Source organism: Protopterus annectens, chromosome 8.part0 (genome assembly GCF_019279795.1).
Source record: "Protopterus annectens isolate FY-2018-M chromosome 8.part0, PAN1.0, whole genome shotgun sequence".
Lineage (NCBI taxonomy): Eukaryota > Metazoa > Chordata > Ceratodontiformes > Protopteridae > Protopterus > Protopterus annectens.
Genome location: NC_056741.1, coordinates 297,916,077 through 298,060,255, shown reverse-complemented (window position 1 = coordinate 298,060,255; position 144,179 = coordinate 297,916,077).

Here is a 144,179-nt window from a genome sequence, read left to right as displayed (position 1 = left end):
GCACAGTAAACTAACCTCAAAAGGGCTATCTTCTGTGACCTACTATACAGAGGCACAGTCAACTAATCTAAAATGGTGGCGAAAGCCAAACACACTCTGGCTAGGCTTATAAATGCCCTAGGGCAGATAGCCTAGTATCAACCTATGAACCTATGAACCTATGAGAGAGAGAGAGATATTTGTATAAGAAGGTGAAAGTTGTTATTTTTGTTACTCACATACATGCATACAAATAGTTCAAGAATAGGCATTAACTCCCTTCTAGCTTGCCAATATACCAAAACACTTGTTCCCATAATAAGTGTCCAGGCTGTTCTTAAAAATATCTAAACTAGTACTTGCTTTAATGCAATTTGGTAGACTGTTCCAAGCATCACCTGCTTTCTCAGAAAATCAATTAGTACAGTTGTCTGATGGTTCTCTACTACTTTTTGATAACCCCAACCATTCCCAGAGGTAGTTGTCTCTAAGTGGCCTATATATCTGAATAAGATCTCCTTTTAGAGATCTATAAGAGACACTGCACAAGTTCAGATACTTTCGTTTTTTGTAATAAATTAAATTTTCACATCCACGGATGCCCTTGGTATATTTCTGCTGTACTTTTCAAATTTACTCATGCTTGTTTTCTTATAAGGTTTCCATATTGTTATTCCAAACTCAAGTGGGTCTAATGTAACTAACAAACAATAACTTCATCATTTCTGATTTCCTAGACTTTATAAATATTTTATACAACCTGTAGTTCTATGACTATCATTGACCAATTGGTGGCTATAATTAAAAAAAACTCATAGCTGGATCTACCCATATTCCCAGGTCCTTAAATGAGTTTAAAGTTTCAGTCACTGTGCTGGTTGAGTTTTGTTTCTCCTTTTAGCAGTGCAAATAATACAGCAGCCGTAGCATTTATTTTTAATATTGTCAGCTGAAGGAATTTCAGTATGTCCTTTTTTGTCTTTTTTGACTACTAGTGATCAATTTACAATGGACACCTTACCCTTAAAGGATGTCTTATGCTCAATCTTATTAAGGTATTATCTCCTGAAAGGCCACAGTACAAGAGCACAGCTTCAAATATGTCATTATTCAATTTTTCTTATTTTCTGGGGTCGATCAGCCCAGTAACATTATATGTGAATGGTATCATACAGTGCAAAAATGAAAAAAAAATACTATTTTTTTCTGTTGCTTTCCACTCTTAAATGCTAGATTTTTCCTGATTTTAAACCTCAAATCAAAACATTTCCTGCAAAAATCAAAACTTATACACATCGTTTAGCTGAAGCCAGACATGGAAATAGACTGCTAAGTTTACTGTATATAGATGATACAGTAGTCTAAGTACAAATCAATGCAGTATTTAAATAACACAATTTCTGCTATGATTCAGTCTTTCCAAAACTATTTCTAATACCCATCATCATGTTAGGCCTCCATTACTCAACACACAGATAATTCTGTGTCTGCTTCTTATCCTTTAATAACAGAAGTTACCAGGTATCCCTCAAGGCACCCCCTACAATTTAATCATAACACTGAAATACAAACTTCATTTAACTTGTTGTCAACTCTGTGTAAGTATGTTGGATAAGTAGATATTAGCAGAAATGTGAACACAGTTTTTGTTTTGCACCATGTCTTATATTTAATGCACTCAATTCTCTCAGTCAGTTAAGACTATTTATCCATGCCAAAAACATCTAGAAACACTTATACTATTTAATACAAAAAAGACTGTTGCAACTTTAGTAAATAGTTATCCTATATTAACTTTATTAGAAATTATATGTAAACTTAAAACTGAGATTAAGAGTGTCATAATTACATACTTTTCCAGTTTCTACGAAAAGAAGAAACTATGTTGACAGAGTCAAAAAGGCCAGATTCATTTATTCATACTCAACTGACACAATACTAAAGAAAGCCACAGACACACATTCCAAAGTTAACACAGATACAATGATAACCTTAGCACTTGCTTTTCATAGAGACCTTTGCTGAATGGTATTAAATTAGCAATATTTTATTTTTCACATTAGCTCTATAATTGTCCTTATGTAATCAATGGGAAGCAACACACTCCTGGTATAAATGTAGATGGCAAGCAGAAGGCATCTGCATGGTTCGGACTTAGAATCTAACCCAAAGACCCCATATTATCTGGAACCATTTAATAACTCATATTCACAAATAACCATTCACTGCGGAGGTGGTGTGGTAGCGTTGTCATCTCATAGTAAGATGTTGTCCTGTTTGAGTCTCTGCTAGATCGTCTTCTGTGTGGAGACATGCGTGAATGGGTGTACCTTCGTTGAAGGTTGTGTGTCAGGGCCGGCAACTCGGCACGTAAAAATCTACTGCCAATCATTAGCGGACCGGAGTTCCACTGTGGAAACCCCTAACCGGGAAAAGCCGAAAGACACAACATCCACAAATAACCATTCAACACTGTCAACAATTGTTACGACAACTTCATTTTAGATTGGTTATAACATTTCAAATTATTCCAATAATTGTTAAAGAGGAATCATGCACACAGATACAAATGAAGCATAAGCATCAAATCCACCTAGTCTGTATTTTCCACAATTACACCTAGTCACCTGACTCTGTGGAATGGTGTCTTACACCAGATGGATGCATCTTGTTAAAGGAAGTACCCTTGACCAAAATGGTAAAGCTACTTTAACTTAAATGTCTTTAATTCTGATTTCCCCATCACTCATCAATGAACTTACATGAGCTCCTCCCACATAAAAAGTCCTCAAGGTAGCATAACAAGTAATGAAAAACATCTTTATGCTTGCGTTGCATGCATATCCTTCATAGGATGTTGCGCTGTCTAGTTAACTAAACTTACAACCTTGTTTCAGAAAGGCAATGTAAGTGAAAATTAAGACTTTACTCCCACTCTGGACATGCAGCAGTAACTCAGTTGCTCTTGCTGCTAGGGCTGTCTTCTGCCTTTGTTGTACTCTGTATTTATTAAAATCAAAAACTGCTCAGACCTAGCCACCCTTCAAGGTTTGTCTTTCTGTTCATCTGCCGTAACGCCTCCAATATGCTGTGTTACTTAACTACAATTCAATTTCCCATTCATTGACATAGTTTATTGTTATACACATAGTTAAACATTTGTTCTGCATCGAAAAAGCTTTATTTCCTTGCAGAAAGAATATCTTTGGAAAGGTGAATATCACTGTGCTTTAATTTATATTCATACACTGCTACCAGAAATTAGGCTCATGTTGGCAGTTCTGAAATGAAAAGTCATTTTCAAAAATGGACTTTTTTCTCTTTGGAAATGTTGCTAGGTTTACACAACAAAGGAAGAATTTAATTCTTTAAAGAAAAAGTCTCAACAATGTATGTCACTGTTGCAAGGTTACCCAACAGGACCAGGCCAAAAGATCTTCTGGGCTTGCTCAATTTCAGTTTGTTCTGCCAGCAAGTCACTCCAAACTGCAAACTTATCATTCATAAATGTGATAAAGTCCATCCTGTCTTCTTTCTCTGAGCCCTGGCATCTTGTTCAGTTTGCTTGTCTTTTAATATTTCTTACTTCAACTCCATACTAATGAGTTGTTCCATCAAGGCACTTTTCTCCAACTTCAAACCAAAAATGGTATTCAAATATCACAGAAATGTCCATATCTCCTTTCAGTGTTTTAGTTATGAAATTATCTAGTGTTTTATGAAATCATCCAGTTTTTTATTAATGACTTCTTGAATTTTGGCCAAAATTGCTCTATAAACACTATTAAATCAAGCAATGGCTGATGATTTCAAATGGGAGGGCAACAGTGGGTAGCTGAATGGGGCAGGGCTAACTGCAATGGGGTGTGGCTAATTGCAAAGGAGCTGGGCTATATTACAGTATGTTAGCACTGGACAAACACATAAGTCCTGCAAATGTCAGAATTATACAAACAAAACTGCAGAGTCAATCGTTTCATCTGCAAACAGCCAACATATCAGTTGCCCACCTAAAGTGACCCTTTGACCCTGCCAGGATTAAAATAACAAAGGATTAAAATAACAATGATTGTAATGGTTGCTTTAGTTTAGTTTTGTTGACAGAAACAGCAGCCACTATTTGTAATTCAACTCAAGATTGCAATTGATCGTACATCACCCAAACACACATTAGTCTTCTAAATCCGGACTTACAGCAGCAAAACAGCGGGGCCAATCATCTCATTCACAAACAGCCCACCCAAAGTATCTGATTTGAAACTGCCAGGATTAAAATATTAATAATAACGACAGTTATTAAGTTTTGTTGCACAGAAATGGTAGTCATAGTTTGTATTTAATTCCCAGCTTGCCTTACTCAAACGATTATTAGTCTTGCAAAGCCAGACATACAAAGTAAACAGCAGTGCCAGTTACTTCATTCAAACACACACACACACACACACACACACACACACACACACACACACACACACACACACACACACACACACACACACACACACACACACACACACACACACACACACACACACACACACACACACACACACACACACACACACACAGCCTCCATTCCCATTTCTCACCCACAGTGTTTGGTTTGACCCTAGCAAGCTAAAAGATAAAAAAAATAAAAAAAGAAGACAATGGCCGTATTAATGTATTTTTCACATAGCAGTAGTTAGAGTTTGTAGTCAGTCTTAGTTCACCCATAAACATTTTAATCCTGCAAAGCCAGACTTCCAACAATGAAACAGCAGGGCCAATCATTGCATCCACAAGCAGTCAACATACCTACCTAAGTTATCTGGTTTGACCCTGCCAAGATCTAGGGAAAAAAAGAAAGACAAAGAAAGAAAGAAAGAAATAGTGTGAGACCTATTATAATAATATTAAAACACCCCTACCCACTGCCTGCTGCCTTCCTATAATATCTGTTTCATCCTGCCAGGACAAAACCTAAAAGTGCAACTGGTATTATAAAAAAATCATTACATCCACAAGGAGCTTCAGTACCCAATACCTGCCTGGATTTACTCTGCAGTGATATTAGATTTGAAAAAAAAAAAAAAAACATTTCATCCAGAAAAAGCCCCCCAAAACACACTGCCCTCCAAATAGCTGGTTGACCATGCTGGGATATTAGAAAAAGAAAATCATCCATAAACAGCCCACAAAACACACTGCGTACCTACCGAAGGTATCTGACCCTATCAGGATTAAAAAAATAATGCAAGACATATTATAAACGTTACTTGTTATCATTAGCAGTCCTCCCTCTAAGCTAATTATAACTTGTTACTATTGACATGCTTAACCACATCAATCTTTTCACACTCAGTCTGTTTGTCTCTCAGTCTTAATGAAAGTGACCAGGAAGAAATCTGCTGTGTGTTTATTTCCTCCTGGAAGTTCCTCTCTTGCTTATATTCATAGGTTCATAGGTTCATAGGTAGGTGCTAGGCTATCGGCCCTAGGGCCCATACAAGCCTAGCCAAAAAAGGTACCCTGGCTTTCGCCACCCAAGAAAATTATTTTCCTGTGCCCCTGTCGAGCAGAGCCACAGAAGTGATCCCCGGGGTGAATTTCCCATTTCCCATCCAGTCATCAAGATTTTTTTCTAATTAACAATTTGTCGCTAATATATGCTTAATAATATAACAATAAAGCCTTTGAAATTTTGCTGTGCTGGGTTTGCTGGGTTCAATGTGCCCATATATATATATATAAATTCACTAATTACAATCTTCTTGAAGAGTGCTAATGAGGAGCTCTGTTTGACATAGATAGGTAGTCTGTTCCAGATATGGGAAGTATCTGGGACAGGAATCTATCCCTCCAGCATGTTCTGTTTATTGTGGTGACAAGGTTAAGGTCCCTAGAGCGTGTAGCTCGGAGGGATTGGGATTTCTTTAAGTGGAGCATGTCCAACAGCTGTGGGTTTGACATAGCTTTGTATGTTAGGCAGAGATTGCCCCTGAATAGGCGATATGCGATGGAGTAAAGCTGTAGTTTTTTTAGATGGTCTGCATAGGGCATCTGTTTGAGGCCAGTAATCCACTTTGTGAGGCATTTCTGTAGTCTTTCCAGTTGTTGTAGATGTCTTGTGAGGTACATACCAAAAGGGGCGTTGTACTCTATAATGGGTCTAATGAGTGATGAGTAGAAGGGAACAATGACCTCTTTTTTTCTGGATGAGAATCCTTTTGTGATGAGATGAGCCACGTAGAAGGATTTCCTGACCACTGTGACGATGTGATTATCAAAGGAGAGACTACTATCCACCTGTGTCCCAAGATCTCTTATCACATTTTCGGCATTAAGTAGACTACCAGCTATGTGGTAGTTCATGGGTACAGAGTTTTTACCAAAGGGGATGACAATACACTTTTTGGCATTGAGCTTCTGGCCATGGCTTTGACACCAGGTATCTGTTTTGATTATGGCTCCTAGTTTGCAGTCATCTGCAAACTATGTTAGCCAAAGACCTTCTGTGTTGGCCTGCACTTCAGAGAAGTAGATACCAAACAGGAGAGGACCTAGGACTGAACCCTGTGGTACTCCACTTGTCACTGGTCTGATGTCGGATTTGGAATCCGCTACTTTCACAGTGTGGGTTCTGTCCATGAGCCAGTTGGCAACCCATCTTGTGACATAGGGATTTATACCTAGTTTAGTGAGCTTATCTATAATTTCAGAGTGGGGGATAGTGTCAAAAGCCTTGGCGAGATCTAGATAAGCTGTGCGAACCATTTTACCCTCATCTATGGCTTTGGTGACTGCTTCAAAGAAGTCAATCAGGTTTAGGAGACATGATCTGCCTTTTACAAATCCAAACTGAGTAGGGTCCAGAGTTTGGAGATTACCAATGTCTTTGTTTATGAGTTCCACGATGATACGTTCCATGGCCTTGCAGACCAGGCTCGTCAGGCTAATGGGGCGGTAGTTCCCGGGGTCCGTCGTGGCTCCCATTTTGTGGAGTGGGATAACTGTCATGGTGCGCCATTCAGTGGGTACAAAACCTGAGGTGAGGCTATGATTGAACATGGTACTTAGGTAGGGTGCCAGTTCATTCTGTAGTTCATGTAGAATGCAGCCTGGGATATTGTCAGGTCCCATGGATGCTGTGTTCTTGGCTTTGGAGAGTGTGTTTTTTACCTGTGCAGCCATGATTATAGGAACTTTGCATTCTTCCGGTATAGAGATGGGACCTCTAGGGGGTGAGTTGGGGGTAAAGTTATCACTGAACCTATCTGCTAGGATGTTGGCAATATCAGTTGGTTCTGTATATTTAGTGCCATTATGCTGTAACTCAGAGCAGATCTGAGTAGTCCCATTTAGATTCTTGACATAGCTATAGAATGCTTTGTGGTTGTCTTTAGAGTCAGTGGCAATTTTGTTTTCGTAACTAGCTTTGGAGGATTTTATGAGGGATCTCAGCTTCTTACTGAGGTTGACCAGGGAGTTCCTCCAGTCATGGGATTTTACTCTTTTTTGCAACAGTTTCTTTCTTCTGTTGTAGAGTTTATGGCAGAGGACCACCAGATTGGCTTCCTTTTTTTGGAGGATAACATCTTGGTTCTATTAGGGATAGCATGATCCATGCACTCGTGTAAGTGCTTATAAAGTGCATTTGTGTAGGATTCGGCAGTCATACCTCTATTGTCCGTCTGCATGTGTGTCATGAAGTTTGCCACTTCTGTCTTAAGAAGTGTGAAGTTGGCTTTTGAGAAGTTTTTTACGATGGTTTCCCTAATTGGGGCTGGGGGTGGGATGTGGATATCTAGGCTGATTAGCTTGTGGTTGGATCTGACCAACAAGGAATTGACCTCTGGTGTGGAACACCGGTTTCCCATGTTGGTAATGACCAGGTCTAGGATATTGCTGCCCCTGGTGGGGGTGTGAATATGTTGATCCAAGGTGTTGGAATTTATGAATTCTAGAAAACATTGAGCAAAAGAGTTGGTACATGAGTAGTTTTCCCAGTTAATGGTGGGGTAGTTGAAATCGCCCATTATTAGGGTGTTGGGTTGTACCCTAATACTTTCCAGTGTATCAAGAAATGAGGAGTGTGAATCCTGGGGCATGGTGGGGGGTCTGTAGCAAGCTACAATTTGGATTGCGGTCTTGCCCAGAGTTAGTTGCACTTGGATAATCTCCGATGCATTATGCTGTGCAACTAGCCTGGATGTGTGGATATCCTTAATGAATATGGACACGCCTCCACCTTAAGTGCTTCTTTCTAGGTTAGGTGGCCGAAAGGTGTGGTATGAATTGAAGCCTGGTAATGCAGGGGTGCTCTCTGGAGCTTTTAACCAGGTCTCTGTCACTGCACAGATGTCAATGTTCTCCATTTTAAGGAGTGCCTTGAGTGAGTGCATTTTGAGGTTTAGACTTCTAGCATTAAGTAGCATTACCCTCAGATTTTGCTTGCTTGTACCTGTTACGGTGGTGAATTTGTCATTTAAACCTTGCCTAAAAAAGGCACTATAGGGGTGGCAAGAGCCTTAGCCAGTATCCAGAATCCTAAGGGTGACAGGTGCAGGCCATCTCTGGCAAAGCATCGTGGACTGTCGATCATGTCGTCCCAGGCAGACAAATACTGGATCCCCTTAGAATGACACCAGAAGCTTAGCCAATTGTTGAAGTCAATCATTTTGTCCTTGTACTGTGGTATAATTCTGTGTGATGGCAGGATGCTACTCAGGGTTAGGGTCATACCTGCCTGGGATACAAGATTGGGGAGCTCCTCCATATCTCTTTTCATGTAGTCCAGGGAGGTACGTCTCAGGTCATTCACACCAACATGGACAATGGCAGTGTCATATTTGTACTTATTGTGGAGTGACCTGAGTGCATGCATTATGTGGTGGATCCTGGCACCTGACAGGCAGCTGACAGTAACTTTCTCCTTGTTTAGTCTAGTGAGTGAAACATCAGTGTGCCTGACTATAGAGTCACCTATGACTAGAGTGTTGGGTACGTTGTTATGCCTTATGGGCTGTGGTTGAGTGGCACACTAAGTTTGTGGGCTATGTGTCATTTGGGTTGTGTTGGGGGGTGGAGTTTGCTTGCGTTTATGCTTTGGATGTCCCTGATGCTTGGGCAGGTTTTTATTGAGAGCCTCCGTGAATGTACATGTGTGTTTTGTGTTTCTATGTGTGTGTTTTGGTGGTGTAGGTTTTGAGGGACTATGTGATGACTGTGGTGTGGTGCAAGTGTTTACCTTCTCCTCTTGACTGTCTAGTCCAGTCTTGGGTGAAGGGAGCTTTGCTTCCAGTTTGGCTATATAAGTGCATCTCTCACAGGTTGTAGCGTTGGGTGGTAGGAGGAGAGGGTTGTCTGTGTACATGAGGGAACTGCTGCATTGCCCCAAGGTGCCCAGATTCATTAGGGAGACAGGAGAAATCACTGGGAACTGACCCTTAGACATGCCTGGATAAGTGCTTATTTATTAAGTACTAAAAACTGCTTTCCACTAGACAAGTGAGGAAAGTTGAGTGCTGTAGTAATTTGCAGATTATGTAGTGCTTAAATGAGTTATGAACAAGTGCTGAGTTCAAAGAAACAGATTTGAGTGCTGAAACTAGAAGCAGCCGCATCATGCATGCATGCAGGCTAGGATCATGTGACAGGCTGCTGATCCTAACAGCCTAGTCCACCAGTAACCGTGGACATATTTTTTGATGTTTGCGCAGATTCCAGGCTGATTTTAAAAAAACAGCCCTGAATATATATACATATATATATATATATATATATATATATATATATATATATATATATATATATATATATATATATATATATATATGTGTGTGTGTGTGTGTGTCTATGTCTGTGTGTCTATGTGTGTGTGTGTGTGTGTGTGTGTGTGTGTGTGTGTGTGTGTGTGTGTGTGCGCGCCAAAGTAACCTAGTACTGGCAAGCTTTTAAAAGCTCAGACTCCCCTCCCTCTCTCTTTCTGTGACAGATGATTTGGCTGAGCATATCTTGAGAGAGAAGCCTTCAGCCATCACAGGAAGTGAGTGTTCATCCTTTTTCTGTCATCCAAAGAAAAAAGTCCTCTGACTCTTCTCAGGAACAAGTGCTGATTTTTTCCAGCTTACTGTTCAGATAAGCCTCATTTTGGAAATTCCTTCTTTTTATTTTATTATTAGATTTATTCTCTCTATTTCTATGTTTATTTAAAAATAAAAAATAATATTTTATTTCTGTCAGTGTTTACAGTAATTTGTGTAGGTCTTTCTGCTTGTCAGCAATGTGTGGCTTCTGTCATTGACAAATGTTTGCTTTTACTGTTTCTGCGGAAACTTTCAGTATTTCACTCAGGAGTGCAGTGTGCATGTGTGCTGTTAGACACTATGGGCTATCTTTAATGTTGTTACTGTGATTTATTTTCATCTTTTAACAGGAAAATGCTGCAGAAATTGGATTTTTCCACATTTAGACATTATTTACTATATGTAAAACTTTACTCTGTGTGTTTTTAAAGTTAGATGTTAGTTTTACTACAAATTAAGTTATCTGAATGTACTGTGGAAATTTTACTTTCTCTAACAATAAAATACAGTTTAAATCACTATCAATCATTATTTTATGGCAGTTTGACATAGTAAAAATGTATGCAGGCAGTTTTTAACAGTGGTTTGGCACAGGTTGATTTGATGATTGGACTTTGTGTGGTGGAGATAAAATAATCCTGACCACATTTCAAACTGTTTTTTTTTTTTTTAACAGGACAGTTTGACAGAGTTTAGACTTTTGGGAGACATACTTGGTGGCACAGTGGATAGTACTGTTGTCTCCCAGCAAGAGGTTGCCTAGCTCAATTCTTAGCTTGGGTACATTCTTGTCTGCATGTCCTTCCTGTATTCGCGTGCATTTCCTCCCACATTCCAAAGACATGCAGTAGGTGGATTGGACACTCTAAATTGGCCATAGGTATGGGTGTATGTGCAAGTGTGTGATGTGAAAGAATTACTGTGGCAGGACTAGCCACCTGGCAATGTAAACCTTGTCTCAAAATGATTGTTACTGTTGAAGTCAAACCCTGACCATGGGGAAAAGGGGTTATGGATGGATACTTATTACTAAAACTTTTAAGTGCTCATTATAATACTTTATTTGGTAGTCAGTTTATTATTCTGGCTGATATTCTCTCCCGTTACTTGATGGATTCTAACATTGTACCCCCCCCATCAAATCTAGTTGCACCTAAAAAGGAGAAACAAAATAAATGTATGTCAGCCTACAGTTAGTGATTCTGTCTGGACCATTTCTCAGTCAGTAGACCACTTCCTTTTTGTCACTTCTCCCTCTAGTCTAACTTTGACAGCCACTATGGAACACGGTTTAGAGACATGCTTCAGGGCTGTTCCAGTACCTGGCTCAGGTATGGCAGAACCAAACCCTTTATCTGCAGGAGTAGTCTGGGTAAGACCCCTTGTCAGACATAATACTCTGTCACTGGATATTTTATCTAGTAGTGAAATTCTTAAGAAAAATAAACAGAAGCTTCATCATACAGCTAATAATCAGATTATAGCTGTTTCTAAGACTGATGTGGTTCCCTTGGCTAAAAGTGTTTTGCAGATAGCTAATTCTGGTGCCCATACTTGGCTTTAATGCTAGTTTGTTTTTTCAGACATTTTGTCGATGACATTTATTTGATTTGGAGGGGAAGTGTCGAAACAGTCCAAGAATTTATTGGATACATCAATGGGACAACAGACTTTCTGTCCTTCACTGGAAAATGGTCCACAGATAAGATAGAATTCTTGGATGTTTTGTTATTGAAAGAAGGGAGAAATATAGAAACTCAGTTATACAGGAAAGAATGTAGGAAGAATACTCTACTGTGCCGCACTAGCATGCATCCTCCTCACATTTATAAGAACATTGTGAAGAGTCAGGTGTTAAGACGCTCTAGACTCATCAGTGATGATAATAAGTTTAAGAAGACCGTAGACATGTTGCAAAATGAGTTCTATGAGAGAGGCTATAAACAAAATGAAACAGCGATACTGCGACAGGAAGATAATGTGAAGAGGAATACATCAGGGAGGCCATTCGTACATAGGAGGAATGGTAGTGACATTGTCCATACTAGACCAGGCAATAGAGATATGTTCAGTAAAATAGCCATACCCTATACCAATAATAATGTGAAAATTACAGATATTTTCTCTAAGAATTGCAATATTCTCACAGTAGATACCAAAATTCAGCAAGTTATAGAACCTTCCTCAAAGTATACCTATAGAAATACAAAAACTCTGAAAAGACTGTTATGCTATGAGAATGCCAAACTATCATCAAGTATCTCTGATAGGAAAGGAACTTTTGCATGTAGATCATGTAACCAATGTGGTTATATGTCCAATTATGATCACTTCACACATCCACATGGAGATATAATTTTGATCTATATGCTAATTGTAAGACCCAGAATGTGGTATATATAGCAACCTGTATGGCATGTAGTTGCTTCTATATTGGTAAGACCAACAGGACCCTACGTGAATGTGTTCGGGAACACATATATGCTGTTAGCAAGGAAGATGAGAGCAATGCTTTAGCAAAACATGTCATCACTGTAGGCACTAAACATAGCTTTAGATTCACAGTGCTACAGATAGTATGGAAGAACAATAGGTTAGATAATCATAAAAATTATACAGAACAGCAAGAAGTCAGATGGATCATGAAGTTACAGGCAGAGAGGTCATCTGGCTTAAATGACAGAGTCTGAAACCTTTCTTGGCAGCTAGAGATTATAAACACTAAACAGTGGTGAGAGCATTAGGTTTTAGATCATGGTGTTGGTATATTTGCATTTTTAGATAGTTGACAGATAAGTTCTTAGATTTTCAGGTTTAATCAACTCATTTTATTAAAAGTGTTTTAGGGACACGTTTATATATTGTTTTATATGTCAATTTACACAGTTTTTTGTGTTTTTTAAATATATTTTAAGTGTTTTTTGTATAACCATGTCTTTATAGGTCTTATTTTCAGAGCTCCCCTTTATAAGTATCTTCATTAGTTTACATGAAGCCAAATATTACTGTTCTACAGTTGTCTTTATGAATTCAATCAGGCTTTTATTAATAAAGCAACCGATTTCCCATGGTTGACCCCTTTAAATACATTGTTATATCAAATAGAGTGATTGGCTAGTGAGCAATTGAGCTGAGGTTTAAAATGTTAGATTTTTTTTTGTTGTTGTTTAGTTAACAGTCTGAGGAAGCATTTTGATAAATGTGAAAGTGCTAACTTTTTCATGTTGAATTTGATCGTTTTTTTCTTCCTGTCAGTGTTTTAGTTTAATAAACGGTTTGCTTTTATTTGTCGTGGTATGCCTCAAGGAGTTTTCTTTTTGTAATTGTATTTTTAACTCAAATATATATATATATATATATATATATATATATATATATATATATATATATATATATATATATATATATATATATATATATATTTCAAATTTACTGTCTTCTGCACTTGTTTTTTAGTCATTTGTTAATTTAATTGCATTTATTTAAACTGTATTTTCCATAATATTGCTAGACATAAAAGTGTGCTAGCCTGCACTGCAATTTGAATTGTATTTACTGCTGTTTTAGCTGCTTTTCTGTAAAAAAAAAAAATCTAAGCTTGTTTCCTGCCTTTCCTGTAACTAGTCTAGTCCAGATACAGACTTGCTGTATCCAGGACTGTTGTTAAGCTTCTGAGCCCCCAAGCCCTTCTGTGTTGAAGAGAAGCCTTCTAGCTTATCAGTGGGAGTGGTAAGCACTAGGTAACATATCTACCACAGGAGGAGTGGTTTCTGGCCTCAAAATTGTAGTTATTGGCCGTTTGGGCAGTTTTTTTCTATATCTTTCAACTTTCTGGTTTAAAAGCTGCACTTGCGCTTGTTTCCCACCTTTCCTGTAACTAGCCTAGTCCAAATACAGAGTTGCTGTATCCAGGACTGTTAGTAAGCTTCTAAGCCTCGCAAGCCTTTTTGTGTTGGAGGAAAGCCTTCTAGCTTATCAGTGGGAGTGGTAAGCAATAGGTAACTTGTCTATCACAAGAGGGGTGGTTCTTGCCTGAGAAATTGTAGTTTATTGACCATTTAGACAGTTTGTCCATCTCTTTCAACTTTCTGGTTTAAAAAAACACATCTGCGCTTGTTTCCCATCTTTCCTGTAACTAACCTACTAGGAAGCACTAGAAAGCCTTAAACTGACACAAGCCTTCTAGCTTAGACGAGAGACTTTGAAGTGATTAAGTATCAGTTTTCTATACTCTCTTACCATACTGTTTTCTGCCTAAACGCCAATTTTCCAGCATTTATTGTGATTTAAAAGCTTGTTTTTATTCCACATATTGTACTTATTTGACTACCTGCATTTTTAAAAAGTCATTTTTTGTTTAAATAATTTAACTGTTGTAGGCAACACACTAAAGTGTGATGGCCTTTTCTGATCATTTGTAGTTGTTTAAAGCTGTTTTAAGTACATCATTTACTGTTTTTGCTTTATCTTTTCAAAAAAAACAAAAAAAAATCCCTTGTTTCCTTCTTCTCTAAGCTAGTATAGTCCAGTTTTCAGGCTAGTGCTGAATTCAGAGCTGTGTTTCAAGTTTCTGAGTTGCCCATACCTTACTTGGATAGAAGGAAGTTTCTCTGTTCACCTGTGAGAGAGGGTAGCTTTGAGCAGCCTATCTGTCCCTGAAGGAGTGGTTCCAGCCCAGAAGTTAGTAGTTTATTGGCCATTTTGGGCTAATTTCTATCTTTTTCATTTCTCTGCTATAAAATACACATTTGCACAGTTTTGTGCGCCAGACAGCGCCGGCTAGTTAAGGTTAAATTATTCCCGGCTCCACTAAATCTCCTCTTCAGTTTTTCCCTTGAAACTAGTCTAACTCTCAACCTAAGCACTCAAAAAGCATCCTACAGCCCAGCAGTTGCTCAGACCTAATAGCAAGCACTAATATACCCTGACACTTGATTGCCGAGTAGGGCAAGGCTCTTTATTCACCCCTCACCAACCAAGTGACTAAGCAGCTTACCCTACTATTCAGGCAGACCAAAGGGCAATTTCAGGTGTACTCTCCATTCCAACTGGTGAATCTGGGTATCCAGAGGCAATGTTACAACTGCCTCATGTACACAGACAACCCTCTCCTACCACAAAACACTAACATATGCGAGAGATGCAATTATACAGCCAAACTGGAGGCTAATCTGTCTCCACCCAAGACTGGAACAGACAGTCTAGAGGTGAAGGTTAACACTTGCACCACACCTCTAGCCACACATAGACCTACTAAACCAGCACTGGCAAAAAATACACATAAATACACAAAGTCATACTTGGAGGCTCTAAATAAAAACCTGTAAAAGCATAAGAGACCTCCAAAGCAGACACCCAAACAACTTGCACCTCCCATCCCAAACCAGACAACACAGAAAACACAAAATCAGTGTGCTGCACAATCACAGCCCTTAAGGTGAAATAACATACCTAACACACTAGTAATAGGTGACTCTATATTCAGGCAGACTGATGTCCCACTCACTAGGTTGGACAAGCAGAATGTTACTGTTAGCTGCCTGTCAGGAGCCAGAATCTGCCACATAACACAAGCACTCAGGTCACTTCAGAACAAGTACAAATATGACTCTGTCATTGTTCATGTTGGTGTGAATGACCTGAGATTTACCTCCCTAGACTACATGAAAAGAGACATGGAAGAGATCTCTGATTATGTAGCCCAGGCTGGAATGACCCTGACCCTGAGTAGCATCCTGCCCTCACCAAGAATGATACCTCAGTATAAAGAAAAAATTATCAATTTCAACAATTTGCTAAGCTTCTGGTGTCATTCAAAGGGGATCCAGTGTCTGTCAGCCTGGGACAACATGCTCGACAAGCCACATTGCTTTGCAAGAGATGGCTTGCACCTGTCACCCCTAGGCTTTCTTTTACTGGCCAAGGCTCTTGCTGCCCCCATAGTGCCTTTTTTAGGCAAAGCTTAAACGTCAAACCCACCTCCGTAAACAGGACAATTAACAAAAAACTGAGGGTTATGCTACTCAATGCCAGGAGTTTAAATTTCAAAATGCACGTGCTCAAATCACTTCTCAGTATGGAGAACGTCGGCATCTGTGCAGTAACTGAAACTTGGTTCAAGGCTCCAGAGAGCACCCCAGCACCACCAGGCTACAACTCATACCAGACGTTTTGGCCACAGAACACAGACTGAAACACAAAAGGAGGGGGTGTATCCATATTCATCAAGGATACCTACACCTCCAGGTTAGTGACGCAGCATGATACCTCTGAGATCATGCATGAGCAACTAATATCGGGCAAATCTGCAATGCAAGTTGTGGCTTGCTACAGATCACCCTCCATGACCCAGGACCACCACTCCACCTTTCTGAAGACACTGGAAAACATGAAGGTCCTACCGAACACCCTGATATTGGGCAATTTCAATTACCCTACCATCAACTGGGAAATCTACTTGAGTATAAACTCCCAGGCCCAGCGCTTCCTGGAATTCATCAACTCAAATGCCCTGGATCAGCTGGTAAACTCCCCTACCAGAGGAGAAAACATATTGGACCTGGTCATCACCAACATGGACGACAGGTGTTCCGCACCAGAGGTCAACCCGTTACTGGTTAGATCAGACCATAAACTAATCACTCTGGATGTCCACACCCCCCCCCACCCCCAACTAAGGAAACCACAGTAAAAAACGTTTCTAAAGCAAACTTCAGCTTACTTAAGACAGAAGCGGTAAGTTTCACAGCTTCCACACTAAAGGATAACACTGCCCAAGATACAGAAACCTTTACAAATGCACTCTATGAGCATCTAGAAGGATGCATGGATCATGCCATCCCTAGCAAAACCAAGACTCACTCCTGTAAGAGAAGGAAACCAGTCTGGTGGACCCCTGCAATAAACAGGCTATACAATAGAAGGAGGAAACTAATTCAGAAAAAAAGAAAAACCCAAGAAGGAAAGAGATCCCTGATCAGTATCAGTAAGAAACTAAGGTCCCTCATAAAATCATCCAGGGCTAACTTCAAAAGAAAAATAGCCAAGGATTCAAAAGATAACCACAACACCTTCTTTAGCTATGTGAAGAATCTAAGTGGCAACTTGCAGATATGCACTGAACTAGTGCAAAATAGCACAAAATATACTGAACCTACTGATATTGCCAACATCCTGGCAGATAGATTCAGTGCAAACTTCACCCCCCTCTCACCCCCAAAAGGTCCCAAAACAATACCAGAAAAGTGTAGTGTCCCAGAAATCACAGCCGCACAGGTGAAAACAGCCCTTTCAAAAGCCAAAAACACTGCATCAATAAGGCCAGATGGTGTCCCAGGCTGCGTCTTCCACGAACTACAGAACAAACTAACCCCCACCTAAACACGCTGTTCAACCTCAGCCTGTCCACAGGCTACGTGCCCATAGAATGGTGCACAGTAGTGGTTATTCCACTCCACAAAGGAGGGGCCAGAACTGACCCTAGTAACTATCACCCCATAAGCCTGACTAGCCTAGTCTGCAAGGTTATGGAGCGCATCATCATGGAACTCATTAACAAAGATATTGGGTACCTCCAAACACTTGACCTGACCCAGTTCAGCTTTGTTAAGGGAAGATCATGCCTACTAAACCTGGTTGACTTCTTTGAGACAGTCACCAAGGCCATAGATGAGGGAAAGGTTGTTCACACAGCCTACCTTGACCTCGCCAAGGCTTTCAACAGCATTCCCCACTCAAGTATTACAAAAAAACTCATCAGCCTGAACATAAACCCCTACATCACGAGATGGGTTGCCAAGTGGCTTACAGACCGAACTCACACGGTAAGAATAGCAGGCTCTAGGTCCGACTCTAAACCAGTCACAAGTGGTTTCCCGCCAAGCTCAGTCCTGGGACCCCTACTGTTCGGCATATACTTCTCAGAAGTACAGGCAAACACAGGAGGACTATGGCTAACCAAGTTCACTAATGACTGCAAACTGGGAGCCATAATTGACTCTCTGGCTGACACGGACATCCTCCAAAAGGGCCTTACAGAGATGGACACCTGGTGTCAAAGTCATGGCCTCAAGCTAAATGCCAAAAAATGCATAGTTATCCCATTTGGGAAAAGCAAAACACCCACAAATTACCACATAGGTGGCAGCCCCCTTAATACAGAAGAGGTAATAAGAGATCTGGGGACCCAGGTAGATAGTAATCTCTCATTTGACAATCATATTGCCAAAGTAGTTAGGAAATCCTTCTATGTGGCCCATCTAATTACTAAAGGGTTCGCATCTAGAAATAAAGAGGTTATAGTGCCCTTCTACTCGTCACTCATCAGACCCATCATAGAGTACAATGCCCCATTTGGGATGTACCTCACAAGACACTTCCAACAGCTGGAAAGACGACAAAAGTACCTCACCAAGAGAATTACTGGCCTCAAACATATGTCCTATGCAGCCCGACTGAAAAATCTCCTGCTGTACTCAGTGGCATATCGCTTACTCAGAGGTGATCTCTTCCTGACTTACAAAGCCATGTCCAACTCAGAATTGATGGATATGCTCCACCTAAAGAAATCCAAGTCACTGCGAGCCATGCGCTCTAGTGAGCTAAGCCTCACCACAACAATAAATAGGACATGCTGGAGGGATAGATTCCTGTCACAGAGACTCCCCATGCTTGGGAACAAAATTCCAAACTACATTAGGCAGAGCCCCTCACTAACACTCTTCAAGAGAAACCTTGACGACTGGATGGGTAATAGAAAATACACCCTTGGGATCACTTCATTGGCTCTGCTTGACAGAGGATCAGTTAATTAATCAATAGGGCAGTGAAAGCCGACACACTCTGGCTAGGCTTGTAAATGCCCTCGGGCAGATAACCTAGTACCTACCTATGAACCTATACATACATATATATATATATATATATATATATATATATATATATATATAGGTCTCCTTCACATGGTCAACTTTTCAGAAAGTAGACTTTCATATGGCCTAGACCATATGATCGACTTTTGGAAAGCTGACCATGGGGAACCGCTATCTCTGTACAGTGCGGAATGGGAAAATTTTCCTTTTTGGCACTGTAGTGTGATCTCGAAGTTGTTATATTTAAGTTATGGGGGGGTGGGGAGCAGAGTCCCCCCAAGGGGGTGCTTGCCCCCCTGTTAAAAGTTTTAAGGTAAACTATATATATATATATATATATATATATATATATATATATATATACACACATATATATATACATGCTATGAATGTGGGGGGACAGCCCAGCAGCTCTGAATCATGTGATGCCTCCGATTAAATCATTATTTCACTGAAGTGCACTCTGTATTCTAATTATCCCGGTTTACCTTTAGATGTACATATTGCACAAAGGCGAACAGCAATTGTGCAAGATTTGCAAACGCCGAATGGAAAAAGGTTCAAATGTGCAATGAGCGAATGCACATTGACATTCGCTCATTACACATTTGACATAGTGGGGCAGATTGCACTATAGTGTGGATCGGGAAATGGTCCCTTTCCCCACTGTAGTGCGATCTTGGGAGTTAGAATATTAAAGTAGGGGGATGTGGGGGGTGCAGCCCCACCACATGGGGGGATGCAGCAGGCCTTGCCCCCCCTGCGTTACACTTCTTTTTTTTTCCGTTCAACATTAATTTTCGAAAAATAGCGAATCTGCTTTTCGATTTGCTGTTTTTCAAACATTAAGGACTATCGACATTTTCACTTTCGTGGTTACGAGTCACTCATATGAGCATTCGTACCACTGTGATTCGGCTTTATAAAGGTAAACCATTAATCCCAGCTACTTCTTGCTCTACATCTGCCCCCATCAAGTAGTGTTCCCCAAATTTCCTTAGTCTTTGTTCCTATTATTTGGATTTTATCATTTTTTGCTTATTTTTTTATCTTATTGTAGGCAATAATTCAGCAACCTTCTTGTTGACTTCTATGTGATAAACACCATAATTTATCAAGTTTACACAATATTTTTAGAGACGTGACCTAAGAGGCATGCTTCTTCTTAAAGCACTGTAATGCGACTCTCCAGTGTTGCTTTGTTTTGATATACTGTCTCTGTAACAATTGTTTGTCATTTTTCGTATTCTTTTTTTCTTTTTCTTCCTTTCTGTTCTTTCTCTTCTTCTCATTTTCTTCTTTCTTTTCCCTCTATTTTTAAAACAAAGTTTAATTTTCTGCTTATAATTATTAGTGGTATCTTAGAACGTTATACTGGTTGTATCTGTTAGACGTAAAACTTCCTAAACTGTTGGATTATGACTAACATTACATCAAGAGCAACTTAGTAACCAAACAAAGACTAAGACCAAAAACAGCTGCCGAAAGGAGTGAAATGACTCACGAAAAATGTTTTATTGCTCTTTCATCCGACTACAATAGACTTCTTTGAAATAAAATCACAGGCTGGTCATACCTTTTAAATAATCTAATAGGTGGCACAGGCATTAAGCTCAATGCCTGTGATATGAACATTTATCTATAAATAGTGTTTTGCGATTACGTTCCTGTGAAGTCTAACAAGTGCATAGTTCAATAAGTGATTTTGTTTATAATGTATTGAGGTCCATGTCTTTTAATGATCAGTGGATGTCCTAGTTTTTTTGCCATTATTTTCAGATGGTTCGGATTATGGGTGGGATTTAAGCTTCTTTTAATTATTGGGTATTCTTTTTAAAAGCTCGGTTTTTATTGGTTAATTATAGTCTATGACTTTATTAGATTGTCATTTAAATGGTTTGACCACCCTGTGATTTTATTCCAAAGGTAGTCTATTGTTATTGTCCGACGAAAGCGCTCAATAAAACATTACTTTCGTGAGTCATTTCACTTCTTTCGGCAGCTGGTTTTGGATTTCTGTTTTGGTGTTTTGCATTTTTGCTTTAAAGTATCGTATGCTCAAAACCAAATAAGAAGATCATGAATCAGTGTAAGAATATTCTGAGCTCTACTTGAAGCAGCTTACTGGGTACAGTTATTGCCAGTTTGTATAAGCAACCTAACCTGTCAGTAATGTGTACAGTTCAAATCCATGCATAACTGGCTGTTGGCAGCCAAAGTTGAATTTACTCAGACCACCCATACTAGTATGGAACATTCCAGTTAGAAAAGCTAAACTTTTTCTTAGATTTCTTTAAATCTTCTTTCTCTTAGGTTTCTTTACATCCTAAAAACAACAATAATGGTCCTAATGCCAAGATCTAATACTGCATATTGTTGATACATGATATCTAAAGAAGCTAATAGCTTGACAATAAATGACAGACTAGTGTCAATGAACGGAAACAGAGGGAAAAACGTGTTTTTTTTTTTTTTTGTCTGGCACAAGGATGTTCAGTCGGTGTGTTATTTAGAGAGAATGAGTCATAGAGTTTATTGGCAACAAGTCGTGTACTGTCTTCTCATAAGGGATCCCACTCTTTTACCTTTGCAGTTGTCTGCTTCTATAGCTTACTTCCTACCTAGCACTGTAATGGCATTATAGTTTGTTAGAATTAGCATAAAATTATACAAAAAATCATTACACTGCAACCTCATGCAAGTATAACTTTGAGTACATAGAAACTGATCAGGAAGAAATGTCTTTTTTATTCACTGTACTTTGGTACTATATAAAGAGGATTAGATATACAGCTCTTAGCATGTAACTGAACTAAGCATTATGTAAATATGACTTTCCATGAAGCTGCCAGGAAAGTTTCCCTTGTTCTTTTAACCACAGTGATAATCATGCTAATTTGCCCCTGCAGGTGCTGATAATATCATATTCAAACAGTAAATGAGATAAAGATCTCTAATCCTGAAAATGCTTTTGAATTCATAGTAGCTGTTACAAGAGCATGAAAAATAATCATTTGTGATACCAGATATCCTTTGGAATTTTTGCAGTAAAGCAATTTAAAAATTGTGCATTGCAACAGTTTTCACGAGTTCAGAGTTGCAAAATGTATTTGCTGTTAAACTTCTAATCTGATAAACTAGCTGCTGAAGCCAGCCATGAATGCCAGTGTGGGAAATGAAGGCTAGGTCAGGTTTAACTTGTAATAAATAATTTGTGTTTGTGAATCCTTTCTTGTGAGAAATTAAAAATTGTCTCAAAATGATCTAGTATACTTGCCCTTTCTGAGTTCAAAATGAGTGCAACGAAATTAAAAAAAAGGCCTTGTTAGCCTAGAAAAAGAATGGAGAATAAGTTTATAAGTAATTATTCCCATCTTTCACCTCTTTGCTTGTCTGTCTTTTCTAAACTTCTGAAAGAGTATATGGCACAGCTGGACATGAGAAATGGCTGATGAAAAAGAAAAGAGAAGGGAGTTCCTGTGTTCTTCACTGCAGACATTTCATTTGTCTAGGATGGCCCCTCATTCTTTCCCTGGCCTGATGAATATTTAAGCTATTTATTACCACATTGATCAATAGGACAGGGACAGGATGTGATGGAGAGTTTGCAGTTGTTTTTCAAAGATGGAATACACTGGATGGTGTTAATTTGTCTCTGTCTGGCTGCTGCATGGAACAGGTGAAACACGCATTTTTTCTGTGGCCATGGCTTAGGTTAAACACAGAATATGCAGACTTAGAAAGAGCTAACCCATTTTTGCCTCTTCTAGAAGCTATTAGGGTTTTAGAGAGTCTTCCCCTTCCTTATCACTTCCTCTGTTTTGTGATGTCCGCAATGTATACACACTAAGTCATTTGTTGCCTTTGTTGTTGCTTCCTGTCGTGTTCCATCAGACTATTCTAGGTGTTGGTATTCTAGGTGTCTCACACTCTTCTGATGAAACAGTACTTTCTTGCATCTCATTCAAGTATGTCCTTTGCAAATTGACTGAATATTACGTCTTTCTGATTCACTTTCTAGTTTCAGATGTATCCTGTTTATCTAATTCCTGCAGATCGTTTTCTCATTTTTCCCTATCTTTTTCATTTCTTGGTCACATATTATTATTACTTTTCATATACACATTTTCCCAGTTGGTTATCCACTAATGGACTGATTGCACACAGTAGCTTTTGCAAAAGGCAGGACGCAGAAATGAAACTGAAGCTCCATCTGGGACATCACTTGCAAGTCAGCATAATTTCCTCCATCCAAATTGTAGATCTGTCCCTGTACTTCCTATTATTTTATTGTCCACAATCACTAATGCAACACAATGCTCCTTAAATTTAAAGATGGATGATAACTCCCTACCTTGATTACTTGTGTTAATTATTACTATTTACTTTACTACATAGTTGTACAGAGCTCATAACCTGTCATTGTCTGATCAGTGTTCCACTCCTGTAAACATATTAAATTAATAAATAAAACATTTCTGTACCGTTTGTGTGCATCTTTAGTCCTGTCATTTTTGCAGAAATTCCTTCTACCATTCTTTTAGACTTGTAAAATCCTTTGCAATTCTCATAATTCACCTTCTTATAAATAGACAGACAATTTCAGATGTCAGCATGAGTTACATGAAAGAAACACTCACTTTGTCCATTGTTCTGGAGTGAAGCTACCTTGTGATGAGAAGAATGGCCCAGTAAGAAGTCCTGAGTCATCCTGCTGACTGTTCTTTCATTAATGATTGATATCTTCTCAATACTAGCTGTTACAGCTGCCTGTTATTAGTGAGAACTACATTATGTAAACAACTTTCCTCTACAACAATTTTATTTTTTTTGTTTGCCATTTTTTATCAGCTAACTATACAGAGCATGTATGATGGTCTTCCTGAAGAAGCCCAGATTTCACTGTTGTTACTACCTGCATTCTAGTCTGCGGAATCATGAAAAATATGAAAGCTGGAGTATTATGTTGATATTTAGGGACTGCTATGCATAGATGGGTTTATTTTTTTGCTGGGTTTAAAAGTATCAGCCACAGTTATCCTTATGGATAACTTTTTACAAAATCATGAAATGGCGAATGCCCCACACCTTATCCTTCTACTGTTACTGTATTCAGTGCTGGATTTGAGAGGACCTTGGACCTGGTGAGGTCTGCAACATTAAGGTACATGTTCAGTAAATTCATGACAAACTTTATAAGCCAGATGTAGCTTGTCTGTAAAAGAGAATTCAGTTAGCACTACCATTGTTCACTAACTGCATCTTTGAAGAGGAATACAGACCTTTAAACATTTAAAATGTATTTATTAATTTTTTTTGTGAAAAGGCTAACATGATTTACTTCTTGTACATACAGAACTGGAATTTATGTTCAAGACCTTGTCTGGTAATTGTTTATTGCCATAATAATTCTGCTAACTGTATTTCATGGAAGAAGGGCAGAAGATCACACAATATGTGTGAATACTAAATTGCAATTTTGCTTTGTTATATACTGATCCTGTGTTTGTGTTATCTGAGAAAATTCATCTTTTTCCAATGCATTTTGAAATTACTTTACATAAGTAGCAAGGGTATAGGGGGTACAGACCCTGACACTGGGGGGGGGGGGTGCAGAGGGCAAAGCTATACTTCAGAAATACTTTGTGTTAAAGTGACTTTCAGCACTCACTGGTTTTCTAATAAAATGTAAGCACTCATACATTAAAGTGTTGAACAATGTTTGCTAACCTTTCTTTAATTATGTAGTCATATTAGTTACCCAAGAATGGTTAATATAACTAGCAGGTTATATAGAGTAATACTCTTTGCTGCATTTATCTGGTCACATGGTCTGAAACGGTGCTTTTAAGCCTATCCAGTGATCGTAGCAATGAGATTAAACTAAAAACAGTGACAGCTGGCTGAATGAAGAGTATAGGTTCATTGGTTCATAGGTAGCCTAGGCTATTGGCTCTAGGGCATATATAAGCCTAGCCAAAAAGGTACCCTGGCTTTCGCCACCCAAGAAAATTATTTCCTTGTGCCCCTGTCGAGCAGAGAAACAGAAGTGATCCCCAAGGTGAATTTCCGATTTCCCATCCAGCCATCAAGATTTTTTTTTTGAAGAGTGCTAATGAAGACCTCTGTTTGACATAGATAGGTAGTCTGTTCCAGAGTATGGGAAGTCTCTGAGACAGGAATCTATCCCTCCAGCATGTTCTGTTTATTGTGGTGACAAGGTTTAGGTCCCTACAGTGTGTAGCTTGTAGGGATTGGGATTTATTTAAGTGGAGCATGTTCAATGGCTCTGGGTTTGACATAGCTTTGTATGTTAGGCAGAGTTTGCCTCTGAGTAGGCGATATGTGATGGAGTAAAGCTGGAGTTTTTTGAGACGGTCTGCATAGGACATCTGTTTTGAGGCCAGTAATCCTCTTTGTGAAATATTTCTGTGGCCTTTTCAGTTGTTGTAGACGTCTTGTGAGATACATACCAAAAGGGGCATTGTACTCTATAATGGGTCTAATGAGTGATAAGCAGAGGGGAAGATTTCTGGATGAGAAACCTTTTGTGATGAGGTGTGCCACATATAAGGATTTCCTGACCACTGTGGTGATGTGATTATCAAAGGAGAGACTACTGTCCACCTGTGTCCCAAGGTCTCTTATCACACTTTCGTTGTTAAGTAGACTACCATCTATGTGGTAGTTCATGGGTTCAGAGTTTTTACCAAAGGGGATTACAATACACTTTTTGGCATTGAGCTTCAGGCCATGGCTTTGACACCAGGCATCTGTCTCAGTGATGCCCTTTTATAGGATGTCCACATCATTAGGAGTTTTGATTATGGCTCCTAGTTTGCAGTCATCTGCAAACTTCATTAGCCAAAGACATTCTGTGTTAGCCTGTACTTCTGAGAAGTAGATATCAAACAGGAGAGGACCCAGGACTGAACCCTGTGGTACTCTACTTGTCACTGGTCTGAAGTCAGATTTGGAGTCTGCTACTTTAACAGTGTGGGTTCTGTCCATGAGCCCAGCTGGCAACCCATAGGGATTTATACCTAGTTTAGTGAGTTTATCTATAATTCCAGAGTGGAGGATGGGGTCGAAAGCCTTGGCGAGATCTAGATAGGCTGTGTGAACCACCTTACCCTCATCTATGGCTTTGGTGACTGCTTCAAAGAAGTCTATCAGGTAAAGGAGACATGATTTGCCTTTTACAAACCCAAACTGGGTGGGGTCCAGAGTTTGGAGATTGCCAATGTCTTTGTTTATGAGTTCCATGATAATACGTTCCATGGCCTTGCAGACCAGGCTCATCAGGCTAATGGGGCGGTAGTTCCTGGGGTCCTTCGTGGCTCCCCTTTTGTGGAGTGGGATAACTGTCATGGTGCGCCATTCAGTGGGCACAAAGCCTGAGGTGAGGCTATGATTGAACATGGTACTTAAGTGGGGTGCCAGTTCATTCTGTAGTTCATGTTGTGGAGTTCTATAGATCAGGTCCCCATGGATGCTGTGTTCTTCACTTTGGAGAGTGTGTTTTTTACCTGTGCAGCCGTGATTACAGGAAATATTGCATTCTTCTGGTATAGAGATGGGCCCTCTAGGGGGTGAGAGGGGGATAAAGTTAGCACTGAACCTATCTGCCAGGATGTTGGCAATATCAGTTGGTTCTATATATTTAGTGTCATTGTGCTTTAACTCAGAGCAGATCTGAGTGTTTCCATTGAGATTCTTGACATAGGTATAGAATGCTTTGTGGTTGTCTTTAGAGTCAGTGGCAATTTTGTTTTCATAACTAGCTTTAAAGGATTTTATGAGGGATCTCAGCTTCTTACTGAGGCTGACCAGGGAGGTCCTCCAGTCATGGGATTTTACTCTTTTTTGCAACAGTTTCTTTCTTCTGTTGTAGAGTTTGTTTATGGCAGAGGACCACCAGATTGGCTTCCTTTTTTTGGAGGATAGCATCTTGGTTATGTTAGGGATAGCATGATCCACGCACTCGTGTAAGTGCTTATAAAGTGCATTTGTGTAGGATTCAGCAGTCATACCTCTATTGTCCGTCTGCATGGGTGCCATGAAGTTTGCCACTTCTGTCTTAAGAAGTGTGAAGTTGGCTTTGGAGAAGTTTTTTATGGTGGTTTCCCTAATGGGGGGTGGGGATGGGTTGTGAATGTCTAGGGTGGTTAGCTTGTGGTCTGATCTGACCAACAAGGAATTGACCTCTGGTGTGGACCACTGGTCACCCATGTTGGTAATTACCAGGTCTAGGATATTGCTTCCCCTGGTGGGGGTGTGAATAAGTTGATCCAAGGCATTGGAATTTATGAATTCCAGAAAACGTTGAGCAAAAGAGTTGGTACATGAGTAGTTTTCCCAGTTAATGGTGGGGTAGTTGAAATTGCCCATTATTAGGGTGTTGGGTTGTACCCTAATATTTTCCAGTGTATTAAGAAATAAGGAGTGGGAATCCTGGGGCATGTTGGGGGGGTCTGTAGCAAGCTACAGTTTGGATTGCGGTCTTGCCTAGAGTTAGTTGCATTTGGATAATCTCGGATGCATTATGCTGTGCAACTAGCCTGGAGGTGTGGATATCCTCAATGAATATGGACACGCCTCTGGCTTTAGTGCTTCAGTCTGGGTTAGGTGGTCAAAAGGTGTGGTATGAATTATAGCCTGATAATGCAGGCGTGCTCTCTGGAGCTTTGAACCAGGTCTCTGTCACTGCACAGATGTCGATGTTCTCCATTTTAAGATGTGCCTCAAGTGAGTGCATTTTGAGGTTTAGACATCTAGAATTGAGTAGCATTACCCTCAGATTTTGCTTGCTTGTATTACAGTGGTAAATTTGTCATTTGAACCTTACCTAAAAAAGGCACTAAGTGTGGCAAGAGCCTTAGCCAATATCCAGATTCCCAAGGGTGACAGGTGCAGGCCATCTCTGGCAAAGCATCATGATCTGTTGATCATGTCATCCCAGGCAGACAAATACTGGATCCAATTAGAATTACACCAGAAGCTTAGCCAATTGTTGAAGTCAAGCATTTTGTCCTTGTACTGTGGTATCATTCTGGGTGATGGCAGGATGCTACTCAGGGCTAGGGTCATACCTGCCTGGGCTACAAGATCGGAGAGCTCCTCCATGTCTCTTTTCATGTAGTCCAGGGAGGTACATCTCAGGACATTCACACCAACATGGACAATGACAGAGTCATATTTGTACCTGTTGTGGAGTGACCCGAGTGCGTGCATTATGTGGCGGATCCTGGCACCTGACAGGCCACTGACAGTAACTTTCTCCTTGTTTTGCCTGGTGAGTGGAACATCAGTGTTCCTGACTATAGTCACCTATGACTAGAGTGTTGGGTATGTTGTTATGCCTTATGGGCTGTGGTTGAGTTGCACACTGAATTTGTGGGCTATGAAAAATACCATGGGACTGTACCAGAGCCATCAGGACGAGTGATGCAGGAACCCCCATACATTTACACAGCTTTGCTGATAGAGTGTGTAGTACTATGCTTATTACATAAAACCATTTTAGAAAAGGAAGGACATAATTAAAAGATTTGTATAGACCACAGTTTTCACATCTCATTTCCTTATTTTCCAACACCCATCTTATCCTAGATCATTTTAGGCTCCTCAGAAACAGATACACAGACACACACACACACACACACACACACACACACACACACACACACACACACACACACACACCTTGATGAATATAAACATCATTACTGTAAATGCAACCATATTAATCCTAAGGTTGGAATTCTACAATAAAAGCTCATTACTATGCAGAAATGTGCATGCTAATCAGACAGATCAATCAGTGTGTACATTGTAAATCTAGTGTTAAAATAGGAATAAGTCCTGCTATCTGTAGCTATTAAAAGGAAAGGTTTAAGCTACAAGTCTTCCACCCTCTACAAAAGCAGATAAGGAGAGACTTAAGCACCATGCGACTGAACCTGTGATAGAAGCATTAATAGCACAGTGCCTAAACAGACTAGCAAGCATAATCTACAACAGTAGGTGCACCGCCCAGCCACTAGCCACCAGGGATTACTGTACTTGGGGTATGGGGGGGACCACTAGCCACCAGGGATTACTGTGCTCAGAGTATGGGGTCACCACTAGCCACCAGGGATTACTGTGCTCAGGGTATGGGAGGATCACTGGCCACCAAGGATTGCATAATAAAACATCTGCCTTTATGGCACTTAAATCAGTATGGGGATTGTGGGACCACCAAACACTGGGGATAATACTTATATACCATAATGGCACTTACAGCATTACAGGGATTACAGGATGGGGGGGACCCGAGTTACTAGTGATAATAATTTGTCTACAAGATACTGACCCTGGAGTTAATTATCACTGGAAATGGTGATCTTCACATCATCATAGTTAACTGAGATTCAGAAACATGCTAATTAACTGATAATGAGGTCTTTCCTCATCATGGCTAACATGTCTTGGAATCACAAAATACTGCATTATGGAAGTAGGGCCTTTTTAATCTGAACCACATGGCTTTCTCTAGGCCTGTTCATGAACCTCCAGGAAAGTCCTTTATGGAGACTATAAATGTGAGGTATGACAGCCAGTTCTTGATTGAATTGATTATATAAGGACTCATAGGCAAGAACTTCAGTTCAGTAAAACATTATCATGGAAATAGAAGTTAGAATTTTGTTTAAGTCCAAAACACATGGGTTCAGGATGGCACTCTAACAAAGACAATCATTTAGAGCCAATTTTAACACTGCAGGGTGGCTACTCCTGCCACAGTTGTTCTTCTATACCACACATACACAAGCACGCTCACACCTATGGTTAAGTTAGACTGTCCAATCCACCTGTTGCATGTATTTGGAACATGAGAGGAACCTGGAGCAAATCCATGCAAACATGCAGACTCTGCACAGAAGGCACCCCAGATGAGAATCAAACCAGAGAGCCTCTTGCTGTGAGGCAACAATGTTACCAGCTAGGCCAAGTACTGATGTAGTGATGCTACTGAAAAGCAAGCACCCACACTGATGGTTCTATTAACAGGCTTATATTTGTAGTGGTCATATCTAGCACTATCCTTTTGTATTTGAAAAGCAACAGATTATTTCCAGTTTAGCAGACAATAGCTATATCTTATGAATGCATTCAATAAACTCTGTAGAACTGGACAAAGCATATCCTTAAGACCACAAGTCATTTTCCATGCACACACCAATGCTCTTTAACCTTTGTAAATGCAAAGTAAATGTCTTATTAAGAATAAATTGGGTGTCCAGTAATAGCAGTATCAGTATAACGTATGTAAATGCTATTTGAATCCATCAATGACTGAAGTGTCGCAGGAAAAACATCTAGTATATCATTACCTGCGAGAAAATAGTGGTTGTGTGGAAGACAACTAACAGCTCCAATTTTTCCTTTCTAATTTGTATAGAGATCAGGAGCATTGTTATAATTAGACTTGGTAATACAGATTTCTTTCTTTCAAGACTTTGATTTTATTTATTTATTTATTTAATTGTGTACTTGTTGGTTTGCTTTGCTATGAATGGAAATTATTTATAATTTCTGCAGCTATACTTCATCCTGTTATAGATTTTATTGCTTTATTATTTCCTCCAAGATGTTTTAGCTTTGTATTTTCCTCACCTCCAAACAACATCTTATCATTTGACAATCCCTCAATTCCACTCAAGGATCTATATATTTACACAACAGCAATGCTTGCTCCTATACAGAACTTAACCTAAGAATCTTTATTTCATCTGCTCATATCTTAGTTTTCCTACAAAATAAAACCCATAACTTATCACTGTAACTGCTTAACCTTTGTTTTGTTTTTCTGTACCCACAAATGACTGAAATTTTAAACTGCTGTAATCTTTTTGTTACCATTGTTTAAAGATTTGTCTCTAATCTACAAATGATTGAAATTGTAAACTAATGTAATCTTTTTGTAATCTTTGTTTTGGAGCTTTTCTCCCCAGGACTCCATTGAAAATGGGCTCTTTTTGGCCCAATGGACTATCCTGGTAAACCAACTGCAAACAAAACAAACAAAACAAACAAACAGACTTTGTTTTTCTTCTGGAATAAAAGAATCAATATAGACTCTGGATCTTATGCTAGAATAAGTTCCAGCATGTTTCTTTAGGGAATTCTTTTTTTCAGTTTCACCTTCACTAGAACTTCTCAAATAGCTCTCAGATCAGCCCTAGATATATGTTGAAAACTCATTCCATTAAATGCTGGTATCACAATTGTTTTTATGAAAACTATAATAAATTTATGAAGTGAAGTACCTAGAACTGAAAGTTATTTAACTTCAAAAACAACATCCTGGCAGTTTAATATTATGTCTAAAGATTCAGGATCCTTTCCTCCAATGGCAAAACCTATTACCTCAAGTCCTGAGAATATACTAATTAAACTGTTATTTCTACAAATAACACAGATCTACCTTATTAGTTAAATATATTAACTCACACAAATTGCTCTGTGTTGGAGATGAGGAAATAGTCTGAATTATTGAATTTTCACAGTTAATATATGTTCACTCTAATTACATTAAAAGTTTTACTGCTCTGAGGTTTCCACTTAAGATAATTGGACCATCAATGGACAGCTCAGATATTGATATAGCCTTATCTAGTTGCAGTGGATGCCCCCCTTGATAAAATCCTAAGAGTGTACCTGTTCCTAAAAAATTATTTACATATGATACTGGGGTAAACAAATTCACCCATAATAAATAACAATTGCCCCACAGAGAGATTCTGAAGCTAACTCAGAAACTGACACTGCTCTCAACGGCTGATTAGGAGTCCTGCAGCAACTGATTATTGATGTTGGGTAACTTGTGCATTTCAACAACACTTGGCTGGCTGATCTCAGACTCTATTGAGCTGTAAGGTACTTAAGATTGAAGACTATATTTTCACATAAATCTATAGAACTCCACAACCCTCCACACCACATACCATGGCTAGTCAACACGCCAGTGTCTCGCAACCACTAAGGCCTAACCATAAACTCAACATATTAGTCACAGGAGACTCCATTGTGAGACACACAGAAGTGCCTGTCACCAGGCTGGATAAGGTGAAAGTCACGGTTAGCTGTTTTTCAGGTGCCAGAATCCACCATATCACACACGCACTCAAGTCTCTCAACAGCAGGTACTATTATGAGTCTGTCATAGTCCATGTTGGTGTAAACGACTTGAGGCATACCTCCCTGGACTATATGAAGAGAGGCATGATTGAGCTGGCTGAATATGTGTCCCAGGCAGGTATGTCTCTAGCCTTAAGCAGCATTCTACCATTACCCAGAATGATGCCTCAATACAAACAGAAAATTATTGACTTTAACAATTGGCTTAGTTTCTGGTGTCATTCCAGGGGGATCCAGTACCTGACAGCCTGGGAAGATATGATCTACAGACCACAATGTTTTGCTGGAGATGGCCTGCATTTGTCTCACTTGGGCTTCAAGCTTCTAGCAAAGGCCCTTGCCTCCCCCATAGTGCCTTTTTTAGGAAAAGTCATGAGGTCAGTACTACCAACATTAAAATTTTAACAAAATGCAAATTAAAGGTCATGCTGCTAAACACTAGGAGTCTAAACATGAAACTGCACTCATTGCAAGCATTCTTAACAATGGAAGAAACCTGGTTCAAAGCTTTGGAGAGCACCCCAGCCTTGCTTGGTTACTCATCATATCACACATTCAGACCCAAAACTGGGGGCAGCAAATCCAAAGGAGGTGGAGTTTCAATATATTTTAAAGACACACACACCTGCAGGCTGGTCAAACAGTATGATGCACAGGAGACACTCCAGGTGCAGTTAACCATTGACAAGACCCCTATTCAAATTATAACTAGCTACAGGTCCCTAAATTTGACTCAAGATGCCCACTCCACCTATCTGGACCTCTTCAAATCTATCAGGATTTAACCCTTTACCCTGATCCTGGGTGACTTTAATTACCCAACCATAGATTGGAAAAACTACTCGCTCCAGAATACAAATGACCAGAGATTCCTCAATTTTATCAATGCAAATTGCCTTGGAACAGCTAGTCCATACCTCCACAGGAGGTGATAATATATTGGACTTGGTAATAACCAATATGAGTAACCACTGCAGCACCCCTACAGTATCATCTTCCTGGTAAGATCCGACCATAAAGCAGTCACTTTCGAAGTCACCATCTCCCCTGACCCCCCTCTAGCGAGGGTCAAACAACAAAACTTCTCCAAAGCTGATTACAGCCTCCTTAGGGATGGTATAAACAGCTTCACAGCCCCCTCCCCCACTGTAGGAACTGGCACCAATGTCCAAATCTACACCAAAGTACTATACAAGCATTTATATAGATGTATTGAATCAGGAATACCTGACAGAACAAAATCATCCTCCTCAAGGAAGAGTAAACCTATCTGGTGGACATCTACAATAAATAAACTATATAACAAAAGGAAAAAAATTGCTGTCTATGCCCAAGAAGGAACAGGTGCTCAATTGGAAGCAATCTCTTTTTACCCTGAACAAGCAAATAAGAGCACTAGTGAAATCCTCTAAAGCCAACTTCGAGTCCAAATTGGCCACATCTACTAAAGACAATCATAAGGCCTTCTTCACATATGTCTGAAATCTCAAAGGAAGCACCCAGATCTGTTCAGAACTGGTGGTCAAGGACATCAGATACACAAATGCTGTAGATATAGCCAATCTGCTGGCTGACAGATTTAGTGAAAACTTCTCCCCTCTGTCCCCCCATCAGTAAACCAGGACATCCCCAGTGCCTGCCTCCCCATCCCTTATCTCTAGGAAACAGGTTATCACTGCCCTCTCAAAGGCAAAAAATACAGCCTCCATGGGACTCGATAACATCCCTGGCTGTATCCTACATGAACTAGCAGCATCATTAGTTACCCTATTCAACCAAAGCTTGAGTACCAGATTTGTCCCAGCCAAGTGGAGGACAGCCACTGTCATCCCTTTACACAAAGGTGGAGCATCCACTGATCAAGGAATTTATAGACCCATTAGCCTAGCTAGCCTGATAGGCCATGGAGCAGATTATCATGGACCTCATTAACATGGACATTGGCAACCCCCAAACACTCAACCCCACACAGTTTGGCTTTGTCAAGGAGAGGTCATGTCTGTTAAATCTGATCGACTTCTTTGAGACAGCCACCAAAGCCACGGATAAGGGGAAGATGGTGCACACCGCCTACCTTGACATGGCCAAAGCCTTCAACACTATTCCCCACTCAGGCATAGTAGATAAACTCTCTCAACTAGGCATCAATCCATATGTTACCAGATGGGTAGCAAACTGGCTCACTGATAGAACCCACTTAGTAAAAATAGGAGAAGCCACCTCAAGCAGTCGACCTGTAATGTGGGATACCCCAGGGATTGGTTTTGGGGCCCCTGTTGTTCGGGATATACTTCTCTGAGGTACAGGCCAAAACCAGTGGACTGTGGCTGACCAAGTTTGTTGACGACTGCAAGCTGGGGGCAGTCATCAATTCCCCAAGTGATGTGGACGTCCTCCAGGAGGGTCTCACCGAAACAAATGACTGGTGCCAGAAACATGGCTTCAAGCTGAATGCCAAAAAATGCATCATCATCCCCTATGGGCAGAATGACATCCCCACATATTATCACATTAATAACAATGTCCTAAGTACACAGTCAGTGGTGAGGGATTTGGGTACTCAAGTTGATAGCAACCTGACTTTTGACCACATGTTGCTTCCGTTGTACGGGAAACTTTCTACATGACCCACCTCATAAGTAAAGGTATCTCATCCAGGGACAAAGAGGTCATAACATCCCTGTATTCTTCCCATATAAGACCAATTATTGAGTACAATGCCCCCTTCGACATATACCTTGCAAAGCACATGCAGCAGCTGGAAAGACCACAGAGTTTCCTCACCAGGAGAATCCAGGGCCTCAAACACCTACCCTACACAGATATGCTAAAAGCTCTATCCCTCTACTCAATTTCATACAGACTCCTCAGGGATGACCTCTGTTTGGCATATAAAGCAATCTCAGACCCCACCTTGACGGGACTGTTGCATATCTGCAAGTCAAGTTCCACTTGTGCACCTCGTATGTGGGACCTCAACCTGGTCTGTGATATCAATAGGACATGTTGGTGGAACAGATTTGTGTCCAAGAGACTCCCCCATCTGTGGAATAGACTCCCTCTCCACATCAAGTAGAGTACCTCATTATCCCTTTTTAAGCGCAACCTGGATAACTGGATGGGAAACAGAAAATGCACCCCTGGTATTCCACCTGTGTCCCTGCTGGACAGGGGCTTTGGGTGCTGACTTGTCTAAACATGGGATAAACTCTTGGCTATGCTTATAAGGGCCTCAAGGTGATTAGCTTAATAACATCCTATGATCCTATAGTCTACTTTTCCACTAGTACTTGTCTTTCAATTATTCTGTCACAACTAAAGCACCCAGAGCTGTTCTGAGCTAAATCTCTCAGGCAACAGTTACTAAAACTATTAGAGTTAACTTAGAGAAATAAGGAGGTATTATCAAGCTGTTTCCTATGATTCAGTGGTGCAAGGTTTGATTCCCACAGTGTTTATTGCCTAACTCTGTGATTCTGGGCAAGCCACATAACCAGACACTGCTCCCAAAATGAGTCTGAAAAACATCCATGCAGATTAGTGCTCTACCCCAAAAACAAATAAAATATAAATGCATACATTTAAAACAAGTGATGAACAACATTTATTGTATTTCTTATACTTGTAAGTAATGTGGTAAAGGGTTGACTTTGCCTTAAATCCACCAGAGTGATAACGAATGAATGTTGAGTAAAGAGATTAAGGTGTGACTCAGTGTCCTAAAATAGTGTTAGGTACCATTTATGGGTAAGTAAACTCTATTGTTTTTTTACAGACATTTCTTCCTAGAAGCTACATACCCCAGTTTCTTGAAAGAAGCACCATTGTCTTCAACTACTTTTAAATTTTACAGCTTTATAAAGTAAACAATTCCCAAAGCCCTGGGTAAGGAAGTATTTCACATAAGCTAAAATTACACAAGTTATTTTTGGAGATCAGATATTGAGATGACCAGCTAAGCTTTTCTTAATCTTTACAAGTAGCATTTTGCTCCATCCTTTCAGTCCTACACAAATTATTATGCTGTTATCGGTTAGCACATACATAAAGTCTGCACAGATGCAGATGCATTTATTTATTTATCCATATTTGCGTACCAGGGTAGTACATCTCTAAAGCAAGCTCCTGATAAACCACTTAATGTAATAGGTGGCTGTTAAGGATCTGCGGAGGTAAGAAACTTTTCGTAAGTACAGAATTCATCTGTCCTCAACCCCTTTTTCCCATTTTGCACATGGGGTCGGGGTGTCACTTCAACAGTGACAGTCATCTCAAGCCAATGTTTACACCGCCGGGTAGCTAGTCCTGCTGCGGTAGTTCATCCGTACCACTCACTCACACATACACTTGCACCAATGGCCAATTTAGAGTGTTTAATCCAACTACTGTGTGTCTTTGGAATGTGGGAGAAAAACGGAGCACCTAGACGAAACCCACGCAACAGCATGGACATGCAGACTCCACACAGAAGGCACCCCAGCCAAGAGCTGAACTGGAGAACATATTGTTATGAGGTGACCATGCTAACCGCTGCACCACCCCAGTCGCCTCTCCTATCCTTTGGGTAGCAAAGTTTTTGGGTTGGCAGTATTCTTATTATGGATTACTCTTGCTCCTAAATCTAGGGATTGAGTGTTACTTCCCAGCAGTCTTCTTTTGATAACAGATTCCCATATCTTTTCTTACTGGAGTTGGTGTAGTTGGATTGGGGTCAGACTTATGAGTAGGAGGGTATATATCAGATAATCGAACTTTCAAAAGTTTGACTGTCATATGGTTGACACCATATGATTGAATTTTTGAAAGTTCAAACGTTTTAACGGAGATCTCCATACAGTGTGGAATGGGAAGATTTCCCTTTTCTGCACTGTAGTGTGATCTTGGAGTTGGTATATTTAAAGAGCGGGGGGTGTGGGAAGTGCCAGGGGGCTTGCCCTCCTGCTTAAAACGTTCAGGTAGGTTATTTGTGTATTTTTTTTTCAAACTTTAAAAAGTTTGATTATATGGTGTCGACCACATGACAGTCGAACTTTTGAAAGTTTGATTATCAAATATAGACCCTGAGTAGGAATATTCCCTAGTGTGTTTATCAAAACTACAATGCTCACCTGAATTATGAGTGACCTAGCCTCTAAGCCTGTAATAGTTTCATTGGTTTCTATGTTTTCAGTTGATGTCTCACTAGAATGGTGTGTGTGTGTGTGTGTGTGTGTGTGTGTGTGTGTGTGTGTGTGTGTGTGTGTGTGTGTGTGTGTGTGTGTGTGTGTGTGTGTGTGTGTGTGCAGTCATGCCCGTAAATACACATGTATCTTACCTAGGATTAGTTTCTTTACCTTCTTCCCACTGAGAGTCACCAATTCCACTGCAACAACGAACTGGATAAAAAAATAGGAAACTGAAGAATTAATGAAATAAATGAACGAATAGCTATAGTTGCATCAGAAATTACATTAGTTCCCTCATATTGTTATTTTTTATAAGAAACAGAAACATCATGGACTAGGATACTATACATTTAATCAAGCAGCCTCAAAAGTAAGTCTACCTTTGAAGCTTTGTTTTAAGTTAATAACAAAAATCCAGCCTTTCCATGTTCTGTGATTCCCAAGTTCTAAAATAGGATTTAGCACAAGAAAAACAGGAGAATTCTGTAAATATACTACTTTAAAAATAATGTTATAAGCAAAAGTTGTTGAGGTCTTTGTAACACTTTGTACAAAAAGGAAAATAATGACTAAAAACACTGAGGGAAGAGAACATGTTTAGTTTAAGCAAGGAATTAGTACAGCATGTATCTTTTTTTTTTTATTCCTCAGGAAGATGAGTTTTGCATTCGGCCCAGGACCAGATGGGTTCCTTTCAAGTCTGAGATACAGTGCTTCCTCCTCTTGTTTATTCTTGTGTCACAATCCCTTTACTTTAAACACAGGCACAGCATTCAGCGTTGCAAGCACCATCTAGGGTTTTGTGCTTACTTACATTTATATCTGGGTAGGGTTTGCATGATCATTGTGCCTCTCTGTGATATTTTTTCTGAATAATCTGGTTTTCTTTCATTTTTCAAAAAATGTGAATAAAATAGAATAACTGTCCGTGCATAGTGTCTTACCCTTTTCCTTTATGGGCTTGAATAAGATTGTAAATGACCTACAGTAGCCAGTTCTCATAGCTGGCTAATGAATGTTTAAATAAAAATAAATAATCTTAGATAATAGACTATACTCAGACCCATTTTTATCCACCCCATCTTTCCTATAAACTGTTTGCCCTGATAAGTTTATGTTTCATTCACAGTTTTCAATGAGCTATGATTCACTGCCTCTCGTTACTAACTTTCCAGCTATCTAGTTCTCCATGCAGATCTATGTTTACTATGATGACATGTTGTTATATCAGAAATGCAGTGAAGTTTCGCTAGGTAGGTGAGTGTGGTAAACGCATCACATTAGGCTGGGGTGGAGAATTAAGACACAATGTGGATTTTATTCTTAAGGCTGTGCATAGGTTCATAGGTAGGTACTAGGCTATTGGCCCTAGGGCCTATATAAGCTTAGCCAAAAAGGTACCCTGGCTTTCGCAACCCAAGAAAATTATTTTCCTGTGCCCTTGTTGAGCAGAGCCACAGAAGTGATCCCCAGGTTGAATTTCCTATTTCACATCCAATCATCAAGATTTTTCTTGAAGAGTGCTAATGAGGAGCTCTGTTTGACATAGATAGGTAGTCTGTTCCAGAGTATGAGGAAGTCTCTGGAACAGGAATCTATCCCTCCAGCATGTTCTGTTTATTGTGGTGACAAGGTTTAGGTCCCTGTGGCGTGTAGTTCAGAGGGATTGGGATTTCTTTGAGTGGAGCATGTCCAACAGCTCTGGGTTGGACATAGCTTTGAATGTTAGGCACAGATCGCCTCTGAGTAGGTGATATGCTACGGAGTAAAGCTGGAGTTTTTTGAGACAGTCTGCGTAGGGTATCTGTTTGAGGCCAGTGATCCTCTTTTTGAGGTATTTCTGTGGCCTCTCCAGTTGTTGCAGATGTCGTTTGAGGTACATACCAAAAGGGGCGCTGTACTCTATAATGGGTCTAATAAGTGATGAGTAGAGGGGGACAATGACCTCGTTTTTTCTGGATGAGAAACCTTTTGTGATGAGGTATGCCATGTAGAAGGATTTCCTGACCACTGTGGCAATGTGATTATCAAAGGACATACTACTGTCCACCTGTGTCACAAGGTCTATTATAACACTTTTGGTGTTGTGCAGTAGTTCATGGGTGCAGAGTTTTTACCAAAGAGGAAGACAATGCACTCTTTGGCATTGAGCTTCAGGCCATGGCTTTGACACCAGGCATCTGTCTCAGTGAGGCCCTTTTGTAGGATGTCCACATTGTTAGGAGTTTCGATTATGGCTCCCAGTTTGCAGTCATCTGCAAACTTTGTTAGCCAAAGACCTTCTGTGTTAGCCTGTACTTCAGAGAAGTATATACCAAACAGGAGAGGACCCAGGACTGAACCCTGTGGTACTCCACTTGTCACTGGTCTGAAGCTGGATTTGGAGTCTGCTACTTTCACAGTGTGGGTTCTGTCCATTAGCCAGTTGGCAACCCATCTTTTGACATAGGAATTTATACCTAGTTTAGTGAGTTTATCTATAATTCCAGAGTGGGGGGATGGTATCGAAAGCCTTGCCAAGATCTAGATAGGCTGTGTGAACCACATTACCCTCATCTGTGGCTTTGGTGACTGCTTCAAAGAAGTCTATCAGGTTTAGGAGACATGATCTGCCTTTTACAACCCCAAACTGGGTGGGCTCCAGAGTTTGGAGATTACTAATGTCTTTGTTTATGAGTTCCATGATGATACGTTCCAAAGATTTGCAGGCCAGGCTCATCAGGCTAATGGGGCGGTAGTTCGCGGGGTCCATCGTGGCTCCCCCTTTGTGGAGTGGAATAACCATCATGGTGCGCCATTCAGTGGGCACAAAGCCTGAGGTGAGGCTATGATTGAACATGGTACTTAGGTGGGGTGCCAGTTCATTCTGTAATTCGTGTAGAATGCAGCCTGGGATATTGTCAGGTCCCATGGATGCGGTGTTCTTGGCTTGGAGAATGTGTTTTTTACCTGTGCAGCCATGATTGCAGGAACTTTGCATTCTTCCAGTATAGAGATAGGCCCTCTAGGGGGTGAGAGGGTGGTAAAGTTAGCACTGAACCTATCTTCCAGGATGTTGGCAATATCAGTTGGTTCTGTATATTTAGTGTCATTGTGCTGTAACTCAGAGCAGATCTGAGTGATGCCATTGAGATTCTTGGCATAGCTATAGAATGCTTTGTGGTTGTCTTTAGAGTCAGTGGCAATTTTTGTTTTCGTAATTAGCTTTGGAGGATTTTATGAGCGATCTCAGCTTCTTACTGAGGCTGACCAGAGAGCTCCTCCAGTCATGGGATTTTACTCTTTTTTGCAACAGTTTCTTTCTTCTGTTGTAGAGAATGTTTATGGCAGAGGACCACCAGATTGGTTTCCTTTTTTTGGAGGATAGCATCTTGGTTCTGTTAGGGATAGCACGATCCATGCACTCGTGTAAGTGCTTATAAAGTGCAGTTGTGTAGGATTCAGCAGTCGTACCTCTATTGTCCATCTGCATGGGTGTCATGAAGTTTGCCACTTCTGTCTTAAGAAGTGTGAAGTTGGTTTTGGAGAAGTTTTGTATGGTGGTTTCCCTAATGGTGGGTGGGAGCGGGATGTGGATTTCTAGGGTGATTAGCTTGTGGTCGAATCTGACCAACAAGGAATTGACCTCTGGTGTGGAACATCAGTCGCCCATGTTGGTAATGACTAGGTCTAGGATATTGCTGCCCCTGGTGGGGGTGTGAATAAGTTGATCCAAGGCGTTGGAATTTATGAGTTCCAGAAAACGTTGAGCAAAAGAGTTGGTACATGAGCAGTTTTCCCAGTTAATGGTGGGGTAGTTGAAATCGCCCATTATTAGGGTGTTGGGTTGCACCCTAATATTTTCCAGTGTATCAAGAAATGAGGAGTGGGAAACCTGGGGCATGGTGGAGGGTCTGTAGCAAGCTACAATCTGGATTGTAGTCTTGCCCAGAGTTAGTTGCACTTGGATAATCTCGGATGCATTATACTGTGCAACTAGCCTGGAGGTGTGGATATCCTTAATGAATATGGACACGCCTCTGCCTTTAGTGCTTCAGTCCGGGTTAGGTGGCCGAAAGGTGTGGTATGAATTTTAGCCTGGTAATGCAGGGGTGCTCTCTGGAGCTTTGAACCAGGTCTCTGTCACTGCACAGATGTCGATGTTCTCCATTTTAAGGAGTGCTTCGAGTGAGTGCATTTTGAGGTTTAGACTTCTAACCTTGAGTAGCATTATCCTCAGATTTTGCTTGCTTGCTTGTACCTGTTACGGTGGTGAATTTGTCATTTGAACCTTGCCTAAAAAAGGCACTATAGGGGTGGCATCTGTCATTCTTGTGCCATGCTTTCAGCCACTTTAACTAAAGGCACATAAGATAGCGGGGTTTGAAGGCCTTCATAATAGTAGTTATACAGAACTGAGGAAAGACTGAAGATACCACTAAATAACCTTTTAGATAAGTCATTGGAGGATGTTAAGGATCTTGATAACTGGAGAAGGAAAACTGTGATTCTCTTTCATAAAAGAGGGTGCAAGATTGAAAGAGGAAACTGCTTATTTTTCAATCTGAACTCATTACACCAACACAGGCAAAAGAAATTGAACTGGGATTGCAAAGCAAAACTAAAAACAAAACAAAAAAAAACAGCTCTCTATAAAGAAGATAATGAAATTTATTAATTATACTACATTTTTGTTTATTTTTTTATTTAACATTTGTTAACCGGGAAAGTCTGACTTGTAACAGCCAATTTTCAGCAGAGACCCAGGGAGAAATGCTCCAGATGCATGCCTTTGTAACCTGGGAGGAAACCGGAGCACCCAGAGGAAACCCCCATGAATGCAGAGAGGACATGCAGACTCTGCACAGAAGGCACCCCAGCCAAGAATTGAACTGGAGAACCTCTTGCTGTGAGGCAACAACGCTACCTCTGCAGCACTGCGCCATTTAATTATAATGTGTAATTCTAATAAATTGCTCTATATGTGATGCATATGTCCCTACCCTCTGGGAAAAAATCCACATTTTTCCCCTCCACAAAGGAAGGTACTGAATGTTTCAAACTACAGGCCCATTACCATCCTCTCCCCTTATCAAAAATACTCAAAAATACATCCAGTCACAACTTTTACATTACCTCACACAAAATAATCTCCCCTCTTCATCTCAGCATGGCTACTGTCTCCACCACAGTAACTCTACCACTTTACTTACTTTCACCTATACAGTAAATACAAATAAGGATGATAAAAACTTAGTGTCTGTCCTCTTCCTTGATTTAGCCAAGGCCTGTGACATGGTCTCTCTCTGTATTCTCCTACACAAAATTCATAACCTACGATTTGACACCACTGCTATATCATGGTTAGATAGCTACCTCCAAAATAGAGCTCAAGCTGTCAGGTGGCAAAATGACATCTCTTCCCTCCTCTCAGTCCCAGCTGGTGTACCACAAGGATCAGTCTTGGGACTCATTCTCTTTAACATCTTCATCAATGACCCTCATAAAGACAGTAAAACTGCATCGTTAGTATAGTCTGCAGATGATGCCACAGTTACCTGTATCACAAAAACCATCAATAAGCTACAATAACTTACCCAAGAATCTTCCTCATCTATAGAAGCCTGACTGACATCTACCCAGCTATTCCTAAACTCAAGTAAAAGCAAACTAATTCTATTTACTCCCAAACAGCTTACAGTCAGCAAAACCTCCTTCTCAGTTACCTCATCCAACAAAACAAAATTTAACTTGTCACAAATATTAAATTGCTAGGCATCTATGTAGATGAGAACCTAATATTTAACACACACACATCCAAAATATAGTGAAAAAGTTACATCAAGAACTACATTTTCTCCATAGAACCAAACCCTTCCTATCAGACACTGTAAGAAAACACATTGCCTCTTCTTTCCTTTTGCCTGTTGTAACATATTCTGAACATCTAAGCTACCTTGTTAAACAAACTTGAGCAATGTTACTACAGTATAGTGCAATTCACTGCCAACCTTCCAAATATAACTCATCACTGTGCCGCCCTATGGGAGTTATAGTGGCTGGAATTCCTACACTGCCTACCTACTCACAAGTTCCACAAATCCATAACATTCTGCATAACCCTAACTGTCCATTCATCTCCAACCTCTTACAAATATATAACCCTTCCAGGCCATTATGTTCATCAGACAAATATCCATTACATGTATCCAAACCCAACAATTCTCCTGACAAATCACTATTCTCCCACCACCTCACTAAATCCTGGAACTCTCTCCCATTAGTAATATGACAAGAATACTTCCTAAAGTCATTTAAAACTCAACTAAAATCCTATCTATTATTTTATCATTTCTCTACATGTGATGTTCCTGGATAATCTCCAAACCCTTGCTGTCACCACTGTTTTATGTAACTGGCCATAACACAGCTACTTATTCACAATCTCTAACTATCTATCATCTACCCGTCTCCACTACTATTTCTGTATCCTTTTTACCTGGACTTCCTCAATACTTGTATCATAATTTGGAGCCATATTCATCCTATAATTATTTCACTGTCTCCTATTCAATATCTATTTACATCTGATTCTATTTAATAAGAACTTTATTCTTATAAGCTTGGTATTATTTTGTTTTTATTTATTTATTTGACATTTGTTTACTGGGGAGGTCTGACTGGGCAGTTACCAGTTTTCAGTGGAGGCCTGAGGAGAAAAGCTCCAAAAATACAATTGTAGGAAATACATATTATTGCAAAGTATAAAGCTGCAGAAATACAATTGTATGAAATACATATTATTACAAAGTACAAGGCTCCAGAAATACAAATCAATGATGTACATATTATTTGCAAAGTACAAGCTACATGTTATTTACAATTACAGTTGTTGGATATTCATGATATCAAGCAAACATAAACATGGAAGAAGCTAACATATTGGTGTACACACATATGCAATGAAAAATACAATTAGATGATGTTTTGCAACAACAGTTGAAAGGGGAAGTTAGTAGTGGATGTGTAGGAGTGTAGATAACAATAGTAAGAAACAGTGTATAGCATAAGTTAGCAGTAGTAGGATAGATAACAGTTACTGAACAATAATGAACAGTACAGTAGAAACCAGCCGTAGTAGAATAGTGGTGTAGATATAATACCTATTATATTTTAAATGATACATGTCAGATTGTGGAAGAGTAGGTGGAGGAGATCTGAGGATGAGACTAGAGAGGTAAATTAGCGTGTCTGGAAGTACGTGTTATATGGTATTAGCTAACATTCTACTGTATTCTTGTTTTAAATGTCATGTTTTTATTAACTGTCATACAGAAGTGCAGGAACCCATCCCTCTTCACTCAAATAGCAAAAAAAAAAAAAAAAAAAAACACTTTACTGTAATAAAATCCAATAAAGAATGAGACATAGACTGCTGTAAAATCCAGAATACGCCTTTACTTGGTGCAAACACAAGCGCTTTCACAATTAAGCTTCTTCAGGTGTATGTAGGCACTGAATACAACCACACCTTTATACTCATATTGCATCACATGTTACATAGTCATATGACTGAACCTATCTGTCAAAATTTATTAACAACTGCTATACACATCTGCATGTATAAAAACTTTATATAAGCACATACATGTACTGCCAACTAAAAATATATATTATGGAGAGGGGATGAAGTAGAGCTGACTAACTTTGTGGGTTATATTAATAATAGCACCCATTATCTAAGATTTACACATAGAGTCTCCACATACAACATGGATTTTTTGGATGTTGAAGTGGTGAGAGGTAGCAATGAAGCAATATATACTAGACAACACAGGAAGGATTGTCATGTTAACCATCTGTTACATAGGAGTAGTGCACATCCACCACATATATTCAAGAATGTGGTTACGAATCAGGTTGCACCAAGTAAAGGCCTATTCTGGATTTTACAGCCGTCTACATCTCATTCTTTATTGGATTTGATTCATTTTCTTGTGGAGACGCTGTGGTGGGTTACCTTCTGTTGGCAATTTTTTTCTTTTACTACTTTACTGTAATAACTTTATTACAGTTAAAGCTATGCACCATCCCCCATGACTCTCCATTGAAGAGCAAAAATAAAATACGGACATTCCTTCTACAGGCACACCTACTAGGTGGCCAGATGCGTGACATATCCCTCCCCTCCCTGCTGGCCTCAACTCTCCTTCAGCATAATTGTGCATTATAATCTATAGCAAACTGTGCTACAAATATAGCAAACAGTTGCTACAGTTTATACCCTGCCTGCAAAGAGCTCTACAGCACTCATGCTTTAGTTTAAAAAAAATTCTCCTTTTTTGACTGTAGCAAACAGTTACAGTTTATACTCTGCCTGCATGGAATGCTACAACACTCAGGTTTGACTACATAGGTTCATAGGTAGGTATTAGGCTATCGGCCCAAGGGCCTAAGTAAGCCTAGCCAACAAGCTTCCCCGGCTTACGCCACCCAAGATAGTTAATTTCCTGTGTCCCTGTCGAGCAGAACCACAGAAGTGATCCCCAGGGTGTATTTCCTATTTCCCATCCACTCATCAAGATTTTTCTTGAAGAGTGCTAATGAAGAACTTTGCTTGACATAGATGGGTAGCTTGTTCCAGAGTATAGGAAGTCTCTGGGACAGGAATCTATCCCTCTAGCATGTCCTGTTTTTGTGGTGACAAGGTTTAGGTCCCTAGAGCATGTAGCTCAGAGGGATTGGGATTTCTTTAGGTGTAGCATGTCCAGCAGCCCTGGGTTTAACATAGCTTTATATGCTGGGCAAAGATCTCCTCAGAGTAGGTGATATGCTACAGAGTAAAGCTAAAGTTTTTTGAGATGGTCAGTATAGGGCATCTGTTTGAGGCCAGTAATCCTCTTTGTGAGGTACTTCTGTGGCCTTTCCAGCTGCTGCAGATGTCTTGTGAGGAACATTCCAAAAGAGGCATTGTGCTCTATAATGGGTCTAATGAGTGCCATGTAGAGGGGAACAATGACCTCTTTTTTCCTAGATGAGGACCCTTTTGTGATGAGGTGTGTCACATTGAAGTATTTCCTGACATAGAAGTATTTCCTGACCACTGTGGCAATGTGATTATCAAAGGAGAGACTCCTGTCCACCTGGGACCCAAGGTCTCATCACAGATTCGGCATTAAGTAGACTGCTGTTTATGTGGTAATTCATGGGTACAGAGTTTTTACCAAAGGGGATGACAATGCACTTTTTGGCATTGAACTTGAGGCCATGCCTCTGACACGAGGCATCTGTCTCGGTGAGGCGCTTCTGTAGGATGTCCACATCATTTGGGGACTCGACTATGGCTCCTAGTTTGCAGTCATCTGCAAACTTCATTAGGCATAGGCCTTCTGTGTTAGCCTGTACTTCAGAGAAGAAGATACCAAACAGGAAAGGTACCAGGACTGAACCCTGTGGTACTCCACTTGTCACTGGTTTGAAGTCAGATTTGGAGTCTGCAACTTTTACAGTGTGGGTTCTGTCAGTGAGCCAGTTGGCAACCCATCTTGTGAGGTAGGGATTTATACCTAATTTAGTGAGTTTAGCTGTAATTCCAGAATGGGGATGGTGTCAAAAGCCTTGGCGAGGTCAAGATAGGCTGTGTGAACCACCTTACCCTTGTCTACGGCTTTGGTGACTGCCTCAAAGAAGTCGATCAGGTTCAGAAGGCATGATCTGCCTTTCACAAACCCAAAATGGGTGGGGTCCAGAGTTTGTAGATTACCAATGCCTTTGTTTAGGAGTTCCATGATGATACATTCCATGGTCTTGCAGACCAGGCTCGTCAGGCTAATAGGGCGATAGTTCCCAGGATCAGTGGTGCTCCCCTTTGTGGAGTGGGATAACTGCTGTGCACCATTCAGTGGGCACAAAGTCTGATGTGAGACTATGATTGAACATGGTGCTTAAGTGGGGAGCCAGCTCGTTCTGAAGTTCATGTAAAACACAGCCTGGGATGTTGTCCGGTCCCATGGATGCTGTGTTTTTGGTTTTAGAGAGTGCAGCTTTTACCTGCGTAGATGTGATTACAAAGACTCTGCATTCTTCCTGTATAGATATGGGTCCTTTAGGGGGTGAGAGGTGGATAAAGTTAACACTGAACCTATCTGCCAGGATGTTGGCAATAGCAGTTGGTTCTGTAATTACATGCCGTTGTGCTGTAACTCAGAGAAGATCTGGGTGTTGCCATTGAGATTCTTGACATAGCTATAGAATGCTTTGTTGTTGCCCTTAGAATCAGTGGCAATTTTATTTTTGTGGCTAGCTTTGGAGGATGTTATAAGGGATCTGAGCTTCTTACTGAGGCTGACCAGGGCGTTCCTCCACTCATGGGATTTTACTCTCTTTTGCAACAGTTTCTTCCTTCTGTTGTAGAGTTTGTTTATGGCAGGGGACCACCAAATTGGCTTCCTTTTTTTGGAGGATAGGGTCTTGGTCCTGTTTGGGATAGCACAATCCATGCACTCGTGTAAGTGCTTATAGACTGCATTTGTGTAGGATTCAGCAGTTGTAACTGTATTGTCCATCTGCATGAGTGTCATGAAGTTCGCCACTTCTGTCTTAAGAAACATGAAGTTGGCATTGGAAACATTTTTTACCATGGTTTCCTTAATGGTGGGTGGAGGCGGGATGCGGATATCCAGGGTGATTAGCTTATGGTCGGATCTGACCAACGAGGAGTTGACTTCAGGTGTGGAACACTAGTCACTCATGTTGGTAATGACTAGGTCTAGGATATTGTTGCCCCTGGTGGGGGTGTGGATAAGTTGATCCAGGGCATTGGAATTTATGAATTCCAGAAAGCGTTGAGTGAAGGAGTTGGTACATGAGTAATTGTCCCAGTTAATGGTGGGGTAATTGAAATTGCCCATTTTTAGGGTGTTTGGTTGAACCCTAATATTTTCCAGTATATCAGGAAAAGAGGAGTGGGAATCCTGGGTCATGGTGGGGGATCTGTAGCAAGCTACAATTTGGATTGCAGTTTTGCCCAGAGTTAGTTGCACTTGGATAACCTCTGATGCATTATGCTGCGCAACTAGCCTGGAATAGTGTGGATATCCTTAATGAATATGGACACACCTCCGCCTTTGGTGTTCTGGTCCAGGTTAGATGGCCGAAAAGTGTGGTATGAGTTATAGCCTGGTAATGCAGGGGTGCTCTCTAGAGACTTGAACCAGGTCTCAGTCACTGCACAGATATTGATGTTCTCCATTTTAAGGAATGCCTCGAGTGAGTGCATTTTGAGATTTAGACTTTTAGCATTGAGTAGCATTACCCTCAGTTTTTGCTTGCCTGTTCCTGTTACGGTGATGAAGTTGTCATTTGAACCTTGCCTAAAGAAGGCACTATAGGGGTGGCAAGGGTCATATCTGCCTGGGCTACAAGATTTGAGAGCTTTTCCATGTCTCTTTTCATGCAGTCCAGGGAGGTACGTCTCAGGTCGTTCACACCAACATGGACAATGACAGTTTCATATTTGTACTTGTTGTGGAGTGACCTGAGTGGGTGGGTTATGTGGTGGATCCTGGCACCCAACAGACAGCTGACAGTAACCTTTTCCTTCTTTAGCCTGGTGAGTGGACATCAGTGTGCCTGTCTATAGTGTCATCTATGACTAGTGTGTTGGGTACATTGTTTTGCCTTATGGGCTGTGGTTTATTGACACACTGAGTCTGTGGGCTATGTGTCATTTGTGTTGTGTTGGGGGGGTGGAGATTGCTTGTGTTTCTGCTTTGGCGGTCTCTGTTGCTTGAGCAGATTATTACTGAGAGCCTCTGTGAATGTTTTTGTGTTTCTGTGTGTGGATTTTGGTGGTGTAGGTTTAGTGGGACTATGTGATGAGTGTAGTGTGGTGCAAGTGTTTACCTTCTCCTCTTGACTGTCAAGTTCAGTCTTGGTTGGAGAGAGCTTTACCTCCAGTTTGGCTAGATAAGTGCATCTCTCACAGGTTGTGGTGTTGGGTGGTAAGAGGAGAGGGTTGTCTGTGTACATTAGGCAATCTCTACATTGCCTCAAGATGCCCAGATTCATCAGATAGACAGGAGAGAACACTGGGAGCTGACCCTTAGACATGCCTGAATAAAAAACTACTTTCCTCTAGGCAAGTGATAAAAGTGAGTATAAGAGCTGATTTTCTCTAAGCAAGTGAGGAAAGTAAGTACAAAAACTGTTTTCCTCTAGGTAAAGAGGAAGGTTGAGTGCTGTAGTAATTTGTAGCTTATTTCGTGCTAACAACAGGTTCTGAACAAGTGCTGAGCACGAATAAGCAAATTCAAGTGCTAAAACTAAGAGTCTGTACCTGGATCTTATGGTAGCTAGGCGACCTAGGGCTTACCACTCCCAGTGATAAGCTAGAAGGCTTCCCTCAAACACAGAAAGGCTTTGGGGGCTCAGGAGCTTACAAACAGTCCTGGTTACAGCAAATCTGTATCTGGACTAGACTAGTTACAGGAAAGGCAGAAAACAAGCTTAGAAAAAAATTTGGTTTGGAAAGTGCAAAGGGAGAAAGGAGAACAGAAGAGAATTCAAAATTAAGGACCTAAGTGGCTTGCCCTTCGCAAATGTTCCCTCTGTATTAGGTAGAATGAGCTAGTGACACTAGACTGGAATAGAGCTGGGATAGATCTGAACAGATGGGACTGGTAGGGGTGTCTGAAGTCAAAATATGATCTCACTGTACTCGGTTGAGTGAGCAAATGAGATAGACCCAGGAGGAGTGTTCAAACACAAATTCACAGGAGGGGCGGGCAATGTCAAAGCCACCAAGATTAATACCAGAACAAGAACAGGGAGAGTGGGCTAGAAACTAACTGCAGAGACAGAGAGAGACCACACTATTCTATGAAACAAATAGAAAAATAAATAACAACAGAGAGACACAGAGCACAATATTCAATTGAAACAATTAAATACACGTAAAAATAAAATGCAGTACAATCGTTAAAACTGCAAGTTTGTACTTAACTCGGCTAGTAATGCAGTCGATTGTAGGTATGTAGCAGAAGCCAAACAACTCAGATATTGAGCAGTAATACATTCAAAGATATGTGACTAACACTTATAAATACAAAGAAACCCTCTAGGCTAAGAGTTTAACACTGAATATCAATTAAGTGAAACACAATAGCCCCCACTAACCGCAGAGACAGAGAAAGACCACAGTATTCTATGAAACAATTAAAGAGAAGAATAAATAACTACAGAGAGACACAGAGTACAATATTCAATGAAACTATTAAATACAGAGAAAAATAAAATGCAGTACAATCTTTAACACTGCAAGTTTGTACTTAACTCAGCTAGTAATGCAGTTGATTTTAGGTATGTAGCAGAAGCCAAACAACTCAGGTATTGAGCAGTAATAAATTCAAAGATAAGTGAATAACACTTATAAATACAAAGAAACCCTCTAGGCTAAGAGTTTAACACTGAATATCAATGAAGTGAAGCACAACAACACCCACTAACTGCAGAGACTGGGAGAAACCACAGTGTTCTATGAAACAATTAAATAGAAAAATAAATAACTACAGAGATGCACAGAATGATTGTAGGTATGTAGCAGAAGCTAAACAACTCAGATATTGAGCAGTAATAAATTCAATACTGGCTTTTAAAAGTCAGTATTACATTAAAGAAAGATCCGGATCGTGTCCCACAGCACTTTGCGACCCAGGGTAGTTGCTCCTCTTGCCCTGCCCTAGCTCTACTACGGCTGTCATATCATAACTATTCTATGTATCTACATTTACTATTCTATGTATATTCATTTATTTTTTAACTGCCATATCATTACCATTCTATATGTACATTTATTAGGTTAATCTTGTATAACTGCAGTCTACTCATTCTGTAAAATATAACATTCCTCCCCGGGCCTCCACTGAATATGGGACTTGTGTCCATTCAAACTTTCCTGATAAACAAAAGCAATGAATAAATAGTTAAATATTATGGTTCAGCATTTTCATCATTAAACATATACAAAACTTCTTCAAAACAGCAAATACAAAGTATTTACTATAAATGGAATATAATTTCATATATTAAAACCAGTAAACCAGTCAGATCCATTTTGCATTACATATTTATTTATTTATTTATTTCACATTTGTTTACTGGGGTGGTCTGACTGGGTCTACAGAATCCATTTTCAGCAGAGGCCTGGGGAGAAAAGCTCCACATACAGTACAATACAAATACAGTAAAATCCAATACAATACAAATCACATTAGAAATACTTTATAAAAATAAGTTGAACGAACAAACTATGTTACAAGATGTTGCAATATATTGCTACACATCTCGACAATTCTATAGAGTTAAAACATTACAGACAATAATAGTCACTCTCACCATACATGATGTAGATAGTGTCCAAAGATAGTACATAGGTAGTGGAATGTGTGACATTGCCTGTTATAGTATATGAAAAATAGAATGTTATTTTCAGTTAGGAAAATAGCAGCCAGAAAGTTAGTGATGCAGAAAAACAGTGAGAGAGGGTGTTAAGAAGAATAGAAGCAATAAAGCCTGAGCAGTATTTTAAGGATATGGTATACAAACAGAGAAGGAGTTAGAAGAGCCTTAGGATCTTGCAGTCAGTGATTGAAATGTGACAGAAGAGGATGATGAGGCTAGGGTGGAAGAAGAGGAACACCTGTGTATTAGGTAGGCTTTATGCTGGAGCAGAACCATGTATTTTTGAGATGATTTTTAAAGAGCCTTTGAAATGGGTTAGGCCAGGCATAGACCTGGTAGCTAGAGGTAGTGAATTCCAAAGTATAGAGACAGAGTATGAATACAAAGAGTGACCTGGTTTTCTTGTGGGTTTTGATTTTGAGATAGCTAAGAGATTTTTGTCTTCTGATCGTAGGGATCGATTTGGTGTGTAAGGTTTAACTAGACTGGCTAGTGCAGGTCAGGCAGTAGGCTTGAAAATAAGGTTGTGCAAGGTGAATAGCTGAATAAAGGCAAGTTGGTTGGGAAGTTCAACCCAGTTTAATTCTAGAAGTGGTTTACAGCAGTGTGTGTTATATTTAGAGCTTGTGGCAAACTTTGCAACTTTGTTGTAGCACTGTTTCATCTTGCTTAGGGTAGAAGTTTGTAAGTTAGTTAAGATAGGGACACCATAAAGAAAGGTGGGAAGTAAAAATGTTTTTGCTAGGGTGGTTTTGGTTGCTGCGACAAAGAAGTGTTTGTTTCTATATGAGTCCCAGTTTTTGACAAGTTATCTTTATATTCTGCTGTATATGGGGGTCAAATTAAAGTTTATTGTCAATGATAACAACTAGTAGTTTGGTTTCCTGCTCTATTTCTAAGAAAGTGTTGTCAGATGCAAGGATGTTGAAATGATCAATGACAGGGGAGGTGTTTTTGGGATGAAAGAGTACTAGTTTTGTCTTCTTTGTATTAAGAAAGAGTTGGGCATTTCTTAGTCAGGATTTGACTGCAGTAAAGGACTGTTGAGTTTTAGAAAATAGTTCTGGTAGTGACTGAACAGTGCAGATTATGGTGGAATCATCACCGTATTGAATGAGGGTTCCAGGGTGCAAGGCAGTGTGAAGGTTGTTTGTCCTAGGATGGAGCCTTGAGGTATTCCAGTAGGGTTGTGGTGAAAGGGTGAGAGTTCATTGGACCATTTCACTGCTTTTTTACAATCCTTGAGGTAGCTCTGAAACAATTTTACTGTGTTATGTGAGAAACCGAAGTTAGATGAGACACTGTGTCAAAGGCCTTGGAGAGATCAAGGAATACTGAGGCTGTATAGCATCCTACATATCTGGCCTTGTTCGCGGTGTCTGTAAATGATAATAGGACTGTAGTTGTGCTGTGGCTAGGTTGGAAGCCATGTTGGGTTTTGGTTAAAAGATTGTTTTGCAATAGATATTGCATTACCTGCTGATGGATACCTCTCTCTGGAGAATTTTCGATATGGGTGACAAGATGGATATAGGACGGAAATTGGATAGATCAAAGGATTTGCCTCCTTTGTGGATGGTGGTGATATGAGATTGTTTCCATATGGTAGGTACTCCTGATTCAGATAAAGACCTATTTATAAGGATACTGATTGAGTAGGCGACTGAGTTAGCAGCAAGTTTAAGGTAGTATGGTGGGAGATTGCCAGCTGAGGTAGAGCAGGGTTTTAGTTTTTGTAGCAGTTTCTTAAATGTGTCAGTGGATATGGGCTGAAATAACAATGGGGTTTGTATGACATTTTGTTGAGTAGGGGAGTTAATAATGACAGGGTTGGAAGTAGATGATGTTCTGGTGTTGGTGTCTGAATAGGTTGAAGGGTGGAAGGGTCCAGCATTAGGGGTGTTAGTAAGTCCGAAATTGATTTTATGAAATGCTTGTTAAAGTTTTCAGCTATTTGTGATGGAGGGGTATCAGGTGATAGGGTGTGCTCTTCATTTCTTCCAGGGTTAAGTAGAGAAGATATGGAGTGCCAAAATTTACTGGGGTTGATTTTATGCTGGAGTTGAAGCTGGGAATAATATGACTTCTTATCTCTGTTGATTAGTTTTGTCACTTTGTTACGTAGTGTTTTGCAATTAACATGATTTTGTTCATGTTTGTTTTGTTTCCAGGTTGACCAGGCTAGGTCCCTTTGCTTCATCAGATGTTTACACTCTGTAGAGAGCCATGTTACTGGGTTATTTTTGATTCTTTTCATACAAATGGGAGCTGGGGCATTAAGTATGTGAAGGAAGGTGTTATTAAGGTATAGTACAGCAGCATTAAGGGGTAGTTGTTTAAGGGGTGTCCAGTCTATTTCCTGTAGGAGATTGTTGAATTTATGCTGACCAAAATTAGTTGGGTTCCTAACAGATTTTATAGTGTGTACTCTTAGTTGTTGGGAGTTTGTTCTAAGGAAATAAACTGGCAGATGATCACTCAGGGAGCTAGACAGTGTACCGGAAGAGGGGTAATTGGCAGGTTGGGTACTAAGATCCAGTCTAGGGTGGATTGGCAGGTAATATCTCTGCTGCTGTATCTTGTTGAAATATTGATAAGTTGAGAAAAAACATACAGATTTATACTATTTGTTAGAGAGTTGGAAGCTATGGTTTACCAATCTATATTTACATCTCCTAAGATTATATTTTCAAGGTTTATTGTTTGGGATGACTAGGATAAAATATTTTCTAACACTGGAATAGTGTTACCTGGTGGGATATATATTACTTTTATGCAAATTATTTTTAATATGTTGTGGTTCAAAAAGGAGATTAGTACCTCAGCACTGGAAAAGATGGATATATTACTGGCATAGGTTGTGATGTTGAGTGTAGAGGTCTATAGAAGTGCTAGCCCTCCCCTTTTTTAGATCTATCTCTTCTGGTTATTGTAAAGTTTGGGTGTATTATTTCTGAGTCTTTTACATTGGGGTGTAGCCATGTTTTGGTAAGGGCTAGTATGTCAGGTTTATTTTGATAAATTCAGGCATGCAGTGGGGTTATTTTATTACATATACTTCTAAAGTTCAGTGTAAGTATGCTTAAATCTTTGAGGTTACTCTTGTGGTTAGGATTAGAGGGTGGGCCAGGGTTAGGATGTATGGCTCCACATTTGAATAGATAGGTAATGAGGAATGAGTGCCATGGGAAGTGTTTTTATTCCTAGGTAATGGTACTGGTGTCAAGTGTGGTTTCACAGGAGGTGAGAAGGCCAGTCTGTGGCTTGAATAGTATGGAAGGGTATAGGGGAAAAGCTGGGAGGAGATATGTGAGAAGCTGTGTTGTTTATTGGGGTGATGGTTGGAGGAAGTTGTTGATGTGTATTGATGTGTGGGGGTATATGAAGATATAGCTGTAGCAAGGTTGAGAATTAAGAACAAAGAGGCTAGTTAAGTTAGGAGGAGCATGTCAAGTGTGATAGCGAGTTTAAAAATAGTAAAAGTGGTATTTGTGTGTTTGAATGTAATATCAGGTGTACATAGAGACTATGTTATCATTTACTTAAAACAGACATTTTAATACTTTTTAGTGTTATAAACAATAAAATGTGTATAACAATGGAAAATATGGATAAGTGGAAGAAGAAAAACAAAGTGAAAATATCTTTCCTAAATTTAAGGGCACTTTTGATGCTAATATTCTAATTCAGCTCACCATGCCTTTAACTTATTTTGCTAGCTAGGTTCCATGTATTCAAACATGCTCTTTGGGTCACCCTTGAGGGTCTGCTCTTGTTGTATTGACAATGAATAAAAGACATTTTTATCATTGGGAAGAAAACTATTGAAGTGCTATTGAAAAAAGGAAGCTCTTGAATATCAGGAAATCTGTGAAGTACGGAACATAGAAAAGTGTGGATTGAGACAAAAGTGTCATGCCAAATAACTCCATCAGACTTGTCCGACTGAGGAGCTATTAGAGCATTAGGTCAGAAAGGGAGCAGCATATAACCTACTTATACTTCAGTAATTGAATGTCACAGAACCATATAACCTACTTATACTTCAGTAATGGAGTGTCACAGAACCATATAACCTACTTATACTTCAGTAATTGAGTGTTATGGAACCATATAACCTACTTATACTTCAGTAATGGAGTGTCACAGAACCATATAACCTACATATACTTCAGTAATGGAGTGTCACAGAACCATATAACCTACTTATACTTCAGTAATGGAGTGTCACAGAACCATATAACCTACTTATACTTCAGTAATGGAGGGTCACGGAACCATATAACCTACTTATACTTCAGTAATGGAGTGTCACGGAACCATATAACCTACTTATACTTCAATACTGGAGTGTCATGGAACCATATAACCTACTTATACTTCAGAAATGGAGTGTCATGGAACAATATAACCCATTTATAGTTCAGTAATGGAGTGTCACAGAACCGTATAACCTACTGAAATGTAAAAATGATTAGTGAATTAAAGAAATAGACCTGGGTAGGTCCAAAGGTGGAAGTATGTGGTAAGCATTATCTGAACAATAGATATGCTATGTTTGTAACCAACAAAGTCCATCCATATGAAAGGATGTTTAACAGTAAGGTGTTAGAGGGGTTATTAGCAAGGCTGCTCCATTTCCTAAACATAAGGTCCTAGAGGGATAAGTACCAAGGCTGCTGCCTTTCCTGAGCAGTAAGGTACTAGAAGGGTTAGCACCAAGGCTACTGCCTTTCCTAAACAGTAAGGTACTACAGGTGTTAGTGCCAAGGCTGCTTCCTTTCCTAAACAGTGAGGTACTACAGGTGTTAGTACCAAGGCTGCCCTCGTCATAGTGGCATTGCAGAATGCTGTGAAAAAAAATGTTTGTTTTTTCAGATGATGTCATTATATTATGCACTAGGAGGGATCTAAAAAAGATGACTAAATGTTTGGCACTTTAATCTAATGGTGTGGCACATGACAAGCAGTTAAACTGAATGCAAAAAAAGTATCCCAACACATTGTGAAATAGAAACTCAAGAAACACAGACATAATTAGGGAAGAGCTAGAAACATTAACATAAAAGAGACATTTGGTGATTAATCATATCCAGTGACTTAAACATAAGGAAGAAACATAAGAGAGTAACATGGGTGACTGTTCTAATACTGAAATCTACAGGAAAAAAAAACATCATCAGCTAGAAATGATTATCCTCTCTACAGACAGCTGATAAAACTCAGTCCATAGTTTAGGGAACCTATTCAACGGTATGTCATAGATGGCAGAGAAGTAAAGGGAAATGAAAATGATGGCTGATCTGTGTCACAAGCCATACAAGGGCAGACTGAAAAAAATAACATCTGCAGTAAGTAGCTAAAATATACCCTCGGATTTACTAAACTTTCGTGCAGGACTAATCTAGTCCTGCACAGAGTGTAGTATAAACTGGAAGTCACCACCACGTAGGAGAATAATTCTTTATTAAAACAACAGAATAAGCGCTTTCGCGTGCATCCACAAAGGCACGCTTCTTCAGATTCAATGAACATTACCAAGAACTCATTCATTATATCTGCAATACATTAATTCAATTACGAACTAATTAACCAATACAGTTAATTCTTCACTTATTCAATTAATTAGGATAGGGTGTAACCTAAAAACAATTCTTATTGCTTTTCTTTTGAGACCTTCAAAATCAAGTAACATAATATATTATCAAATGGAACATGTACTGTTTGTAGCAAATATAAATTCAACATTTTAATATATAACAATCTGTAAATAATTTAATCTAACAAACCAACTCTGCAATATAAAAATATATATATATATCTATGTGTTGTATTTAGTGGTTATAAAATTAATAAATATACATTTTTAAAAAAGCCAATAGCAGCATTTCTTTTATAGCCTATATTAGAAACAATTCAGATCAATTTTATATATATAGGCTCTGTCCTTGATAGTGCATATGTTTACTTATAGATTTTATAAAGATTTTTCTTTACATGAAAAAACCATAGTAATCTGTATAAGGATAGATTATTTTCAGGTATTTTCTCTATCCATATCCTTTTTACAGATATTAAATGGTTCTATATAAGCCATCATGGGGCTATATACATTGTATATACATAAACAAAATGAACAATTAAATAAATCTATATGGATATATGTTGTTAGTTATATTTCGTAACCATATATATATGTACATTTTTACTAATTAATTATTAAGTAATTTATATAATAAATATGTGTTGTATTATTCTTAATTTCCTTTCAGATTTTATGTATTTAATACCAAGAATTTCATGTAGATAAAAGGAAGAGGCAAGGGAGGAAAAGGGGGGGGGAGGAAGGGAAAGGGAAAAAGGGAGAGCTCTCAAATTTATCTTACCAAATCTTATTAACATGAAACCATCCTCATAAAATAAACAAATATTTCTATTAATATTAGTATCTTCATTTCTTTAGGTATGATCTGATACTCACATAAGTATTTAACCCTGGAAAGCTTTGTGCTCTAAGTTTAAAGATCCAATTTAATTCTATATTCTCAAGGTCATTCAAATTATCACCTTTTCTGATGTTTATTTCTTTCTTTTGTAACACTCTGAATAAAAACTTATGTTCAGGAAAATCTATAATATGTTTGGCCAAAGCATTCTTATGGTCAGCTTTTTTGATAGCATAGATGTGTTCTTGTATTCTATCTCTAAATCTCCTTGTGGTCATGCCAACATAAAACGCCGGACATGACTCACAAGTGGCCAAATAAATGACATTACTGTCCTCACAGTTTGCAGTACATTTAAACTCAAAGTTAAATAGTAGCTCAGGATGGAAGAAACTCTTCTCCTTGGATATCCATATACAAGAGCTACATTTCCCACAGGAATAAGTACCTCTGATGTTATTTTTAATTATTTTTTTTATTATATAAGGTTTATTCGATCTTTTCTCATCACATAATATTCGTTTCAAGTTCTTTGAATTTTTATATGTAAAACTTGGTCTCTCACCAACCAGCTGTTTAATTTCTCCATTTGTTGTGAGAATAGGCCAGTTCTTCGAAATAATGTCAATTAACTGTTTGTTGTCACTTGTATAGGTGATAATACATCTGACATAACCTGGATTTATTTTTAAAGAATTTCTATTCTTATATTTAGATGAAAAGTTCCAACCTCTATCAAAACCAGAACAACTATAATGCTTGTGGCTCATATGTATAGCATTTTCCTGTATAAATGAATCTTTTATAGTTTTAACTATGTCCAAGTTATACTTTCTCTCTTGAAACATTTTTTCTAATTTATTAAATTCATTATTCCTTACATCAAGATCTTGACATATTCTATCTATCCTTACATATTGTCCCTTTACTATATTTTTAAAAATGAATCTTGGGTGCATGCTGTCATATTGCAACAAGTTATTTTTCCAACATGCTTTTCTAAACAATGATGTTTTCAATCCCCCTTGTCCATTCTTTTTAATTTTTAGATCAAGAAAATCAATTTCAGAGGCTGAATATTCAATCGAAAACCTTAAAAAGTCTGTAGTTTTCTCAAGGTCCAATATAAAGTTTTTCAATTCTTGTATAGTTCCATCCCATAATAAAAGTATATCGTCTACAAACCTATGGTAACAAAGTACCTTTTTATAACTAGGATGTGTAAACAAACTTGTAACCTCCCAACTATATACAACAAGGTTTGCATAAGTATTAGCGCAGGGGGTGCCCATGGCTACCCCCCACTGTTGTATATAGAAAAGCTCATTAAACGTCATAACATTATTGGTCAGGACTATTTCCAATAGTGTATTAATTAGGACCTGTTCATTGTTAGTAAATTTTCCATCCTTATTTATTAGGGACCTAATAGCTTCCATACCATATAGGTTAGGAATGGCAGTAAACAGACTCTTTACATCTAGTGTAACTAGAAGATGTGTTTCTGAAACCTCAAAATCTAAATTCCTAATATGATCAATCAGTTGATAAGAATCTCTTAAAATAGTAGGAACAGCAGACACTAATGGTTTTAATTTTTTCTCTAAGAATATAGAGACATTTTCTGTTACCCAATTGTGTCCAACCACAATGGGACGCATTGGAGGTGGTATTAATCCCTTGTGCATTTTTGGAAGGCCTTTCAAATAGGGTAAAGTGGGATGCTCAATCAATAAGAATAAATAAAAATCATAGCTAATTTGTCTACATAATAGTAGTTCATTTAGCTCTTGGTGTACCTGAAAAATCAGTCTTTGGACAATTTTTTCATCTATTAATTTATAAGTAATATTGTCCTTAAGAAGAAGTTCCATATATGCAAGATAAACTTTACTATTTAACAGTGCTAAGCCCCCACCTTTATCAACTGGTCTAATGACCACATTTGAATTCTCAATTAAACAATTTAGTGACATCCATTCATCTTTTGTTAAGTTATGGAACAAATGTACAAGACCCTTATTATATGAACTATAATGCTTATACAAATCATTTTCACATAATTTTATAAATGCATCTATACAAGGATGAAATGCTGGCGTATATATACTTTTCCTTTTAAAACATTCAAAATTGTGTTGATCATTAAAATCTATAGTGTTACTTGATACATTTTTAAACGACAGTTTTAGCGCTATTTTGTGAGCAAAGGCTCTTAGGTCAGTTAATACATCAGAAATCTTACTTATTTGTGCTGGTATATAACTTAAGCCTTTGTTCAATAAAGAATAGTCCGTATTGCTTAAAATTAAATCCGATAGGTTGTAGACCAAACTTTTCATTCCTTCTGACGTCCCCTCTTGTACTGCGGTTCGCCCGAGAACTTCCTTTTCCCTCTTGTTCGACTCTCCGATCTTCCTCTTGAACCCCTTCTTACGCGCATCGGTAGTGGTAAAAAAGACTCAATATTAGTCTGTTGCAGTTTTGGTCTTGCTCCCAAATCCACCTGCTGCTGCATAGCCATTTGGTTAGGTGGTGGAGTATCATTTAGTTCATGCGGAACCTGTCTAAAACTTCCGGTCAATGTTGATATGATGTCATCACGTGTGGTGGCAGTGGTTAAATGGGAAATGTCATCATGAATAACAGAAGTATTTCTTTGTGTGTCAGGCATTACCATTGCGGTTCTCTGCTGCACAGTATCACGATCTTGTCTCGCCCACACAAAGACCTAGCCGTTCATGAAGTCTCTGTGGTCTCTCTGTAATTTACGTAATTTAATGGCTTGAAGTCTTTCCCCATATGCATTTATTTGGTTTAACAAATTGTCAAGTCTATTGCTGAAAGTTTCCCCTTTAAATTTCTTTACTATTTCTTTGTATAGACTATCATTCTTCTCCGTTAAAGCATTCTCTATAGGGAGAAAATAGTCTATAAGTAGCTTTATGTAGTTGAAGCTGAGCTCTAAATTAAGCTTTTGCCAGTTTTTTAATAGTTCCGGATGAGAGTTTCCGTAAGATGGCATACACAGCACTCTCATTCCTCTCGGAACAATTTTAAAATGTAGACACGCCTCTAAATGGCGTCTTTGCCATAATAATCGGAACTGTTTATACAGGTTATTTTCAAGTTCTTTAAATATAGGATTAAATTCCGAAAGCAAGTTAGCAGTACCTGTTTCATTAAGAGCCGCGTCAGTGGCTAGCTCATAAGTAAGTAGAGGATTAGCTTTCTTGTCACACAGACTATTCCATTTGGAAAAACTCTTTTCTGGATTGTAGTCCAATTCTAAAGCTGAGTTATCCATCGCGTAGGGACAGGAAAAAGCAGGAGATATATCCAAACTCGTAAAAAGCAGCAAACCTGACCCTTGAAGGTGTTTCCAGAGCAGGAACGAAGAGTGTAGTATAAACTGGAAGTCACCACCACGTAGGAGAATAATTCTTTATTAAAACAACAGAATAAGTGCTTTCGCGTGCATCCACAAAGGCACGCTTCTTCAGATTCAATGAACATTACCAAGAACTCATTCATTATATCTGCAATACATTAATTCAATTACGAACTAATTAACCAATACAGTTAATTCTTCACTTATTCAATTAATTAGGATAGGGTGTAACCTAAAAACAATTCTTATTGCTTTTCTTTTGAGACCTTCAAAATCAAGTAACATAATATATTATCAAATGGAACGTACTGTTTGTAGCAAATATAAATTCAACATTTTAATATATAACAATCTGTAAATAATTTAATCTAACAAACCAACTCTGCAATATAAAAATATATATATATATCTATGTGTTGTATTTAGTGGTTATAAAATTAATAAATATACATTTTTAAAAAAGCCAATAGCAGCATTTCTTTTATAGCCTATATTAGAAACAATTCATATCAATTTTATATATATAGGCTCTGTCCTTGATAGTGCATATGTTTACTTATAGATTTTACAAAGATTTTTCTTTACATGAAAAAACCATAGTAATCTGTATAAGGATAGATTATTTTCAGGTATTTTCTCTATCCATATCCTTTTTACAGATATTAAATGGTTCTATATAAGCCATCATGGGGCTATATACATTGTATATACATAAACAAAAGGAACAATTAAATAAATCTATATGGATATATGTTGTTAGTTATATTTCGTAACCATATATATATATGTACATTTTTACTAATTAATTATTAAGTAATTTATATAATAAATATGTGTTGTATTATTCTTAATTTCCTTTCAGATTTTATGTATTTAATACCAAGAATTTCATGTAGATAAAAGGAAGAGGCAAGGGAGGAAAAGGGGGGGGGGGGGAGGAAGGGAAAGGGAAAAAGGGAGAGCTCTCAAATTTATCTTACCAAATCTTATACATAAGAGAGTAACATGGGTGACTGTTCTAATACTGAAATCTACAGGAAAAAAAAAACATCATCAGCTAGAAAGGATTATCCTCTCTACAGACAGCTGATAAAACTCAGTCCATAGTTTAGGGAACCTATTCAACGGTATGTCATAGATGGCAGAGAAGTAAAGGGAAATGAAAATGATGGCTGATCTGTGTCACAAGCCATACAAGGGCAGACTGAAAAAAATAACATCTGCAGTCTTAAGTAGCTAAAATATACCCCCGGATTTACTAAACTTTCGTGCAGGACTAATCTAGTCCTGCACAGAAGCGGCAGTTTGAGGAGGATGGCAGCACACCATACATATTAATGAAAGCGTGCTGCCTGAACTCCAAATGCTACATGAAGTGTGGACGAGTGCAGGTGGCGTGTCTGAGAGCAAAGCTCTCAGAATAAACACGCCCCTAGAAAGTAGAACAGAAGAATGTGTAAATAAATGAGCAAGACTGCTCACAAGTGTCTGCATATCCCCACCAACAGTCCCCATGTGTTCAACAGCAACAGTACAGTCAAATAAAACAAAGAAACCATATTATTTATTTTTTTTAAAACCCCGAGTACAGCTAACTGTAGGTGCGGTGGGTTTGCCCATCACCTAGCTATGGTTAAAGCAGCTGAAAAGGCTGAAGACGATAACAAGGAATATATATGCAAATGAAGCAGCACAACAATAGTGAAGTGGTTAGAGCATCCGCCTAACGAACAGGCATTCCTGGATTGAGTCCCACTGCAGCACATATAATTTTCCACAGGAAATCTGTATATGAACATAATTTTACATCGTTTTGCCGTATAACCTACAGAATAACAATTAAATGTGAACTGGAGTACTGCATGGAATGCTCATGTAAAGTGTTAGTGTCATAATGAATAAGACACAAGTAAGCAGGTCTAAGCACAAATAAGCAGCGGTAAGCGGATCCAAGGTTGTTTGTGCAGGGGTAAGCATTGCCCACACAGAGTAAGCAAAGTAGAAGCTAACTAAGTGTAAGAAACTGTAACCAGAGGTTAGCAGTGCTTACCATCATGCAAACCCACACAAACCTGCTTACAACCACTTTAAAGTGTCTTAATCACTCTGGATCCAAAGGCCCAAGTTCTGCATGGCAACAAAATAAACGGCCTCTGCAAGGCTCAAACCCAGGACCCTATACACTATAGTCACAGAAATTAACCACTAAGCCATCATAGCAATAGATAAGTGCGATTAAGGCCATACATCCCATACACCCACATGGATTTAGATAAATTTTATATATATATATATATATATATATATATATATATATATATATATAATGTATATGTATGTATGTATGCAGACATATACGTATATATATATATATATATATATATATATATATATATATATATATATATATATATATATATATGGGTCTACTTCATAAGATCGACAGACCATTTGATCGACATTCATTTGGTTGACAGCTCATTTGGTCGACAACCAGTATTCGAGGCACTTAACAGGCATTTGCCCCCTCCCCAATGTTGTGTGACCCTGGAGTTGATATATATAGTTAGGGTGTGTGTGGGGGGCACTGACATTGGGGGGGTGTTCGCCCCCCACCTATTTACGTTTAAAACATGAAAATACAACAAAAACTACACATTTTAAATGAAATTAGGTGGGGGGATGTGCCCCCCACACCCCCTAACTATATATATATCAACTCCAGGGTTGCACAACATTGGGGAGGGTGGCAAATCCCAGGTTTTTGCCTTGAATACTGGTTGTCGACCAAATGAGCTGTCGACCAAATGAATATCGATCAAATGGTCTGTCGATCTTATGAAGTAGACCCATATATATATATATATATATATATATATATATATATATATATATATATATATATATATGTGTGTGTGTGTGTGTGTGTGTGTGTGCGTAGATATACACAGATATATAGCTATGATAGGAAACAGAACACAAGCATGACCCCCCCCACCTTAGCATGACCCCCCACCAGCCAGGCAGAGGAAACATACACACAAACCCACAAACAATGTAAATAGTCCACTGCTCCCCATACCATAGGTAGGATACAATCGGTGGGGGTACACAGTGCACCCGTGAAATCTTAAACTTGGAACACAGACAGGAGCGTCCCTTCTGGAATGCCCCAAAAATTATGGAAGGAAGCTGATGTGATGACCATTCTGGCTGAGGTGTGCACATACCCAGAATACAAGGGTGGGAAAGCCTGATGACCCATGGGTTGAGACAACGTACTACATGGGTCCCGTGAAGTGGAGAGTGGGCAGCGTGTAGTGGTGTGTTCAGATCCAACCTGCACCCAGAGTAAGGGTGCTGTAGAGGAGGTGCGGGTGAGGGAACTATGGGTAGCTAGTTATGGGTCTAGGTGTGCAGGTGTTGGCTGATGTGGGTCAATGTGGACAGCCGCAGGGATGTAAGCAAAAGTGTTCATTGGGCAGAGGCATCACCAAACAAGCAGCCACACCCGCTACAAATCCCACTGCAGCAAAGTCTAATCTACATTGCAAGGAATGGAATAACCAGATGTTGATGTATATGTGAAGAGGTATGTGTGCATGTATAAATACCCATAGCTACATGGAGATATACCTCTCCCTCTCCGTAGTCCAAATGTGTACATACAGAGACAGAATATTATGAAACACCCACATATAGATATATACATATGCAGACACCCATACATCCATATGTTGTTTTATTTATATATATATATATATATATATATATATATATATATATATATATATATATATATATATATATATATATATACATATATATATATATATATATATATATATATATATATATATATATGTGTGTGTGTGTGTGTGTGCATGTATATATATATATATGCATACAAATACAGATGTTTACATATATATGTATATAGATATGTAGAAATATATATGTATATATGTGTGTAAACATACACACACACACACACACACACTCACACACACACACACACACACACACATATATATATATATATATATATATATATATATATATATTATATATGCATATATAGGTTATGGATATATATATATATATATATATATATATATATATATATATATATATATATATATAGCTAGAATATGAATTAAATTATGTATGTAAATCACTAAGTCTGGCTGAGCTTCTGGCTCATTTACAGCAGAGACCCAGGGAGAAAATTGATTACATATGTTCACAGGCCATGCCAATGGGGGTGGAGGTCCAATCAACAAACGTGTAACACGTAACATCAACCCCCCTACCACCTAGACAGGTGAAACATACAAACACACGATACAAGTAAACACACCACCACTTCGCAGACCACAGGCAGGATACTACCAGTGGGAGAGACCTGCCAGGTCTAATCTTGAAACAAAGACATCAATGTCCCTTGTGGAATACCCCAAAAATTAATTATAATTGGAGTCAGTCCCTGTAATGATTTATCTAACCAGGCTGTATATGTACACGGACCAGTAGGTTGTGCAAGCCTGATGACCCATGGGTCGAGACAACGTACGACATGGGTCCCGACACGTGGAGAGTGGGCAGTGTGTAGTGGTGTGATTAGACCCCACCTGCACCCACAGTAAGGATGAGTGCTGTAGAGGAGGGCTAGGTGGAGGAGCTATGGTAAGCAATTATGGGCCTAGGCATGCAAGTGTTGGCTGGCACACTTATATTCGGACTGCCCCGGGGATGTCAGTGATATTGCAAACTGGGCAGAGTTAACGCCCATACCTCTCAACCTCTAAGAGCTAAATCACTGTACAGAACCTAAACCATTGGGGGGGACAAATACGGACAGAAAGCACATATTCCACTTACAACCTTAGGAAGCTGATAGAATAATAGGTTATGCATTAGCATGACACGTCTGAAGGATGTGGAGTCTTAAATCCAATTACTTGTCTGTAATTAATGGCGTCAGTTCCCAGGTATTTGCCAGACAGGTGCAGATTGTTAGAGGAACACACCAATATTATGAAGCAAACTCTGGACAGGCCGTGGATTCTGTACAGTCAACAGGCATGCTTACACCTAATGGGCAGCCATTCCCGATATGGGTTCCACCACAGCACAGTCCAATGTACATGGCAAAGTATGGTATAACCATATGTGTTGTTGCATTACCCACTACACAACACCTACAAACACATCGTTGCAACACCCCACTGTAGGCATGTAAGCCGATGTAATAGGCATCACAAGGTATTATTGAAGTCCTGACCCCCACCCAGGGGTGTGAGTGTCCAATGCAAACACCAAATGCAGTACATATGCACAACTGTTGTCATAGACAACATGGCCAGCTGTGGACCTTCCCTGCAGCCATCCTGCACATCCCTGGATAATCCCCCCTACTAGCACCCACCTTTGTTCCCCATGCACACCATGTACCTATCAGACCCTGTTCCATTCCTCTTAATGTCTATGGGTACTTGTAGGTGACACCCTCTTCCCCCACTGTATTGCCAGTATCTGGAACCCCAACCCACATGTAGTATCACAGCCGTCCCAAACTAAGCATCTTTAATGGGGGACATAGCTATGTTATGTCTGTTACCCTCTATGAATGTGATCACCCCAGTATTAACTGGGATATGTAGCTGGGGTCAATGTGGAGCTCTACACCCCAGGCCACCACTGACAATGGACAAGCATACAGTCTGAGTGTCCCGGTTGACAGATGTGAACAAAATGCACAATGTTGCGTGTGTAGGCAGGAGCAAGCGGTGGTAAGCCTCTTTGGCTGCCGGTATGCAAGTACCACACTGGTGAAGCAATGTAGAGGCTAACTGAGGACAAGACACCACAACCAGAGGTCAGTAATGCTGTGCTACCAGCAAACAAGCGCATACCCGCCTACAAATGTTCTACAGTACCCCAGTCACTCTGTAGCCAACAGCTGTTGTTGTGGCCATTAACAAAATAATCTGCACTGCCAGGTTGCAAACCCCCTGACCCTGCACACTATAGTAGACATGAGTTCCACTAAGCCATGGCGGCTACACATTCAGCTGCTGTGATCACAAACACATCATCCAGTTCCCAGAGGTGTACTTCTAGATGAGTGACATCAGCAGCCTTGGCAAAGTAGTGTATTTGTATTGTATGGAGTGTGGTTAGCCTAAAAAGCATTGCTCTCTACCCAGTCAGACACACACACACACACACACACACACACACACACACACACACACACACACACACACACACACACACACACACACACACACACACACACACACACACACACAAACAGTTGCCAGGGTTGGGGTTTGAACACCTACCTAACTAGTTTATCACACTACAGCAGTACACAGTTTCAGTATGTGCCACAGCGATTACGGGGCTATCATGTTTCCAGAGGTGTACGTCTAGTTGAGTGACATCAGCAGCCTTGCCAAAGTTTAATATGTGTATTGCATGGAGTGTGAGTAGCCTAACAAGCATTTCACTCTACACAGTCAGAGGCAGACAGGCACACACACAAACACACACTCACACAGGGACGTGCCATGCATTTTACTGAGTTATAGCTCTCCCAAAGGTGTAATTTACATTTTCTGACCTCAGCAGGCTTGTCATACTACTGCTATGGGTAGGGCAGTGTGTGCATGGGCCGTATCCCATTCATGTAGAGGTTGACATACCACATGTAGGCACACATGGGGTCATATGTCACAGGTTCGTGTATACAACTACTAGATGGCTGCTTCCTTGTACAGTCTTGTTGCACAGCTGGCATGTACACCACATAGTCTGTCATGCTGACAGGTACTGGTGGCTAGTATCCGCAGTGGGTTACATCCGCACCTCATGTGTTGGGGGCTCTTAGGCTGTGTGCCAGTTGAGACAGGCCTGCATGGATCCTTGTCACAGTCACCCTCTTCCACACATCTATGCCTGTGTGCCAGTGGCTTATTATAGTGTGTTGTCCTCACATATTTGTCAGCATTCCTATCTACTGTGTGCGCAAGGCAGGAGTGGTGCATACTGACGTGTTCACACTGAGAACTGCATCTTCCAGATATGTCTGGTCCACCGGTGTTTGCAGACATGGCCTTCATGTGTGTGTGAGCAAGCCCAGTATGATCTCTCAGTATGTTGTTGACTGACATTGCCTTCATTCCTCTAAGTGTGTGAGCATGCCCAGTATGGCCATCTGTGTTGCATGTGTGGACCACGTCCAGGTTGTTTGTACTCCGGTGCTGACCTTTTGTTGTACACCAACGGGTAGCATACTGTGTCTGCAGGGTATCCATCAGTCATTTGCCATTGACTATTACTACATTTCTGCATAGCGGGGGGGGGGGGCACCTGACTGTTTCTACTGTTCTACATAGGAGTGGGGGGGGTATACCTGACTGTTACTCTGTGTGTACGTTGGATGGGGGGGTGCACACCTGACACTTGTACACATTTGCTAGGACTGTACTGGTAAGTCAGGTACTCCATTTCAGTCTGTAGTCTTACTTATCCTGCTGGCTAGGGCCTACCAGTGTAATACAGATCCTAGCTATGTTTACCTACATATTAGTGTCTGACTTGCTAGCCTTCATAACTTACATCTGACTGCCTGGCCTGCTGCAGTCTGTCTGTATAGGCCTGAGGGAGGGGTTAACCATAGGGCACATTCAGAGGCCATAGTACAGCATTTGTTTGTGTTTGTCTTCACCTGTCCTGCTAGCTGAGACTGTTGCTGGGTATGTGATCCTTCCTGACTGGTATGTGTGGCTCTTATGGACACCCCTGTCACTCAGGCCATTTCCTGCAGTGGGTTTTGTCACCCTGTGTAGTACTGGCTAAAATGGTGTCTCCAGTATGTGTTGCATATCTCATGCTGCCACTATGGGTGTCTACTCTCTGCTGCCTTGACATCTGGCCACCCAATTCCCTTGCATGCTCACATCCATACCATATCTACAGGTAAAAACACATTCTACTCCATTTGACAATTGGTAGGTTGATTGACTTACCTTGAGGGTGTGCCGGACTTGAGGATGGTGCTGGAGGTCTGCCTATGTCGGATGCACATAGTACACTCTGTATACATGGCGAGATACAGGTAGTGTCATGTTTGGCATCCCTTTTACTGTTTGTGCGAGTCAGCGAGAGGTGCCATTCCCTGGGGCCCTACCGTGTCAGTGCATATGCTATGCATTGCCTCTTTGCCAAGGTCAGGGCATACTGGGCATGTCCCGTTCTGCCTACTGGAGCAGGCTCAGATTGTTCCTTCTCTGAGTCACTCTGTACCTGCACAGGCCTTGGCATTGGTGGGGGGCTGTGTGGCCCTGCCCCATGCTGTTCCTGCTGCAGCTGTTTCCACAGGATCATATTGTGTAGCATAGCACACACTATTACTATTTGGGTACATGTAGCTGGTGAATACTGCTGGGCTCCACCAGATGTGTCCAGACACCGGGACCATGACCTGAGCATCCCAAACACATGTTCTATTATATGTCTGGCTTGTGCGTGTGCATCATTATGGCATTGTTGTTCAGGTGTGTGTGCATTTCTGATCGGTGCCATCAGCCATGACTCCAGTGGGTACCCAGCATCCCCCACTATGTGACCGTAGGGGGATGTCCACATCAGCAAATCTGTGGTGCAGCTGCATCAGTTGCCATATGTGTGAATTGTCATAGCTTTCAGGACAGCCAGCACACACATTCAGTATAATGCCCTGGGCATCACATACGACCTGGCAGTTGATGGACAGGATGCCCCTGCGGTTTATGTAGGCCCCATCCTGCTCACCGGGTGGTGCTTTGATGCAAGTGCGTGCAGTCTATAGCACCCACTACCCCAGGGTAGTTAGCTATTTGGTGGAAGAGATGCATATTGCGGGTCAATACCTCACATGTGTTGAGAAAATATACGTGCTCACTGGCATGTGCTGACATGGCATCCAGACATTGGTGGAATACTCTGGATGCCGATGCCTGTGAGATGCCCATGTTGTCCCCAGTTGTAGTTTGGGAAGTACCTATGGCTAGTATACCTAGGCCTACACATACCTGGTATCCACTGGGATGTTTTCCCCTCGGCCAGTGTGGTGTGTTAGGTGTGGCCTGCACAGCTCAACGATTTGCTGTAAGAGGTCTCTGTCCACCCTATAGCGCTCCACTATCTCCAGCTCATGTAGCCCCTGGTAGATTACTCTGGGTCTGTACACTCTTCTCTATCTCCTCACTGTGGGTTGTTCAGCAGCATTAACATCCTCACCACCCTCAGCCTCTTGCACATATTGTTCTATGTTGCCTGCTGCAGCCCTTCTCATCGTGTAGGTTTGGTTTTAAAATTTCCCCACTTGTTAACACCGGTGGTGTAGAGTGTGGAAAAAACAGGGGGGGTAGGTGTTTGCTTGGTTTATAGCGGTGTTCTGGGCTGGGCTGGTCTGCTTACTGTGTGATTAGCTGATTCTGATGCATTTCACCTGGCAGCTCAACTTGGTCTCCTTGATTACCTTCCTACTGTGGTTTTCCCTTCCCATTGCCTCCCTGTTTAGGCCCGTGTGCACACCATGCAAATGGAATGCTCAAATGTGCACATAGCTGCTTCTTCCTAGTTTAACTTCCTTTTTCTTCCTGGCACGCACACCCGCTTACACTTTGTAAAGAGTGCTAGGCAGGTTTAGACACACCCCTAGCTTAGCTGTGCTACACTAGGAGCAATCCTGAGCCACAGGTCTCCAATCCACTTACAGTATGCCTGACACACCCCCACATGATGTCACCTATATTCTAGTCTTGCACTCAGCTATTTATACTCTTACACTATTGGGACCTGCCTCACACCCTGGGAAAATCTGGGATTCACTAACCCTTCCCTCATTTGCATAGGATTGCTTGCTAATGCATAGTTACATGTCTCACACTGAGCCTCCCCCCTTAGCAGCCATTATGCACTGGCCAGGTTGTCTTCTGACTGCCATTGACTTGCATGGCAGAATACTGATTTTTGTTAGAATGCTTATTTTAGGTTTATTTTATTAATTTCCCCCCGATTCCGTTTGCCTGTCACTGCCCTTTGCTTAACCGGGCGAGATTGGTGAAGATAAAATTAAACATTTAATTTTTTTCTTTTACATTTTGCAATGCCAATGGCCTTTTACATGGACATTGGCATGCTTCCTCAATGATTTGCATTCTTTATTTGGAGGTGTCATAGCTCCGTTTTGTAGATTGCTGAACTGCACTCTGTTACTAACCGAGTACATTTCTGCACACTGCACTCGTCCTGCACGGACGGCTGACAGCTTCCTGGATCACATATTACCCTCATTTGCATGGCTTTCACCTACAAATGAGGATAATTTGCATACAGGAGCTCGGTCCATGCAGGATTAGCCTAAGAGCTCATGTGCACGTCCCAGGAGCTCGTTCCTGGATCGCACGTCGGCCATATTGCCCAAAATAGCTCTTAAACTAATCCTGGATGCTATAAAGGGCTTCATAAATCCAGGGGATAATTTATGCCTTTGTTTAGGGACTAAAGTGCTCAGATATAGCAAATAATTTAACCAGTTAGAAAAGAGTGTAGAAGAGCAATCCATAATATCTCATAAACTGAGTCCATAAGAACTCGCTAAATGAACTGAAATACCTCAGTTTTAAATATCAACTGGATAGTCATTCTTAACTTGCTACTAACTTTCAGCCAGTTATAAGCAAGGCAAAAATGGCTTTAGAGTCTTAGGAAAAAAAATAGGTCATCAATAATCAGAATGAACACATTTCAAATACTTTCTTTTTTAGAATAACTTAATTTCACACATACCTCAAGAGTTTTTTTTTCAAGTCTTATAACACAAGCCAGTACTAAAATCCTTGTGGTAAACAATAACCCAAGACTACGTCTTAAAAAAAATGTTTGGATTACAAAGATAAAGGTGATCCTAAACTCCTGAGCCCTGTTTCTTCTATGCTGTTTCCAAAATGGTCAATTTCTTTACTACGTCTGATCACTTTAGCTTCTGTCAGGAGAATATCCTGTATGGATGACAGCCTCCACATCATCATTAATTCATAGACTAGGAATTTCATACTGATCTTTTCTTTTTATAGCTAAATCCATTCACTGCTGCATTAAACTCCCACAATTTTTGAAACTCAATGTTAGACATGTACAGTTTTATTTAAAAAACGGGCCTTTTTATTACAATCATTAGTAGATAATGCCAGTTTGTTGATAAATAACACAGTGTTAAAATTACTACCTTTTCCCATGATCAGAGACCTTTGACTTCATCACCTATTGGATAACAGAGGATTAATTTCTAATGTCTTTTCTGGTTATCTCTTTCTTCCCTCTGCCTGCCAATCGTCAGCCCGCTCCCATTCAGTTGACTAATTTATTCCTCTTAATTGTGATGTGGGTTGACCAGGAGAGGCCATCAGTCAGACAACCATCATGAGTGATGTGAGAGATTTTTTGCTTTTAAGTTTTAGTCCTCATATACACAAAATAAAGCACAGGAAAAGAGCCATGGGATAGGCTTACCGCAGAAGATCCTCGCTTAATTCTTCAAGCGGCATCCCTTCCAAGTAGCCTAGTCTCTGCCTCTAAAACAAAAGTCATGGTTTTGTCAGTCTGTGCTAGGGGAAACTGTACTGCCCCATGTGCTCTTGATTGTGTACATCCCCCCCATCTCCAGAAAGAGGTGAGCAGGCTACCCCTCTTTGCTACTTCCATTCATTCCCTATGTCGGACTGCTTCAGTCCCAGATCCCCTAATCAAACCCTGTCATAATGGCACGGTCAGGGCTCCATCTCTGTGTACCATGAAACCAGGCTGATTTCTAATGTTTTGATAGAATGCTCAAATCTCAAATATACCTCACTCTTACATATTATTCTGAATAGAAAAGAAGTTTTCAAGTACTCACCTCTGTTCCAGTATGATATTAAACATGGAAATTAGTCTCCTTCTGCTTTGGTTATCCCATTAAAAAAAAAAAAATATATATATATATATATATATATATATATATATATATATATGGGTCTATATGACAGTTCATATGATCAACTGTTTATTTGGTGACAGTTCATTTGATTGACAAGCATTTAGGTGGGGGCTTCGCCCCACACCCAATGTGGGGCTTTGCCCCCCCACTAACTATATATATCAACCCAGGGTCACACAACATTGGGGAAGGGCAAATGCTTGTCGATCAAATGAACTGTCGACCAAATAAAACAGTCGATCATATGAACTGTCGACTAACTCCATATATATATATATATATATATATATATATATATATATATATATATATATATATATGTATATATATATATATATATATATATATATATATATATATATATATATATATATATATATATATATATATATATATAAATTTAGTTCACATCTTTTGTGGTTATGCAACTCTGTTTAACCACTCTGGGATTTTTTTGCTCAATCCTGTAAACTATTCAGTTACAAAAGAGAATGTAACTGCTTTATCTGCCTATTAGGTGTACCTCTAGAGTTCCATGCAATAGAAAATAGTTAACTGTTTTCTTTAATCTCATCTTCTGCCTGTCTTTTCATTGGTACGTATTGGATAAAAGGGGGAAAAACTCTCTTTTAAAACCTTGGTGTAACATTGTTAAAAATGAGTTTTATTCATGGAAATGTTCATAAAAAGAAAAAGATTCAGAAAGGTTCCTTAATATATAAAATGTCTTAATTTAATATAAGTGAATATCCCCAGTGAATATTCTGTTTCTTTTCATGTAAACAGCATTTAGTGATATGTGCAATCATCCAAGCTGTTTCTCTATACCATATGGTCTCAATTACTTGAATTTTAGCAGAAGATTTGTGTTGGCAGATACTGCTGTTGCTGTTTAACCTGGGGAAATATGAACTATTATGATTCAAACATCTAGCTTATTCCTTCAATGTACATTATTCAGGGCAGTATATGTATTTACACTGTTATTTTGATATGATACATTGATTAATTCTCATGTTAAAAATTAAAATCGGTGTGCATTACCTTGCTAATATCAGAGTTCTGTGTGGTCAGTAATGTACTTATAACACATCTTTGTGATGTACTTTTGATAACTGCACTGTTTTATGATATAAAACAATATAAACAGTGATCATTTAAAAATCCTACCTAATGACTGGTGGTGGAAAAAAACATTTTATTTCATATTACTCATTTAATATCAGATTTCACTAGGCCCTAGTTTTATGTTGATTCACTTTGCACATGGGCAGGAAGTACTTTTAATATTTCCAGATATCTTTAACATGCTACCTGTTGTTGTGTCTTTCGGCTTTTCCCGGTTAGGGGTCACCACAGCGGAACTCCGGTCCGCTAATGATTGGCAGTTCATTTTTACGTGCAGAGTTGCCATCCCTGACGCACAACCTTCAACGAAGATACGCCCATTCACGCATGTCTCCATGCAGAAGACGCTTTCGTTGAGAGTCGAACTGGACAGCGTCTTACTGTGAGGTGACAACGCTACCGCAGCACCACCACCGCAGATACATGCTACCTGTAAATATGCAAAAAACATGGCTGCAGTACATCACATGGTCTTTATGGCAAGTACCTGTAGCTATGCAAGGAAATACCTGCTTTGCTTTCACAGTTTCCAAGACACATCATTTGTCTGCTTGTATCCTGATACTCTGGAAATAGCTATATCCCTTTCACAGTCTTTCCTAATCACAGCCTCTATCAAGAAATGGTCACAAAATTCTTAGTTCAACGCAGTATACAAACAGGACAGTAACTATGTAGAATCAAAAAACAACTGTGACTCTTTAAATGCATAGTTACTGTTCTGCTTGTGTTCTCCCAAAGGGCTTATAAAAACATAAGCAGCACGTCTACATTTCCAATACCGCTTACAATACTCATGCAAAAAACAGCTGCAATGCTCTGCCTACAGACATGTGAGAAACAACAAAAGCCCCTTTATAATTTTCCAAAGCTTCAGTCTCCAGAAATATAGTAAGATGATACAGGTCTTCCAAAGTGGTTCACAACTGCAGTGTAATTATAGAACCACAGTCGACAATTATTACAGCCTTGTTACAGTCCTTCACAAATACAGTCCAAAAAAAAAAAAAAAAACACTGTCTATGACCCACTCCCCATGCATGGAAGAATAAAGTTCTGCTGTGCAGAAATCCTGCATTTGATTAGTGTTATTAATGCTGGTGGGGACATGCTGGAGTTGATGGGAATGAGCAACCACTGTCACCTTGGCCATTCTAGGGGAAGGAAGGAAGATATGACTTGCTACCTTGGTAACACCTACAGGGATCACTAGGTGTTGCATGAAGCATTGACCTACTGACCATATGTCCCCATAGTAAGGCAGCTACAGTGGTGTTCAAGAGAACTATTAAAGGGGTTACGAACTGCAGGGGAAGAGAGAGAGACTAGGTCTGCCTGGCTTACTAAATGGCTATCTGTGTACCACCCATTCCTTGCCTTTCAGATGGTACAGGACTGTTGATCTAATTCTCAGAAATGAATGGGCCATTTAACACTCTCCCTATGGAGGGGATGAGCTGATCTCTAAATGAACAGAGAGGCTGGTTTCCTTTGCAAGGAACAAATAGGTCATAAGACCCTCATCCTATGGGAAGGCTTGGTGAGCTCACCTCATCCTATGGGAAGGCTTGGTGAGCTCACCTCATCCTATGGGAAGGCTTGGTGAGCTCACCTCATCCTATGGGAAGGCTTGGTGAGCTCACCTTAGAGACTGACTGTAGTCCTTCAGGATGAACAAATGGGCCATCTGTGTGAAGGTAGAGGAGCCCATGACTCAGGCAAGTGAACATTAAAAGAAGTAACAACTGATGCCTTTCCGATGTCCTTCAGCTTTATATTTGGCAACCATATATGACTTTACTGCAGACACTGCAAACTAAGCAGGAAAAAGTCTGTGGTCATCCTATAAGGTTAAATTCCCTGATGCTGCTACCAGCCATTTAAAGCTTCACTTTGATGAAATACACAAAAAAAAACTTTTTTGTTGGGGTGCAACCCTCCCTGCCTTAACCTCATATTACTACTACTACTACTTAGACTTGCGCTCAAGTTCATGGTCAGCAAATGAAGATGGAAAGGTTCAAACCCTGTAGCCTTGGTATATGACACAGTGCATTAACAAGTCAGAGATTTAGTCCTCTGTTCTAATTGCCAGAGTTATAGACACTATTCTTGTACAACCTTGGAGAAAACAGAAGTCCGCAACACCCGAATTACTGCTCATTTGCAAATACAAACTGCACAGGAAGTGATTTCCTATAGGAAATAGAAATGGGGGAGTTTTAAATCAGGCTATGAACTTTATGAGTTGGACCTTTGAACCATAAATACTCAAGCAAGGCTGAACAGTGAAGCTGGTGCAAAGGTTATGGCGCTAAGCTTTAGATCCTGCTCTACATTGTTCAGTTCTCTTATCTCCCAGTTGCCTCTTGTGTGACCTTGAGTAAGTCACTTCATAGATTTTTTTTTTTTTCATAGTTCATAGATTAGTACTAAGCTAACTGCCACTGCGAGCCATTTTAAGCCTAGCCAGTTATCCCTTGTGAGGCTCAAACCCTGCACCTTGTGTTTGTAAGGCAAACACCTTAACCATTAGGCCACCCTCCCTGCAAACTATGCAGGAAAAAGTCTGTGGTCATCCTATAAGGTTAAATTCCCTGATGCTGCTTAACCAGTGATTGCTTCTGGATTGCTTTTGAAAAGGGACTGTGATTCCAGTGTGCTTCCTGGTTAACAGGTAGGATTATTATTATCCTAATTCCCTTCCAAGCTGTAGTAATACTTCATGCAAGAAAGTGCTACAGCTGCTGACCCCCTGCACAGCTATAGTCTGTAGAGATAGAGGAAATGCTACATGTGTCAAATAGTTCTGCATCACTACTGAAGTAGCCTTCAAAGAACTATCCCACAATCCACATCAGTTAAATTTGTATTTGTTTAGGTACAGCAAGGACTGACATCCCCACATATCTCTCAACTGTCCATTTTTTTTGCAGAATGTCCAGATTTTTGCCTTATATTTTTGGCCTGTTCTTCATAAAATTTGTGGTTTTCTGGCCAGTCACTGAGGATTGAAGTCAATGAATAATGACATACATTTGAATTTCTGACTTTATATCCTTCAGAAAATACATATTAATATAAAACCTGCTATCTTAACAACTTTCTAATTTTATAAGAGCAATATTTAAAATGTGTCCCTATTTGTGGGCCCTTCTCCCCCCATTATTTTTGGCTTTGTCCAGATTTCTTGTGTTGAGTGTTTGAGAGCTATGATCCATTCAGTACAGGTGCAGTTTGTAGTCATATAGGAAGTTGTTGACATTTGTATTGTTCCTTCAGAGATGTAGTCTATAGTAAATGAAGACATTGCTTTAGACTTATATTCCACTTCAGTTCTACTTTTGTAGTCATGATGGTAATCATCAATGAATCTCTACTGCTGCAGTCTTCAGATATACCGGACAGAATTATAGCCCTTTTACAGTCCTTAACTGTTGCATTCAGTGGACATGCAAGAAGCAATTGAGTTCTGTCATGGTTATGCTTAGCTTCATTCTGTTGCAATATTACAAAAACAAATGAACCCTGCATAACTTCTACAACTACAAGCTGCCAATATGTGGGTATCTATTTCAACCATCTCGTGGTGCCCCTATAGCTGTAGTCTGTTACTGTAAAGGAATCTGTTTCAACCATGTATCTCACAGTACCACCACAGATGGTAGTCAATACCAGTACATGAATCTATCACAATCATTCCACAGTGTCCCCACAGCTGTTGTACACAGACATATAGGAATCTGTTAAACTATCTTATAGTAACCCCACAGTTGTAGTCTGTAGCAATACAATCTGCTACAGAAACTCCATAGTGCCCCAAACCTGTTGTCTGTAGCCATACAGGAATCTGTTTCAACTATCCCACTATGTCCTCATTGCTGTAGTCTGTACCCATACAGAAAGCTGATAACAGCCCTTGCACAGTACCTCCACGACTGTAATCTGTAACCATACAGTCTCCTACAACCATCCCATAGTGCTTCCAGAGCAGTAGTCTGTAACCATACATGAATCTGCTACAACCATGCATAGTACCCCCACAGCTAGTCGGTAGCCTACAGGAACCATCACATAGTGTCCACTCAGTTGTAGTCTATAATCATACAGGAATCTGTTATAACCATACCATACTATCCTCACAACTTTTACAACCACCCCCCAGTGCGCCCAGAGCTGTAATCTATAGCCATATTGGTATATCTTTCCAACCATCTCATAGTGCCTCTAAAGCTGTAGATCCCATAGCCATGCAGGAATTGTTTACAACTATTCAAGAGTGCCCCTACAGCTGAAGTCTGCAACCATTCAGGAATATGTTACAATCGACGTCCCACAGTGGCCCACAGCTGTAGTCTATAGCTATATATGAATCTGTACAACCAACCCACAGTATGCTTGGCTGTAGTCTTTAACTTCGCATACATGCATCTGCTAAAACCACCTCACAGTGGCCCCCTCAGCTTTTAGTCTGTAACATACGCAGGAATCTGTTACAACCACCCACAGTGCCCCGAAGCTGTAGTCTGTAGCCAAACAGGAGTCTGTTACAACTGTCTCACAGTTTCTCCTCCCCAGCCTGTAGTCTGTAGCCATAAAGGTCTGTTTACAACCAACCCACACTGCTCCAGGGGGGTAGTCTCCTAAGAATACAAGCATCTGCTTCCAGTCATCCCAAAGTACCCCCATCTGCAGTCTGTATGCATAAAGGAATCTGCTTTCAAAAGCCATCTTACAGTGTTCAACAGCTGTGGTCTCTAGCCATGCACAGGTATCTGTTACAACTATCCCACTGTGCCCCCACTGCTTCAGTCTGTAACCATGCACTTTAATTTGTTTTGACAATGCATCTACAAATCACAAAGTTTGTGTCTTTAAATATAACAAAAACTGCTGCAGTCCTCTTAAAGTCATCTACAACTATTGCCTGTAGCCATATAGAAAACCAATGTAATATATGTTCACTGCAGCTTCAGGCTACAGGGCCAACAAGGAATGCCATACCCCCACAGTGTCCTCCCACATGTTAGCCATAGTTGCAGGATTTCTGTTACTGGATCACTGGTAATTTTACAATCACTCACAAAAATGCTTGTTTGATCAGAGCTGATGGAGAAGAAAATCTGCACCATGTAAACCACCTCTGTAAATCAAAATTAACATTTTACCAAGGAAACAAGCCTCTCTGCATTTCTTCTCAAATATATCTAACTTCATGTGTATGCTAACTTCATGGTCACACAGCACTGGGAGATGAGAGACAGTAGGTCTTGCACAAATAGATTCTCACAGTACCTGCATGTGAAGGATATTGCAAGTGGCAAAAGTAAGTTTGATCAGTTGTATTTGAATAGTTCAAATCCAATCAATCGATCATTCAACACACATAGGGAACCATTTGTGTTGTAGTTTTATAGGAAATAACTTTATTCTCCCACAGTCCTCTAGATCTATTGTCTACAGCCATTTAGCAAATAGTCTTTAGTCTCCTAAAGTAACCCACATTTACTGTTTGTAGGTGCTGTGTTTTAATACATACAGCATTAACCTCTACCTAATGAGACCTGAAGTACCACAACTGTTCAAAATTAACAGAAACTCACCAATAAGGATTGCAGTCATTCAGACCTTATATGACAACAGTTATTTCTGACAGCATAAATGCATCTTTACTGTTAGTGTATATTTCTTCCACATCCATACCCACCAATCTGTATGCACTATAAATTAAATAGCTGGGCTTTGAAAATTATTGAAAATTGCATTAAAATTGAGTAAATTCTCATTTGCTGGGAAATATTTTTTTCAAATCTGTAACCACTTTCCTGATAAGAAGCCAGTATCTAGATTTAGTGCATCTTTAATAGTTTATACACCTATTTAAAGTTCTTTCCGTCTTGCCTATATAGAAAGAGGAGCAGGTGATACAAACCCCTAAGTATACAATACCCTTTGTTGCACAGTTGAAATAAGAGTGTGAGTTAACCTTAAATTTCCTTGATGGAATATAGTAGCTACCGTTGTTTAATATATATGGACATTGCTTGCAGGCATTACATTTATGTGTGCCTGCTTTTGAGCCGTGGGTAGCAGACAAGTTCTGCGATTGCCTTTCAAACATACCTTTTAAATTAATGTTTTTTGCATTTACAAATTTGGGCTCATAAGGTATGTACTTGTTGGTCTCCTCGTGCAATTTTAATATTGGCCAATATTTCAAAACAGTGTTCTTTATTTGTGTGGAGTCATTATTGTAGGTGTGTACAAAAATGTTGTTCAACTCTGCATTGACCAATTGCTTCTCTTGAAGTATATTGTCCGAACCTAGACTAAGCAGGGGGAAGTATGTGTCCACCCTCTTGTTCTTGACCTCATATATTGTTTTCTCTATTAGGGTTTTGAGATACCCTCTTTCTAAGAAAAGGTGTTGCAACAGGTCAACTTCCTTCTCAAATAATTGGTCAGTGCTACACATTCTTGATGCTCTGATAAACTGACCCTTCAGTATACCTTTCTTTTGAGAATAAGGGTGTCCACTATCAAAGTGAAGGTACGAATTAGAAAAAGTACTTTTTCTGTAAATAGATGATTGAAAGATACGTAAATCAACATTTTTACTTAAAAGGACATCCAAATAGTTCACACAGTCTTCTTTTATACTGTGAGTAAATCTTAAAAATTGTGTAGTGTTGTTAATGTGTGAAAAAAATTCTTTAAAATCCTCTATGCTGCCCTTCCAGAACACACAGATATCATCCAGGTATCGTTGGTAATGAATGATATTTTCTACCCATGGAGAGGAAAAAATGAATTTCGTTTCCCAGCAATGTAAAACCAAGTTGGCATAGGCCGAGGCACAAGGTGTGCCCATGGCTACGCCTTTTCTTTGTTTAAAAACCTCTCCATTGAAATAAATGAAGTTGTTGTGTAAAATAACTTCCATAAATTCTACAAGTAAACCAGTAACATTTGCATTAAAATCAGAATGTGTAGACAAAAATTCATTAAACCATTGTAAACCCACATCATGTGGGATACTGGGGAACAATTCAATCACATCTATAGTAGCCATAAAATCAGTTTGGTCATAAAAATCGTTTTTTATGTTTCTAAGAAATTCCCATGAATCTTTACAAATGTAATTTAAAGCCGCAACCAACTTTTTAAGGGAAATGTCAATAAACTTCTCAATGGTTTTGTGATGTTCCCCGCACCTGCCACTATTGGTCTAAATTTTAATGGGTTTATACCTTTGTGTACCTTGGGGATACCAAAAATCACAGGGGTCAGGGGTTTGTTGACCAATAGAAAAATGTATAATTTCTCATTAATCGCTCCCTGCATTAGATGATCTTGCAACATGTATTTTATTTTTGCATGTGCGATGTTAATCTCATTCAATGAAGAAATGGTGTATTGTTCAGTATCTTGTAAAATGTTATACATACAAGCTTCATAATCATTTTGATACATCAACACTACCCCCCCCCCACCTTTATCTGGTTTCATTACCCTAACTTTCTCTTCTTTAAGGGAATTAACTAAGAAATAGCATTCTTGGGAGAGATTCACTGGATTATTACTAGCTGTAGAATGTTGGTTTCTTATATCCAGTTCTACAAGTTCTTCAAAGATCCTCAGCACAGGGTGCATTGGAGGATTAAAAATACTTTTTCTTGTAAACAACTCCTGTGTAAAGGGCTGGCCTTTAAAAAACATGTTCAAGTTAAGGTGTCTAGTGAAAAGTTTTAATTCCAATATAGTTTTTGTGACATCTAAAGATCTTGCAGGGACAAACTGAAACCCTTTTGTAAAAAGGTCAAAGTATACATCATTGAGTAAAATATCTGTGTAATTGTAAATAACAAAATTATCTTTCGATTCAACTGAACAAAAATTAGTGTGAGACTCAGATGCTGACTCAGAGGTAACTTCTTCTATAAAAACATAATTTTGGGTTATCTGCGATTTCTGCCCCATCCCTGTTGTTTGTAAGGCTGACCCCTGTTCCCCTGCCTGTCTTGGGCAAAATGAAAAACCTGGTGTGTATTTTGGTTGTTATTATTATTAAACTTCTGTGCCAAGCGTTCACTTCTTCTTGGAATCTCCTCTGGGACTAAGGGGTTGATGTCAGTACTAACAACCATTTCTCCATCTTTGCTGTTTGTTTGGTTATTAAACAAACTCCCTCTGGTTATGGGTTGGTAAGCTACACCATTCCTATAGTCAGCTAAATCCCTTTCTAGTTTTTTGATTTTTCTGTCCACTATTTTGCAACAGTACTGATCCACTTCTTGAAATACTGTGTCATAGTCTCTTTTAACACTCATAAAGTTATTATCACAAACTATAGTGTCATTGAGTTGATTTAACTCTGTTAACAGTGTGTCCATCTTATTCTCATATTCTTTAACCATAAGCTGAATCATTTACAGTCCCATTCTGTTAAATAACTCTGTCAGTTCTTTAAATAAAAATGACCCTGGTGTAGCGTTATTCGGGAACTTATTGAGGCGGAGTCCTTTTGGGACTCTCTTAACACGTATACATTCCAATAAATAGTCTGTTTCCAGCTGTGTAGACTTGTAAGCATAAAGTTTATCGTTAAATAATGAAAAGCTGTTAACTACATGCTTGTCGGTTGAACCAGAGTCTGAAATCATACCTCGTCGGAAGGTAAACTGTTTACTGGTCCATGCGTTAAAGTTAAACGCTTTGGAAACACCTCCTGTCCCTTTTGCTTTCTCTGTTTGGTAGTTAAACACGGTGTTCTTAGTTGCTTCCTCGGGTAAATGTCTCTCATTGCTGGAAACACTTCGTGAACTGTCTTTAGGAATATCCGAGTTGTGCTTTACGCCAAATTCGCGTTGCTGGTTCCCTGGTAACTGGTCATTTGAAACAGCATTACTCTGTTTCAACGAGTCGCTGAGTTGTGTGAGTAGGCAAATGACTTGTCTGAACTCCGCCCGCGTAACTGGAGTGTCATCCGGGGCGTCATGTAAGATGAGAGGTGTGTCATTGTAGTCGGACTGATTGGTACTTTCTGCCATGGAGAAAAACAGGTGAAGTACAAAGCACTACGAACTCCGTCCCAAAATCCAAGAACAGTAAAACAGTAGGAGGTATCCGACCAAATAATCCACCAAATAGCAGTAGTAAAAACTTTAATTAGAACTAGTAAAACAACGTAAAAAATACAGTGAGTGAAATCCACTTATTTTTCTCTTATCTCCCAGTTGCCTCCTGTGTGACCTTGAGTAAGTCACTTAACCAGTGATTGCTTCTGGATTGCTTTTGAAAAGGGACTGTGATTCCAGTGTGCTTCCTGGTTAACAGGTAGGATTATTATTATCCTAATTCCCTTCCAAGCTGTAGTAATACTTCATGCAAGAAAGTGCTACAGCTGCTGACCCTCCTGCACAGCTATAGTCTGTAGAGATAGAGGAAATGCTACATGTGTTAAATAGTTCTGCATCACTACTGAAGTAGCCTTCAAAGAACTATTCCACAATCCACATCAGTTAAATTTGTATTTGTTTAGGTACAGCAAGGACTGACATCCCCCACATATCTCTCAACTGTCCATATTTTTTGCAGAATGTCCAGATTTTTGCCTTATATTTTTGGCCTGTTGGTTTTCTGGCCAGTCACTGAGGATTGAAGTCAATGAATAATGACATACATTTGAATTTCTGACTTTATGTACTTCAGAAAATACATATTAATATAAAACCTGCTATCCTAACAACTTTCTAAGTTTATAAGAGCAATATTTAAAATGTGTCCCTATTTGTGGGCCCTTCTCCCCCCATTATTTTTGGCTTTGTCCAGATTTCTTGTGTTGAGTGTTTGAGAGCTATGATCCATTCAGTACAGGTGCAGTTTGCAGTCATATAGGAAGTTGCTGACATTTGTATTGTTCCTTCAGAGATGTAGTCTATAGTAAATGAAGACATTGCTTTAGACTTATATTCCACTTCAGTTCCACTTTTGTAGCCATGATGGTAATCATCAGTGAATCTCTACTGCTGCAGTCTTCAGATATACCGGAAAGAATTATAGCCCTTTTACAGTCCTTAACTGTTGCATTCAGTGGACATGCAAGAAGCAATTGAGTTCTGTCATGGTTATGCTTAGCTTCATTCTGTTGCAATATTACAAAAACAAATGAACCCTGCATAACTTCTACAACTACAAGCTGCCAATATGTGGGTATCTATTTCAACCATCTCGTGGTGCCCCTATAGCTGTAGTCTGTTACTGTAAAGGAATCTGTTTCAAGCATGTATCTCACAGTACCACCACAGATGGTAGTCAATACCAGTACATGAATCTATTACAATCATTCCACAGTGTCCCCACAGCTGTTGTACATAGACATATAGGAATCTGTTAAACTATCTTATAGTGCCCCCACAGTTGTAGTCTGTAGCAATACAATCTGCTACAGAAACTCCATAGTGCCCCAAACCTGTTGTCTGTAGCCATACAGGAATCTGTTTCAACTATCCCACTATGTCCTCATTGCTGTAGTCTGTACCCATACAGAAAGCTGATAACAGCCCTTGCACAGTACCTCCACGACTGTAATCTGTAACCATACAGTCTCCTACAACCATCCCATAGTGCTCCCAGAGCAGTAGTCTGTAACCATACATGAATCTGCTACAACCATCGCATAGTACCCCCACAGCTAGTCGGTAGCCCTACAGGAACCATCACATAGTGTCCACTCAGTTGTAGTCTGTAATCATACAGGAATCTGTTATAACCATACCATACTATCCTCACAACTTTTACAACCACCCCCCAGTGCCCCCAGAGCTGTAATCTATAGCCATATTGGTATATCTTTCAACCATCTCATAGTGCCTCTAAAGCTGTAGTCCATAGCCATACAGGAATTGTTTACAACTATTCAAGAGTGCCCCTACAGCTGAAGTCTACAGCCATTCAGGAATATGTTACAATCATCCCACAGTGGCCCCACAGCTGTAGTCTATAGCTATATATGAATCTGTTACAACCAACCCACAGTATCCTTACAGCTGTAGTCTTTAACCATACATGCATCTGCTAAAACCACCTCACAGTGGCCCCCTCAGCTTTAGTCTGTAGCCATACAGGAATCTGTTACAACCACCCCACAGTGCCCCGAGAGCTGTAGTCTGTAGCCAAACAGGAGTCTGTTACAACTGTCTCACAGTTTCCTCACAACTGTAGTCTGTAGCCATAAAGGAATCTGTTACAACCAACCCACACTGCTCCAGGGGGGTAGTCTCTAAGAATACAAGCATCTGCTTCAGTCATCCCAAAGTACCCCCCCATCTGCAGTCTGTAGCCATAAAGGAATCTGCTAAAAGCCATCTTACAGTGTTCAACAGCTGTGGTCTCTAGCCGTACAGGTATCTGTTACAACTATCCCACTGTGCCCCCACTGCTTCAGTCTGTAACCATACTTTAATTTGTTTTGACCATCTACAAATCACAAAGTTTGTGTCTTTAAATATAACAAAAACTGCTGCAGTCCTCTTAAAAGTCATCTACAACTATTGCCTGTAGCCATATAGAAAACCAATGTAATATGTTCACTGCAGCTTCAGGCTACAGGAGCCCAGCAGAATGCCATACCCCCCCCCCCCTCCACAGTGTCCTCCACATGTATAGTTGCAGGATTTCTGTTATGAATCACTGGTACACAATCACTCACAAAAATGCTTGTTTGATTAGAGCTGATGGAGAAGAAAATCTACCTGTAAACCACCTCTGTAAATCAAAATTAACATTTTTACAGGGAAACAAGCCTCTCTGCATTTCTTCTCAAATACATCTAACTAATGTATGCTAACTTCATGGTCACACAGCACTGGAGATGAGAGACAGTAGTCTTGCACAAATAGATTCTCACAGTACCTGCATGTGAAGGATATTGCAAGTGGCAAAAGTAAGTTTGATCAGTTGTATTTGAATAGTTCAAATCCAATCAATCGATCATTCAACACACATAGGGAACCATTTGTTCATAGGTTCATAGGTTCATAGGTTCATACTAGGCTATCTGCCCGAGGGCATTTACAAGCCTAGCCCATAGTTTTGTGGCTTACGCCACCCCTTTAGTATGGGGAACTATACCCATTATTTTGCTGTGCCTCTGTTGAGCAGTGACACTGAGGTAATCCCTGGGGTATATCTGCGATCTCTCATCCATTGGTCAAGATTTCTCTTGAACAAGGCCAGCGAGGTGCTCTGCCTCACATATACCAGGATTTTATTCCACAGCATAGGCAGTCTTTGGGTGATCAATCTATCCCTCCAGCACGCCCTATTAATAGCCGTGTCGAGGTTTAAGTCTCCCGCCTTGTGGCTCTGACGGCTCTAGATTTTGAGGTGAAGCATATTCATCAAATCTGGGTTTGACATGGCCTTGTATGTTAGGCAAAGGTCACCTCTGAGCAGCGGTGGCGACTGAATAGAGCTGGAGTTCTTTCAGTCGGGCAGCATAGGACAGATGTTTGAGACCCTTTATCCTTTTGGTGAGGAACTTTGTGGCCTCTCCAGCTGCTGCAAGTGTTGGGTCAGATACATTCCGAATGGGGCATTGTACTCAATCATTGGTCTGATGAGTGATGAGTATAGGGAGACTATGACCTCCCTTGATCTAGATGAGAATCCCTTCATGATAAGGTGGGCAATGTAGAAGGTCTTCCTAACTACTTTAGCTACATGGGTGTCGAATGACAGACTACTATCAACCTGGGTCCCCAGGTCCCTGATAACTTCTTCTGTGCTCAGTGGATTGCCACCTATTTGGTAGCTAGGTAACCTTGTTTTTCCCGAAGGGTATGACTATGCATTTTTTGGCATTTTACTTTAGGCCATGGCTCTGGCACCAGTTATCCGTTTCTGTGAGACCCTTCTGAAGGATATCTGTGTCAGATGTGTTTTCTACTATGGCGCCCAGTTTGCAGTCATCTGCAAACTTTGTCAGCCATAACCCTGCTGTGTTTGCTTGTACTGAAAAGTAGATGCCAAACAAGAGTGGGCCCAGGACTGAGCCCTGTGGTACACCACTTGTGACAGGCTTTGAGTCTGACATGGCACCAGCAACTCTGACCCTGTGGGTTCTGTCACTCAGCCAGTTTGCAACCCATCTTGTGATGTATGGGTTAACATTTAAGCTGATGAGTTTTTCAATGATACCCGAGTGGGGTATTGTATCGAAGGCCTTCGCCAGATCGAGGTAGGCTGTATGGACTGCCTTTCCTCATCAATGGCTTTGGTGACTGTTTCAATAAAGTCAACCAAGTTTAGAAGGCATGATCTGCCTTTGACAAAGCCAAACTGGGATGGATCCAAAGTCTGCAAATTCCCTATGTCTTTATTTATGAGGTCCATTATGATCCTCTCCATGGCTTTGCAGATAAGGCTTGTCAAGCTAATGGGCCGGTAATTTCCAGGGTCGGTGGAGGCACCGCCTTTGTGAAGTGGGACCACAGTTGCAGTGCGCCAGACCCTGGGTACGTATCGAGAGGTAAGACTATGATTAAACAGCTGTCCTAGCTGTGGGTTTAATTCCTCGTTGAGTTCGTGGAGCACACAGCCGGGGACACCATCAGGTCCCATGGATGCTGTGTTTTTTGCTTTGGAGAGAGCAGTTCTCACTTGGGCGTTGGAGATGTTTGGGGGCTGCAATCGCTTGGTATAAATATCTCTCCTTTGGGAGGGGGAGTTTGCACTGAACCTGTCAGCCAGTATGTTGGCAATGTCTGTAGGATCTGTAATCTTCACATCATTTTGAACTAGTTCTGAGCATATCTGGGAGTTTCCTCCCAGGTTTCTAACATAGCTAAAGAAGGCCTTATGATTGTCTTTTGAGTCTTTAGCTATTTTTCTCTCAAAATTTGCTTTGGATGATTTTATGAGAGCTCTTAGTTTTTTACTTATAGTGATCAAGGGTGTCTTACCTTTTAAGGATTTTGCTCTATCTTGTAGTAGCTTCCTCCTTTTGTTGTAGAGTTTGTTTATGGCTGGGGTCCACCAGACTGGACGCTTGCCTTTGGTACAAAGAGTCTTTGTTTTGCTTGGGATTGCCTTATCCATGCAGTCCTGCAGGTGCTGGTAGAAGGCATTTGTAAGTGATTCAGCGGCTTGAGTACTGTTTTCCGCCGGCTCGCGGGCCTTAAAGGAGACCACACTAGTCTTTAGAAGTGTGAAGTCGGCTTTCGAGAAGTTCTTTACTGTGGTCTTTTTTATTTCAGGTGGGGGTGGGATGAGGACCTCCAGCGAGATTAGTTTGTGATCTGATCTCACCAGTGAGGGGTATACTTCCGGTATGCATCTTTACTGTTAGTGTATATTTCTTCCACATCCATACCCACCAATCTGTATGCACTATAAATTAAACAGCTGGGCTTTGAAAATTACAGAAAATTGCATTAAAATTGAGTAAATTCTCATTTGCTGGGTAATATTTTTTTCAAATCTGTAACCACTTTCCTGATAAGAAGCCAGTATCTAGATTTAGTGCATCTTTAATAGTTTATACACCTATTTAAAGTTTTAACTTTACCAATAATAAAGTGAAACTTACATGACAGTAAAAATGACATTGCTATGCTTAATCATAGCGACAGAAATGTATGTTCATACTGATAGTCACATTTGAAAATTGAAGTAGCTGAATGCATCTGACCTTGTGCGCCCATAAAATCTGACTGCTGCAATAAAAATTACACATTTATATAACAAGTTGTCAAAGATAATCCTTCTCCTAGAGGAAGTGAATCTTTCATATAGTGAGGCAATACAGTAAACGATTATCAGTCATGCTTTCGTTCAAAGACTTTCAAAAGATAGGTTAAAATATATCAGTTATACATAATTAGTTAATTACTTAATTTGCAAGGTTAGTCAACTGATCAGGTATGGTGGGGGTCAGCATGGCAATAAATTAGTCTAGTGGAGCTTTGCAAATTTACATTTTGATAAAGATGTGTTTTGGAAACAGAAACAGAAAAAGAAACATCTTCTAGCCAGACAAAAGTGAAAGGCCAAAAGAGTTTCTTAGTAAGATTAGTGGTTTTCTGAATGACGTTAGTAGCATTTATAGTGTGCAATGTTTTCTTTTTGATGTGGTATTCTGACATTTCCAGCTTTTCCTTATTTTCTTATGTGCATTTTATATAAACCTCAGTGTTAAGGAAAAAGTGTAACCAAAACCAAGATCAAAAATCAAAAACATCTTTACCACATTAATTTTCTTCCATCGGCTGCAAGGGTAGCACTGTAAACTGGAATACACAGTTAAAAAGCCAATATTTATTTGCTGCAGTCAGTCCTTGTATTTTCATGAACAGACAAGTCCATTTGGATAACCTGATTTTATTCAGACCAGCCTAGAGTTAGGTATTAAATTTAGAGTGCAAATAGAGCATTTTGTTGCGTATACAGATACAACATGGTTAAAGGTACTGATGCAAGCCATACACAGGATACAATTAATAATGCAATCAAAATGCCGATTCCTATGACTGCAATATTCAAAAGGTTAAACTGCTACCACAGTATGTCAGAATGCTTGTCTTCAGTGCCATAAAAATGGCAACTATGAGAGTGGTGGTTTGAATGGCTGCCTGTGAGCTGAAGTGCTACCCAAGAGATGTTAACTCACTCCTTCTGCAGGTACAGTACTTACTTGTGCAATCTGCTCAATTTGCATGTAACTTATGACTTGGCTATTGGCTCAAATAATCATTTGAAGAACAGTGTGCTCACACTGTGGTCAGAACTGCCACCTTGCATGTCCATGGCAAACACATTAAGCCCTTTAACTGAAGAGCTCACCATGGGGATAAAAGGCTTACCCTTTGTCCAGTCCAAACGAGCAATTAGACATCATATCAGCCATTATATAAGAATGCATCAGTCGAACCTTTTATAGTCTCATAAACAATTTTTGGCAGAAGACGAATGCTTACTGTTCCTCCTCTTCCCTCTCGTCCTCGGACTTTTGTACTCACCTCTCCACAATTCCCTCTGTCAGCTCACATACTTCACTCCCAAACTCAAGTCCCCCCCCCCCAGGTACTCCCCTCTTCTACTTTAAAAAGATCATAACCAAAGATATTATACCTCTCCATCAAAATATGCAACTAGATTCGCCTTCAGGGACAGATACACTCTCCCCCTGGTTCATATTCTAGTGTAGGGAGTACATTGTTACTCCTGTGTTACATATCTACAACCTTTGCTTAACTCAAAACTATATGCCCAATATATGGAAGACAGCAAAAAGTATACCTCTCCCCAAAAGATCCAACCCCAAACAAGCAAGTGATCACCACCCATTCTCCTTCCTCCCTACCCTTGGGAAAAACTTAGAAAACTGGTATATAATTATCTCTCAAAATGCATAGGTCAATATTGCCTTCTCTCTTCCAAGCAGCATGGTTTCTGGTCTGGATGCAGCACTTCCACTGCCCTTTTGGACCTTCACTGAACACACCATTTTAACTATAGACAAAGGCCTTCTTACTTGAGCCATATTTATAGACCTTACCAGAGCCTTTGACCTGTTTGACTACCCAGTTCTCTTTAACCACCTCACTGATACTGGAATTATTTTTGATGCTATTCCTGGTTCCAAAATCACCTGCCCAACTGACATTTCTCAGTAAATTTTAGCATCAGCCATCACTCCCTTACTTAGAGAGGTCCCTTCAGACTCCATACTGGCCCTACTTTTCTTATTTTTTATAAATAAACTTACACTTGACCATCCATGACTTCCAATCTTACTAAACACTGATGACATGGTTATCTTCAGCTCCAGTCACACAATCCACTCAGTTCATCATGATCTGCAAAAAGATGTTTTCTTCCTCATTAACTGTCATAATAGCAAAAAACTATTACTTAACTCCTCAAATCTAAGACTATGGTCTTCAGAAACTCCTCTAAAAGGCAAAAGAACCCCAATTCACTCCTTATTCTCGAACGCATTACGAATTACATTGAACAGGTTAACACCATCAAATACCTAGGAGTTTAGCTCGATGCCTCACTTCATTTTCACAATAATCTTGAAAAAACCCAGAAAAAGATAAACTCCCTACTCATCTGGGCCTACAAAATTTCCCCTTTCTTCTTCTACGTAAGAAGAAGTGTTACTGGCAAATGGATTTTTCTAGCCCAACTTGAGTACTACCTACCTCTTGTGGCATCTGCCTCCAAAAGTAACTATCACCTTCCAAACAATCAAATACCCCAACTGTCGCTTCAATACCCTTTCCCCAAAGTATGAACACCACTGTCTTACAATAGCCAAAAACAACTGGCTGCTGGTGCAGCAACGAGACAAGCTACTCCTTGGCTCCCAAATTTTCTGGCTTCTGAAAGAAAACTCCTGCCCTTCTCTTTCCTCTATTTTACTTAGGTTCCATCATATAACCTTAGATCTCCTAGCCACTCAGGGCCTCTCTTGCAAGCACCTAAAGAAGACTTTATTGCTCTAACCACTTCCTTTCCACCCTTGGACCCAAGTTCTAGAAGGATCTTCAATCAAATCTTAAACACCTCTCTAACTTGCCCTCCTTTCAGGCTTAAATTAAAGAACATCTCACAACAGAAGCCACTTTTAAATGTTCTGCTTTAGGTCACATAACCTAGTCTCCCCAATCTGCGACACATATACTGCCTATCATTTTTCACTGTAGTATGTCTTCTCTAACTGCTAACATATCTGTACTCTAACTGATGGTTTGTTTTGACTGCCTATGAAATCATTTCTCTGTTGTATATTAAACTATTCCTTTGTTTTTGGCATATTCTTTTATTGTATAAATTATTCTTATTTTTTCTACTTGATGTATGTTCATATTCTGGGCTGAGACTGAATTGGGTAAATGGGATCAGTGCTCTACCCAGATTATCAAACTGTATTGTATAAATAAATATGCCCTGCAGTCAAACTATTCTATCTGGAACAGAAAACTCATTTTATATAACTAAATAGCCATTGTAATAGTCAATATGTTAGATGCCGATACTTTTGCTGTCATATTAAATGACAGCTAAAGTGCTAAGCACAGTTATTCCTCATTTCACAATATATTTTCTAGTTCAAAAACTCTAGAATGAATCCCATCTACTGTAACCAAATGACTGAATATCACATGGCTAAAAATTCACCAGAATACAAATTTTACAGAACAGCACACACACACACACACACACACACACACACACACACACACACACACACACACACACACACACACACACACATGTTATGTATATATGTATATATATATATATATATATATATATATATATATATATATATATATATATTTACATGTTTTGCAGGAGGACAGGATCCTTGCATACTAGCTTTCATTCTGCACCTCTCATGTTAAGTTATGCCCCCACCACTCTTACTAATATTTTCTGATGATGAGATTATTCATATTAAAGTAAGAAAATCAGTTTTATGCAAAACTAAAAATTTCCCATTTGTTCCAAGGCTGTACAATAAATTAGTTGGGGGGAAGTATGGTAGAGGTTGTTACCCTGGTGAAAACATAATTTCATTCAAAGGGTTCTCAGTCATTTTGTTTTATCTAAACTGGTAATCCATCTTTTGTCATTCTGCAGTGTTGCAGAACCGTTTTTTTCAGCTAATAAAATGATCACTGCATTGCCATGGATAAATGAAGGAGGAGTTTTATTCATCTATCTGATACTTAGTAATTATCCATCTCAATGCACAGCATGCTAGATTTGTACAAAATATCATATAATATTTTTAGGGGTTTGACTCGCTGACTCCTCTGATGCCTTACTCATTGCACCTCAGATTTTTGGCCTAGAAAAAATCCCACTTAGTAAACTGCTGCTGCACATTCCTCTCCTCTCACTACAGTCAGAAAACAAACATTTGATGGATCAAAAATCATAGTAGTTAACAAGGCAAGAGCACTAGCAGAAGCTGTCAATTATGAGGGTGAGCAGTGAGGGCATGAAAGACAGTAAGTGGCACTAATGGGTAGTAAAGTGATTGCCAAAATATTTTTGCAACTAAAAAAGTATTACATTACTTTCAAAACCAGTTTACATTTTCATTGCTATATATGGAGTACACACCTATAAATGCTACTAAGTTTGCTATAGTGATTTACAAGTTATATGGTACATAGAATTTCAGGATAATTTGGTTATAGTATAGATCTCATGGAATTTAAGCCACTTCTACTGCCTCTGTGTTATTTATCATTCTGACATGAAAGTATGCCGGAGTATTTGTTGTTCAAAAGAAAACTTAACTAAAAACTGGGAACTTTGGGTCCAGAACTCTGATTTATTCCTCACTGCTAGTAGGGAAGCAGCAAACTCTGAAAATAATGTGCAGGATGCATGCATGCTGTTTAGGAAGAAGCCATTTAAGTATGCAACTGTTTTACATTCCTTGACAAAATGCTTTGGTACTTAGAGATAAATTTAATACTTTCTGAAACTTCACAAATAATTTGTTATTTATTAAACAAGTTTGATGCTGTAGTAAAACGTACTACAGAAACTATAGATGCGTATGCCACTGACATGAAGGAAGAGCCAACAACCACATTTAATGAGTTACATAATTTTCTAATAAGAGACAGAATAGTTGCTGGTGTAAGTAAATATGATACAAGGTGCAAGATTTTAACAGAAACAGACCTGACTGTATATATCTTGTGCTAAAGAAAAATTCCACCTTCTCCTACACTTTAACTCAGCTCTTAGCTTGCTTTTCTTCCTACAATATGATTCCAATATTGTATTGGTACCAGAGACCTGTTTGTAGTTTATAAATGTTTCATTTATTTGCCTTGGAATCAAAGAAAGGGAAAGACATTTTAAGCTTAAGTTCTCACATAATTTGCAAAGGAATTTGTCAGCACCTGGATGGCATACCACAGAAACAGCAAAATTTACTGCTGACAATCTTACACATGTAATTAGTCCTGCTGATGTCAGGAGCTTAGCAGCTGCTGTAAAAAACACAGAGAGGTGTGAAACTTTTCCACTGTCTTTATTGCAGAAAGGAAGAGAACTTACACACTGATTCATAGCTGTGTCCAATGTAGCTGTGCCTTTCATAGCAAAGAGCAATTAGATCAGTCAGTAGTTCAAAAGCAGTTATCTCGAGGGCATGGCCAAGATGGGCTCTGAGTAGCAGCAGATTTCAACAGCTCCACTAAAGAAATATTATTCTGACAGGAATTCTGCCTTCAAACTAAAAGGTTAAAACACTTTTATACATGATTTGAAAGAACTTAATTTCATCTATAATAATATCTAGTTAAAAACAAAAAAAGGCAGATTTTCCTGTCAAATTATTCCTGGATAACTTCTTCTCATCTGAAGAAATTCGTCATGAGCTTCACTAAATCCAGTAACCAGGATTCCAGCTTCAAAAGAGAGATTCAGACTTTGATAACAAATATACAGGATCTTACCACAAAAATTGATAAGCTGGATACTAACATAGATAATTTCAAGGAGAAGACTACCAAACAAATGGAGTTACTCCATCAAGACTTACTACAACAAAAAACTCTGATAACAGGTATTGAAGAGGCACTGAATGATATGGACGGGAGAATTACTGAAAAAGAAAATAATGTGGAATTCCTACTCAAACAGAACACTCTTCTACAAAATAAGTTAGATGATCTAGAAAACAGATCTAGATGCAACAACCTAAGAATATTTGGACTACCAAAAGGCATTGAAGGGAACAATATGACTATCTTTCTCACCACTTGGTTACCTAAAACTCTTGATCTCACTGAAGCTATGTCCTTTGGTATTGAGAGGGCACATTGTTCCCTTGCTGCAGTGGATACAGCTAACAAAAAGCAACCTAGATCTATCATTGTCAAATTACTCTCATCTTCTGATAAGGAATTAATGTTAAAAACTGCATGGTCCAAGGCACCAATTAAATTAAATGAAGCTACAATACGTTTTGACAATGATTATTCATCTGCAGTTATAGCAAAAAGAAAAATATTCTTACCTTTGATACAGGAACTGAAGAAAGCACAGGTAAAAACACACCTTTTGTTCCCTGCGAAGCTGAAGATATTTTCATCGGAAGGTCCCAAAATATTTGAAGACTTGGAATCAGCTCTGAACTATGTAAAAGTCCATAAGATCTTGAAAAAGTAGAATAGATGTAATGGGCCAATCCCGCGCTTAAAGAATGGCATCTAATCCCACTTGGAAGACTTTGGAGAAACAAAAAAGACTAAGAAACAAGTGACTTAAATATTTATGTTTGCAGTTTATGTTTCTGGAAACATTGTCACTGTGTTAATTACTTGCTGATATTTTCATTTACAAGGTAAGCCTGCTTTTTCTTTTTTCCATCCCATTCACATATAACCTTAAGTGTACACATAATTTCATTTTTTACTTAAACTGAGCTAAAAGTTTATACTAATGGTAAATATATAGTCATGGGTATTGTTATAAAGATATTTCAAGATTGAAGGGTAAACAAATGGAGCCACTGTGTTAGTAAATTAATTACTTCTCATATATAAACATTCTAGATTCCCTCTATAATCTCTAATTAATTTAGTTAAACTAATTACAGTCAGATCAATTCAATATACATAGATATAAGTAAATAAAAGTTCACTACACAATCATTTGTCATTCTGTTATTCACATTGAACACGGATTTTTATTTTATAGTTTATACCTTAAGAATCCATTTAAAACTTTTATATATGTTAAATTCATATGGTGATAATAGGATTTGATAACTTTTCAACATTCTACTAAGACTCATAAGTGAACTCTCTTACAGTTTTAAATATATATATATATATATATATATATATATATATATATATATTTTTTTTTTTTTTCATGTGAATGTTAAATGGATTAATGGGGATGTGCAATTTATTTAAAATACTTTCTGCTACAGTTGAAGCTGTGTGGTACTGTTTGGTTGTAATGGGTAGCTCAAACTCTTGCTGTGCATGTGAGCAGCCTATGGGACACTTACAGATGTCACACACATGAACTTTCCCTATACTTATTGAATACAGCTACATACTTGTTATTTTTGGCATTTTTTTATATAAAACAATGAAAGACAACTTCCAGAGACTCTGTGAAGCTTGAGCTTGTTGTCCACAAGCTTATTTCTTCTTAAACTGCCTTATTTTCACTAAAAATCTTCTCTACATTCTCGAATGAGCACCACAAAATCGTGGCACGTTTTGATGACGTCAGAGCTAGTCGACCAGCCTAACCAGGAAGTCACTACATGTAATTTTGTCGGAAAAGCCACAGAAATGTTGGAAATGGATGTAATTACTATACAAAATGTATCTTTAAGCCTGCTTAATACATCATTTAGACAAATTTTGATTCTTAAGAAAGGAACCTTCAACTAAGTCATTCTTATTCATGTCTATGGTAAATTCAAGGGGAAATTAAAAAAAGGGAAAGTAAGTGTGCATTTACTTGATCTAATGTATGCCAAGTTATTTATAAAGCTGTGCCTTGCTTAATATGGTAAATCAGTCTTATCATAAATTATAACTAATTTTTCATTCAGAGGCTGACAGCTGGTTGGAAAATAACATAAGTTAAGATAAGTTTACTTAAGACATGATAAAATATTCTAACATAGGTGCTTATACTGTCATTTGACCTTTCACTTTAAAGATATTCATATTGATATGTTTTGATTACTATACCAACATATATCATTTGTGTTAAAATGGCTAGTAGTTACTTTAATTGACATTTTTCACTATCAGAATGCTGCTTTTCCTAGACTTCAGACTCCTTTCTTTTGAATGCTACCTAGAATAATATGTCATAACAATGAATGTTATGCTAACTTGGTTTAAATTCCACAGAAGGGTCATGTGTTCTGTTGATGACAACAAAGAGTATTAACTAATCAACTATTATATCATATGATTCAGCAGAAGTTAAAATGCCTTGTTTTTTTTCTCCCCCTCTCTCGAGTATATAGAATGACTTTATTGATAGAGCATTTTTTACAAATGTTATGTTATTCTAAGACATACTTAGTTATATAATTTACATGAAATATACCAGAGGAGTTACATTGAATATAACTCTGTTTTACCAGTTTTAAGGAATATATAATCATATATAGAGTTACTATTTTGTCTGTTTAATTTTTATAGACAATGAAGGTTAGGTCTTGTTGCTGCTGTCTAAAGGTCAAATTCGAATGACAGATTGGTTTAAGCAATACCTGACGAGTTACACTGATTATACTATACTTTACTTGTGTTACCAGATGAGTCATACTGATTACAGATCTGCTTCACTTGATTAATGAATATGTAAATATATACAGAATTACTATTTTATCTATCCCACATCTATGTATAGTGGAGGCTGTGTTTTGCTGCTGCTGTGTAGGGGTTTGATCTGAGTAACAGCTGTCACTGGGACAAGGAGTTTACAACTACAGGTGGGTAGCTACCCCATTTTTTCATAACATATACACTACATTTAATTTTCTTAATAGATTTTTCCTGACATCCATCATAATTCAAATATATATCATTGTAAGTTGCAAGAATGGTATAACACATACTAACAGACAAAGACTATAATTTACATAAATATTTTGGAGAGGATTATATAAAATATATTCAAGATAACACACAAATCACAAGAATCCCTTACTCATTTATAAAGCTATCATGACCACAATAAAAGGTTTATCAATCAACATAAATGGTCTGAATAACCCTATTAAAAGTGGAAGTTTATTTAAATACTTAACTATACACAAACCAAACCTAATATTTTTACAAGAAACACATATTTTAAAAGAAAATATTAACTTTTTAAATACTAATAAATATATTGCTATTGCCAGTTCTGAACATTCTTAAAAGAAAAGAGGAGTAGCAATTCTCTGGAACAGAACTCTCCCTTTACCTAGAATTATTAAATCTTATCAAGACAATAAAGGGATGCTTTGCCTGGTGAAAATTAAAATAAATACAAACCTTTTCACTTTAGTAAATAGCTATTGGTTACCGGGCATCGGAACCAGTACCATTAAACAACAATTGAACCACATTGTATCTCATTCTGAGGGTAGTATTATTATGGCAGGGGACTTTAATTGTGTTTTAAATGAAAAGGTCTCTAGCACTTCAGGGAAAGGAAGATAACCTCACAAGCTAAGCAACTAATACAATTTATGGATCCATATTATCTAAAAGATATACATGACTATATAGATTTGAGCTCAGCTCACTTTACATTCTATTCTAATAGATTCAAATCATACTCTAGAATAGATAGGGCAGTTATATCCACGCAAATAATAAATGATTTAATAAACACCAAGATTGTGTCTTGCCCTATTTCAGATCATAATACAATTATATTTGAGCTTAATTTAAATGATACCCCAATGACTCATATAAGAAGAATACCTGCATATATAACTCAATTAAAAGAATTTCAAACATTTTTTGAAGAAGAAAGAAAAAATATTATAAAAAACAATTTAACATTTAACTCTCATGACATTTATGTATGGGATGCATTAAAAGCTTATTTATATGGACAAATAAATAAATGGTACTATAACAAAAGGAAGTCCTGGGATGAAGATTTAAAAAAAAATGCAAGACAAACTAGATTGAGTACACCTCAAAGTTAATGACAAGTTCACTCCTAAAAATATCAGAGATGAAATAAATAAAACTAAGGAGGAATATAGTGCAATCTTACATCATAAGACTATGATTTCTTTAGAGAAATTTAAATTCCTAGCCTATTCAGTAAACCCGAAACATTTAACCAGCCTTGCAAATAAAACAAAAAGAATCAACAAACATAATCATATTAAAGAAATATACTCATCAAGAAAAAGGAAAAAGTTTATAATATACATGGCATAATAGATGAATTTAGACATCATTTTCACACGATTAATCAAACTTTTCAGATCATTCAACCAATAGATAATATATTAAAAAGAACTCGTATGCCAAACTCAACAAACAACAGTCAGAAATCATAGACAAACAGATCTCCTTAGTGGACATACAAACTCAAATTAATAAACTTAAACAGAACAAAGCACCAGGCAATGATGGCATCATTCCTGAATTGTATAAAATTATGCCTAAGACACTTATTTCTTTACTACATAACATATTTCTTATAGCCCAGAATGACATTATTTTGCCTCCCTCTTGGAAATATACCTTTATTCCACCCATTCTAAAATCTAATAAAGATCCTAAATTATGTACCTCATATAGGCCCATAACTCTTTTTAAATATTGACTACAAAATGTTTATGAATATATATGCTGACAGATTAAAAAAATTTTTACCCCGGTTAATTAATGATGACCAAACAGGCTTTGTAACTAATAGAAGTACATATGATGACCTCAAATGGTATCTTATTTTAATTGATTATTCACACAGGAAGAAAAAAAAAACTTGTCTCTGGTTAGTCTTGACATTAATTCAGCATTTGATTCAATACATTGGGACTATCCACATCATTACAATGTTTAAACTTTTCAGATAATTTTATTAATCTACTATTACACCTTTATAAAGGAACTTTGGCTTATATCAAAATTGGATCATACACATCGACTCAAATACCCATCACTAAGGGAACAAAGCAAGGCTGCCCCCTCTGTTTACTCTTATAATGGAACCATGGGCTAATGATATATGAGGAAATAAAAACATAGAAGGTTTAGAAATAAGTGATGAAATAACTTCTAAAATTCAGTTATCTGCTGATGATGTGCTCATCACTACCAAAGGAGATAATCCCTCCATAACAGCCTTATTTGAAGCTGTTAACACATTTCAAAATATATCTGGAATGAAATTCAATGATAATAAAACTAAGATCTTACCTATCTATTCAAACCATAATAAGAGAAACATTAACATAGATACAAACAAATACATCACAGACCAAATTACATATTTAGGTATCATTCTTGCTAAAGATATTAAATTAATCACAAAACTAAATTATAATACATGTTATGTAAACATTCAAACCTTATTAATGAAATGGAATACAATTATATTTACAACTGAGGAAAGGTACTGAGGAAAGGTTAACTATCATTAAAATGATAATCATTCCTAAAATTCTCTATATTATACAATTTATTTTAATACTTCCCAATAAAGTTTTCATTAACAAGATCAATTCCCTGCTATTAAAGTTTTTTTTGGTTTCCCAGGAAACCTAGAATAGCACTCAAATACCAGCTTTATAGCTGGAACAAAGGGGGCATAGCTTTTCCTGATTTGAACCTTTATTCTAATGCAGCTATTATTAGATCCATAGCACAACTTTTAGATAGATCATATCAGGCCAAATGGAAACTATTTTAGGAATCCTCAGCTATGTTATTAATATCGAAACCACAACCTTACAAATTAGAATTAATAAACAATCCAGTACTATGGATACTTAAAGATTACTTCATGTTACACAGCATACACAAATATTCATTTAGCTACTTGCATAATATATTAATAAACTTTAGAAATTTTATATTTAAACACACAAGATACAAGGAACTTTTCTTTACATTTTTCACGATAGCCTTTACTCAAGAATCCTTACAATCCTCAGATATAGATAAAATTACCTTACTTAAACAAAAAGGTCTTTTGTATTGGTTCCAACTAATCACAGATGAAAGGGTTAAGGATGCAGATCAGATAATAAGTGAATATCAGTTAGACAAATCCCTTTGGCTTAACATACAATCCCTCAGATTATTTTTGCAAAATAAGATAGACCTGATTATTCCTGCTAATAAACAGGTCATTAGTATACTACTAGTTTTTTTTAATTCAGTTATTCAACATAAACAATCTTATTCAGACAAAATGGCATTTATATACAAACTTATTAGAGAAGAAACATATTGTTGTCCAGCTAATTTCTGGAACTATTTTTATTTAACAAATAACACACTTCCAAGGGATCTAGATAAAACAAATATATTAGAATCTGTAGGGAAAACAACACTTTCACTTAAATGGAAAATATATTCCTGGAGATTTTTATATAGATCCTTCTATACTCCTCAACTAATGAACAAAATTAATGGTAAACAAAATATATGTAACAGGTATAAGTCTAATATAGACATTGATTGGACCCATATGTTTTATGACTGCCCTGCTTTAAGTGTATTTTGGAAAAACATTAATGAATTCCTGCAAGCAATATTCACAGATAATTTTGTTTTAACCAAATCATTAATACTCTTCAATACACCCATACCTGGTTGTGTAAAGAAAGTTAAACATTCCTTACTTTGGGCAATACTGGCAGTAGCCAGGAAAACTAAAACAAGGAACTGGATATCTGAATCCTCTCCTTCCTATAATGATTTTAAGAAAATTCTAATGGAAGTTTGTCAATTACAGATGGCAACTATGACATCTAGAACATCTAGAAAAACTTATAACTATCATTTATGGATTAATTTGTAGAATTTGTTGAAAAGAGATTGACAACAATAACATATAAATTAAATTTTAACCTCTTTATGTTTTATATATATGGAAAAATCAAATACTAGTCAACATAATGATATTCAAAGGATGTCTTTGTAAATAGTTTTAGTAATTTCATTTTATTTGTTAAACATGGTTATGTGATTGCCTATGTGAACATCTTTTGAATTGTAAACATTTTATGCTAAAAGAATATGTAATTGTTTATACTTATCTCTTTAAAAATCAATATTTTTTTTAAAAAAAGCAGTTATCTCTTTTGACAAACTTACATAAGCAGCATCACAGTACTGAAGAGCTTTGAACTTTTAATGTTTGCTTCTACTGATATACATTTTAAGATGACTTAAATGTAGAATCAAAGATGTATGTGACATTTAAAGAAAAGTCAGAAAATATTTTTCTTGCATCTTTTTGTAAAGTATCAACACATTTTATAGTTTTCATGCCCTCCCACCACAATAGGACAAAACTGTCCAAATCAGGACTTTACTGCAGGAAGTGTGACAAGTAGCAGCCCTTTCAACTAGGTACACTGATGCTGTTTATAAGAATGTCTTCTGTGCTTTCTTGTGACATCCTTCCAGGGGAAGATGCATATCTGGTAAACAGATCATTGTGATGTGACATTTTACACCGACTTTGAGTTAGTCCTTACATAAGTGGAGTGCATGAGCATTTTCTAGTCAACAAAGGGAATGTAACAATTGACAGCAACCATGATATACATCTGCATTTACTTTAGATAACATGTGCTATATGCCCATTCATTAAAACATTAGGAAAGGGAAATCTAAGGTACTTTAACTAGCTATCTATATAAATAAACAAATGAATAAAAATACAAATATTTCCACTGTTGGCACTGGGGAACAGAATTACTTTCAAATTCTTAAATTTCCTGTAGCATCTGTTACTTATACATGAAACTGTAAGGATCCCTTTGAACAGTGACAGTTTTGACTCCTGAGGAAAACGTTTGGGGGGAGGAGAATGTCAATTCACTTTGGACTACAAAAACGTATTTTGAACAAAGGCCTGCAATTTAGCTACTTTTTGGGCTGCAGCTGTATAACTCCTTAGCATACTGTAAAATAAGCCCAGAGACACACACAAAAGAGCACCATTCAAGAAATAAAAGAAGCAGTCCTGTTACAGAACATATACAACATTGCAGTGACACTAATCCCATTATATGTCAATGGCATGGAAATAAACCACTACTTCTTTATGTCTAGCATGACTCTTATAAAGCAGACTTGAAATGGATTATAGGAAAGAGAAAGGCTTGAAGGAAAACAAGATCACATTGATATGTCAAGTCCCATACGCAGCCATTTTGCAGAAAAATATATTAAAATTCTATAAGAACCAGTCAGAGTGATTCTGAGGTGTTAAAATAGATCAGGAAACAAATATAAAGTAAAAAAATAGATAGCTCTAAGGTGGAGTTTTCCTTTAAATAACATAATCATATGTTGCAACAAGCTAAATATTTTTATCAGCTTTTGGTGGTAACCAAATTCCATAAGTTGCAAAGAGACAGTAATGATTTCAAACAAGGTAACCTGTTTTCTTGGCTGAAACAAGGTTCTTCTTCAGGGCAGACTACTACTACAAAGTTGGGAAGATACATTGTTCCATTTACTGTTGTCACTCCATGCTTGACTGAATATCAAAATAAACAGATAGTATGTAATGAAGAGGATATCAGGACCATCATGTACCATCTACAGTACCTCTATATCCAGTCAGTATTTCCGCCATTTAAAATGTTCTACTGCTTTCACCATTTTTAATGTCTCTTTATCTTTGGTAACAGCATAAATCCTGTGCGGCTTGTAGAATTGTTACATTAGTTACTGCCTCCTTGTTCACTGTTATTCCAGACAGTATTAGTACTCTGGCTATAAGAGATGTTTTATATAATAATAATACCAAGTTTAGAAAAGGAAATTTTAAATTCTGTTTATTCTTTCAAATTTAATTTTATCTAACAATAGTTATATATTTGATGGTAAAATTTATAACTAAACATAGAATAGCAATACGAATACACTTAATGTTAGAACCATAGTGAAGGAAGAACAAAGGGGGCTACCTTAGGAGTTAGCTACTGGGGGAGGGGTTATTGGGTAGATGTGCAGCACCAGAAATGTATTGCAGAAATTCATTCAGTATCAGAAGAGGAACTACTTTATTTTTGGAGTAGCACAAGTCTGTGGACTTCCCAGAATGCCAAATTACCTAGATACTTCTCTTCTTAATTCTATCTATATGAGAAAGCCAGTATGTATTTAATGATATGAATCCTTATAAGAACTGTATTTGTAAGACATTTATAGATGACATTTTTTATTTGAACAGTGGAAGCTAATGACACTTTTATTTATACTTTGTTGATGAAGTTAGTCCCACTAGGCTAGTTGCCTTTTTTTCAGGGGAGACCTAAGGTGGAATTTTTACCTCTAGTAGAGAAAATTTGATATGGATGTGAGGAAACTTCCCCGACTCTTTGGAGCTGGTAGGTGGTGGTCGTAACTTAAATGTTAAAAAAGTTACTTTGCAGTTTAGAACTGATGAACTGGAAGACAAAATGTTAAAAAATGCATGCAAGGTTTGTTCAAAACTGTTGATAACATTGTGAATGTTAGAGATGAGAGAAACTTATAGAATGGAGGGTGAAGGTTGGAAGCTGTTTTGAAATGTGAAAAAAAAACATGATTAAATATTTTCTAGGAGTTATTTTTATGGTGGTCATAGATGGCCATTGAGATATGCTGGCCAGTCTAAATCATTAATGGACTGGCAAAGAAAGTATTTTGTAAATGCACTACAAGAATGGTTAAAGGGATGTTTTGTTTATGAAGATTTATGTATTGGAAAAGTAAAATTTATATAGAAGAAAGATAAAAAGAATTAAATAAAAATTAGAGCCTCATCATGTTAAATAATACAGATTATAAAATTTGTATGGGAATAATGCCAGGGAGAATAGAAGGAATGGTAAAATATATTATGGAAGAAAGTATATTGAGAATTGTTATTAGCTGTGAGATAAACTCTGGATGATATTATGAATGAAATTCAGGATGTGAAACGTATTGTAGGTGACATCAGTAAGGCATTTGATATGTAGGAAATTATGCTTTGTGGGCTCTTATGCAGATGTATGGAGTAGGTAATAGAATTAAGAGTGTGAGTTTGTTATTATATTAAAGTAAAACAGTGAGAATATTAGTGAGGGGGTGGCATAGTAAAGAAATATACATGAAGTATGTATAATACAAGGATGTCCCATGAGTTGACTATTATTTGCTTTGATGATGAATACAATAGTGAGTAAAAGCAGCTTACAAAATGAAAAATATTAGATATGTGCTGTAAAAGGAGGTGGTGATACTGGTAGTTCTGACATATGCAAACAATATAGTTGTAGATGCTAACAATAAAATATAGATGAGGGAAGTGTTGGTTTGTCTAAATAGACAAATAAAGGAAATGGGAATGACCCCGAATAAAGATAAAAGTAATAGTCTAGGTGATGTGGTGAAAATTGGTGGTGTGTATTTTTCAATGAATGAAGTGTCTTTGCTAGGAATAATGTTTTGGAAAACGTATGTAGTTGTGATACAGTAGTAAGGGTTGATAAAAAAGATGAAAGAAATATGTCTTCTGTGAAGGAAGTATGTGTTCAGGAAAAAGGTTTATCTAGTTAATTTGGTATTAATGGAAAACACAGTATATATGTTGAATGTTTATATGATCCCAGTAAAATATGAAAAGGAACTTGTGCAATCGGAGATTTCTTTCATAGGGGGTTTAAGATTATACTCAGTGAAAACAGATGTGTTGTATATGAGTGAAGATGAAGGGAATTGGGGTTACTAAATTCAGTTGTTTATTCTGCTTCTTTTAACTTGTACACAATAAAGTGGGTAAAGGAAGAGATTGAGAATTTCAAAGTAAGAATGTGTAAATATTAATACAAAAAAATCTGCGATATGATGAGAAAAATAGAAAATATGTGAATGAAGAAATTAAAAATTGCCAAGATAAAATATTAGCTCGAAAAATAAAAAAATGTATTATACAGAGAAAGACAGAAATATGTGGTATAATAATGTGATGAAACAATATTATTGTGTAAATATGTAGGAAATTTTGCTGGAAGAAGTGATTAAAGCCATTAAAGAAAGGACAATGTGGTGTACCAAGAAAGTAGAGTATTAAAATTTCCTCTGAAGACTCTAATAAATAAGTTACCAGTAAAGGGGTATCTGCCATTTCAAAAGAAAGTTGAAAGAGTGTGTTAATTTTGTGGGAAGGAAGATATAATAGAGCACAATTTTTTAAAATAAAAAATATAGTGGTGAAACTCTGGAAAATAAGTTGCGTGAAAACTTTTTGTGTGAATATTAATAATATAAAAATATAGATATGAATATGACTATGTATGAATACTATAAGAATTATGAGAAAAAATATCTGGGAAGGGTAGATAATTTATTTTATGTAATATGGGTTATTTGGAATGAAAGAGTGAATTAAATTTTGTTTTTTAATTTGACATGGATTGTTGCAGATATATTCTGAAGTATCAGATTATGGTTGTGGATGAAGGAGTGGAGGTTAATTGTGGAAGAATAAAAATGAGGATGTTATAAGAAAAATGATAAATAGTAACAATAGAAATGTGTATGTATGTGTATATATATATATATATATATATATATATATATATATATATATATATATATATATATATATGGGAGCCCTTCATTTGTTCGAACTTTCAAATGTTCAAATCTCATATGGCTGATACCATATGAGCGAACATTTGGAAGGCTGACAAATGATAGCGGAGATCCCACTACAGTGTAGGACTGGCAGATTCCTCTTTCCTGCACTGTAGTGCGATCTCGGAGTGAGAATATTTAAGAAGCAGGGGGGTTGGGGTGCACGTGGGTGGGTGCAGGGGGGCTTGCCTCCCTGCATAACACAGTTTTACTGTGTTTACAGGTGGGTAAATGGTGCTATTTCAGGATGTCGATCTTTCGGAATGTCGATCATATGGTGTCAGCCATATGAAAGTCAGCATTCTGAACGGTCGACATTCTGAAGTAGACCGATATATATATATATATATATATATATATATATATATATATATATATATATATATATATATATATATGTATAAACACTTTATAATCTCAAAATACTGAAATGTCGAATTTCAATATCTCGAGGCTTTAAAGTCGAAGTCTTGAAACAGCAAAAGTGCATAACTGCAAATTCAAATATCGCAAATTCGCGGTTATGGCCTTACGCTACGTAATGTCCGGGGTTGTATGTGGATGATGTGTGGTGCCGTGTGTGTATTTAGGTGTAATGTCAAGTAACTAAGTGTTTTGTAAGTGTTTTGGGTGGGAGTTTGAGTGTATGTGAGTGTGCTGATATGTGTGATGTGTGTGTGTGTGTGTGTGTGTGTGTGTGTGTGTGTGTGTGTGTGTGTGTGTGTGTGTGTGTGTGTGTGTGTGTGTGAGGGATTGTAGAATGTGTGTGTGTGTGAGTTTGCTTTTGATTTATGTTTGTGCGATCTTGGAGTTAGTATATATAAGTAGGGTGGGTGTGGGGGGCACAGCCCCCCACATGAGGGGGTGCAGGGGGGCTTGTCCCCCTGCTTATTTGTGATGTAGGTTTGTGGATGTGTGTTGTTTTGTTTGTTTATTTTGTGGCGTGTGTGTTGTGGAATATGTGTGGTCCGGTGTTTGCTGTGTTTTCGGCATTTTAAATTTCGCGGTTTTAGGCTTCGCGGTTCTGGGCTTTCGGTGTTGTGTGGATTTGATTTCATGGTCTCAAAAAACTGAAATTCGAGATTTCAAGTCTTTTAAGATTATGAAGTGAATCTATATATATATATATATATATATATATATACATGTAAATATGTACATTATGTAAATATATAAATATGTAAATAATGTTTTTTTATGTTGTGTTAAGTGAAAGATCCCTACTCTTTTCAATAGATATCATGGGATCTTTTACCCCAACATGAGCTCCCATCAACTCAAGCAGATGGGATCTCAGTTTATGTTCCTATCTGAAGGACAACATGCCCAGGAATGCAGTAATCAAATCACCTGGTGTGGGAACAGTATCCACAGTCTTCTCATCATCCAGCAACAAATATGATTGTCCTACCATTGCGCCATTGACACTACACAGTAACTGTATTATGATAGCAGCATTTCTACATTTTCAGTGTAATTAGATTCTACCTTAATTTCTGGTTCTGAGGGCATTTCAACCTAATTACATAGAAATAAAGCCTGTGTTAATAATTAATTATACTGTCGTATGCATCCAAGACATATTTTTTAAATGTTGCTCATGGGCAGATGTTACAAGTTAATTACATCTGATGATGATCTATATCAGACGTTGGAAAACATAGTAAATGATTTTAATAATAAAGTCTACAAAACAGATGATAATAAAACTAAAAGAAGATGATAAGTTGCAGACATACTATAGCTACTGTGACTTTTCAAACAAAATTCTTAGCATTTCATGTAACACTGAAAATTAACATAACAGTGACTATTGCACTGATTTTTGCAAGCAGAAGATTTACTATGGAGGGCAATCCCACTGGGTATGGTATATGAAAATGAGGCAGTCCTGGAGCATGGCTAATGATGTTTAGCCATGTGCTCTTCCTCAGAACAGCTGCAATTTTATGATACACAAATTACCACTGCCAGTTGAGAAATTTAACTCATGCAAAAGATAGTGGTCACCCACTGATGTCAATGGATAAAGCCGTATTGCCGGTAAGTTCAATGAAGTTTAGCAGAAACATGGGAGGGGGGGGGGGGTGTCTGTGAATGTGTGCTGATTTGTGATATGAATGGATGTGTGTGTGTATATGTGTGTGTGTGTCTAAGTGGCTAGGTGCACTAGGGGGGTTAGCAGATTATTGATAATGTAGGTGTGTGTGTGTGTGTGTGTGTGTGTGTGTGTGTGTGTGTGTGTGTGTGTGTGTGTGTGTGTGTGTGTGTGTGTGTGTCTGTGTGCATACCAGAGTGTGCATGTGGGTGAATGAGTCAGTGTGTCTGTAAATCTAACAAGTCAGGGGGGATATGCAATGTGTGTGTGTGTGTGTGTGTGTGTGTGTGTGTGTGTGTGTGTGTGTGTGTGTGTGTGTGTGTGTGTGTGTGTGTTGGGAGGTACCTTTCTTCCTTTTCAATGTCATTGCCCTAGAATTCTGGACAAATCCAAAAATAATTAAGGGATAAATGGCCCCAGGTAAGGCCAATTTTCAAATATTACCCTAATTCACTTTAATAAGTTAATCGAATATCAGGGTTTGCATCAGCATGCATTTTCTAAACAATAGGTATCATCTATCATCTGGCATTATTGACTGACTGCAGTCCTTGGTGATTTCCCAAAAGATGCAAAGTTTATGAGGGAGAGAACAAATCTATGAGGTAACATTAAAGGCATTCTGCAGTCTTCTACACATTTGAGAAATATGGTGCCCATATCAACACAAGGTCACTGTTGATATGATCAAGATATTGGGTGAATTAGGGAAGAAATGGCTCTTGAGCATACTGAATAGCTGGATGGAGGGAAAGTTGTATCCCAGATTACTGGAGAATAAGCAATCGAGTGTTAGTGTACATTAACTATGGGGGCATTCACAAATGTGAGCAGTATAGTGGTATCAAACTCCTGCTGCTCTGCATGAAAATGCTGGACATGGAGATTGTTAAATGACGAATCCAGAATAGTGCAAACTAAGTTGGGATATTCAGATTGGGATGCAGCACAACTGACCCAATGTTTGTAGCAAGACAAATAGCGGAGAAGAAGTTGCAGATGAGGAATGAGTCCAAATGGGTATTCCTTGACTTGGAGAAAGTATATGGCAAGGTCCCAAGAATGTTGATTTGTGCAGTCCTGCAATGGTTTGACAGCCAAAAGGTTGGTAGAATTAGTCCAGTCTATGTACAAGGATCCAATAGCACAAGTACAAACAATGTTCAAAATCACATAGGGATTCTCAGTGTGTGTGTGCATATCAGGATTCAGCTATGAGATCACTGGTACTCATACTGGTTATGGGCTACATTATCAAACAGGTTAGATAGGATAGATCAACAAAGCTGCTGTATGCAGATGGTATGGCATTGCAAGCAGACTCTGACTAGGAACTTCAGAAAATAATGGGGGAATGGAATGCAAAACTGAAGGCACATGGGATAAAATGAGTACAGACAAGACAGTTGTCATGGCAGCAAATGGTGGAAGTAAGAAGATGCTGAAAATTTGAAATAGAAGTAAAAATGGTGGAACAGGTTAACAGATTCAATTATCTGGATGGGGTGGCTGAGAAGAAGGGAAGTTTGAATGAGGAGGTCAACGCTAGAATCACAGGGGCTGCAGCCAACTGATAAAAACTTTCAGGAGTAGTGTGTGACCAAAGAATGTCAAAGAAGCTGAGACATATCGTGTATGAAAACTATAGTGAGACCAATACTCCTTTATGGTACTGAAATTGGGCAGTAAAGGAAATGGAGGCAGAGATAAAATGCCTGAGATGGGTGGTAGGATGGACACTCTAAGATATGCAAAACAGGAGTGGGACGTTGGCATAATGGTTAAGGTGTTTACCTTACAAACACAAGATGCAGGCTTTGATTCTCACATAGGGTAATTGTCTAGGCTGAAAATATCTCGCTAACGCAGTTAGCCTAGTACTACTCTATGAAGCTATGAACATATAAAAATATTCCACCAGAGCAGAAGCCAAAGTAGCTTCAATTACAGAGAAGATCTAAGAGAACAGATTACAGTTTTTTGGGCACATAAGCAGAAAATCAGAAGACAATTAGGCAAAGACGTTTTTGGAGAGACAGGAAGAAGGCAAAAGAAAACAAAGGCTCCCAGCAAAGGGATGGATGGATTGCAGGAGGAAATAACCGTGACAGCCATACATGACTGTCAAAAAAGGTGGGAGAGTGGTATTAAATTGAGAAAGGTTTCAATAGTTAACTGGACACCACAAACTCTTATAGAAAATGGGAAAAAAGAGGGTTGTGATAATGATCATAATGATTAGGATAAAAAATTAGGATAACTCTCATAATGTGATACTGTAAGACAAGAAAATTATATTTAAATTCAGATAAACTTGCTGAATGAATATAACCAGAGCCCTGAAGTTGCATTCATTTTTGCCAGAGAAATTGCCACTGGTCCATTACACTGTGTATGCAATTTCAAAAAATTGAAGGATAACATTTTCCACTGAACTTTTCACTAAACAAACTGAAGTAGACTAGCCAGTTTAGCTATTTTGACAGTTGTACAACTGAAGGTGGTCGTGTATTGATATTCATTAAAGATAAATACACCTCCCAGATTGGTTAAACAGTATGATTCCCTGGAGATACTTCAGCCAATAAATTGTTGGTAGGACACCTATTCAAGTAATTGCAAGCTACAGGACCCCCTCCTTGAATCAGGACACCTATTCTACCTATTTGTATCTAGATGAGTCTATCAAGAAACATCCAAACACCATGGCATTGGGCTTCTTTAACTACCCGTCCATTGACTGGGTAAATTACTCTTGCTCTACCTCACTTGCCCAAGGGTTCCTCAACTTCATTAACTCCGGTGCCCTGGACCAGCTGGTTGACATGTCCACAAGGGTTGCCAGCATCCTAGATTTTCTGCTTACCAATATGGGGGGGCACTGTAGTACCCCCACTGTGAGGTCTTCCCTAGTGGGATCTGGCCACAAATCAGTCTCATTCGAAGTAACTATCACACCTGACCCCCCCCCCCCCCCGCAACAACTAAACTAAAAAACTTCCCCAAAGCAGATTATAACCTCTTACTGGATGGTATAAATAACTTTATAGCACCTCCCCCCTCAGATGGAACTGGCAACTATGCTGAGTTCTACAACAGTGTTTTATACTAATACCTGCATAACTGCATTGACTTGGTAGACAACTGCCATTAACAAGCTTTACAATAACAGGAAGAAATTGATGCCTAAAAGTAAGAGGAAGTGAGTCCTAAACTGGAAACACTCCCTCCTTAGCTTAAATAAGCAAATAAGAATTCTTGTGAAGTCCTCCATAGCAAACTACAAATACAAATTAACTTCCTCAATTAAGGACAACCTTAAGGCATTCTTTAGTTACATTCGTAACCTAAAAGGAAAGGCCCAGATACGTGCCAGACTGGTAGTTAATGATACCACATATACTGAGCCTTTGCACATAGCTAACCCGTTAGCCAACAAGTTCTGTGAAAACTTCACTCCCATGTCCCCACCACAGATGCTCCATGACATACCTACCACCTGTCCTATATCTTATATCTCTAAAGAGCAGGTAATAAACATCCTCTGTAAGGCCAAATACACAGCAACTATGGGACCTGATAACATCCCAGGTTGCATCCTACATGGGCTCAAACAAGAATTAGCAACAAATACTGGGTACTCTTTTCAGTCATAGTCTAAGCACCAGCTTTGTCCCAGCTGAATGGAAAACAGTTACTGTTATCTCCTTGCACAAAGGTGGTGCTTCCACTGACTGCGGAAACTATAGACCTATTAGCTTTATCTGCAAGGTCATGGAGCAAATCATCAGGAACCTTACCAACAAAGATATAGGTAATCTCCAAACACTTGACCCTACTCCATTTGGTTTTGTCAAAGGAAGATCATGCCTGTTAAACCTGGTGGACTTCTTCGAGACAGTCACCATGGCCCTGGATGAGGGGAAATCTGTGCATATAGCCTACTTAGACTTAGTCAGGGCTTTTGACACTATTTGCCAATCAGGCATCATTGACAAACACACCTAGCTAGGTATCAACCCATTCATCGTTAGATGGGTCACCAACTGTCTCGCTGATAGAACCCATATAGTCAAAATAGAGGAGTCCGCCCCCAACAGCAGTCCTGTAACCAGTGGTCTTCCACAAGGATCCATCTTGGGACCTCTGCTGTTTGGAAACTATTTCTCTGAAGTACAAGTTAAAACTAAGGTGTGTGGCTGATAAAGTTGTTTGATGACTGCAAACTGGAAGTGGTCATAAAATCTCCAAATCATGTCAACAACCTACAAGAGGGTCTTACACAAACAAATGATTGGTGCCAAAGTCATGGCCTTAAACTCATTGCAAAAAATGTGTTATCATCCCTTTTAGTAAGTGTGATGCTCCTGCTAACTACCACATCAATAACAACATGCTAAGTACGCACTCAGTGGTGAGAGACTTGGGCACACAGGTTGACAGCAACCTTACTTTTGATCACCTTTCCAAGCACCTGCAGCAATTGGAGAGACCACAAAGGTTCCTCAAGAGGAAAATTCAAGGTCTTTAGCATCTGTCCAATGTGGATTATCTGAAATCACTATCACTCTATTTTGTTTCATACAGACTACTCAGAGGTGACCAATGCCTTGCATATAAGGCAATCTTTGACCCCGCTTTATTGGAAATGCTGCATACCTGTAAGTCAAATGGTACACAGGTTACTTGCTCTAAAGACCTTAACCGGGTATGTGACATTAACATAGCCTGCTGGAGAGACAGATTTGTCTCCCAGAGGTTACCACACCTTTGGAATAGACTCCCACTTCATGTGAAACAGAGCTCCTCATTGGACTTCTTCAAACACAGTCTGAATGATTGGATAGGTGACTGTAAATTCATCCTGGAAGTTCCACCTGTGTCCCTCTTTTACAGGGGCAATTGGTGTTGATCGTGGAAATAAGGGTATAACTCGACTAGGCTTGTAAGGGACATAGAGTCATTAGCCTAGTAACTTCTTATGATCCTATGATCCTGTGATCATAGCCTTGTATTTTTCAGATAAAATCATTTTAAGTTATGTGAATGATACCACACAAGTCCTTTAATAACAAGTATTTTTTTTTCTTACATAATGTAAACTGATGTAGAGACTGGTCATTTTAACACTCTGTTTTGCCTTAAAGGACCACTATTACCAGAAATTGAAAATAAAAATCTTTGCTTGATTTCTAGGTCACACTGAAGTCCATATGCCTCTTTATGCAATTATTTTATTTATAAAATTACCTGATTATTTCATAATTTGGTCGATATCAAAATGGTCCGATAAAAGATGTCATACTTGTCATGTGCAAAGTAAAATTAAGGAAAATGTTTCTCAAAATGGATAGATTTGAAGTCATGAAAGGAATAAAAAAGTAGACTTAGCTAACTGAAATAAGAGCCATATATTTTTGTCATATGAACACACAGGAATGTTGCTTCATCCAAGAACACGTGTATTTACACTATAAAATAACAAGGGTAAAGATGATAACAGGGTGTAGTGGTGAATCTTAGGATGAAGCTCTCTGCTAACCAATCAGTCTGTCACTATCCCTACCTATGGTCATGATCTTAGATTAGTGACTGAAAGTATGAAATCACATATAGGAATAGGTTGTTTCATCATGAACTTGAAACAGTGGCTGATAGGATGAAATCACATATAGGAATAGGTTGTTTCATCATGAACTTGAAACAGTGGCTGATAGGATGAAATCACATATAGGAATAGGTTGTTTCATCATGAACTTGAAACAGTGGCTGAATCACATATAGGAATAGGTTGTTTCATCATGAACTTGAAACAGTGGCTGATAGGATGAAATCACAGATAGGAATAGGTTGTTTCATCATGAACTTGAAACAGTGGCTGATAGGATGAAATCACAGATAGGAGTAGTGGAAAAGGAGTTTGTTCTTTAGGTTGTTTTGCTTTCATATAAATGTCACCCCTCCCTCTCAGACTGATATACACCACGCCAATAAACGGGTTCTAAACACAAGACCACTATCTTTTACCTGAATATGTTTATACAGTACATTACTGAAATTCTTGAAGCTTGCACAAAGCTCCTTAGACCTGAGAATCTGGTTAAATAATATTCAGACTACTGATGTTTTAGCAGAACAGAAACCAGCAGGTTCAGGCAGGTAAAGTGATGAGCCATTTGACATCTAAAGCTCAAGCTAGAACTGGAAGCAGCTTGAAATCTTTCGGAGTCTGAATTGTGAATTTAGTAAAGTATTAATTTTTGTTGGCGACATTGATTTATGCTCCTATAAAAGCTAGTAACAGAGACAAAATATATATTGCAGAGTCTGGGAGTTTCAGACAAAAAGAAAAGACAGGAACTTAGCAGGGAAAACGTCTTTAGGGAGTCTGTATATTTTCACTCTGGTTAAACCAATTGCAGCCTGCAGGCACAGGCTGGAAACAGAAAGAAACCAAAATATTTCTGAGTTTGGAAAGAAGTGTTTATTAGGGACAGATGACTCATTCTTTTTGACACATAAATGCTAAAAGGGAAAATATTTATTTTGCAGAGCCTGAGAGTTATTAAACATAATGGGCAGGAACCTAAAAGGTGAATCTATTCATCTGCTCTGAATGTTATATTTCTGTTTTAAACACATCACTGTCACATCCATGCTCTTATCTCTCTCCTAATGCCACTTCAAATTTTTAAACATAGAGTGTGATAGGAGAGCTGTATCTTTCTGTTACATAGGAAATTACTTTTCAATGAGGGAAAACTATGCAAATCTAATACTCCCCTAGCTAGAGATTTAAACTTTAGAAAAGATGTCATTTTTTGGTTGTCAAAAACTTCCTGACAAGTGATCAGATGGAAAATACTACACAACAAGACTGACAAATAAACTAGGATTGGGCTAAAATGTCATACCAATAAGGCAAGCAGAAAAGGCAAGTGTACCAGGTACCTTAGAATAAAGCAGAGCAGGTCTATGAAAAGGTGGGGGGTGCAATGCTAGACAGAAGGAAAAAAATGAAGGTACTTAAAGGGCATAACAGACTGAGCTGCCAGTATTTGCTAGCTAATTTGACAACACAGAGTGTTAAAGCTAATGTAGAAAGCAGCAGTATTTTTCAATGCTAAAATATGAGCCCAAGATACTAATACCAAGGATGCATGTTAATTTAAAGGACAGCTGAATATGACAGCTGTGCAATAGGGTGAAAATGGTATATGAGAGTGAGAGACAGAGAGAGGCAGCTACATGTAGAATAAGTTAGAATGATTAGCTTATGGAGGAGAGGAATAGCGAAGAGGAAGGTGTTCTTGCTGTGAGCTGGCATTGTGATTAGTAAACTTTGTGGAAATAAGGGTGTTCATCTCTTAAACAGTCATTTTTAAGAGATGGAGATAACAGGGCTTTGGAGAGAGGTAAAAGAGCAACAGATGTGGGTTATTCAGTTGTGGGACATTGGGCTACTATAGAGAACAAAGCAGGGGTTGAAAACTGGCAGCAATCAAACAAATGGTAAATAGGGGAACATGGAAGAATGGTTAGTAGAGGGGGCAGAAGAGATGAAGCACAGTATGAGGCTGGGGCCTGAAGAGAATAAGAATGGCACAGAAGAAGACTAGTGTGAAACAGCAGAGGTTACAAGAAAATAAGACAGTGAGAGGGTATTTTTAATATAGCAATAACCCACGCCTGGGTGTGGGTAATGCGGGATTTACCCACGGTTGGCGTGGTTTGGTCCCGAGAGCGAAGCCTGAGGGACCAAACAAAGACAACCGTGGGTAAATCCCACATTACCCACACCCAGAAGTGGGTTATTGCTATTATACTATGACATTATTTAAGAAAATAAATAATTACTTTTCTTAAATAATGGCATTGTATAATGCCTCTTTGCTGCCCTTCCGCAGCTGTCTGGTATCCACGGCAGTTCTGATGTACTGCACATGCCTACGCAGTACATCAGAGCTGTGGCCAAAAGCAACGGAGAAAGCAAGATCTCCATTGCTTTTTACTGTCTCGCTATGTTAAACCCATTTAACATAGCGAAACAGTAAAAAGCAAAGGACATCTTGCTTTCTCTGTTGCTTTTTTTTTTTTAAACCTGTCTCGCTATGTTAAATGGGTTTAACATATCGAGACAGCTTTAAAATAAGCAACGGAGATGTCTGTTGCTTATTTTAAAGCTGTCTCGCTATGTTAAACCCATTTAACATAGCGAGACAAGTTTTAAAAAAAGCAACGGAGAAAGCAAGATCTCCGTTGCTTTTTACACACTGTGTCGCTATGTTAAAGGAGTTTAACATAGCGAGACAGCTTTAAAAAAAGCAACGGCGATCTCCGTTGCTTTTTTTAAACCTGTGTCGCTATGTTAAACTCTTTTAACATAGCGAGACAGTGTTTTAAAAGAGACTTATACTAATGGAAAAAGTCCGGGCGACCGGAGTTTTTTCCATTAGTATAAGTCGATTTACAACGTGCACGCTGGCCAATCAGCGTGCATGTTTTGGAATATTAATGGGGGGTCATGGTATAATTGTATTTATGTAATTCTTTGTTTTTTAATTGGATAAGATAACTGGTCTTTGGACCCTTCAGCTACAATGTAGGCCAGAAGGCATAAAAAAATGCAGTGTAGTAAAAAAAGGAAATGTTACCATGAAAGTAATTAATAACAAGGCACATAATAAGTAAGATATACAGAAATGTCAAAAGCCAGTAAGCAAATTTAAGACATTCTGGCATGAATCATAATGAGATCACAGCTGTAGTGTAGGAGAATAAAGCCCTGACTACAACTCAGGTAACCCAACTTTGATTAGTGGATTGGACATCTGAGGCACTGGCAGTGAATGATGGGCATGTCTGTCCTGGGGTATGGAGGGGAATGGCACATGTTCAGGGCATATGAAGTACTTTGAATTCCTTGATGGATACTGACAGAAATAATACTTTGAATTCCTTGATGGATACTGACAGAAATAACCATGGTGTATAGCTGAAGGGGAGGGGGGCAGGGGATACTACTAATGTCCATCCCTTGCAAAAGTGTGGATCAGATCAGCGCTGGTGCCCATTGCATCAGAATGTTGCTGGTTATGCTCAGGAGTAGAGGTTAAATTGGGAAAAAAGCATGGCAGTAGTAAGACGGTGTCCCAGGATGTTGCAATCCTCTATGAGGCCCCAATCTTAATGTAGTGAAAGTCTGTGTGGAGATAAAAAGGTGGTAGAAAAACCTGGCAAAGGAAGAGAAGCAATGAGGTCAGCTGATCATCAGCTGTACTGAGAAAAGAATAGTATAAAAAAGGTTCTGCTAGTTTATTTTGATCCATTTCATGGTTAAACTTAGTAAGGGCATTCTGGTAGAAGTAGTTTAGTAAAATATTTGACATGGTCTTCCACAAAAGTCTACTGAATAAACTCACAGGACAGTGGATAATTCAACAGTCAGAAGGGTAAAGAGGTGACCAAAACAGAGGACCCAAAGGGAACTTTATCGGGTGAGACCTGGGTGACTAGTAGTGCATTGAGGGAGATGATGCAGATCCTGCACATTTTCATTGTTTCATCTTTGACATAACCAGAAAGACACACTTTATAGAAATGTAGCACTTTTGTCCCTATAACACTCTAATGGGACTTCATCCGAATACAATTACTTTTAACACCTTTTAATTTAAAACCTTTTAGTGATCACATGTGGTGCTATTACAAAAACTATCATTCATGCTGAAGGAAGGGTTTTAGACAAGGATATATTTTATACAATATGTTTTTATGCATCATATTTACACAATGATTATATTTTATTTTATTCTTCTCAATTCAGTAATACTTATAGATTTAATTTAAGATGTATGGCGTTATGTATTTATATGCATATACATTTTATGGTTGTGATACCTTTAGGATGGCAATGTTTTAAAGTTTTAAGTTTCAATAAAATAAGCATGTTCATTTTTATTAATCAGTTTGTAAGATGTTACATAATTGCTGGTTTAGGGTCATATGTGTTAACTAAAAGTTTTTAAATTAAAAGGGTTTGAAGGTAATTGTATTCGAAGAAGTCCTATTTATATTAGAGGGACAAAAGTGCTAAATTTAAATACGTGTGTCTTACAGTACCTTGGACTATTGCTTAAATATAGTTCATGTTTGTCATTGGAAGTTCCCGGTTTAAGGTTTGCCATGGTTTCATCTATGGCAACCAAGATGTGACACCCCTGCACTGGCCCAGTAATCAAGGAGCCTCAATCATCACCATTAACATCAGTGAGGGACGTGCACATTGGGATGATTACAGGTACACACACAGTAAAGTACAATTTCCCTTAAGGGCACAGTGAGATCACAGTCAGTCTGGGGCTGGTTTCTCCCTCTCTCTCCAGATCCCCAATAAGACTCCCCACTGGCACAGCTATAGCATTTAGATCTCAGCTGAGTGGTCAAGCCAAAACCTCCAGCACCCTCTCTGTCCAACCAGTGCTAAATGTCCCTGCCCAAGTAGCTGACATACACACACTTTGAGATTTGATTTATATACAGATACATAGACACTCCTGGGGAAGGCTGGCATAGGTTTACTAGCTATGCCCCCTTCTGTCCAGACTATAAGGTAGTAATCACTGCCACCAACCAGCTCTTTATCAGCTACTACAAGGCCCTTAGAAAGGGTGACCAATTCCACTGTGAAATGTTACTGTTATCCAAATGGTAAGTGTGACCAAGACTTGAAGGCTATTTAGGAGTGAACTATACAGTGTCACCAAATACATGTGCAAGTACCCTAAGAGCTTACATATCTCTAAACAAGCCAGCCACAATTAAAAGGTTTAAATATATATATATGTGTAATAATAAATAAAAGCCAATACTCAATAACTGAACACAGTGACGACAGAGTTCAGAATCACAGGAAATACTTTAAAACAACACTGCAGGACAGTCTCACATAAATACAGAAAACAGCTAAAATAATTGTTACTGCATTCCTATCTATATCTAAGAGATAATATGCCCTAAATGACTTACTTACAGAGCCAGGCAAATATAGATGAAAAGTGCTGAAGAGAGAAAGTTTCTACGCAAAAGACAAATACAAAATGCACAGACCTTTTCTGAGAGATAGTTCTTAAATTAATAATACACATTACTGTTGGGTTAGCTGGATGACCTCTGTGTCAAAAATACTTATCTTTTAGTAGCTTGCCTGGAAGTGGAAGTCATAAAACAGCTAAATACTTTTACCTTTGAAACCTTTAATTATTTCTGTTTTCAGACAATAGAAAGAACTCCTAGCTGTAGACATCCTGTCTCCTAGCTGAAACTGAGAGATACCACAGTTGTAAACAATTTCAACTTATTTTCATAGAGTTTTGCAAGTTAACTCTGTATGTCCCACTTTCTTACTATCAAAACATGCATTTGCATAGGCATATAGTTCATATTAATTTCTGTTCTTTTCCAGTAGAGTAAACTGTGCTTACATTCTTGAAGCTCAGCCCATAACATACAGTTTAACATAACATATAGTTTTCTTCCATTGTAAGATAAGCATACAAACCATATTACTATTCACAAGTAACATAGAATTATTTACAAAATTCCAGCCAGCTGGGCTGGCAGCCTTCACACGAGGGTACACAACAGACATACTTTGTATCTCAAGTGGAGTTTAAAGCTACTATAGAGAACTTATTGCTGTTAAGCAAATTTTTCAACAGTTTTCACAGCAGAGTTCCCTGCTTGGCCACAAGGACGGTACTAGGGTTTTGACAGCACTTGGCATCCATGTGAAGGAGATGGTTATACAGGATCGAGGAGCAATTGCCCCAGGTCAGGTTGTACCAGACAACAATTTATCAGTATAGGCAGAGAGAACTGCTTTTTCAACAGCAACTCAATGGATATTGGCAAACAGACTATTATTGGATGGGCAGCTATGGAGATTTGAATATAAATTAACAACATTTCAAAAAGTACAGGGGGAAATGCATATTTCTGGGAATGCATTAGAGTGAAAAGGGTGCCAAAAGGGCTTCATTATTGGAAATACCCAACTAGCTTAGTAGAAGGTGCTGAACTCCATAAGGAATTATTGAGAGACATGGATGTAAATTAATGGAGACTTTTATGAGAAATCATGAAAAAGAAATGGACAGGTTAGTGACTGAAATCACTCCCCCAGATTCACTAATCTTCCGTGCAGGACTAACCTAGTCCAGCATGGAAGTGCCCATGTAGGAGCAGGACGACAGTGTGCCATGCATAATAATGAAGGCGTGCTGCCCGAGCTCCTAGGCTTACATGGAGTGTGTACGAGTGCAGGGGGCATGTCTGAGAGCAGAGCTCTCAGAATAAACATGCCCCTGCAATGTAGAACAGCAGAAGCTGTTAAGAAACGAGTGAGATCACTCATAGATGTCCCCATATCCTCACCAACAGTCCCCCATGTGTACAACAGCAAACGGACATATAAATTAAAAGAAGAAACCCTTTTATTTTTTTAAAAATCCAATTAAAGTTAACCGTAGGTGTGCGGGTGTACCCATCGCTTAGCTGCAGTTAATGCAGCTTAAATGGCTGAAGAGGATAACAAGGAAGATATATGCAAATGAAGCAGTATAGCAATATTGTAGTGGGCAGAGCACTCGCCTTACGAGCAGGCATTCCCAGTTCGAGTCCCAATGCAGCACATTCCATTTCCATGTGAAATCTGTATATGAACATTTATTTGCTGTATAACCTACTAAATAACATTTAAATGTGAACTGGAGTAATGCATTAAATGCACATGTGAAGTGTCAGTGTCATAATGAATAAGGCACTAGTAAGCAGGTTTAAGCAAAAATAAGCAGTAGTAAGCATATATAAGCACTAGTAAGCGTGTTTAAGTGCATTTCCACAGGGTAAGCATTGCCTGCACAGATTAAGCAAAGTAGAAGCTTACTGAGTGTAAGAAACTGTAACCAGAAGTAAGTACTGCTTAGCTCCATGCAAACCCGCGCAAACCCACTTACAACTGCTTTAAAGTGCCTTAACCACTCTGTATTCAACGGCCCATGTTCTGCCCAGAAACAAAATAAACAGTCTCTGCAAGGCTTGAACTCAAGATTTTGTACACTACAGTCATAGTAATTAACCACTAAGCCATCATAGCAGTACATAAGATTGAAGTTTCAAAAAACAAATCCTCACCATAGGAAAATCAAACTGAACATGTGAAAGAAATCTATGTACAGTGTGATGTGGTATAACCTGCTACATAACATAAATATGTGAACTGGAGTACTGCCAGTAAGGCCAGATGTGAGGTGTTATTGTAATAAAGTGTTGAAGTCCCCAGGACCCCATACAGTGTATGTACATATGAATCACGGATACCAGACAAATATATAACATGTAACGAATAACAAATCAATGCCAAAAGTAAAATATAATGCAAATTAAATATTAAGCAAGGCTAAGCATTGCACAGCTCAGCTTAGTTGGGGTAAGCAATGTGTAGGCCGGCTAACTCAATTTGCCCAGTAGTATGCCCTTTTAAGCAATGCCAACATTAGGTAAGCAGGTGTGCTCATAATTTACCCTTTTCAAAACCATCCAATCACGGGAAAGTGTGAGAAATCAGGCATATATAAACCCCACAGGTGACAATAATTCCCATAACTGGTTGCAGCTCCCTACTGTAGGCAGAATGGCTGCAGTTGGGGAAGGCACTCGATTTAGAGCGCAGTGCTGGGGCACACAGGAGTCCAGATTCATGGTATGGCTCCTGGTAAAACACCATGAGGAGAAACTACTGCAGGGCCACTACCAGGGCTCTCAGTATAAAGTAGAGGCCTGGGACAGCCTCGCTCGTGACCTCGCCAGTGCCACTGCCGTCCCCCAGACTGCTGAGAAGGTCAGGCATCACCATGCTGACCTGAAGCAGTGGAGGGGTGATCTCTTGGACCAGTGGATCCAAGAAGCAAGGGAGATGGCTGATGCCCCAGCACTGTGTAAGTACCCAGTCTACTACATAGATAATGATTGCCTAGCTTGTGTATACTATGGATAGGTAATGGCTAAATATCACTGTATTTCTCTGACAGCTGCAGATGAGTGGGCTGCGAACCAGCAAGCCCATGTTGCTAGGCTACAAAAGCTGCGTCGTGAGGCAGGTTAGTAATATTCCTGTATGTACTGCCATAACAGATAAATATAACAGTTCTGGAAAGTGTTGTACCAGTATAAAATGTATTGTGTATGGGATGTACTGAATAAATCAGACAATATGGCAGGAAGACTGTTATATAGGTTGCGTGGAACTAAAGGTGTAATATCTTGTGAATAAAAGTATAACCCCTAGAGTGCTTGTGTACATCCTGCTTTCATATGTTGTTGTAGTGTTGCATTCTATAAATAGCAGTGTTGTGTCAAGCAGTGTTACCCACACTGATGAATGCAGGCAAAATGTGTAGGAAGGTCAGTATAACAATGTTGGAAGTCCCAAGAGGTCAGTCATATAGAACAACTAAGGGAGACTTAGACAGAAACCATTGGAATGTTTTACACCAATTTCCTGATAGCACAGTGTACTGTGATGTCAATTATAATATTTTTACCACACACAGCAGGGGTTTGAATCCCGGGAGTGGTAGTAAGTTGTAGGCATAATCATACCCCACAACTGTATAGAGTTTGCTAGAATGTTCAGATAGTAAGCTGTAAGCATAATCATAACCATCAACTGTACAGACTGTGGCAGAATGTTCAGGTAGTAAGCTGCATGCATAGTCATACCCCTCAACTGTTCTGATCTGTCCAGCATGTCCAGATAAATGTCTCAAATCTGCTGCCCGGTAACCTGTTCTCCTGACAAATCAGTGTGATGATCCAAGAAATGTAGGCAGCTTATACTGACATATAATGGATAGTCAGACCTGAACATAAAAAGAGAATGTATATGGAAACAAACCTGTCATTGTAGCATCTCACCCAAAGTGTATGACAGCAATTCGCAATATATGTCACATTAACACCTGCATCCTGTCACGCCTTGACCAGAGTGTGTGCAATAACAGATTGTTAGGTATGTGTATAACAGTAACATGGAATCTGGGAGTATGTGTAGAATTTGTCAGGTAGTGTTAACAAAGATTTTCTCCACAGCTATAACAGGTAAGAGGTGTAGACTATACGTAAGACACAGTCCATGCATATACTAATCTACAAACATACCATTGTAGACTGTAGGTACAACACAGGTCACTTATATACTTGTCTACAAGCATGGAATCAGGGTGTATGTGTAGAAATTGTCAGGTAGTGTTAACAATGATTTTCTCAACAGGTAAGAGGTGTAGACTATACATAAGACACAGTCCATGCATATACTAATCTACAAACATACCATTGTACAAAGTAAGGCCATTGGGTAGTGTAATAATACATGTAAGGGACAGATCACTGCAGTGACTAAGAAAGTTATGAAAACTACAGGGATATATTAATTGTTAATTAACCTCTCTCTCTCACCCCCTCCATATGTGCAACAATAACCTTATTACACACCTCAATGGGTACGTGTACACTCCAAACTTTTGTTGGCACATATGTCCTATTTGTTTATAAATATTCACAGTTGGTTCTATGCATGTGCCGTGTTAAAATACTCCCATATTGATGGCCTGTTGCCATCAATGAAACCTGCATGCTGTTGTAATGACCACTGTTGCCCCATATATACATGTGTTCTGCTTGCTCTGCAATTGTTGTAAACTGGTGTCTTGGGTTAAGGGAATAACTATGAATGCTGTTATAACTAATCCTGAATGCTGTTGACTATGACTAACTGATATCTTTCTTAAAACTGCAACATCATAGCACATATGGGAAGGCCAGTCCCAGCGGACCCACCTGTCCCACCTCAGCTGGCCATGGCACCGGGCACCAGCATGTCTGCGGCCCAGCCTGGGACCTCCTCCTCTGTTGGTCCTGCACTACCTTCGGGTGGAACTGCCACAGGGAATGGGGCTCAGCCCCCCTGGGAGCGGGGGTGGAGAGGTACCTGTCACCTGCTGTCAGGTCCAGGCCGTGGTGCATAGGGAGCTTGACAGGGAGTTTTGAGACCAGCTATCCCAGCTTGAGGGCCGAGTGGTGCAATTAGAGGGTGAGCCTGCCCCTTCTACCCAGCCCACAGCACAGACACCTTTGGGGCCGTGAAGGTGCAGTGGTGACTGCCCATGGGTGCGGACCTCAGTCTCACTGTTTCCATTTGGGGGCTCATGAGCTTGCGACTTCCAAACACCCCTCCCAGTCCAAGGTGTTTACCCCCTACATGTTTCATATACCGCCCCTGTATGCGTCTTGTTTGTATTGTCTGTTAACCTACCCAAACTACCTCCCCAAATATACCTACTACCTCTCCCCAACATCCCACTCTCACCTGAAAAAGAAAAAAAGGGCAATCTGTTTCCACAAAAAAAATCTCATCCCATACATAGCTTCTCATTTTGCATGCATGTCCACTGGACACATGTAATCTGGTCTAATTGGCATCACAATTAATTATTGTTGTCCTTACCCCCACCCAGGGGTTTGAGTGTCCAAATTTACCTCCAAATTCAGTGTATATGCACAGCTGTTGCTGTAGAAGAAATGGGCAGCTATGGACCTTCCCTACACTCTTCCTGCACATCCCTGGCTATTATCCCTACTGTTTTTCCCTCTCTGTGCTCCTTTTTTCACCACTTTCCTATCAACCCCTTTTTCTTTTCTTTTAAAGAAATTAGTGCAGGGGTAAGTAGGAGTAAGCACTTTTAAGCAGCAGTAAGCGGGTTTAAACCTGTTTCTGTGGGGTCAGCTATGCCTACACAGGTTAAGCCATTTAGAAGCAAACTGCATATAAGACACTGCAACCAGAACTTAGCAGTGCTTACCTCCACGCAAACCCGCTAACAACTGCTTTAAAGTGCCTTAATCACTCTGTATCCAACAGCTAGTGTTCTGCCCAGCAACAACAAAAAAAAAACAGTTCCTGCAAGGCTGGAGTCCAGGATCCTGTACATCATACACAAAGTGGTTTACCACTAAGCCATGACAGATACACATAAATCTGATGTTGTCAGAAACATATCATCCAGCCCAGTCATGCAACTGTACAGAGAATATATACCAACATCTAGATGTATTTGTGTGCGTAAATATATTAATATCTAAACAGATGCAATATATCATATCTATATTTAGAAATATTTACATATATATACATATATATGAATATATATACATGCAAATGCCTACATCGACACATATATATATATGCACCTATATGTCTACATACACCAAGCAAGGTACATATATGTATGCAGATATATAGCCATGTAGGTATATACAGGCATAGTCATACATATGTAAGCTGATATATATATATATATATATATATATATATATATATATATATATATATATATATATATATATATATATATATATATATATATATATATATATATATATATATATATATAGGTATATGTGGCCATACATCTGTAGATAGCATTGGTAGATTAACAAAAACAGATATGTCCACATGCACTATTAATGAGGTTGAGAGGTCCCAAACAATATATGTCTTGTACAAATAGGCATTCCCCCCAACCAAACATGTCCGGCCTGCAATACACTATCAAGTGTTGCAGATCCCATAGCAAGGACCTGACATGACATGGCCACAAGATGTTAACAGTACTACATCCCACCTGTATGATGTCAGGCTGGTATTGGGAACTTATCATGCAGTACAGTCTCCTCCCATAGGAATTGTCAAATGTGGAAGCTATCAACATCCCCAGGATACAGATACACAGACACATATCTGCAGATACAGATATACCTATATATATAATTACATATATATAGATATACATGTGACTACACAAAACACACGCAGAGATATGTACAGTAAGATGCATATGCAGAAGGTGCACAAAATATGGAGCAGCCACTATGCCTACAGTTCACACCTAAACAACTGGACACTGTATGGGCCACCCATACAAATGACATCATTGCCTGCAACATATACCCACAGAGAGGTCATAAGAAAAAACACCACACACAGGTTTGCAGGAATGGAAAATCTCTATTTGTGTGCTATTACAGTTCTATATACTATTGCTACTGTAATTGGGATTGTCTTCACAGACATGGTGTGTGTGGGAGGTCACATCTGCTTATAACATGTGTACCATTGACTACTGACAGACATCGAAAGGACATCATAGTAAAGTACCGCTGCTAGCACATAATGTCCCTGTGGACTGCAACGGAGATATTGCCCAATATATGTGGACCTTCTGACACACTCTGTACAGTCCAGAGGTATACACATAACCCCTTAGTGCAAAACATGTGTACCATGCCTGACAATATGGATGTAGACAGCCATGTAGATTGGTATAACACATAACGACTGGTATACATTTGCCACCACCATAGGTTCTGCATTCATACACCCCTGTCTGGCCTGACACATAATAACCACTGGTACAGGGGTGCCATGGCCACACACTACCCACTAGATATTGGCATACATCTGTACAGCATCCCACTGCTCTGTTTGACATACATGACTATTTAGTGAGGCCCGGCAGCAGTACATCTGGCAAGTATCTGCACATGACATCTTACTGGATAAGTACACTAAGCTGCTAGTCATGTAACAATGCACTGTGCAGGCTACAGGCAGACTAGCTCAACACTGGCCTACATCTGCTATGGGGGAATGCACATGTACCTCATATATAGTAGGCTCTACAGGCATGTCACAGCACAGGGTAAGATACACCTGTGTGAAAGTGCATAACCGCAACCAATGTGAACACAGCCACAGCCACATATGTTAATCTAGCATAATATTACAGCATATAGACTATCTGTTCAACACCATCCTCACAGACTGACCCTACATATACTGGGCTGCTACACAGTTTGGTCTGATGGCTGTATGTTGTATGGCACATGTGTGTGTGTATCGCCATACAAACATGTATGCCAATATGATACCATACAGTGGAGTAGCACGTAACATCAGATAGGACAGGAACTAGAAAAATGACTACCACAGTCTGTACACAGGCTAAAGAACATATTAACAATACACACACTGTTGACATTCACCATAAGTACACAGACCTCAGTACTGTACAAACATCCACAGAATGTCCAGTTTATGTCATGAAATATAACCCCTACTGTACATAACGTGTAGCAGTCTGATATCTCACTGGCTTGTTATCAGATATGATGACACTAATTATGGTGTACAGCACATATGCACCACTTCATGCACGACATATGTACAAAGGTTGACAGAGTTGTGGCTGGAAGCAAATACACAGGGCCAATATTGACATGTTGCTGTGATAACCTCATGCATTTACTGTTGTAATGGGGTTTGTTGCAACATATGTCCTATGAGGGATATGAAGGCAGTAACTGTCACAGCTTTCACCATCTAAGGGCTGCAATCCTCACACTACCTTCTGCAGTCCACAGATAGATGCTCTGTGGGTAACACATGAAACCAAAGGCACAACATACTGCCCAGTTTGTAGATGACCCTGCAGATGGGGATTCCACATAAACATGGAACTGACATGGCAGGTATTGAGACATGTAGGACAGCCATATCCACACACACACTGTTAAACCAACATTACTCCAAATGCAGTATAGCACCACTTACAGTCTGTAGTCAGGTCAGGCACATCCCCCTCCTGTGTGTTGCCCTGTTTCCACGGTGTATGTTATTAGAGGTAAATCCCCAATCCATCTGAGATGCTGTTTGCCAAACAACAGATCTAGTTCCTGCTCACAGTGAATGAAAAGGGTCAACACCAACATGTTGTTCCTAGATGTTGGAGTGTGTTTCCATGCAATTGGCTATGGGTATGTTACCACAGCTGTTCCACATGCAATCAGCTAGGAGAGGGCTGCAATTTGTGCAGAGAACATCAGCTGATCATGAGCATCACTTAAAATACACATGCTGCTGCCTAAGCAAAGCAGGTGAAGGTCTCCACATCCACCAGAGAGGGAGTGGGTGAGGCAGACACAGGCAAATACAAGTCAGGCAGAGGTGGGAGAGTAAAACTTAGGCATATTTGTGTCACACACCTACTAGCACAGGGTATCAAACCCTTGACAACTATGTAGTGCTATCACAGTTCTATGCAGATATTGGATGGACCACATGGGTTACCTGTTGTGGAGTCCTCAGAACATATATGTGATGGTGAGTGGCATCTGCAACAGGAACACTGTAGCTATATGGAAGGTGGCGTACATGTGCCTGTCAGCATGAACAGGTGGGGTCAAACGGTGGTTGTATGGGCAAAGGGTATGGGGAGGTGTCTGACATCAGACAGCATGCTGCACTATTCCCGTGGGGATTGTAGGGAGTGTGGATGTGAACATGCGCACTATACAACACAGACACAAACACACAGGGTGCCAGTACTGACATGCATGGGTCCATGTCTGCACGGGTGTGTGGTGGTCGACTGTGCCAGATGGCTGTACAATGCTAGGCGATGGGTATACCTTGGCATCAGGCCACATGACAATGGTCTGCATTGTGGCTCAGGCCTGTAGTGTCTGCATTTGCCCACAAAGGTGGGTATTGTATCCCCCATCCAGTCACGAGTGACTGTTGTGTGTGGCCAATGCTGTGCATCACTTGCCATGTATGTGTTCCTTAGTCCATGACATAGACGGTGTCTGGGATGTGCACACCTCTCATATGCATGTACAGTCACATGTGGAACTGTACCTGGGGTGTCTGGCCCATGTTGTGAACACAGATTATCATCAGATGTGCCAGTCTTGTCCACCTGTGGTGGGAACTGGTAATGGGCACCAGGTTTACCCTGCACATACATTAATAGCATGCTAATGGCATTCCCTGGTGTCAGTGGCATCTGTCAATACAGGGCATGTCAGGCATGGTATGTCCTTTGTGGGTCATGTGATGGCACCACAGGTGTTGCAGGTGTCCATTGAGAAACATGGGGAAGGTGCACTGTCTTCATGTACCTGCATATTGGACAGATGGACAGGCTGCTATGCCCTCTGTAGCCCACTGCTATCACCCCATAGTTACTATCAGTGGCCAATATGCAGTGTACTACCCACATATTGGCTGTTGCCTAGACATGTGTGCATATATGAGACATGGGTTGAGAGTGTGCTCTGGGTAATACTCGGATTGCTAACTATGATTGCCTGGCCATGCTGTCACATGTATGGGTATGGCTTTGCACCCCAGCCTCTCAGCTATGTCACATCTGTTATCCATGTATGGTGGACATTGTGATATATAGTAGGGCCACCATATAAGAAATATGCAAAACATGCTCCACATTGGCCACAGGTGGCACACACTCACCTCCACACAGGATACGAGTTACAAACACACACACACACACATGTCATGTCTGGGAGGAGAACCCCTACCTAACTTTTTACACTACAGCACTATGCAGTCATAGTATGCTCCATGGAGATTACTGGAGTACTCCTTCCCCCAAAGGTGTATATCACAATGAATGACATCATCAGAATTGCCAAAGTAGGCCATTTGAAATGTACTGCATGTGACTAGCCTAAAATGCATTGCTCCCTACACAGACAGTGACACACACACACAAAACATCCACAACCACCATGGGTGGGGATGTAACCCTAACACAGTTCTAAATCACACTACAGTAATATGCAGTTATGGCACTCACTGCGGAGATTACTTGGTTACAACCTTCATAGAGGTGTATTTCTAGGTGGATGACATCATCACCCTTGCCAAAGTTATGTATATGACTTGTAGGCAGTGTGAGTACTCTAAAAAGCATTGCTCTCTACACAGACAGAGTCAGACAGACACACCCACTTGCCATGTTTGGGATTAGAACACCTACCTAACTACTTTATCACACTACGGCAGTACACAGTTATAGGACGTGCTACGGAGATTACTTGGCTACAACCTTCCCAGAGGTGTATTTCTAGGTGGATGACATCAGCAGCCTTGCCAAAGTTAAGTATATGACTTGTAGGCAGTGCGGGTACCATAAAAAGCATTGTTTTCTGCACAGAATCAGCCAGACACACACACCCTTGCCATGTCTGGGATTAGAACACCTACCTAACTACTTTATCACATTACAGCAGTACGCAGTTACAAGACACGCTCTGGAGATTACTGGGCTACAATCTTCCCAGAGGTGTATTTCTAGGTGGATGACATCAGCAGCCTTGCCAAAGTTAAGTATATGAATGGTAGGGAGTGTGAGTACCCTAAAAAGCATCGCTCTCTACACACAGACACACACTCACACACATTTGCCAAGTCTGGGGTTAGAATTCCTACCTAACTAGTTTATCACACTACAGCAGTACACAGTTATGGGACACACCATGGAGATTACTGGGCTACAACTCACCCAAAGGTGTATTTCACATTGGCTGACCTCAGCAGGCTTGTCATAGTAGGGCTATGGGGAGAGGAGTGTGTGTACATGGGCCATAACCCATTCATCTAGGGGTTGACATGCTACATGCCAGCACACACAGGGTCATATTTCACAGGTATGTGTATACAGCTACTAGATGACTACTTCCTTGTACAGTTATGTTGCACAGCTGGCATGTGCACCACATTGTCTGTATTGCTGACAGATACTGGTGGCTAGTATCTGCAGTGAGTGACATCTGCACCTCATGTGTTTGGGGCCCTTTGGCTGTGTGCTGGGTGGGACAGGCCTGGATGGCTCCTCATCACAGTCACTCTCTTCCACATATCTATGTACATCTATCTTTGGCTTATTATACTGTGTTATCCTGATATATATGTTGGTATTCCTATCCACTGTGTGTGCAAGGCATAAGTGGTGCATACTGACAAGTGTCTGCACTAACAACTGCAACTGCCAGATATGTCTGGTCCACTGGTGTTTGCAGACATGGCTTTCATGTGTTTAAGTGTGTGAGCATGCCCAGTTTGACCTTTCAGTAAGTTGCTGACTGACATTGCCTTCATTTCTCTGTGTGTGAGCATGCCCAGTATGGCCGTCTGTATTGGATGTGTGGATCGGGTCCAGGTAGTTTGTGCTGCAGTGCTGACCTTTGTGTTGTACACCGACAGGTAGCATGCTGTCTCTTCAGGGTATCCATCGATCATTTTGCTTTGACTGTTACCACAATTCTGCATAGCAGGGGGGGGGCACACCTGACTGTTACTACATTTCTACATAGGATGGGGGGGGCACACCTGACTATTACTACATTTCTACACAGGATTGGGGGGGGGCACACCTGACTGTTATTACATTACTATGTAGGATGGAGGGGCACACCTGACTATTTTTACATTTCTACACAGGATTGGGGAGGGGGGACACCTGACTGTTATTACGTTACTACGTCGGATGGGGGGGCACACCTGACACTTGTACACATTCGCTATGACTGTATTGGTATGTCAGGTACTCCATTTCATTCTGTATTCTTACCTATCATGCTGACTAGAGGCATACCAGTGTACTACAGATTGTAGCTTTGGTTGCCCTACATATTAGTGTCTGACTTCCTACCCTTCGGAACTAACATACCACTGCCTGACCTGCTGTAGTCTGTTTAGGCCTGGGGGGGAGATTAAGCACAACCACCATTCAGGGGCCATAGCACAGGATCTGTTTGTGTTTCTTTACACTTGTCCTGCTGTCTGGGACTGTTGTTGGGTATGTGAACTGCCCTGACTGGCATGTGTGAGTCATATGGACACACATTGCTCAGTACCTTTCCTACAGTGGGTTTTGTCACCCTGTGTAGTACTGGCTACTGTGGTAAGTCCAGTATGTGTTACAGATGTCATGGTGCCACTATGGGTGTCTACTGTCTGCTGCCATCACAGTCAGCCACCCAATTCCCTTGTATGCTCACATCCATACCATAGATACAGGTAGCAACATATTCTACTCCATTTGGCAATTGGTGGGTTGATTGACTTACCTTGAGGGTGTGCCAGACTTGCGGATGGTGCTGGAGAGCTGCCTATGTCGGATGCACATAGTACACTCCCTATACATGGTGGAGCACAGATAGTGTCATGCTTGGCATCCCTTTTACTGTATGTGTGAGTCAGAGAGAGGTGTCATTCCCTGGGTCCCTTCTATGTCAGTGTATGTGCTGTGCATTGTCTCTTTGCCTCGGCCTCAGCATACTGGGCATGCCTCCATCTGCCTACTGGGGCAGGCTCAGGTAGTTCCTCCTCTGAGTCACTCTGTGCCTGTGCAGGCCCTGGCATTGGTGGTGGGCTGTATGGCCCTGCCTCGTGCAGTTCCTGCTGCAGCTGTTTCCACAGGATCACATTGTGTAGCATGGCACATATTATAACAATTTGGGTACATGTAGCTGGTGAGTACTGCAAGGCTCCACCGGATATGTCCAGACACTGGAACTGTGACCTGAGCATCCCAAACACATGCTCTATTATAAGTCTGGTCTGTGTGTGTGCCTCATTATGGTGTTCATGTTCAGGTGTGTGTGCATTTCTGATGGGTGTCATCAGCCACGGCTCTAGTGTGCAACCAGTATCCCTCACTAGTTGACTGTAGGGGATGTCCCCATTAGCAAATCTCTGGTACAGCTGTGTCAGATGCCATATGTGGGAATCATCATAGCTTCCAGGGCAGCCAGCACACACATTCATTATAATGCCCTGGGCATCATAGACAACCTGGCAGTTGATGGAGGGATTCCCCTGCAATTGATGTAGGCCCTACCCTGATCACCAAGTGGTGATTTGATGCATATGTGCATGCAGTCTATAGCACCCACTATCTCAGGGTATTCTGCTATTTGGTGGAAGGGACGCATATTGCTGGCCAACACCTCACGGGTGTTGAGGAAATATACGTACTCACTGGCATGTGCTGACATGGCATCCAGGAACTGGTGGAATACTCTGGATGATAATACCTATGAGATCCCCATGATATCCCCAGTTGAGCTTTGGGAGGCACTTGTGGCTAGTATTCTTAGGCCTACACATAACTTGGGTATCCACTGGGATGGGTTTCCCTCGGTCAGTTTGGTGTGTCAGGTGTGGCTGGCACAGCTCAACAATTTGCTGTAGGAAGTCTCTGTCCACCCTATAGTGCTCCACTATCTTCAGCTCATGTAGACTCTGGTAGGTTACCCTGGGTCTGTACACTCTTCTCCATCTCCTCACTGTGGGTTGATCAGCAGCATTCACATCCTCACCACCCTCAGCCTCTTGCACATGTTGTTCTATGTTGCCTGCTGCAGCCCTTCTCACTTTGTAGGATTGTTTGTTAAAATTTCCCCACTTGTATACACCGGTGGTGTAGAGTGTGGGAAAAACCAGAGGGGTAGGTGTTTGCATAGTTCATAGTAGTGTTCTGGGCTGGGCTGGGCTGGTCTGCTACCTGTGTAATTGGCTGATTCTGATACATTTCACCTGCCAGCTATGTTAGTTCTCCTAGATTACCTTCCTACCGCTGTTTTCCCTTCCCATTGCCTTCCTGTTTAAGCCCAGGTGCGCACTGCACAAACAGAGTGCTCAAACATGCACATTGCTGCTATTTCCTGTTTAACTTTTGTTTTCCTCCTGTAAAACCCGGTGTGCGGCATGCACACCTGCTTAGGCTTTGTAAAGAGTGCTAGGCAGGTTTAGACACACCCCCTAGCTTAGTTGTGCTAAGCTAGGAGCAAACCCAAGCCGCAGGGCTCCAATCTGCTTACAGTATGCCTGACACCCCCCCCCCCCCATGATGTCACCTACATCATAGGCTTGCACCAAGCTATTCCTGCTCTTACACTGTTGGGACCTGATTCACATGCTGGGGAAAACTGGGATTCACTATCCTTCCCCTCAGTTGCATAGGATTGCCTGCTAATGCATAGTTACATGTCTCACACTGAGCTTCACCCCTTAGCAGCCACTACTTACTGGCCAGGTTGTCTTCTGCCTGCCATTGACTTGCATGGCAGAATACTGATTTTAATTAGAATGCTTCTTTTATTATTTTCCTCCCGATCCCATTTGCATGACAGTGCCCTACGCTTAAACAGCCGAGACTGGCTAAACAAAATAAATGTTTTGTATTTTTTGTATTGTTTGCAATGCCAATGGCCTTATACTTGGCCATTGGCATACTTACTACATGATATGCAGCCTTTATTTGGAGCTGTCATAGCTCCATTTTGGTTTTTGCAGAAATGTACTTGGTTACTAACCGAGTACATTTCTGCAGATTGCACTAGTCCTGCACGGACAGTCGAAAGCTTCCTGGATCTCAAAATCACCTCATTTGCATGGATTTCTCCTGCAAATGGGGTGATTTGCTTACAAGGGCTTCATCCGTGCAGGATTAGTGCAGGAGCTCTCGTGCACGCCCCTGTAGGCTGTTCCTGGATTGCACGGCAGACATATTGCCTGCTTGAACTCCTGCACTGATCTTGCACTCCATGCATGCAAACTTTTGAGAATCTGGGGGACTGTGTTACACAATTCTAGAGCTAAAGATTTATTATTTGTACATAATCAACAGAAATATCATAGTATTTTTTGACAATGTGGATAGAACTGCGAATGATGTTAAATCTACAAAAAGAAAAATGTTGTTGAGGGACATAGCAATTACATTAAGACCAAAGAATACCCAGTAATAGAAGGAAGGGGGTGGAGGAGGGGGTCATCCTGTAGTGGATGGAATAAATCAGAGACAATGGTACAAAATCAACAAGCTCTTAATGATCTCCCTTTAGATTTCCTGCTCTTGTTCACATCCAAAATGATTGCAAATCAGCAAGGGGAGGTCCAAATAAACAAAACAACTAAGAACTTTGGCATCAAGAACAAAATTATGCCCAACAACAGAGGGGCCCAGGAAGATGAAGATGGAACAGGAACTAGGTATTTATAAAGTCATTTTGAATGATAGATTTTAAGGTTTATAAATTACAGTATAGTTGTAAATACTGATCATGCAAACTTGTTTAAAAGAGGATTAACATTTATCCCAACTTGATGAGCTGATATTGCACTTACACTGATTAATCAGAATTTATTCATGAGAAAAGGAAATTCTTCTATTTTTTTATGAAGAATGAACAGGCAAAGAATAATACACACAATAAATATAGTACATTGAGGCACCGCAGTATGTTTTACCCTCCATTCCACCCTGCAATCCAACTATTTAAAAAATATGTGAATATGACATTAGACAGCTATTGCAGAACAAGTTGGTGAATGTGAAATGAAATTTAAATAGCAATGAAAGAACCCTATTAAGGGACATATGTAATAATCAAGATATTAGACTCATGTAATTGGACAAAGTGGGTAGTCTGGTGGTTATGAGCAAGACTGATTACATTAATAAAATGTATTTTATATGAAGTATGAGGAAGTTTCTAGAAATCAACTGACTATTGTATATGTTAAAATTAATAGCTGGTTTTATGACTAATTAATGCAAAGTCAGATTACAGAGGGGAATTACAAGTTTATGCAGGTAAATAAACCATGGATCCCTAAAATGTTTGGGATACCAGAAATATAGAAACATTTAATGGATCCACCATTATGCCCCATTGTGGATGCTAGGGGTTCAACGACATATAATATAGCAAAATTTGTGGATATTAGATTAAAGGGGTAGTGGATAAAGTTAATAATGTATGTAAGGATTCATGGGATTTTTCTCAATAAAGTTTTTTCTGGAGTTACATGAGGACAAAGTTATTTTTGTGATCATTGAAGTGAAGAACATTTTTCTGTTATCACTCATAAGAAGGGTTTAGAATAGTTCTATGATTATTTGAATGATTGTTGTCAATACGACAATGCTATGATGAATTTATATGAAGAATGCATGGAATATGTGTTAAAGAATAATTACATTTATTTTGAAGGCTCTATTTTTCACTAGTTAAAGGGGTAGCAGTGGGAGCAGCATGTGCCCTGTTTTTTGCAAATATAGTATTGATGCAATGGGAACAGTTATACATTCTGAATTCCAAGTATAAAAATACATGGAAATAATATGGGTAGTCTTTAGATGATGTGAATTTTTTGGGGTGGACACAGCAGGAAGACTGGGTGCATTTTTTGACTATGTTAGTAGTACCACACATTTTCTTTTAATTTACAATGGTAACATCTGAAGAGAGGTTTTGTTATCTTGATGTGGAAATAAAAAAATATGCCATTAACAACGTATTTGTATCCAGTACTTATTGGAAATCAACATATTCTAATATCCTTTTGCATTTTGATAGTTGCCACCCAAGGTTTCAGAAAAAAGGGCATTGGTTAAAGGACAGCTTGTGCAATTAGCCTGCATGGTATCCGCATATGATACTTTTATTTCAGATAGTAAAACATTGTGAGATATGCTAAGGGTGAGAGGGTATAGAGACAGTTTTATGAAGGAGAGTTTTGGGAAAGTAATGGATAGGAAGGAAAAAGGACTATTTGTACCATTACTGGGTGGTAGAAGAGATGTAAGACAACATCAAGGGGGTAATATGATGAAAAAGAATTTAACAAGTCTTTGGTGATCGCCTTTGGTGCTGATGTGGGTCATCATCATCATATATCATCAACCCCCTTTTTCCCATTTTCAACAAGGGGTCAGGGTGTTGTGTGACTTATTGCCATCTGGTCCTATTCTATGCCACTCTCCTACCTTCTTTAACACTCATGCCTGACTGTCGCAGGTCTTCTCTCAAAAAACTCATTCACTTCTTTGCTGGATGCCATCGTTTCTTCCTGCCTTCTTCCTATGTGTCCCAAATCTTCTTCATCAGTTTGTCTTCTGTTTTCCTGCACGTGTCTGAACCTCTGTAATCTGTTCTTTTTCACTTTTTCTGTAATTGGAGCTACTTGGGTTTTTGCTCTGATGTCCTCATTTCTTCATCTGCCCCACAGTGTGCATCCTAACACCTGCCTCAGGCACTTCATCTCCATCACTTGTAGCTTTCTCAACTGCTCTGCCTTTAGTGCCCAGGTTTCTGTACCATACAGTAGTACTGTTTGCACCACTGTTTTGTACACCTTACTTTTCAGGTTCTTAGGCATTCTTCCATCATACATTACCCCTGACATTATGTTCCATTTGGCTAGACCTCCTCTAATTCTAGCTTTGATCTCAGACTTCCTTTCTCCTCAACCACCTCTTCCAGATACTTGCTGTTAACCTGTTCTGCTGTTTTCTGTTCTATCTCAATTTTCAACTTCTTCTGATTTCCCCTATTTGCTACTATTACAGCTGTCTTGAGGTGGAGTTTCAATATATATTAAAGACATACACACTTCCAGGCTGGTCAAATAGTATGATGCACAGGAGACACTGCAGGTGCAGTTAACCATTGACAAGACCACTATTCAAATCATAGCTAGCTACTGCCCCCAAATTGGACTCAGGATGCCCAATCCGCCTATCTGGCCCTCTTCAAATCTATCAAGATTCAAACCTTTACCCTGACCCTGGGTTACTTTAACTACCCAAACATAAATTGGAAGAACTACTCATGCCAGAACACAAATGCCCAGAGATTCCTCGATTTTGTCAATGCAAATGCCTTTGAACAACTAGCCGATACCCCCACAGGAAGTGCTGATATCTTGGACTTGGTATTAACCAACATGTGTAACCACTGCAGCATCCCTACAATATCATCCTACCTGGTAAGATCCGACTTTAAAGCGGTTACTTTCAAAGTCACTATCTCCTGCAAACCCCCCCCCCCTCTAGCTAGGGTCAAACAAAAATCTTCTCCAAAGCTGATTACAGCCTCTAGAGAGATAGTATAAACAGCTTCTCAGCCCCCTCCCCCTCTGTAGGAACTGGCATAAATATTCAAAACTACACCAAAGCATTATACGAGCATTTATGTAGATGCATGGAGTCAGGAATACCCAACAGGACTAAATCATCCTCCACAAGTAAGAGTAAACCTGTCTGGTGGAAATCTGCAATAAATAAACTCTATAACAAAAGGAAAAAACTGCTGTCCAGGACCAAGAAGGAGCAGGTGCCCAAATAGAAGCAATCTCTCCTTAACTTGATCAAGCAAATAAGAGCACTTGTGAAATCCTCCAAAGCAAACTTCGAGTCCAAATTGGCCACATTTACTAGAGACAATCATAAGGCCTTCTTCACATATACACCAAATATGCATCTCCAAAAAAAAACAGTCAGTTCTTTCTCACAAAACAAAGTTATAATCCTGATAATGAGAAACAATAGGACAACCAAAGCTGTAATTAGACAAATTTATTCAAAGGTAAGTGCTTTCATATAGCACTTCATCAGACCATAGCCAAACGTCATTCTAACATCTTTAAATATTCATCCTATTCAATAAACAATTAACTAGTCAACCAATAAAAAACATTCATTAGATAAAATGAACCCAGTGGTAACCTTGAGCACATCAATGAGCTAGCTTCTGATTTTTCAAGAAAGGTTTTAAAGAAGCACTATCATTCAACCCATAGCCCTTATCTGCTTGCAGAGTTATGATCCATTTTAAGTCCTCATTTTCAATTCTATTAAGCATGCTACCTCCTCTGATAGACTCACTTAAGAGACACAAAACCATAAATTCAAAAGATTGTTCTTCCATTTGTTTAACATGTTTATTCCAAGAATTTATGGGTATATCTCTCCTTATATCACCTTCATGCTCAAGTGCCCTATCCTTCAATCTCCTGCTGGTCATGCCAACATAAAAACTGTGGCATTTTTTACAAGTTGCTATGTAAACTAAACCTGAACTATTACAATCTGCATAAAAATTACCATCAAATCTAGCCCCTGTGGTAGTGTGAACAAAAAATTCTTCCCTGAAATATGAGTGCAAACTTTACAAGAGAAACAGGGAAAGGTTCCTGTTCTTTCTGGTAGCTCAGGCAATTTTTTCTTCTTGGTGTAACAAGATAAGACATTGAATTCCCTTGTATTTAATATCTTCTCGTTGATTTTAACTGAGCAGCAATTGAACCTTTTAAATAAGGTTTTATCGTTTATTCCATCTGAGAAGTTTGATTATAGCAGTGTCATGCTTGATACTTGCTATTTTGTGAGAAATGTAATGCTGAAATTGCTGTTTGAGGGTAGTTTTACTTGAATTGAAAATGTGGAATTAAAATGGATCATAACTCTGCAAGCAGATAAGAGCTATGGGTTGAATGACAATGGTTCTTTAAAACCTTTCTTGAAAAATTGGAAGCTAGCTCACTGATGTGTTCAATGTTGTCACTGGGTTCCTTTTATCTAATTAATGTTTTTTTATTGGTTGATTAGTTAACTGATTATTGAATGGTATGAATATTTAAAGATGTTAGATGATGTTTGGTTATGGTCTGATAAAGTGTTATACAAAAGTGCTTACCTTTAAATAAATTCTTCTAACTACAGCTTTGGTGGTCACATTGTTTCTCACTATCAGGATTATAACCTTCTTCACATATGTCTGCAGTCTCAAAGGAAGCACTAAGATCTGCTCAGAACTGCTGATCAAAGACACCACATATACAAATTTTGTAGATACAGCAAACTTGCTGGTTGACAGATTCAGTGAAAATGTCACCCCTCCGTCATCTGTATAAATAAATCAGGATATCCGCAATACCTTCCCCTTATATCTAGGGAATAGGTCATCACTATTCTCTCAAAGACGAAAGATACATCCTGCATGGAACCTGATAACACCCCAGGCTGCATCCTACATGAACTCAGGCAGGAACCTGCAGCACCATTAGGTGCCCTATTCAACCAAAGCCTGAATACCGGCTTCGTCCCAGCTGAGTGGAGGACAGCCACTGTCATCCCTTTGCACAAAGGTGGAGCATCCACTGATCCAGGAAATTATAGACCCATCAGCCTAACTAGTCTGATCTGCAAGGCCATGGAATGGATTATCATGGACCTCATTAACAAGGATATTGACAACTTCCAAACACTCGATCCCACACAGTTTGGCTTTGTCAAGGGGGGGGGGGGTCATGTCTGTTAAATTTGATTGAATTCTTTGAGACAGTCACTAAAGCCATGGATGAGGGGAAGATGGGGCACACTGCCTACCTTGACCTGGCCAAAGCCCTACTCAGGAATAATAGATAAACACTCTCAACTAGGCATCAATCCATATGTTACCAGACAAGTAGCAAACTGGCTAACTGATAAAAGCCACCTAGTCAAACTAGGGGAAGCCGCCTCAAGCAGTGGATCCATAACAAGTGGCATACCCCAGGGTTTGGCTCTGGGGTCTCTATTATTTGGGATATACTTTTCTGAGGTGCAGGCCAAAACCAGTGGGCTATGGCTGACCATGTTCAAACTGGCTGCTGTCATCAATTCCGCTAATGATGTGGACATCCACCAAGAGGATCTCACCTAAATGAATGTCTGGTGCCAGAAACATGGCTTCAAGCTGAATACCAAAAAATACATCATCATCCTCTTTGGGGGGAGTGTTGTCCCCACAAATTATCATATTAATAACAACATCCTCAGCATGCAATCAGTCGTGAGGGAGTTGGGCACTCAGTTTGATAGCAACCTGACTTTTGATCACCATGTTGCTAGCATTGTATGGAAAGATTTCTACATGGCTCATCTCGTAAGTAAGGGTATCTCATCCAGGGACAAAGAGGTCATTACATCCCTGTATTCTTCCATTATAAGGTCCATTTATGAGTACAATGCCCCTTTTGGCATGTACCTCGCAAAACACATGCAGCAGCTGCAGAAATCACATAGGTTCCTCATCAGGAGAATCCAGACCCTCAAAAACATCTTCCATACACAGATAGGCTAAAAGCCCTGTCTCTCTACTCAGTTTTATACAGACTCCTCAGAGGTGACCTCTGTCTGGCATACAAAGTAATCTCAGACCCTGCCTTGATGGCACTGCTGCATATCCACAAGTCAAGCTCCACTCGAGTAACCCGCACGTGCAACCGCAACCTGGTCTGTGACATCAATAGGACTTGTTGGCATGACAGATTTGGGTCTCAGAGACTCCCCATCTGTGGAATAGACTTCCTCTCCACGTCAAGCAGAGTACCTCATTACCCTTTTTTAAGTGCAACCTGGATAAATGCATGGAAAACAGAAAATACGCCCCTGGGATTCCACCTATGTCCCTGCTGGACAGGAGCATCAGGTGCTGATTTGTGTAAACATGGGCTAAACTCTTGGCTAGGCTTATAAGGGCCTCAGGGCCAATAGCCTAGTAACTTCCTGTAATCCTATGATCCTATTTACTCATTTTTATCCCACGTGCCTTCAGATTTGCATTCCATCCCCCTTCCCTTTGCTGAGGCTCTTGCTCAGAGTCTGCCTGTAATGCCACATCATCTGCATACAGCAGATTTGTTGATGAGTCCCTTCTGAACTGTTTGCTAATGTAGTCCATTACCACTATGAACCAAAATGCGCTCAGAGCTAAACCCTGATGCACGTCCACACCCCTCTGTAAGACCGAACACTGTTCGTACTTGAGTCACTGGGTCCTTGTACTTAAGCTTACTCTGCTTCTACCATGTTTCTGGAATTTGAAGTCACTGCAAGACTTCCCAAATCAGCTTTCTTGGGACCTTGTCATATGCTTTCTCCTAGTCTAGGATTGCCCAGTTGGCTTCTTTCCTCATCTCTAGCATCTTTTCAGGTATCTGTCTCACTACAGATATCAGGTTGGCTGTGTTGCACCTGATCTGAATCCAAACTGCTCATTTTCCATCTTACTTTCTACTACGCTGTGTATTTATTTATCAATCACCTTCTCCAGAACTTGTACTGACCCTGGTTGCAAATGTCTCCTTTGTTCTTGAACACTGGTACCAGTATGTTTATTCTCCAGTCACCTGGGATACGCCTTTCTCTCTTACTGGTATGAGTACCCTCAGGAGTCATTTATTTCTTCCCTACCTCACCCAACATCTTGATAATATCTGCTGTAATCTCATCCTCTTTTAGTCTCTTTGTTAACCAACCAGTATTCCTGCCTTGCCTTGTCCATATTTCCAGTCTCCCACTTTTTCCTGCACTCCTTCTTTCTTTCTTTCTTTTGAGGACTTCCTGGAGTTCTTTATTCCTCCACCAGTTTTCCTTATATACCTTATTTCCATACCTGGCTCAGCCACGTATCTGTTATGTAGTCCTTACACACTGTTTTGAGGTGTTGCCATTCTTTTTCAACTCCACCTATTTCCTTTTCTTCTTGGGGTGTTACAGCCCTGAATAAATCCTTGAACTGTTGTGCTTTTTCTCCAGTCAACTTCCAGGTCTTCAGCCTGGTCTCTGGGTGACATTCAGAATATAATTTTAAATATTTGGCATATTTTTAATATTGGTGGGGATAAATATAGATGTTTAGGAGATAGACCACATTTATTTAGGGGAATGACTTTCATTTTAAACAATTAATAGAAAGAATGAAGAAAGGTCATGATTTTTATTACAAGGGAAAGTGGAACTTACAAATGTGGGAAATGTAAACAATGTGCCCATATTTCAGAATGTGAAGGAATCAAAATAGAACGGTATGGTCAGGTGAGGATTAGTGATTATACCAGTTTTGGGATGAAGGGAGTGATTTATTTAGCTTAGTGTATGTGATTTATTTAGCTTAGTGTAGAAGATAGAGAGGTGAAGAAGAGAGTACAGGCAGGATGGAGTGGGTGGAGAAGAGTATCAGGAGTGATTTGTGACAGACGAGTACCAGTAAGAGTGAAAGGGAAGGTCTACAAGAGGGTAGTGAGACCAGCTATGTTATATGGGTTGGAGACAGTGGCATTGACAAAAAGGCAGTAGTCAGAGCTGGACGTGGCAAAGTTAAAGATGTTAAGATTTGCACTGGGTGTGACAAGGGTGGACAGGATTAGGAACAATTGTATTAGAGGGTCAGC